The 132,605-nt window shown below is 63.1% G+C and overlaps 9 protein-coding genes and 2 long non-coding RNA genes across 25 annotated transcripts; 6 read left to right on the top strand and 5 right to left on the bottom strand.

The window, feature by feature from the left end:
- Positions 1–34,442: 34,442 nt before the first annotated feature.
- Positions 34,443–38,011, bottom strand: LOC128919229 (uncharacterized). Its single transcript, XR_008469863.1, has 4 exons — positions 37,985–38,011; positions 36,551–36,613; positions 36,092–36,147; positions 34,443–36,005 (listed from the first exon to the last, which is right to left on the bottom strand). It is a non-coding gene; the product is annotated as an uncharacterized LOC128919229 (long non-coding RNA).
- Positions 38,012–41,670: 3,659 nt separating this feature from the next.
- LOC128919368 (uncharacterized) lies at positions 41,671–46,804 on the bottom strand. Of its 2 annotated transcripts, XR_008469884.1 has the most exons (5): positions 46,744–46,804; positions 45,545–45,616; positions 44,217–44,313; positions 43,662–43,790; positions 41,671–42,507 (listed from the first exon to the last, which is right to left on the bottom strand). It is a non-coding gene; the product is annotated as an uncharacterized LOC128919368 (long non-coding RNA). The 2 variants fall into 2 exon arrangements; XR_008469885.1 differs by lacking the exons at positions 45,545–45,616; positions 46,744–46,804 and adding an exon at positions 44,671–45,450 and having other exon boundaries at positions 41,672–42,507.
- A 3,783-nt stretch (positions 46,805–50,587) lies between these two features.
- ASB16 (ankyrin repeat and SOCS box containing 16) lies at positions 50,588–53,317 on the bottom strand. The gene is made up of 5 exons (XM_054224465.1): positions 52,917–53,317; positions 52,255–52,522; positions 51,148–51,640; positions 50,959–51,072; positions 50,588–50,876 (listed from the first exon to the last, which is right to left on the bottom strand). The coding sequence occupies exons 1-5, from the start codon at positions 53,224–53,226 to the stop codon at positions 50,691–50,693; spliced, it is 1,371 nt and encodes a 456-aa protein (XP_054080440.1). The 5' UTR covers positions 53,227–53,317; the 3' UTR covers positions 50,588–50,690.
- Positions 53,318–53,615: 298 nt separating this feature from the next.
- HROB (homologous recombination factor with OB-fold) lies at positions 53,616–57,544 on the bottom strand. Its single transcript, XM_054224751.1, has 10 exons — positions 57,444–57,544; positions 57,096–57,146; positions 55,874–56,788; positions 55,662–55,745; positions 55,330–55,470; positions 55,027–55,135; positions 54,862–54,947; positions 54,534–54,656; positions 54,177–54,369; positions 53,616–53,976 (listed from the first exon to the last, which is right to left on the bottom strand). The coding sequence occupies exons 1-10, from the start codon at positions 57,444–57,446 to the stop codon at positions 53,903–53,905; spliced, it is 1,779 nt and encodes a 592-aa protein (XP_054080726.1). The 5' UTR covers positions 57,447–57,544; the 3' UTR covers positions 53,616–53,902.
- A 2,060-nt stretch (positions 57,545–59,604) lies between these two features.
- On the top strand, positions 59,605–80,943 carry HDAC5 (histone deacetylase 5). 13 transcript variants are annotated; one of them, XM_054224386.1, is made up of 27 exons: positions 59,605–59,690; positions 60,891–61,022; positions 63,573–63,647; positions 65,813–66,033; positions 66,342–66,480; positions 66,719–66,833; positions 66,987–67,114; positions 67,236–67,367; positions 68,282–68,394; positions 69,372–69,503; positions 70,395–70,614; positions 70,744–70,949; positions 71,636–71,902; positions 72,361–72,517; positions 73,963–74,096; positions 74,180–74,300; positions 74,409–74,458; positions 74,554–74,661; positions 75,306–75,361; positions 75,472–75,559; positions 75,678–75,797; positions 75,889–75,986; positions 76,444–76,562; positions 76,651–76,784; positions 76,993–77,077; positions 78,086–78,239; positions 79,293–80,943. In XM_054224386.1, exons 2-27 carry the CDS (start codon positions 61,001–61,003, stop codon positions 79,333–79,335), a joined length of 3,237 nt encoding a protein of 1,078 aa, XP_054080361.1. In that variant the 5' UTR covers positions 59,605–59,690; positions 60,891–61,000; the 3' UTR covers positions 79,336–80,943. The 13 variants fall into 13 exon arrangements, with proteins under 13 accessions (XP_054080361.1, XP_054080364.1, XP_054080353.1 ...); XM_054224389.1 differs by having other exon boundaries at positions 66,345–66,480; positions 69,375–69,503; positions 78,086–80,943; XM_054224378.1 differs by having other exon boundaries at positions 66,345–66,480; positions 78,086–80,943.
- A 154-nt stretch (positions 80,944–81,097) lies between these two features.
- Positions 81,098–85,689, bottom strand: G6PC3 (glucose-6-phosphatase catalytic subunit 3). Its single transcript, XM_054224391.1, has 7 exons — positions 85,616–85,689; positions 84,291–84,517; positions 83,833–83,939; positions 83,160–83,250; positions 82,684–82,802; positions 82,395–82,536; positions 81,098–82,006 (listed from the first exon to the last, which is right to left on the bottom strand). The coding sequence occupies exons 2-7, from the start codon at positions 84,509–84,511 to the stop codon at positions 81,655–81,657; spliced, it is 1,032 nt and encodes a 343-aa protein (XP_054080366.1). The 5' UTR covers positions 84,512–84,517; positions 85,616–85,689; the 3' UTR covers positions 81,098–81,654.
- Positions 85,690–85,814: 125 nt separating this feature from the next.
- LSM12 (LSM12 homolog) lies at positions 85,815–96,218 on the top strand. Of its 2 annotated transcripts, XM_054224602.1 has the most exons (5): positions 85,815–85,990; positions 90,063–90,196; positions 94,262–94,371; positions 94,827–94,953; positions 95,089–96,211. In XM_054224602.1, the coding sequence occupies exons 1-5, from the start codon at positions 85,870–85,872 to the stop codon at positions 95,179–95,181; spliced, it is 585 nt and encodes a 194-aa protein (XP_054080577.1). In that variant the 5' UTR covers positions 85,815–85,869; the 3' UTR covers positions 95,182–96,211. The 2 variants fall into 2 exon arrangements, with proteins under 2 accessions (XP_054080577.1, XP_054080576.1); XM_054224601.1 differs by lacking the exons at positions 85,815–85,990; positions 90,063–90,196 and adding an exon at positions 90,241–92,403 and having other exon boundaries at positions 95,089–96,218.
- Positions 96,219–96,383: 165 nt separating this feature from the next.
- Positions 96,384–98,460, top strand: TMEM101 (transmembrane protein 101). Its single transcript, XM_054224420.1, has 4 exons — positions 96,384–96,543; positions 97,255–97,435; positions 97,517–97,663; positions 97,860–98,460. The coding sequence occupies exons 1-4, from the start codon at positions 96,407–96,409 to the stop codon at positions 98,166–98,168; spliced, it is 774 nt and encodes a 257-aa protein (XP_054080395.1). The 5' UTR covers positions 96,384–96,406; the 3' UTR covers positions 98,169–98,460.
- A 3,387-nt stretch (positions 98,461–101,847) lies between these two features.
- Positions 101,848–102,776, top strand: LOC128919396 (peptide YY-like). The gene is made up of 3 exons (XM_054224709.1): positions 101,848–102,080; positions 102,252–102,323; positions 102,490–102,776. Exons 1-3 carry the CDS (start codon positions 101,854–101,856, stop codon positions 102,512–102,514), a joined length of 324 nt encoding a protein of 107 aa, XP_054080684.1. The 5' UTR covers positions 101,848–101,853; the 3' UTR covers positions 102,515–102,776.
- A 2,895-nt stretch (positions 102,777–105,671) lies between these two features.
- Positions 105,672–115,329, top strand: MPP2 (MAGUK p55 scaffold protein 2). Its single transcript, XM_054224437.1, has 13 exons — positions 105,672–105,701; positions 106,695–106,760; positions 109,092–109,210; positions 110,380–110,532; positions 110,620–110,769; positions 111,124–111,351; positions 112,231–112,362; positions 112,912–113,017; positions 113,306–113,374; positions 113,537–113,698; positions 114,181–114,383; positions 114,472–114,600; positions 114,684–115,329. Exons 2-13 carry the CDS (start codon positions 106,730–106,732, stop codon positions 114,858–114,860), a joined length of 1,659 nt encoding a protein of 552 aa, XP_054080412.1. The 5' UTR covers positions 105,672–105,701; positions 106,695–106,729; the 3' UTR covers positions 114,861–115,329.
- Positions 115,330–116,873: 1,544 nt separating this feature from the next.
- LOC128919269 (all-trans-retinol 13,14-reductase-like) lies at positions 116,874–122,860 on the top strand. The gene is made up of 11 exons (XM_054224489.1): positions 116,874–117,102; positions 117,191–117,373; positions 118,479–118,708; positions 119,182–119,377; positions 119,874–120,071; positions 120,171–120,296; positions 120,741–120,879; positions 121,111–121,220; positions 121,429–121,595; positions 122,348–122,507; positions 122,665–122,860. Exons 1-11 carry the CDS (start codon positions 116,937–116,939, stop codon positions 122,808–122,810), a joined length of 1,821 nt encoding a protein of 606 aa, XP_054080464.1. The 5' UTR covers positions 116,874–116,936; the 3' UTR covers positions 122,811–122,860.
- The last annotated feature ends 9,745 nt before the right edge of the window (positions 122,861–132,605 follow it).

Raw genomic sequence — 132,605 nt, 5'->3', positions numbered from 1 at the left:
CCTGGCTCTTCGGGCGTGGGAGCTGTCGCCAGAGACGCGGCCCTACCGGAAAATACTTCGCAGGCTGGCGCGGCGGCGCCACGTGGTCGCAGGTGTCGCCGAGGCTGACGGCCACCGGAAAGCCCGCAGCCCCACGGGCTGTGGGGCCATGAGAACGACTGCCAAAGAGCTTTCCAACGAGGCACGGCTTTCCCTCCTGGCTCTTCGGGCGTGGGAGCTATCGCCAGAGCCGCGGCCCTACCGGAAAATGCTTCGCAAGCTGGCGCGGCGGCGCCACGTGGGCACTGGTGTCGCCGAGGGCTGACGGCCGCCGGAAAGCCTGCAGCCCCACGGGCGGTGGGGCCACGCGAGCGGCTGCCAAAGAGCTTTCCAATGAGGCACGGCTTTCCCTCCTGGCTCTTCGGGCGTGGAGCTGTCGCCAGAGCCGCGGGCCCTACGGAAAATGCTTCGCAGGCTGGCGCAGCGGCGCCACGTGGTCCAGGTGTCGCCGAGGCTGACGGCCGCTGGAAAGCCCGCAGCCCCACGGGCTGTGGGGCCACGCGAGCGGGCTGCCAAAGAGCTTTCCAACGAGGCACGGCTTTCCGTCCTGGCTCTTCGGGCGTGGGAGCTGTCGCCAGAGCCGCGGCCCTACCGGAAAATGCTTCGCAGGCTGGCGCGGCGGCGCCACGTGGTCGCAGGTGTCGCCGAGGCTGACGGCCGGCGGAAAGCCTGCAGCCACACGGGCTGTGGGGCCACGCGAGCGGCTGCCAAAGAGCTTTCCAACGAGGCACGGCTTTCCCCTCCTGCTCTTCGGGCGTGGGAGCTGTCGCCAGAGACGCGGCCCTACCGGAAAATGCTTCGCAGGCTGGCGTGGCGGCGCCACGTGGGCGCCGGTGGCGCCGAGGCTGACGGCCGCCGGAAAGCCCGCAGCCCCACGGGCTGTGGGGCCACGCGAGCGGCTGCCAAAGAGCTTTCCAACGAGGCACGGCTTTCCCTCCTGGCTCTTCGGGCGTGGGAGCTGTCGCCAGAGCCGCAGCCCTACCGGAAAATGCTTCGCAGGCTGGCGCAGCGGCGCCACGTGGGCGCCTGTGGCGCCGAGGCTGACGGCCGCCGGAAAGCCCCGCAGCCCCACGGGCTGTGGGGCCCACGCGAGCGGCTGCCAAAGAGCTTTCCACGAGGCACGGCTTTCCCTCCTGGCTCTTCGGGGCGTGGGAGCTGTCGCCAGAGCCGCGGCCCTACCGGAAAATGCTTCGCAGGCTGGCGCGGCGGCGCCACGTGGTCGCAGGTGTCGCCGAGGCTGACGGCCGCCGGAAAGCCCGCAGCCCCACGGGCTGTGGGGCCACGCGAGCGGCTGCCAAAGAGCTTTCCAACGAGGCATGGCTTTCCCTCCTGGCTCTTCGGGCGTGGGAGCTGTCGCCAGAGCCGCGGCCTCTACCGGAAAATGCTTCGCAGGCTGGCGCGGCGGCGCCACGTGGGCACTGGTGTCGCCGAGGCTGATGGCCGCCGGAAAGCCCGCAGCCCCACGGGCTGTGGGGCCAGCGCGAGCGGCTGCCAAAGAGCTTTCCAACGAGGCACGGCTTTCCCTCCTGGCTCTTCGGGCGTGGGAGCTGTCGCCAGAGCCGCGGCCCTACCGGGAAAATGCTTCGCAGGCTGGCGCGGGCGGCGGCCCACGTGGGCGCCGGTGGCGCCGAGGCTGACGGCCGCCGGAAAGCCCGCAGCCCCACGGGCTGTGGGGCCACGCGAGCGGCTGCCAAAGAGCTTTCAACGAGGCACGGCTTTCCCTCCTGGCTCTTCGGGCGTGGGAGCTGTCGCCAGAGCCGCGGCCCTACCGGAAAATGCTTCGCAGGCTGGCGCGGCGGCGCCACGTGGGCGCCGGTTTCGCCGAAGCTGACGGCCGCCGGAAAGCCTGCAGCCCCACGGGCTGTGGGGCCACGCGAGCGGCTGCCAAAGAGCTTTCCAATGAGGCACGGCTTTCCCTCCTGGCTCTTCGGGCGTGGGAGCTGTCGCCAGAGCCGCGGCCCTACCGGAAAATGCTTCGCAGGCTGGCGCAGCGGCGCCACGTGGTCCAGGTGTCGCCGAGGCTGACGGCCGCTGGAAAGCCCGCAGCCCCACGGGCTGTGGGGCCACGCGAGCGGCTGCCAAAGAGCTTTCCAACGAGGCACGGCTTTCCCTCCTGGCTCTTCGGGCGTGGGAGCTGTGGCCAGAGCCGCGGCCCCTACCGGAAAATGCTTCGCAGGCTGGCGCAGCGGCGCCACGTGGGCACTGGGTGGCGCCGAGGCTGACGGCTCCCGGAAGGCCCGCAGCCCCACGGGCTCTGGGGCCACGCGAGCGGCTGCCAAAGAGCTTTCCAACGAGGCACGGCTTTCCCTCCTGGCTCTTCGGGCGTGGGAGCTATCGCCAGAGCCGCGGCCCTACCGGAAAATGCTTCGCAAGCTGGCGCGGCGGCGCCACGTGGGCACTGGTGTCAGCCGAGGCTGACGGCCGCCGGAAAGCCTGCAGCCCCACGGGCGGTGGGGCCACGCGAGCGGCTGCCAAAGAGCTTTCCAATGAGGCACGGCTTTCCCTCCTGGCTCTTCGGCGTGGGAGCTGTCGCCAGAGCCGCGGCCCTACCGGAAAATGCTTCGCAGGCTGGCGCAGCGGCGCCACGTGGTCCAGGTGTCGCCGAGGCTGACGGCCGCTGGAAAGCCCGCAGCCCCACGGGCTGTGGGGCCACGCGAGCGGCTGCCAAAGAGCACGGCTTTCCGTCCTGGCTCTTCGGGCGTGGGAGCTGTGGCCAGAGCCGCGGCCCTACCGGAAAATGCTTCGCAGGCTGGCGCAGCGGCGCCACGTGGGCACTGGTGGCGCCGAGGCTGACGGCTGCCGGAAGGCCCGCAGCCCCACGGGCTCTGGGGCCACGCGAGCGGCTGCCAAAGAGCTTTCCAACGAGGCACGGCTTTCCCTTCTGGCTCTTCGGGCGTGGGAGCTGTCGCCAGAGACGCGGCCCTACCGGAAAATGCTTCGCAGGCTGGCGCGGCAGCGCCACGTGGGCGCAGGTGTCGCCGAGGCTGACGGCCGCCGGAAAGCCCGCAGCCCCACGGGCTGTGGGGCCATGCGAGCGGCTGCCAAAGAGCTTTCCAACGAGGCACGGCTTTCCCTCCTGGCTCTTCGGGCGTGGGAGCTGTCGCCAGAGCCGCGGCCCTACCGGAAAATACTTCGCAGGCTGGCGCGGCGGCGCCACGTGGTCGCAGGTGTCGCCGAGGCTGACGGCCACCGGAAAGCCCGCAGCCCCACGGGCTGTGGGGCCATGAGAACGGCTGCCAAAGAGCTTTCCAACGAGGCACGGCTTTCCCTCCTGGCTCTTCGGGCGTGGGAGCTATCGCCAGAGCCGCGGCCCTACCGGAAAATGCTTCGCAAGCTGGCGCGGCGGCGCCACGTGGGCACTGGTGTCGCCGAGGCTGACGGCCGCCGGAAAGCCCGCAGCCCCACGGGCTGTGGGGCCACGCGAGCGGCTGCCAAAGAACTTTCCAACGAGGCACGGCTTTCCCTCCTGGCTCTTCGGGCGTGGGAGCTGTCGCCAGAGACGCGGCCCTACCGGAAAATGCTTCGCAGGCTGGCGCGGCGGCGCCACGTGGGCGCCGGTGGCGCCGAGGCTGACGGCTGCCGGAAGGCCCGCAGCCCCACGGGCTGTGGGGCCACGTGAGCGGCTGCCAAAGAGCTTTCCAACGAGGCACGGCTTTCCCTCCTGGCTCTTCGGGCGTGGGAGCTGTCGCCAGAGCCGCGGCCCTACCGGAAAATGCTTCGCAGGCTGGCGCGGCGGCGCCACGTGGGCGCAGGTGTCGCCGAGGCTGACGGCCAACGGAAAGCCCGCAGCCCCATGGGCTGTGGGGCCACGCGAGCGGCTGCCAAAGAGCTTTCCAATGAGGCACGGCTTTCCCTCCTGGCTCTTCGGGCGTGGGAGCTGTCGCCAGAGCCGCGGCCCTACCGGAAAATGCTTCGCAGGCTGGCGCGGCGGCGCCACGTGGGCACTGGTGTCGCCGAGGCTGACGGCCGCCGAAAAGCCCGCAGCCCCACGGGCTGTGGGGCCACGCGAGCGGCTGCCAAAGAGCTTTCCAACGAGGCACGGCTTTCCCTCCTGGCTCTTCGGGCGTGGGAGCTGTCGCCAGAGCCGCGGCCCTACCGGAAAATGCTTCGCAGGCTGGCGCGGCGGCGCCACGTGGTCGCAGGTGTCGCCGAGGCTGATGGCCGCCGGAAAGCCCGCAGCCCCACGGGCTGTGGGGCCACTCGAGCAGCTGCCAAAGAGATTTCCAACGAGGCACGGCTTTCCCTCCTGGCTCTTCGGGCGTGGGAGCTGTCGCCAGAGCCGCGGCCCTACCGGAAAATGCTTCGCAGGCTGGCGCGGCGGCGCCACGTGGGCACTGGTGTCGCCGAGGCTGACGGCCGCCGAAAAGCCCGCAGCCCCACGGGCTGTGGGGCCACGCGAGCGGCTGCCAAAGAGCTTTCCAACGAGGCATGGCTTTCCCTCCTGGCTCTTCAGGCGTGGGAGCTGTCGCCAGAGCCGCGGCCCTACCGGAAAATGCTTCGCAGGCTGGCGCGGCGGCGCCACGTGGTTGCAGGTGTCGCCGAGGCTGATGGCCGCCGGAAGGCCCGCAGCCCCACGGGCTGTGGGGCCACGCGAGCGGCTGCCAAAGAGCTTTCCAACGAGGCACGGCTTTCCGTCCTGGCTCTTCGGGCGTGGGAGCTGTCGCCAGAGACGCGGCCCTACCGGAAAATGCTTCGCAGGCTGGCGCAGCGGCGCCACGTGGGCGCCGGTGGCGCCGAGGCTGACGGCTGCCGGAAGGCCCGCAGCCCCACGGGCTGTGGGGCCACGCGAGCGGCTGCCAAAGAGCTTTCCAACGAGGCACGGCTTTCCCTCCTGGCTCTTCGGGCGTGGGAGCTGTCGCCAGAGACGCGGCCCTACCGGAAAATGCTTCGCAGGCTGGCGCGGCAGCGCCACGTGGGCGCCGGTGGCGCCGAGGCTGACGGCCGCCGGAAAGCCCGCAGCCCCACGGGCTGTAGGACCACGTGAGCGGCTGCCAAAGAGCTTTCCAACGAGGCACGGCTTTCCCTCCTGGCTCTTCGGGCGTGGGAGCTGTCGCCAGAGCCGCGGCCGTACCGGAAAATACTTCGCAGGCTGGCGCGGCGGCGCCACGTGGTCGCAGGTGTCGCCGAGGCTGACGGCCACCGGAAAGCCCGCAGCCCCACGGGCTGTGGGGCCACGCGAGCGGCTGCCAAAGAGCTTTCCAACGAGGCACGGCTTTCCCTCCTGGCTCTTCGGGCGTGGGAGCTATCGCCAGAGCCGCGGCCCTACCGGAAAATGCTTCGCAAGCTGGCGCGGCGGCGCCACGTGGGCACTGGTGTCGCCGAGGCTGACGGCCGCCGGAAAGCCCGCAGCCCCACGGGCTGTGGGGCCACGCGAGCGGCTGCCAAAGAGCTTTCCAAGGAGGCACGGCTTTCCCTCCTGGCTCTTCGGGCGTGGGAGCTGTCGCCAGAGACGCGGCCCTACCGGAAAATGCTTCGCAGGCTGGCGCGGCGGCGCCACGTGGGCGCCGGTGGCGCCGAGGCTGACGGCTGCCGGAAGGCCCGCAGCCCCACGGGCTGTGGGGCCACTCGAGCAGCTGCCAAAGAGATTTCCAACGAGGCACGGCTTTCCCTCCTGGCTCTTCGGGCGTGGGAGCTGTCGCCAGAGCCGCGGCCCTACCGGAAAATGCTTCGCAGGCTGGCGCGGCGGCGCCCACGTGGGCGCAGGTGTCGCCGAGGCTGACGGCCGCCGAAAAGCCCGCAGCCCCACGGGCTGTGGGGCCACGCGAGCGGCTGCCAAAGAGATTTCCAACGAGGCACGGCTTTCCCTCCTGGCTCTTCGGGCGTGGGAGCTGTCGCCAGAGCCGCGGCCCTACCGGAAAATGCTTCGCAGGCTGGCGCGGCGGCGCCACGTGGGCACTGGTGTCGCCGAGGCTGACGGCCGCCGGAAAGCCCGCAGCCCCACGGGCTGTGGGGCCACGCGAGCGGCTGCCAAAGAGCTTTCCAACGAGGCACGGCTTTCCCTCCTGGCTCTTCAGGCGTGGGAGCTGTCGCCAGAGCCGCGGCCCTACCGGAAAATGCTTCGCAGGCTGGCGCGGCGGCGCCACGTGGTTGCAGGTGTCGCCGAGGCTGATGGCCGCCGGAAGGCCCGCAGCCCCACGGGCTGTGGGGCCACGCGAGCGGCTGCCAAAGAGCTTTCCAACGAGGCACGGCTTTCCGTCCTGGCTCTTCGGGCGTGGGAGCTGTCGCCAGAGACGCGGCCCTACCGGAAAATGCTTCGCAGGCTGGCGCGGCGGCGCCACGTGGGCACTGGTGTCGCCGAGGCTGACGGCCGCCGGAAAGCCTGCAGCCCCACGGGCTGTGGGGCCACGCGAGCGGCTGCCAAAGAGCTTTCCAACGAGGCACGGCTTTCCCTCCTGGCTCTTCGGGCGTGGGAGCTGTCGCCAGAGCCGCGGCCCTACCGGAAAATGCTTCGCAGGCTGGCGTGGCGGCGCCACGTGGGCGCCGGTGTCGCCGAGGCTGACGGCCGCCGAAAAGCCCGCAGCCCCACGGGCTCTGGGGCCACGCGAGCGGCTGCCAAAGAGCTTTCCAACGAGGCACGGCTTTCCCTCCTGGCTCTTCGGGCGTGGGAGCTGTCGCCAGAGCCGCGGCCCTACCGGAAAATTCTTCGCAGGCTGGCGCGGCGGCACCACGTGTGCGCCGGTGGCGCCGAGGCTGACGGCCGCCAGAAAGCCCGCAGCCCCACGGGCTGTGGGGCCACGCGAGCGGCTGCCAAAGAGCTTTCCAACGAGGCACGGCTTTTCCTCCTGGCTCTTCGGGCGTGGGAGCTGTCGCCAGAGACGCGGCCCGACCGGAAAATGCTTCGCAGGCTGGCGCGGCGGCGCCACGTGGGCACTGGTGTCGCCGAGGCTGACGGCCGCCGGAAAGCCCGCAGCCCCACGGGCTGTGGGGCCACGCGAGCGGCTGCCAAAGAGCTTTCCAACGAGGCACGGCTTTCCCTCCTGGCTCTTCAGGCGTGGGAGCTGTCGCCACAGCCGCGGCCCTACCGGAAAATGCTTCGCAGGCTGGCGCGGTGGCGCCGAGGCTGACGGCCGCCGGAAAGCCCGCAGCCCCACGGGCTGTGGGGCCACGCGAGCGGCTGCCAAAGAGCTTTCCAACGAGGCACGGCTTTCCCTCCTGGCTCTTCGGGCGTGGGAGCTGTCGCCAGAGCAGCAGCCCTACCGGAAAATGATTCGCAGGCTGACGCGGCGGCGCCACGTGGGCGCAGGTGGCGCCGAGCCTGACGGCCGCCGGAAAGCCCGCAGCCCCACGGGCTCTGGGGCCACGCGAGCGGCTGCCAAAGAGCTTTCCAACGAGGCACGGCTTTCCCTCCTGGCTCTTCGGGCGTGGGAGCTGTCGCCACAGCCGCGGCCCTACCAGAAAATGCTTCGCAGGCTGGCCTGGCGGCGCCACGTGGGCGCCGGTGTCGCCGAGGCTGACGGCCGCCGGAAAGCCCGCAGCCCCACGGGCTGTGGGGCCACGCGAGCAGCTGCCAAAGAGGTTTCCAACGAGGCACGGCTTTCCGTCCTGGCTCTTCGGGCGTGGGAGATGTCGCCAGAGACGCGGCCCTACCCGAAAATGCTTCGCAGGCTGGCGCGGCGGCAACACGTGGGCGCCGGTGGCGCCGAGACTGACGGCCGCCGGAAAGCCCGCAGCCCCACGGGCTGTGGGGCCACGCGAGCGGTTGCCAAAGAGCTTTCCAACGAGGCACGGCTTTCCCTCCTGGCTCTTCGGGCGTGGGAGCTGTCGCCAGAGACGCGGCCCTACCGGAAAATGCTTCGTAGGCTGGCGTGGCGACGCCACGTGGGTGCCGGTGTCGCCGAGGCTGACGGCCGCCGGAAGGGCCCGCAGCCCCACGGGCTGTGGGGCCACGCGAGCGGCTGCCAAAGAGCTTTCCAACGAGGCACGGCTTTCCCTCCTGGCTCTTCGGGCGTGGGAGCTGTCGCCAGAGTCGCGGCCCTACCGGAAAATGCTTCGCAGGCTGGCGCGGCGGCGCCACGTGGGCGCTGGTGGCGCCGAGGCTGACGGCCGCCGGAAAGCCCGCAGCCCCACGGGCTGTGGGGCCACGCGAGCGGCTGCCAAAGAGCTTTCCAACGAGGCACGGCTTTCCCTCCTGGCTCTTCGGGCGTGGGAGCTGTCGCCAGAGCCGCGGCCCTACCGGAAAATGCTTCGCAGGCTGGCGCGGCAGCGCCACGTTGGCGCTGGTGTCGCCGAGGCTGACGGCCGCTGGAAAGCCCGCAGCCCCACGGGCTGTGGGGCCACGCGAGCGGCTGCCAAAGAGCTTTCCAACGAGGCACGGCTTTCCCTCCTGGCTCTTCGGGCGTGGGAGCTGTCACCAGAAACGCGTCCCTACCGGAAAATGCTTTGCAGGCTGGCGCAGCGGCGCCACGTGGGCGCCGGTGGCGCTGAGGCTGACGGCCGCCGGAAAGCCCGCAGCCCCACGGGCTGTGGGGCCACGCGAGCGGCTGCCAAAGAGCTTTCCAACGAGGCACGGCTTTCCCTCCTGGCTCTTCGGGCGTGGGAGCTGTCGCCAGAGACGCGGCCCTACCGGAAAATGCTTCGCAGGCTGGCGCGGCGGCGCCACACGGGCGCCGGTGGCGCCGAGGCTGACGGCCACCGAAAAGCCCGCAGCCCCACGGGCTGTGGGCCACGCGAGCGGCTGCCAAAGAGCTTTCCAAGGAGGCACGGCTTTCCCTCCTGGCTCTTCGGCGTGGGAGCTGTCGCCAGAGACACGGCCCTACCGGAAAATGCTTCGCAGGCTGGCGCGGCGGCGTCACGTGGTCGCAGGTGTCGCCGAGGCTGACGGCCGCCGGAAAGCCCGCAGCCCCACGGGCTGTGGGGCCACGTGAGCGGCTGCCAAAGAGCTTTCCAACGAGGCACGGCTTTCCCTCCTGGCTCTTCGGGCGTGGGAGCTGTCGCCAGAGACGCGGCCCTACCGGAAAATGCTTCGCAGGCTGGCGCGGCGGCGCCATGTGTGTGGCAGGTGTCGCCGAGGCTGACGGCCGCCGGAAAGCCCGCAGCCCCCACGGGCTGTGGGGCCATGCGAGCGGCTGCCAAAGAGCTTTCCAACGAGGCACGGCTTTCCGTCCTGGCTCTTTGGGCGTGGGAGCTGTCGCCAGAGACGCGGCCCGACCGGAAAATGCTTCGCAGGCTGGCGCGGCGGCGCCACGTGGGCACTGGTGTCGCCGAGGCTGACGGCCGCCGGAAAGCCCGCAGCCCCACGGGCTGTGGGGCCACGCGAGCGGCTGCCAAAGAGCTTTCCAACGAGGCACGGCTTTCCCTCCTGCCTCTTCGGGCGTGGGAGCTGTCACCAGAGCCGTGGCCCTACCGGAAAAATGCTTCGCAGGCTGGCGCGGCGGCGCCACGGTGGGCGCCGGTGGCGCCGAGGCTGACGGCCGCTGGAAAGCCCCGCAGCCCCACGGGGCTGTGGGGCCACGTGAGCGGCTGCCAAAGAGCTTTCCAACGAGGCACGGCTTTCCCTCCTGGCTCTTCGGGCGTGGGAGCTGTCGCCACAGCGGCGGCCCTACCGGAAAATGCTTCGCAGGCTGGCGCGGGCGGGGCCACGTGGGCGCCGGTGGCGCCGAGGCTGACGGCCTGCCGGAAAGCCCCGCAGCCCCACGGGCTGTGGGGGCCACGCGAGCGGCTGCCAAAGAGCTTTCCAACGAGGCACGGCTTTCCCTCCTGGCTCTTCGGGCGTGGGAGCTGTCGCCAGAGCCGCGGCACCTACCGGAAAATGCTTCGCAGGCTGGCGCGGCGGCGCCACTGTGGGCGCCGGTTTCGCCGAAGCTGACGGCCGCCGGAAAGCCTGCAGCCCCACGGGCTGTGGGGCCACGCGGAGCGGCCTGCCAAAGAGCTTTCCAATGAGGCACGGCTTTCCCCTCCTGCTCTTCGGGCGTGGGAGCTGTCGCCAGAGCCGCGGCCCTACCGGAAAATGCTCGCAGGCTGGCGCAGCGGCGCCACGTGGTCCAGGTGTCGCCGAGGCTGACGGCCGCTGGAAAGCCCGCAGCCCCACGGGCTGTGGGGCCACGCGAGCGGACTGCCAAAGAGCTTTCCAACGAGGCACGGCTTTCCGTCCTGGCTCTTCGGGCGTGGGGAGCTGTGGCCAGAGCCCGCGGCCCTACACGGAAAATGCTTCGCAGGCTGGCGCAGCGGCGCCACGTGGGCACTGGTGGCGCCGAGGCTGACGGCTCCCGGAAGGCCCGCAGCCCACGGGCTCTGGGGCCACGCGAGCGGCTGCCAAAGAGCTTTCCAACGAGGCACGGCTTTCCCTCCTGGCTCTTCCGGCGTGGGAGCTGTCGCCAGAGACGCGGCCCTACCGGAAAATGCTTCGCAGGCTGGCGCGCAGCGCCACGTGGGCGCAGGTGTCGCCGAGGCTGACGGCCGCCGGAAAGCCCGCAGCCCCACGGGCTGTGGGGCCATGCGAGCGGCTGCCAAAGAGCTTTCCAACGAGGCACTGCTTTCCCTCCTGGCTCTTCGGGCGTGGGAGCTGTCGCCAGAGCCGCGGCCCTACCGGAAATACTTCGCAGGCTGGCGCGGCGGCGCCACGTGGTCGCAGGTGTCGCCGAGGCTGACGGCCACCGGAAAGCCCGCAGCCCCACGGGCTGTGGGGCCATGAGAACGACTGCCAAAGAGCTTTCCAACGAGGCACGGCTTTCCCTCCTGGCTCTTCGGGCGTGGGAGCTATCGCCAGAGCCGCGGCCCTACCGGAAAATGCTTCGCAAGCTGGCGCGGCGGCGCCACGTGGGCACTGGTGTCGCCGAGGCTGACGGCCGCCGGAAAGCCTGCAGCCCCACGGCTGTGGGGCCACCGCGATGCGGCTGCCAAAGAGCTTTCCAATGAGGCCACGGCTTTCCCTCCTGGCTCTTCGGGCGTGGGAGCTGTCGCCAGAGCCGCGGCCCTACCGGAAATGCTTCGCAGGCTGGCGCAGCGGCGCCACGTGGTCCAGGTGTCGCCGAGGCTGACGGCCGCTGTGAAAGCCCGCAGCCCCACGGGCTGTGGGGCCACGCGAGCGGCTGCCAAAGAGCTTTCCAACGAGGCACGGCTTTCCGTCCTGGCTCTTCGGGGCGTGGGAGCTGTGGCAGAGCCGCGGCCCTACCGGAAAATGCCTTCGCAGGCTGGCGCAGCGGCGCCACGTGGGCACTGGTGGCGCCGAGGCTGACGGCTGCCGGAAGGCCCGCAGCACCCACGGGCTCTGGGGCCACGCGAGCGGCTGCCAAAGAGCTTTCCAACGAGGCACGGCTTTCCCTTCTGGCTCTTCGGGCGTGGGAGCTGTCGCCAGAGACGCGGCCCTACGGAAAATGCTTCGCAGGCTGGCGCGGCCAGCGCCACGTGGTCGCAGGTGTCGCCGAGGCTGACGGCCGCCGGGAAAGCCCGCAGCCCCACGGGCTGTGGGGCCATGCGAGCGGCTGCCAAAGAGCTTTCCAACGAGGCACGGCTTTCCCTCCTGGCTCTTTGGGCGTGGGAGCTGTCGCCAGAGACGCGGCCCGACCGGAAAATGCTTCGCAGGCTGGCGCGGCGGCCGCCACGTGGGCACTGGTGTCGCCGAGGCTGACGGCCGCCGGAAAGCCCGCAGCCCCACGGGCTGTGGGGCCACGCGAGCGGCTGCCAAAGAGCTTTCCAACGAGGCACGGCTTTCCCCTCCTGCCTCTTCGGGCGTGGGAGCTGTCACCAGAGCCGTGGCCCTACCGGAAAATGCTTCGCAGGCTGGCGCGGCGGCGCCACGTGGGCGCCGGTGGCGCCGAGGCTGACGGCCGCTGGAAAGCCCGCAGCCCCACGGGCTGTGGGGCCACGTGAGCGGCTGCCAAAGAGCTTTCCAACGAGGCACGGCTTTCCCTCCTGGCTCTTCGGGCGTGGGGAAGCTGTCGCCACAGCGGCGGCCCTACGGGAAAATGCTTCGCAGGCTGGCGCGGCGGCGCCACGTGGGCGCCGGTGGCGCCGAGGCTGACTGGCCGCCGGAAAGCCCGCAGCCCCACGGGCTGTGGGGCCACGCGAGCGGCTGCCAAAGAGCTTTCCCAACGAGGCACGGCTTTCCCTCCTGGCTCTTCGGGCGTGGGAGCTGTCGCCAGAGACGCGGCCCTACCGGAAAATGCTTCGCAGGCTGGCGCGGTGGCGGCCGAGGCTGACGGCCGACGGAAAGCCGCAGCCCCACGGGCTGTGGGGCCACGCGAGCGGCTGCCAAAGAGCTTTCCAACGAGGCACGGCTTTCCCTCCTGGCTCTTCGGGCGTGGGAGCTGTCGCCAGAGCAGCGGCCCTACCGGAAAATGCTTCGCAGGCTGACACGGGCGGCGCGACGTGGGCGGCAGGTGGCGCCGAGCCTGAAGGCCGCCGGAAAGCCCCGCAGCCCCACGGGCTGTGGGCCACGCGAGCGGCTGCCAAAGAGCTTTCCAACGAGGCACGGCTTTCCCTCCTGGCTCTTCGGGCGTGGGAGCTGTCGCCAGAGCCGCGGCCCTACCGGAAAAATGCTTCGCAGGCTGGCGCAGGGGCGCCACGTGGGCGCCGGTTGTCGCCGAGGCTGACGGCCGCCGGAAAGCCCGCAGCCCCACGGGCTGTGGGGCCACGCGAGCAGCTGCCAAAGAGGTTTCCAACGAGTGCACGGCTTTCCGTCCTGGCTCTTCGGGCGTGGGAGCTGTCGACAGAGACGCGGCCTACCGGAAAATGCTTCGCAGGCTGGCGCGGCGGCGCCACGTGGGCACTGGTGTCGCCGAGGCTGACGGCCGCCGGAAAGCCCGCAGCCCCACGGGCTGTGGGGCCACGCGAGCGGCTGCCAAGAGCTTTCCAACGAGGCACGGCTTTCCGTCCTGGCTCTTCGGGCGTGGGAGCTGTCGCCAGAGACGCGCCCTACCGGAAAATGCTTCGCAGGCTGGCGCGGGGGCGCATGTGTGTGCAGGTGGCGCCAAGGCTGACGGGCCGCCGGAAAGCCCGCAGCCCCACCGCCTGTGGGGGCCACGCGAGCGGCTGCCAAAGAGCTTTCCAACGAGGCACCGGCTTTCCCTCCTGGCTCTTCGGGCATGGGAGCTGTCGCCAGAGCCTCAGCCCTACCGGAAAATGCTTCGCAGGGCTGGCGCGGCGGCGAAACGTGGGCGCCGGTGGCGCCAAGGCTGACGGCCGCGGAAAGCCCGCAGCCCCACGGGCTGTGGGGCCACGCGAGCGGCTGCCAAAGAGCTTTCCAACGAGGCACGGCTTTCCCTCCTGGCTCTTCGGGCGTGGGAGCTGTCGCCAGAGCAGCGGCCCTACCGGAAAATGCTTCGCAGGCTGACACGGCGGCGCGACGTGGGCGCAGGTGGCGCCGAGCCTGAAGGCCGCCGGAAAGCCCCGCAGCCCCACGGGCTGTGGGGCCACGCGAGCGGCTGCCAAAGAGCTTTCCAACGAGGCACGGCTTTCCCTCCTGGCTCTTCGGGGCGTGGGAGCTGTCGCCAGAGCCGCGGCCCTACCGGAAAATGCTTCGCAGGCTGGCGCAGGGGCGCCACGTGGGCGCCGGTGTCGCCGAGGCTGACGGCCGCCGGAAAGCCCGCAGCCCCACGGGCTGTGGGGCCACGCGAGCAGCTGCCAAAGAGGTTTCCAACGAGGCACGGCTTTTCCGTCCTGGCTCTTCGGGCGTGGGAGCTGTCGACAGAGACGCGGCCCTACCGGAAAATGCTTCGCAGGCTGGCGCGGCGGCGCCACGTGGGCACTGGTGTCGCCGAGGCTGACGGCCGCCAGAAAGCCCGCAGCCCCACGGGCTGTGGGGCCACGCGAGCGGCTGCCAAAGAGCTTTCCAACGAGGCACGGCTTTCCCTCCTGGCTCTTCGGGCGTGGGAGCTGTCGCCAGAGACGCGGCCCTACCGGAAAATGCTTCGCAGGCTGGCGCGGGGGGCGCCATGTGTGTGCAGGTGGCGCCAAGGCTGACGGCCGCCGGAAAGCCCGCAGCCCCACCGCCTGTGGGGCCACGCGAGCGGCTGCCAAAGAGCTTTCCAACGAGGCACGGCTTTTCCTCCTGGCTCTTTCGGGCGTGGGAGCTGTCGCCAGAGACGCGGCCCTACCGGAAAATGCTTCGCAGGCTGGCGCGGCGGCGCCACGTGGGCACTGGTGTCGCGAGGCTGACGGCCGCCGGAAAGCCCGCAGCCCCACGGGCTGTGGGGCCACGCGAGCGGCTGCCAAAGAGCTTTCCAACGAGGCACGGCTTTCCCTCCTGGCTCTTCAGGCGTGGGAGCTGTCGCCAGAGCCGCGGCCCTACCGGAAAATGCTTCGCAGGCTGGCGCGGTGTCGCCGAGGCTGACGGCCGCCGGAAAAGCCCGCAGCCCCACGGGCTGTGGGGCCACGCGAGCGGCTGCCAAAGAGCTTTTCCAATGAGGCATGGCTTTCCCTCCTGGCTCTTCGGGCGTGGGAGCTGTCGCCAGAGCAGCAGCCTACCGGAAAATGCTTTCGCAGGCTGACGCGAGGCGGCAGCCACGTGGGCGCAGGTGGCGCCGAGCCTGACGGCCGCCGGAAAGCCCGCAGCCCACGGGCTCTGGGGCCACGCGAGCGGCTGCCAAAGAGCTTTCCAACGAGGCACGGCTTTCCCTCCTGGCTCTTCGGGGCGTGGGAGCTGTCGCCACAGCCGCGGCCCTACCAGAAAATGCTTCGCAGGCTGGCCTGGCGGCGGCCACGTGGGCGCCGGTGGCGCCGAGGCTGACGGCCGCCGGAAAGCCCGCAGCCCCACGGGCTGTGGGGCCACGCGAGCAGCTACCAAAGAGCTTTCCAACGAGGCACGGCTTTCCCTCCTGGCTCTTCGGGCGTGGGAGATGTCGCCAGAGACGCGGCCCTACCCGAAAATGCTTCGCAGGCTGGCGCGGCGGCAACACGTGGGCGCCGGTGGCGCCGAGACTGACGGCCGCCGGAAAGCCCGCAGCCCCACGGGCTGTGGGGCCACGCGAGCGGCTGCCAAAGAGCTTTCCAACGAGGCACGGCTTTCCCTCCTGGCTCTTCGGGCGTGGGAGCTGTCGCCAGAGCCGCGGCCCTACCGGAAAATGCTTCGTAGGCTGGCGTGGCGACGCCACGTGGGCGCCGGTGTCGCCGAGGCTGACGGCCGCCGGAAGGCCCGCAGCCCCACGGGCTGTGGGGCCACGCGAGCGGCTGCCAAAGAGCTTTCCAACGAGGCACGGCTTTCCCTCCTGGCTCTTCGGGCGTGGGAGCTGTCGCCAGAGTCGCGGCCCTACCGGAAAATGCTTCGCAGGCTGGCGCGGCGGCGCCACGTGGGCGCTGGTGGCGCCGAGGCTGACGGCCGCCGGAAAGCCCGCAGCCCCACGGGCTGTGGGGCCACGCGAGCGGCTGCCAAAGAGCTTTCCAACGAGGCACGGCTTTCCCTCCTGGCTCTTCGGGCGTGGGAGCTGTCGCCAGAGACGCGGCCCTACCGGAAAATGCTTCGCAGGCTGGCGCGGCAGCGCCACGTTGGCGCTGGTGTCGCCGAGGCTGACGGCCGCTGGAAAGCCCGCAGCCCCACGGGCTGTGGGGCCACGCGAGCGGCTGCCAAAGAGCTTTCCAACGAAGCATGGCTTTCCCTCCTGGCTCTTCGGGCGTGGGAGCTGTCGCCAGAAACGCGTCCCTACCGGAAAATGCTTTGCAGGCTGGCGCAGCGGCGCCACGTGGGCGCCGGTGGCGCTGAGGCTGACGGCCGCCGGAAAGCCCGCAGCCCCACGGGCTGTGGGGCCACGCGAGCGGCTGCCAAAGAACTTTCCAACGAGGCACGGCTTTCCCTCCTGGCTCTTCGGGCGTGGGAGCTGTCGCCAGAGACGCGGCCCTACCGGAAAATGCTTCGCAGGCTGGCGCGGCGGCGCCACATGGGCGCCGGTGGCGCCGAGCCTGACGGCCGCCGGAAAGCCCGCAGCCCCACGGGCTCTGGGGCCACGCGAGCGGCTGCCAAAGAGCTTTCCAACGAGGCACGGCTTTCCCTCCTGGCTCTTCGGGCGTGGGAGCTGTCGCCACAGCCGCGGCCCTACCAGAAAATGCTTCGCAGGCTGGCCTGGCGGCGCCACGTGGGCGCCGGTGTCGCCGAGGCTGACGGCCGCCGGAAAGCCCGCAGCCCCACGGGCTGTGGGGCCACGCGAGCAGCTACCAAAGAGCTTTCCAACGAGGCACGGCTTTCCCTCCTGGCTCTTCGGGCGTGGGAGATGTCGCCAGAGACGCGGCCCTACCCGAAAATGCTTCGCAGGCTGGCGCGGCGGCAACACGTGGGCGCCGGTGGCGCCGAGACTGACGGCCGCCGGAAAGCCCGCAGCCCCACGGGCTGTGGGGCCACGCGAGCGGCTGCCAAAGAGCTTTCCAACGAGGCACGGCTTTCCGTCCTGGCTCTTCGGGCGTGGGAGCTGTCGCCAGAGCCGCGGCCCTACCGGAAAATGCTTCGTAGGCTGGCGTGGCGACGCCACGTGGGCGCCGGTGTCGCCGAGGCTGACGGCCGCCGGAAGGCCCGCAGCCCCACGGGCTGTGGGGCCACGCGAGCGGCTGCCAAAGAGCTTTCCAACGAGGCACGGCTTTCCCTCCTGGCTCTTCGGGCGTGGGAGCTGTCGCCAGAGTCGCGGCCCTACCGGAAAATGCTTCGCAGGCTGGCGCGGCGGCGCCACGTGGGCGCTGGTGGCGCCGAGGCTGACGGCCGCCGGAAAGCCCGCAGCCCCACGGGCTGTGGGGCCACGCGAGCGGCTGCCAAAGAGCTTTCCAACGAGGCACGGCTTTCCCTCCTGGCTCTTCGGGCGTGGGAGCTGTCGCCAGAGACGCGGCCCTACCGGAAAATGCTTCGCAGGCTGGCGCGGCAGCGCCACGTTGGCGCTGGTGTCGCCGAGGCTGACGGCCGCTGGAAAGCCCGCAGCCCCACGGGCTGTGGGGCCACGCGAGCGGCTGCCAAAGAGCTTTCCAACGAAGCATGGCTTTCCCTCCTGGCTCTTCGGGCGTGGGAGCTGTCGCCAGAAACGCGTCCCTACCGGAAAATGCTTTGCAGGCTGGCGCAGCGGCGCCACGTGGGCGCCGGTGGCGCTGAGGCTGACGGCCGCCGGAAAGCCCGCAGCCCCACGGGCTGTGGGGCCACGCGAGCGGCTGCCAAAGAACTTTCCAACGAGGCACGGCTTTCCCTCCTGGCTCTTCGGGCGTGGGAGCTGTCGCCAGAGACGCGGCCCTACCGGAAAATGCTTCGCAGGCTGGCGCGGCGGCGCCACATGGGCGCCGGTGGCGCCGAGGCTGACGGCCACCGAAAAGCCCGCAGCCCCACGGGCTGTGGGGCCACGCGAGCGGCTGCCAAAGAGCTTTCCAAGGAGGCACGGCTTTCCCTCCTGGCTCTTCGGGCGTGGGAGCTGTCGCCAGAGACGCGGCCCTACCGGAAAATGCTTCGCAGGCTGGCGCGGCGGCGTCACGTGGGCGCAGGTGTCGCCGAGGCTGACGGCCGCCGGAAAGCCTGCAGCCCCACGGGCTGTGGGGCCACGTGAGCGGCTGCCAAAGAGCTTTCCAACGAGGCACGGCTTTCCCTCCTGGCTCTTCGGGCGTGGGAGCTGTCGCCAGAGACGCGGCCCTACCGGAAAATGCTTCGCAGGCTGGCGCGGGGGTGCCATGTGTTTGCAGGTGTCGCCGAGGCTGACGGCCGCCGGAAAGCCCGCAGCCCCACGGGCTGTGGGGCCACGCGAGCGGCTGCCAAAGAGCTTTCCAACGAGGCACGGCTTTCCCTCCTGGCTCTTTGGGCGTGGGAGCTGTCGCCAGAGACGCGGCCCGACCGGAAAATGCTTCGCAGGCTGGCGCGGCGGCGCCACGTGGGCACTGGTGTCGCCGAGGCTGATGGCCGCCGGAAAGCCCGCAGCCCCACGGGCTGTGGGGCCACGCGAGCGGCTGCCAAAGAGCTTTCCAACGAGGCACGGCTTTCCCTCCTGCCTCTTCAGGCGTGGGAGCTGTCGCCAGAGCCGTGGCCCTACCGGAAAATGCTTCGCAGGCTGGCGCGGCGGCGCCACGTGGGCGCCGGTGGCGCCGAGGCTGACGGCCGCCGGAAAGCCCGCAGCCCCACGGGCTGTGGGGCCACGTGAGCGGCTGCCAAAGAGCTTTCCAACGAGGCACGGCTTTCCCTCCTGGCTCTTCAGGCGTGGGAGCTGTCGCCACAGCCGCGGCCCTACCGGAAAATGCTTCGCAGGCTGGCGCGGCGGCGCCACGTGGGCGCCGGTGGCGCCGAGGCTGACGGCCGCCGGAAAGCCCGCAGCCCCACGGGCTGTGGGGCCACGCGAGCGGCTGCCAAAGAGCTTTCCAACGAGGCACGGCTTTCCCTCCTGGCTCTTCGGGCGTGGGAGCTGTCGCCAGAGACGCGGCCCTACCGGAAAATGCTTCGCAGGCTGGCGCGGTGGCGCCGAGGCTGACGGCCGCCGGAAAGCCCACAGCCCCACGGGCTGTGGGGCCACGCGAGCGGCTGCCAAAGAGCTTTCCAACGAGGCACGGCTTTCCCTCCTGGCTCTTCGGGCGTGGGAGCTGTCGCCAGAGACGCGGCCCTACCGGAAAATGCTTCGCAGGCTGACACGGCGGCGCGACGTGGGCGCAGGTGGCGCCGAGCCTGAAGGCCGCCGGAAAGCCCGCAGCCCCACGGGCTGTGGGGCCACGCGAGCGGCTGCCAAAGAGCTTTCCAACGAGGCACGGCTTTCCGTCCTGGCTCTTCGGGCGTGGGAGCTGTCGACAGAGACGCGGCCCTACGCGAAAATGCTTCGCAGGCTGGCGCGGCGGCAACACGTGGGCGCCGGTGGCGCCGAGGCTGACGGCTGCCGGAATGCCCGCAGCCCCACGGACTGTGGGGCCACGCGAGCAGCTGCCAAAGAGATTTCCAACGAGGCACGGCTTTCCCTCCTGGCTCTTTGGGCGTGGGAGCTGTCGCCAGAGACGCGGCCCTACCGGAAAATGCTTCGTAGGCTGGCGTGGCGACGCCACGTGGGCGCCAGTGTCGCCGAGGCTGACGGCCGCCGGAAGGCCCGCAGCCCCACGGGCTGTGGGGGCCGCGCGAGCGGCTGCCAAAGAGCTTTCCAACGAGGCACGGCTTTCCCTCCTGGCTCTTCGGGCGTGGGAGCTGTCGCCAGAGTCGCGGCCCTACCGGAAAATGCTTCGCAGGCTGGCGCGGCGGCGCCACGTGGGCGCCGGTGGCGCCGAGGCTGACGGCCGCCGGAAAGCCCGCAGCCCCACGGGCTGTGGGGCCACGCGAGCGGCTGCCAAAGAGCTTTTCAACGAGGCATGGCTTTCCCTCCTGGCTCTTCGGGCGTGGGAGCTGTCACCAGAAAAGCGTCCCTACCGGAAAATGCTTTGCAGGCTGGCGCAGCGGCGCCACGTGGGCGCCGGTGGCGCCGAGGCTGACGGCCGCCGGAAAGCCCGCAGCCCCACGGGCTGTGGGGCCACGCGAGCGGCTGCCAAAGAGCTTTCCAACGAGGCACGGCTTTCCCTCCTGGCTCTTCGGGCGTGGGAGCTGTCGCCAGAGACGCGGCCCTAGCGGAAAATGCTTCGCAGGCTGGCGCGGCGGCGCCACATGGGCGCCGGTGGCGCCGAGGCTGACGGCCACCGAAAAGCCCGCAGCCCCACGGGCTGTGGGGCCACGCGAGCGGCTGCCAAAGAGCTTTCCAACGAGGCACGGCTTTCCCTCCTGGCTCTTCGGGCGTGGGAGCTGTTGCCAGAGCCGCGGCCCTACCGGAAAATGCTTCGCAGGCTGGCGCGGCGGCGTCACGTGGTCGCAGGTGTCGCCGAGGCTGACGGCCGCCGGAAAGCCCGCAGCCCCACGGGCTGTGGGGCCACGTGAGCGGCTGCCAAAGAGCTTTCCAACGAGGCACGGCTTTCCCTCCTGGCTCTTCGGGCATGGGAGCTGTCGCCAGAGCCGCAGCCCTACCGGAAAATGCTTCGCAATCTGGCGCGGCGTCGACACGTGGGCGCTGGTGTCGCCAAGGCTGACGGCCCCCGGAAAGCCCGCAGCCCCACGGGCTGTGGGGCCACGCGAGCGGCTGCCAAAGAGCTTTCCAACGAGGCACGGCTTTCCCTCCTGGCTCTTCGGGCGTGGGAGCTGTCGCCAGAGCCGCGGCCCTACCGGAAAATGCTTCGCAGGCTGGTATGGCGGCGCCACGTGGGCGCAGGTGGCGCCGAGGCTGACGGCCGCCGGAAAGCCCACAGCCCCACGGGCTGTGGGGCCACGCGAGCGGCTGCCAAAGAGCTTTCCAACGAGGCACGGCTTTCCCTCCTGGCTCTTCGGGCGTGGGAGCTGACGCCAGAGCCGCGGCCCTACCGGAAAATGCTTCGCAGGCTGGTGCGGCAGCACCACGTGGTCGCAGGTGTCGCCGAGGCTGACGGCCGACGGAAAGCCCGCAGTCCACAGGCTGTGGGGCCACGCGAGCGGTTGCCAAAGAGCTTTCCAACGAGGCACGGCTTTCCCTCCTGGGTCTTCAGGTGTGGGAGCTCTCACCAGAGCCTCAGCCCTACAGGAAAATGCTTCGCAGGCTGGCGCGGCGGCGACACGTGGGCGCCGGTGGCGCCGAGGCTGATGGCTGCCGGAAAGCCCGCACCACCACAGGCTCTGGGGCCACGCGAGCAGCTGCCAAAGAGCTTTCCAACGAGGCACGGCTTTCCCTCCTGGCTCTTCGGGCGTGGGAGCTGTCACCAGAGCCTCAGCCCTACCGGAAAATGCTTCGCGGGCTGGCACGAAGGCGTCACGTGGGCGCCGGTGTCGCCGAGGCTGACGGCCGCCGGAAAGCCCGCAGCCCCACGGGCTGTGGGGCCACGCGAGCGGCTGCCAAAGAGCTTTCCAATGAGGCACGGCATTGCCTCCTGGCTCTTCGGGCGTGGGAGCTGTCACCAGAGCCGCGGGCCTACCGGCATTTGCTTCGCAGGCTGGCACGAAGGCGACACGTGGGCGCCGGTGGCGCCGAGGCTGATGGCCGCCGGAAAGCCCGCAGCCCCACGGACTGTGGGGCCACGCGAGCAGCTGCCAAAGAGATTTCCAACGAGGCACGGCTTTCCCTCCTGGCTCTTTGGGCGTGGGAGCTGTCGCCAGAGACGCGGCCCTACCGGAAAATGCTTCGTAGGCTGGCGTGGCGACGCCACGTGGGCGCCAGTGTCGCCGAGGCTGACGGCCGCCGGAAGGCCCGCAGCCCCACGGGCTGTGGGGCCGCGCGAGCGGCTGCCAAAGAGCTTTCCAACGAGGCACGGCTTTCCCTCCTGGCTCTTCGGGCGTGGGAGCTGTCGCCAGAGTCGCGGCCCTACCGGAAAATGCTTCGCAGGCTGGCGCGGCGGCGCCACGTGGGCGCCGGTGGCGCCGAGGCTGACGGCCGCCGGAAAGCCCGCAGCCCCACGGGCTGTGGGGCCACGCGAGCGGCTGCCAAAGAGCTTTTCAACGAGGCATGGCTTTCCCTCCTGGCTCTTCGGGCGTGGGAGCTGTCACCAGAAAAGCGTCCCTACCGGAAAATGCTTTGCAGGCTGGCGCAGCGGCGCCACGTGGGCGCCGGTGGCGCCGAGGCTGACGGCCGCCGGAAAGCCCGCAGCCCCACGGGCTGTGGGGCCACGCGAGCGGCTGCCAAAGAGCTTTCCAACGAGGCACGGCTTTCCCTCCTGGCTCTTCGGGCGTGGGAGCTGTCGCCAGAGACGCGGCCCTAGCGGAAAATGCTTCGCAGGCTGGCGCGGCGGCGCCACATGGGCGCCGGTGGCGCCGAGGCTGACGGCCACCGAAAAGCCCGCAGCCCCACGGGCTGTGGGGCCACGCGAGCGGCTGCCAAAGAGCTTTCCAACGAGGCACGGCTTTCCCTCCTGGCTCTTCGGGCGTGGGAGCTGTTGCCAGAGCCGCGGCCCTACCGGAAAATGCTTCGCAGGCTGGCGCGGCGGCGTCACGTGGTCGCAGGTGTCGCCGAGGCTGACGGCCGCCGGAAAGCCCGCAGCCCCACGGGCTGTGGGGCCACGTGAGCGGCTGCCAAAGAGCTTTCCAACGAGGCACGGCTTTCCCTCCTGGCTCTTCGGGCATGGGAGCTGTCGCCAGAGCCGCAGCCCTACCGGAAAATGCTTCGCAATCTGGCGCGGCGTCGACACGTGGGCGCTGGTGTCGCCAAGGCTGACGGCCCCCGGAAAGCCCGCAGCCCCACGGGCTGTGGGGCCACGCGAGCGGCTGCCAAAGAGCTTTCCAACGAGGCACGGCTTTCCCTCCTGGCTCTTCGGGCGTGGGAGCTGTCGCCAGAGCCGCGGCCCTACCGGAAAATGCTTCGCAGGCTGGTATGGCGGCGCCACGTGGGCGCAGGTGGCGCCGAGGCTGACGGCCGCCGGAAAGCCCACAGCCCCACGGGCTGTGGGGCCACGCGAGCGGCTGCCAAAGAGCTTTCCAACGAGGCACGGCTTTCCCTCCTGGCTCTTCGGGCGTGGGAGCTGACGCCAGAGCCGCGGCCCTACCGGAAAATGCTTCGCAGGCTGGTGCGGCAGCACCACGTGGTCGCAGGTGTCGCCGAGGCTGACGGCCGACGGAAAGCCCGCAGTCCACAGGCTGTGGGGCCACGCGAGCGGTTGCCAAAGAGCTTTCCAACGAGGCACGGCTTTCCCTCCTGGGTCTTCAGGTGTGGGAGCTCTCACCAGAGCCTCAGCCCTACAGGAAAATGCTTCGCAGGCTGGCGCGGCGGCGACACGTGGGCGCCGGTGGCGCCGAGGCTGATGGCTGCCGGAAAGCCCGCACCACCACAGGCTCTGGGGCCACGCGAGCAGCTGCCAAAGAGCTTTCCAACGAGGCACGGCTTTCCCTCCTGGCTCTTCGGGCGTGGGAGCTGTCACCAGAGCCTCAGCCCTACCGGAAAATGCTTCGCGGGCTGGCACGAAGGCGTCACGTGGGCGCCGGTGTCGCCGAGGCTGACGGCCGCCGGAAAGCCCGCAGCCCCACGGGCTGTGGGGCCACGCGAGCGGCTGCCAAAGAGCTTTCCAATGAGGCACGGCATTGCCTCCTGGCTCTTCGGGCGTGGGAGCTGTCACCAGAGCCGCGGGCCTACCGGCATTTGCTTCGCAGGCTGGCACGAAGGCGACACGTGGGCGCCGGTGGCGCCGAGGCTGATGGCCGCCGGAAAGCCCGCAGCACCACAGGCTCTGGGGCCACGCGAGCAGCTGCCAAAGAGCTTTCCAACGAGGCACGGCTTTCCCTCCTGGCTCTTCCGGCATGGGAGCTGTCGCCACAGCCGCGGCCCTACCAGAAAATACTTCGGGGGATGGCGCGGCAGCGCCAAGTGGGCGCCGGTGGCGCCAAGGCTGACAGCGGCCGGAAATCCTGCCGCCCAATGGGCTGTGGGGCCACGCGAGCGGCTGCCAAAGAGCTTTCCAACGAGGCACGGCTTTCCCTCCTGGCTCTTCGGGCGTGGGAGCTGTCGCCAAAGTCGCGGCCCTACCGGAAAATGCTTCGCAGGCTGGCGCGAAGGCGGCACGTGGGCGCCGGTGGCGCCGAGGCTGACGGCCGCCGGAAAGCCCGCAGCCCCACGGGCTGTGGGGCCACGCGAGCGGCTGCCAAAGAGCTTTCCAACGAGGCACGGCTTTCCCTCCTGGCTCTTCGGGCGTGGGAGCTGTCGCCAAAGTCACGGCCCTACCGGAAAATGCTTCGCAGGCTGGCGCGGCGGCGCCACATGGGTGCCTGTGGCGCCGAGGCTGATGGCCGCCGGAAAGCCCGCAGCCCCACGGGCTGTGGGGCCACGCGAGCGGCTGCCAAAGAGCTTTCCAACGAGGCATGGCTTTCCCTCCTGGATTTTCGGGCGTGGGAGCTGTCGCTAGAGCCATGGCCCTACCGGAAAATGCTTCGCAGGCTGGCGTCGCGGCGACACGTGGGCGCCGGTGGCGCCGAGGCTGACGGCCGCCGGAAAGCCCGCAGCCCCACGGGCTGTGGGGCCACGCGAGCGGCTGCCAAAGAGCTTTCCAACGAGGCACGGCTTTCCCTCCTGGCTCTTCGGGCATGGGAGCTGTCGCCAGAGCCTCAGCCCTACCGGAAAATGCTTCGCAGGCTGGCGCGGCGGCGAAACGTGGGCGCCGGTGGCGCCAAGGCTGACGGCCGCCGGAAAGCCCGCAGCCCCACGGGCTGTGGGGCCACGCGAGCGGCTGCCAAAGAGCTTTCCAACGAGGCACGGCATTGCCTCCTCTCTCTTCGGGCGTGGGTGCTGTCGCCAGAGCCGCGGGCCTACCGGATATTTTGGAGGCTGGCGCGGCGGCGTCACGTGGGCGCGGGTGGCGCTGAGGCTGAAGCCATGAACCCGTGGGCCTGCAGGCTTTCCTGTGGTCTTCCGCCTCAGCGCCACCGGCGCCCACGTGGCCCTGCCGCACCAGCCCCCGAAGCATTTTCCAGTAGGGCCGCGGCTCTGGCGACAGCTCCCACGCCCGAAGAGCCAGGAGGGAAAGCCGTGCCTTGTTGGAAAGCTCTTTGGCAGCCGCTCGCGTGGCCCCACAGCCCGTGGGGATGCGGGCTTTCCGGCGGCCATCAGCCTCGGCGCCACTGGCACCCACGTGGCGCCGCCGCGCCAGCCTCCAAAATTTCCGGTAGGGCCGACAGTCTGGAGACAGCTCCAACGCACGAAGAGCAAGGAGGGAAAGCCGTGCCTCGTTGGAAAGCTCTTTGGCAGCCGCTCGCATGGCCCCATGGCCTGTGGGGCTGCGGGCTTTCCTGCGGCCTTCAGCCTCAACGCCACCGGTGCCGCCACGCCAGCCTCCAAAATTTCCAGTAGGGCCGCGGCTCTGGCGACAGCTCCCACGCCTGAAGAGCCAGAAGGGAAAGCCGTGCCTCGTTGGAAAGCTCTTTGGCAGCCGCTGGCGTGGCCCCACAGCCCGTGGGGCTGCGGGCTTTCCGGCAGCCGTCAGCCTCGGCGACACCGGCGACCACGTGTCGCCGCCACGCCAGCCTCCAAAATTTCCGGTAGGGGCGCAGGTCTGGCGACAGCTCCCACGCCCGAAGAGCCAGGAGGGAAAACCATGCCTCGTTGTAAAGCTCTTTGGCAGCTGCTCGCGTGGCCCCACAGCCCGTGGGGCTGCGGGCTTTCCTGCGGCCTTCAGCCTCAGCACCACCGTCGCCCACGTGGCGCCGCCGCGCCAGCCTCCAAAATTTCCCGTAGCTCTCTGTGCTGTAGATGGCCGAACCTGTTGCTACAGTGACGTACTACCTGTTCCCACTAGTCCTCCAGAACCGACCAAACCTCTGGCAGTAGCACTGTGTAACAGCACTGTATGCCACACCTTGACCAATCCTTGTGAATTATAGACTTCCCTAATCTCCTGTTGCTTAACCAGCTTGTGTTGAGGTGAATCTGACTCTATGTACTCTATTGCAATAGCTAAATGAATTAAAGCCGTCACCTTACTTAATTCCTCATTAAAACACACAGCACACCGGAATTAAAATACTAGAATTAAAATACACAGCACACTGGATTTAAAACACACAGCATACCGGAATTAAAATACACAGCACACCCTGTCACCTTACTTAACTCCTTATTAAAACACACAGCACACCGGAATTAAAATACACAGCACACCGGATTTAAAACACACAGCATACCCTATCACTTTACCTAATTCCTTATAAAAACACACAGCACACTAGAATTAAAACACACAGCACACCGGATTAAAAACACACAGCATACCCTATCACTTTACCTAATTCCTTATAAAAACACACAGCACACTAGAATTAAATACACAGCACACCGGATTAAAAGCACACAGCACACCGGGCCGCAGCACATGGTCTTTCAAACCACCACCGGCCTCAACAATCCTCACAAGGCACAAGGATCTATGAGTCACAGTTCCACACCTAGGACACTGCACTTTTTCAGCCCTCATCGTCGTCGTTGGTATTGTGGGGTAACTCATTCGAATCCGTCTGCTCAAACCAGGGCTTTATCCGCTTGGCTGGTACCCATCTGGTTCCGGCCTCTGTAACGATACAGGTATATCCTCGACCCCAGGTTAATAGTCTACATGGTCCTTCCCACTTCCCCGTCACACTGTTTTTAACTGCTACCATGCCATTTTCCTGCCTAAAATCTCCCAGGTCTCTCTGCAGGCCTGCGCCATGCCGCATGATTGGAGGTACAAGGCAGTGTTGAGGAAGGCGTAGGAAGTTCAGGACGTAAACGGCCTTGTTCAGTTGATCTACAGGACTCAGCCCTTGCTCTCCCCCTTTTCGTTTTTGAAGCAAATTTTTTAAAGACTGGTTCATGCGTTCCACTATGGCTTGAGCCATCGGAGAATGTGGTGTGCCAGTCACATGTGTAATGCCCCACAGCTGTAGAAATACCTGTGTTGAACAGGCTACATACCCTGGGCCATTATCAGTCTTTATCACACGTGGTACACCTAGGGCCGCAAATGCGGATCGCAAATGCTTTTGTACATGTTTACTAGATTCACCAGTCTGCGCAGTTGCCCAAATTGCAGTTGAATAACAGTCTACACTCAGGTGTATAAATTTCAGTTTTCCAAATTCTGACATATGGGTTACATCAGTCTGCCAGAACTCCAAAGGTCCATGCCCTCGGGGACTGACGCCTGGGTTGAAGTTAGGTATAAATGGTTGACAATCAGCACACGTTTGCACTATAGCTCGAGCATCAGACTCCGAGATCCCGAATTGTCTGCGCAGCATTCGTGCAGATTGATGGAAAAATGTATGAGATGCCCGTGCCTGTGCAAACTTATCTGGAGGTGGTGTGGCCCATGCAGGAGCCACAAGTTTATCAGCTCGTCTATTGCCCTCAGCTAAACCTTCTGGGAGCCCCGAATGGCTGCGAATATGGGTGATGAAATAAGGATCGTGCCGTTCATTAGGTAGTAGCAACAATTCCTGGAGCAGGGTGAACAGCTGCTCATCTCTGACCTCCTTCAGCAAAGCACGCTCCATTCGTTGAACGATTCCAACCACATATGAGTCACATACGATATTAATACCTCCTTTTGTCCACCTGCAAAACACTTCTAGTACAGCACGTAATTCTAGCTTTTGTGTGGACCCTTTACAGTCCGTGATCACAATATCATGCCATTTATTGTCCATGTACCATGTTATTGCTGCTTTCTGTGTCTTCCCCCTGGCATCTGTAAAGATTGTCAGCCCTCGGACAGGTCGTTGAGACAAAGCGGGAATTTCCTCAATGTGTCCTACTTGTAACACACTAAAAAACTTGTGCAGAGGCAAATGTACCTTAACTGTCCCAGCATAGTTCAAAAGTGCAATCTGTAACACCCTAGAGTGTCGTAAGGCCCACTGCAAGTATTCAGCTACTAAAGGAATTACCACATATTCAGGTTCCTGACCGGATATCTCAACGATCCTCTGACACCCCTTAATCACAAGTTGCGCCAGCGCCTCTATCCTTGGGATAAGCGTACGTTTTGGTTGGAGAGACAAAAAAAATCCACTCCAGAATTCGTAGCGGGTCCCTTTCCTGTACCCATTGCATTACTAAAGCGAAAGGATGTTCGTCATGATTTATAATTAATAAACCTATCGAATGATCAGGGTCCCATTGATGCGCGTAGGCATTGATGACCTTATCACTGACCATCTGCATCGCCTTTTGCGCATCCAAAGATAACTGTCTAGGGGCATCAACGCCACCGCCTCCTCGCAACAAGCGCGTAAGAGGTGCTAAGTCTTCATTCGTAAGGCCACACAATGTACAAACCCAGTTTAGATCTCCTAAGAGTTTTTGAACATCATTCAGCGTCGAAATGTGTGTTCTAATCTCTAACTTCTGTGGCCTAACTGTAGTTTTAGATATTTCCCATCCTAAATATTTCCAGGGTGGTTCTTTTTGAACTTTTTCTGGTGCAATTTGTAACCCTGCTTTCCCTAGTACCTGCTGCAGCTCCTCAATAGCCTTGTCATACTCTAATTGTTGTCCAGCTATCAAGATGTCATCCATATAATGATAAATTATCCACTCAGGGTGTTTTTTTCACACTGGTGCCAAAGCCCGTGCTACGTACATCTGGCACAAGGCGGGTGAATTTTTCATTCTTTGTGGCAACACTACCCAATGATATCTGCACATAGGCCCGTTTTATTTGTTGTTGGCATGGAAAAAGCAAATTTCGGATAGTCATCGGGGTGCAAGGATATTGTAAAAAAGCAGTCCTTCAGATCTATTATCAGAATCTCCCACCCTTTAGGGATCATGATAGGGGATGGCAAACCTGGCTGTAAAGCACCCATGTCCTCCATAGCCTCATTGATTTTTCATAAATAGTGCAGTAACCGCCCTTTGCCACTCTTTTTTGGGATGGTAAAAATAGGTGTATTCCAGGGGCTGGTTGTTGGTTCTATATGCCCCTTCTCTAACTGTTCCTGTACTAACTGGTTAATGTGGGCGATTTTTTCCGAATTGAGCAGCCATTGGTCCACCCACACTGGGTCATTCGTTTTCCACTTCAATTTCAAAATAGGTCACCCTTCCCCAATGGCCGCCCCGGAAAATCCATCCCCCCAGTCGTTAAATGAGGGCCCAGTTGACTTAAAGCATCCCGGCCGAGCAGGCATACCGGTGCTACTGTCACATACGGTCGAATTGAGCAAACTCCACCATCAGGCATTTGGCATTGAATGACCTCTTTGCTTATTTTTGTTGTCTGAGTTCCTCCGACCCCCATTATGGATATAGCTGGGTGTTCTAGGGGCCAAGAGGGTGGCCAACACTCTTGACTGATAACAGTCACATCAGCGCCGGTGTCTACAAGCATATCAAGCACACATTTTTGACCCCCTGGTGCTCTTAGGGCAACTCGCTGCAAGGGCTTTGTTTTACTGATTTCAAGGGCTAAATATATATCTGCATTACCTGTTGAGCCAAAACCTTTATTCCCCCTTATCTGATTTCCAGCCGTCGGAACGGCAGCCTTAAATGGCACTAGTTGTCCAATGCAAGTACCCGCTGGGATATGCACCGGTGGAGTGGGTGTCCATACCATCATTTTAATTGGACCCGTATAATCAGCATCCATTACCCCAGGTAACACAAACAAACCCTATCTGGTAATGGAAGATCATCCTAATAATAGTGCACTCAGTCCATACCCCAGTGGCCCTTTCATATTAATAGGAATGCACTGCACTTGGGAGTCTGTAAGGGTAACCTCCTTTATTGTTGCCACATCCACTCCGGTGCTTCCTGTGGTTGCAGAGGCTGCACTACCCAAGCACCCTGACCCTGAGGCCTGTTTTGCGTCATCGCGCTCGGGCCCCCCGCGCTCATCAGCCCATTTCCCAATGGTATGCCATTCTTACGAAATTTTGAGTGGCATTCAGATGCTCTACATCCAAATTTCTGACACCGATTACATGTGCCTGTAAATCCTCCCGTTCCTCTGCTCCTAACAGGCATCATATCTGTCTCTCCCCTCTGCTTTCCTGCTCTACACTGTATCTTCAGATGACCAACCTTCCCACACTTAAAGCATTTCGGTCCCAAATTACGATTATTAATCAAGGGCTTGACAGCTGCAGCAAAAGCGGAGGCCAAAAATCCTGCCTGTTCTTCAGGTGTTCCTACCCTAGAGCATGCCTCTATCATGTCAGTAATGGTGGCGTGTCAAGACAAAGCTTGCAAAATACGCTTACAGGCTGAATTAGCGTTCTCTACGGCCAATGAATGAAAAACCGCCTCTTTGGCTGCCACTGGCAGTTCTCCCCAGTCTAACGCATTCCTTAGTCTATCAAGAAACTGCATATATCCCTCGCTGGGGCCCTGTTTTATCGTCGTATGTGGGGGAGTGACCTTGCCATCCTCTGGCAAGGTCCTCAGTGCTTCGCGCGCCAACTCTGCAGACTGTTGTAAGATAGTGACATCTAGCCGCGCTTGTAGCTGAGCATCAGTGAAAGGACCTGTTCCTGATAACATCTCCATAGTCGCCAACCGTAACGGATCCCCCTCTGCTCTACTCAAATTTGCTACAACCACACGTTGTACACCATCCTCCCACCTTGATCTCCACATTAGTTCTTGCATTGGTGTGAGGATAAGGGACATCAGTGTCCGGCTATCAAAAGGAGTCATAATATTAGTAATGAAAATATTGTTAAGAAACGACTGAGTGTAGGGAGAATTAAGACCAAAGTAATGCAACGATTTTCTCGCTTCCTTTACGATCGGCCAAGGAAGACCCTCCCACCTATTGGGATTCTTTCGACCTCCCGTAGTTCCCCCCAGTATCACCGGAAATGCTGTTGGTAACATTACACCCTCTATCAAGGCATTTTGAATAATTCCTTTCCAATGCAATCGCGGATCTGGCGGCTCCCCTGAGCCTGTGGTCACACCCACCAACTCTCCTCCCGCATTCCCATTACCGGCACCCCAATGCCCTCGTGTATTCGGCAGCTCCCCCGAGCCCGCAGTTGCACCCCCCAACTCTCCTCCCACGCTCCCATTACTGCCACCCCAAGCCCCCCCACTTTCACCCCTCAGTCACCTCTCCATATTTCGTATCGCTTGCTCCTCCTCTAGTTTCCATCGATTCTGCCGTTCTCTCTCTAGCTGTTCCAATTTCTGTTGCAGCGTTTTTGCCTCCACGCATGCGCCTTGTGGCAGTTCTTGTTCAGCAGGAGAGGGAGGTGACAGTGGAAGCGGCGAGTACAATGACGGATCAAAAGGTTGTCTGGGGCGCACATCAACACGCTGCCGTGGAGACTTAGGTGGAACCTTTGTAAAGCCCAGTTCTAGGATTGTACCATTCTGGTGGAGGTGCCGTTGGTCTCACTTCCAAGGGTGGTGGTAGTGGCCAGGGAACTTCCTCAGGTGGAGCAGAGGGGATCGGCAGGGGATCTTCCCAAACCTTCGGACCTGGTCTGTTCGATCCTCCCCCTGTGGGTTGTAATGCTGCAAAAGCCCCGGCCGCCGCAGCTCGCTCTGCTTCTTTATCTTGTAAGGTCGAATACACCAACTGCCACGTTGTTGCTAACGGTGATGCCTCTTTATCTCCGTTGCTTATCACTTCCCACAGTTTTTCCCCAACAGCCTCCCATATTTCTGGTCTAAAAGCTGTCTGGGGCTCTAGTGCAAATCCGTTCTCTCTGCACCAGGTTAACAGCCTTCTGAGCATACGCTCATCATATTTCACCCCTCTCTTAGAGAGGATATGCAGGAGAAGTTTTAACATAACCCCTTTTTCTTTTGTTACTTGCTGCCCCATCTCCTGCCCCGGCTGCTCACCTCTCTCTGGGTGTCCGTGGCCACGTCATCTGTTTCCTCTATTCCAGATTGCCGCCCAATCCGCCCGGTCTCAGTCCAGCTGAGCCGTCCTCCAGCCGGTGGATCTCCTTCTGGGTCTTCCGCCCCTCGCGTTCCGCTGCTCAAGCCAAGCACTGATCGGTATCACATCAGGGTCACCATCTGAGGAGAAATAACTGGACTCCAGACGATCCAATGTGAATCAACAGAAGCCGTTTATTAAGCACAGATCATCATCTTTTATACCCTGTGTTGTAGCCGTACATGCCACTTGCTTATTTCTGATTAGCTAGTTACACTGTCCACACGCTGTCCATGCAGTTCATTCACAGATCAGATTGGTTACAAGAATTCACATAGTAAATTGCTTAGTCATTAGCACAACATGTTTTCTACATTCTCAGTTCTCATTTTTCCCATGTACTAATTCCATCTTCTACCACCTGTTTTGCCCTTAATCTAATCTCTCATAGTAGGGAGGCTGGCTCACGTGACCATTTTCTCTGACACATTCCTACAGAAAGGGAGACAGAGAATAGGAAAGGGGGAGGGGGTGAGTTAAACAGGGAAAGGGAGGAGAGGGAACAAAGAAGGCTGAAAGAGGAAAAGGGGAAAGGGGAGACTTGGAACAGGGGGAATAAAAGGTAAAGGAAGTGGAAAGGTGGGACGTGGAGGAGCAAAGAGAGAGAAAAGGGGTGACATGAAACAAGGGGGAGAATGGGGAAAGACTGGAAAGGCAGACAGAGGACGGGGGAGGAAAGGGGAGAAGAAAAGGGGAAATGGGGAAAGAGGTGAGAACGAGCAGGGGGGTTTGAAATGAGGAAGTGGGGGATGGTGGGAAAGTAAGGGGGAAAGGGAGGACTCAAGATGCTCACCCTACCCCCTGCTAAATAATCTCACCATCACCCGTAGAAAGAAAAACGGTATCAGCAACTTACACAGCATACAGCAAAGCCGTTGAAAAAAAACAGCTCCCTCTTCCATAAAAGTTGTGAATTCCTCAAAATGCAGTATACCTGGAATTAAAAAAAAAAAAAAAAAAAAAGAAGAAAGCATACCATTAAACTCCTCCACCACTATGCTTCCCAGAGGCACGGTGGCTCACACGTGCAGACGACAGAGACAGCGAGCTCCTGGTGCTCTGTGCTGGTGGTGCGCTCTGTCGGGGATGGCTGGGAGGGATCCTTCCTTGCCGTGGGAACCATCTGTGCCTTGCTGGAGGCACATGCCTGTGGAACCCCCTTTGTGTCACTCTTCAGCCAGCTCCAGCAGGCAGCTGTGCCCAGGCAGGCCCCTCGGCACAGCAGAGCCAGCTGCGACCTCAGCCTCACTGGCTGAACCTGAGCCTGGCCCAGCCCAGCCCATCCTCCCCTCATGGGTCTCACCTGGGCTGCCTCAGCCCCAGCTGGAGCCCACTGGGAAGAGGGGCCATTGCCAAAGCCCCACAGCACATCACCCCCTCCCCTGAGCCTGTCCCCAGCAATGAGCTCTGCACCCTGGGGGCAGCAAGTGCCTCCAGGGGTGCAGAGGCGGCAGGAAGTGTTTATTCCTTAACGGAATAACTAGAAAGAAATCCGGCAGTGAGTTGGCTACAAGGCTCAGTGCCCAAAGGCAGCAGGACAGAGGGACAAAAGGGAAGAAAAAAGAAAAAAAAACACAAGAGAGAGAAATAGAGGAGACAGACGGGGACCAGGAGAGAGAGGTGGAAGTAACCAGCAGGATAAGACGAGACAACACATAGGAGCAGGGAAAAAGAAATATGATCAAGAAATACAAAATAGAAACAGGGACCCTGGCAGAAGTACACATTGGAAGAAAGTTTTGAGAAGCGACAGGGTACAAGAAAAATAAGCAAAAAAAATGACAGGCAGATGCAGAAAAAAAATGAAAAAAGTTACAGTGTGCTGAAAATAGAGGGGAGAATTGGGAATTATAGGCAGGGAGATGTCTAGGAGGAGATATAGACACTAAATTTTGAAAGGCATAGGATATGAGAATCCTAACGGAGACTTAAAAGTTAGGTATGCAGAAGTGCATAGAAAGAGATCGAGGAAGAGAATTATGAAAAGCAACAGGCTACAAGAACATGGGAAAGAAATTAAAATTAATTTGGGGAGACAGAGAGAGGGAAAAGTAGCAAGAAAATTTTAAAACGAACTGGGTTCAACAAACCTAACCAAGAATTTAAAAGAAAGGGATGGAAAGAGAGAAATAAAGTTTCAAAAGAGATTGGGTAAAAGAAACATAGTCAAGCATTAAAACACAAGGACACAAAGCTTAATAGAAGTAATCTGTGGTGGATTGACCTTGGCTGGCCCCTGGGTACCCACCCAGCCTCTCAATCATTGCCCTTCCTCAACGAGACAAGGGGAGAAGTTAAAATGAAAAAGCTTGTAGGTTGAGACAAGGACAAAGAGATCACTCATAGTCACAAGAACAACCGACTCAACTTGGGGAAATTCACTTATTGTCAATCAAATAACAAGAAATAAGAACGAATTTAAAAAAAAACACCTTCCCACCACCTCTCTCTTTTTCTGGGATCATCTTCACTCATGACTTCTCTACATCGTACCCCCGGACAACGTAGGTGTCAGGGAGTTGGGATTGTGGTCAGTTCATCTCGCATTGTCTCTGCTGCTGCTTCCTCCTCACACTCTTTTTCCACTCCAACAGCAGGGCCGACACGTGTTGCAGGGACTCTCTGCTCCACTCCTGGCCAGTGTTGCTGATGGGCTCAGCTTTGACCAGCAGCAGGTCCCCCTCTGAGCTGGCTGCACCCAACATGGGGGGAGCTTCTGGTGTCTTCTCACAGAACCCACCCCTGCAGCCCCTGCCCCCCACAACTCAGCCAACAAAACCTTGTCACTTAAACCCAATGCAATAGCAATCTACTACAGGGAAGAGAAGGGGGGGGAAAAACAGGGAAAGGGAGCCACAGGGGAAAGAAAACAGCTATGGGCTATGGATCAGACAGGAGGAAGCAACAGGGAGCTAGACAGAGAGAGAACTATGAAGGCAAAAATTGGCTATGGGACAGATCTTTTAATATGATAACATCCTTTATATAATATAGTAGATACAGGTTTTTGTTTTTAACTCCTTTTTATATACATACACTCATATTTTCCAATATGTATAAAAATGAGAAATTGTTCTTTATTTCAATGCCTCATACCCATATATACAGCTTTTATTTTATTTTTTTAAACACACGTTCCCCACATGAATTTTCAGGCATTTTTTGGGCTGTGAACTGCATCTTTTAGGGGGAACCCCATGGACACGTGCACACCCTCAAAAAGGTCTTGTTTTGCCTTAGAAATACCATCTGGAGTACAATTACAGTCTGACATTAAAAAAAAAAAACACACAACATACAAAGATTACACCCCACACAAAGCAGCCTTAGCATCTTCGTGATGCAGTCTGCTTCACTACTGCTGAACAGCCCCTCCCACATAGCTCTGCTCATCCCAAAACAACCCCATTAATTAAAGAGCTGCCCACACAACCTGCTGATGGCTACTTGATGGGAGTTGACTGTACCACCTTTGCCTCAACAGTCTTGGTAGATCAACAAACTAACCATAGACTCCTATTGATGTTCCACCTACCCCAGAGTTTACATGACCGGGCAGAGCAGCTCCGAGCCAAACACACACAAGCACAGACCAACATTACACAGAACACTACAAACAATGCACCTCACAAATGAGAGAAAACTCTCAGCAAGAAGGATGACACCAACATAAGCCACTGTCAGGCAAGAAGACCTGCAAGACCACAATGGTGACACGAGAAGGCTCTAGGGAAACCCCAATAAATGAGTACAATGTAATGGTCCAGGAAAACAAGTGACTCAAACCGAGATGTACGTGCAGGAAGCCTGGCTTCAAGACCTAAGAACTTAAGGATGCAGGGAAGAAGTCCCAGTCACTGAAAATGGATGGCTAGAGAACAGAGCTGCTCACGCAGCCAGGAACAATGCTGCAGTTGAGGACCACGCAGAAACTTCCCAGATGCAAGGCCGATCCACTGTTTAAGCTTATAATGCAAGAAAAGTGGGGCCTGACTGGGGCAGTGCCAATGAGTACTGGCATTCAAGACTCTTGGGATGGTGTCTGAAGTACAGGCTGTGCTCCTCAAGTGTAAAGAGAACATCGAGACCCAAGGAAGGTTTAGGACACAGAAGACAGACCACACAAACAACACAACAGATGCAGGCTGGAACCGCCCTGCCCGGCTCATGCTAGCATTGTGCTGAAGACTAATCCGCTCCCTTTACCTGCCCAAAGGGGATGGCTCCAGGACAGCCCTCTGCCCTTCTCTAACTTTAAGATGCCTCCCTGCAAATCACAAACTTTTCCCCTTCCAGCCCCTCCCCAGCCCTGGCCACTCAACTTAGCTTTCAGAGGGCTGGAGGTCTTAAATCCGATGTCGACAGAAAAAAAAAAAAAAAAACACAGCACATCGACTATCTGGGACATTCCTATAGTCACCAGGTTCATCATCATCTACAATTAAAGAAAACCAAACAGTGACAGCAAGAAGTTTCAGAGAGGCCACCGCCAACCTCTTCCACAATTTCCCCTTCCTCAAAAGCACAATGGGATTCCACTCACCTGCTCCTTCCAGAGTCAAATGCTGTGGCCATCATTGCTTGAGATACCAAGAAACAAAATTACTGTTGCACATGTGAGAAATCACCAGCCACAAGCTCCTCCTCACTGCTGCCTCGGCTCACCTCTAATGCTCATCCACTTCCAAAGATGGCTCACAGGGCACCTGCAAAACCAGAAGATAAATAATTAACCAGGTTGCCGTATAATACTTCACTACTAAGACACCAATGTGGCCCACAACCGCCTCACCTTCTCAGCATGCTCATCAGCATGCGGCTTAGTCCCTCTGAGCCTGCGTCCTGCACCTAAAAAAAAAAAAAGCCAACCAAAAGACATATGCTGACATACTGCCCGACACCTCAGCCTGCCTACAGCCATTCCTGTCTCCTGCTCCTTTACCCTGGCCTCTCGCCCACCTGCCCTCCATGGTTTTGGGCTGCTGCTTTGAGGCTTACAGACTACCTGTAAAACAGACACAAAGGACACTAAAAACTTCACCCACAATATAACATCTGACAAGAATTGCTGCTTCAGCCCACTATTCATTGACCACCTTGCCCAAGAGTCACATCCAGTGCCAATATCCTGATTTACTCATCACTTCATACCTTCAAAATGAAAAAAAACACCCACACCCCACCACCAAGCCATAATAAAATGACATAGCCACCAGTCACATCTTCCCTCCAGCACCGTGAGCTGACCCACCTTCTTACAGGGTCCCGCTTGCCTTCTCCATGACTCTTTGGTGCACATCTTGTCCCTCTGCATCTGAAAAAAAAAAATCAGTAAACAAGTCACCCAGATGCTGATCAGTAGCTGAATGATTCCAGGGGTCTTGTTTCCATTTAGGAATATCATCTAGGCTCCAACTACAGCCTCCATTAAAAAAAAATTGGACCCAGTGTTAATCCCCACACATACAAGCCTTAACACCTTCAATCTGCTTCACTACTGCCAAACAGGCCCTCCCAGGAGGCTCCAATCATCCCCATAAAACACTATGGAAATGACTGTCCCTGCCAATGGCTGCTTGATCCCAGATGACTGTACAACCTTTGGCTAAACAGTCTTGGCAGATCAACATATTACCCATAGACTGTTATTGCTGTTCCACCTACCCCTGACTCTACACCCCCAGGCAGGGCAGCTCCACGCCAAACACACCCACGTGCAGCCCAACACCACGCAGCACTATAGACAACAATGTGACTCCAAGATGAGAGAAAACTCTCCACAAGAAGAATGACTTTCAGACAAGAGACGCTGTTGGGCAAGACGACTGATGGCCACAGCACAGACGTGAGGAGGCTCTGTGGCAAAGTTGTAAAAATCATAAAAGAGTCAAATGTAACAGCCCATTCCAAGAAGTTCCTGTCCAAATGGAGATGACATATGTGCAGGAAGCCTGGCTTCAAGACCTGAGAATGTAAGGATGCAGGGAAGAAATCCCAGTTCATAAAAGCAGATGGCTAGAGCTGCTATAGCTCAGAGAACAGAGCTGCTCATGCAGCCATGAACAATGCTGCAGAAGAGGACCATCCAGAAACTTCCAAGAGGCAAGTCCGATCTGCACTTTAAAATTGTTATGCAAGAATTGCCCATTGGGCACTCTGACAATTAGCACAGGCATTCGAGACTCTACAGGGGCTGCCCAAGGCACATGCTGTGCCCCTTGAGTGCAAAGAGAAACGAGGATATCAAAACCTAAGGAAAGTCCAAGACACAGAAGACAGAGCACACAAACTACACAACAACAGACACAGGCCAGAACTGCCCCGCCCAGCACACACTAGCTTTGTGCTGAAGAGTAACGCACTCCCTTTACCTACTCAGAGGAGACTCCTCCTGGATAGCCCTCTGCTCTACCCTGACTTGAAAACTCCTCCCTGAAACTGTCAACCTTGGCCCCCCTCCAGCGCCTGTGCCTCTACTTAGCTTTCAGACAGCCAGGGGTCTGAATTCATCTTTGACAAAAAACCCACAACAAACAGCTAACTGATGTGTTCCTGCAGTCACCACGTTCCTCTTCATCTGTAAAACAAAAAGAAACCATGGCTCCAGCAGTGACCACCCTGATAGTAGAGGCCAACCTCTTCTACAGCACCCTCCTCCTCAGAGGTGCCATGGCAATCCGCTCACCTGTTTCACGCTGATTCCAGAGTCAGAGGCTGCAGCAGCAATTATTTATGACACCTAAGATACCAACAAACACAAAATTACCATTGCATTTCTGTGAAATCACCGGTCCCATGCTCCTCCTCAATACTATCCAGCTCACCTCAAATGCAAGGGACTAGAACAGACCAGACCCTCTTGACACCCAAATCCAAATGCAAAACCAATATGACAAAGACTGATGAACCTGCCTCCATTTCCTAGCCAACCCCCAGCACCAAAACTTTTAGAAACCTCATCTCCTCAACTGTCAGGGAAGGACCCACGCTTCTTCTTGACAGCTCCCATTCTATATTTGCAACCCTGAAACCCCTGTGTCAGCCACTCCTCAGGAGCTGCTCTTCTGAGCCATGCCCTGTGTTCAGCAGGCACCTCCTATCTTCTGTCTTCCCACAGACTCTGGGCTCTGCTATGGACCCACAAAATAAGTAATGCCCTGACACGATCTATGAGGGGCCTGCTGCAAGCTGCAAAAACTCTAGGGACACCACAGCACTATTTGGGCAATGGGGAAAGGTGATGAGCCATGCCATACCCTGAATGACACTATGCCTTACATCCCTGCTGCTTTCTTGAGAAGTGCTGAAGTACAATATGCAGATACATACAAAATCCTCACCCTAACCCCTACAACATAATCTCATCATCAACCCAATTAAGAGAAACAAGATCAGCAACTCACACAGCATACTGCAAAACCGGTGGAAAAAGCCACAGGCCCATCTTCAATAAAGTCAGGAATTCTAGGAAAATGCAGCACTCCTAGAATAAAGAAAAGCACACTATTAAACCATCTGGACATCCCCTAAACACTCATCACAAAGTTACTGACCTGAAAAAAAGGAAACAAAAAAGCTGCATACCAGTCAACTTTCTACTATACAGGTGGCAGGATGTGTACTGGTCCTGAAGGTCTTAACTCAGCCTTCTTACCTCTGCCTCCCTAAATACCAAAACATGCCTGCCCGAAAGCTGCAGACAAGTGAAGGACCAGCAGAGCACTGACCCCAGAGGAGCCCAGCAGCAGAACAAGCTCCTGAGCCGAGCCTGTGGCTCATATACCCCGGGCCCCGCCCACTGCCATCGGGCCCCGCCCACCACCCTTCCCACAATCCCCTGGAGAAAGGGGCGGGGACAACCCCCCAGAAGACAAAAAGGTGGCCACAGGAGCAGGAGCTCCTTTTCTTATGCCTTAAGTTCCCAGCAGGCAAAGCAACAGTCATTTTTATTTCCATTGGGCACTTGCCTCTGGTGATTCTCTTACTGCTTTTGTTTGAGTTCTGTCTGCTTGTTGCTGTAAAGAAGAAAGTTCTGCAGGCATCACTTTATTTTTGCTATCTTCAGATATTTTCGTGGTTAATTGGTAATCGTGTTTTATGGTTTCAGAAGAGTGCTGGAAGCAGGTGATTTCCAGAAGACTGATGAGCACTTCCTGGATCCTGGAGGACTAAATCACCATGGAGAGGCGCGTCAGCGGACTGAGGGGGCGTCCTGAAGGACTAAAAGTGCCATAGAGAGGCGCGTCGGCTGACTGAGCGGCGTAACTGGAGGACTAAAGTGCCATGGAGAGACGCGTGGGAGGACTGAGAGGGTTCCTGGAGGACTAAAGTGATATAGAGACACGCGTGGGAGGACTGAGCGGGCACTTCCGGGCTCCTGGAGGACTAAAGTGCTGTGGAGACGAGCGTCGGCTGACTGAGCGGCGCCCTGGAGGACTAAACTGCCATAGAGAGGCGCGTCGGCTGACTGAGCGGCGCCCTGGAGGACCAAAGTGCCATAGAGAGGCGCGTCGGCGGACTGAGCGGCGCCCTGGAGGACCAAAGTGCCATAGAGAGGCGCGTCGGCTGACTGAGCGGCGCCCTGGAGGACTAAACTGCCATAGAGAGGCGCGTCGGCTGACTGAGCGGCGCCCCGGAGGACCAAAGTGCCATAGAGAGGCGCGTCGGCTGACTGAGCGGCGCCCCGGAGGACTAAAGTGCCATAGAGAGGCGCGTGGGCTGACTGAGCGGCGCCCCGGAGGACTAAAGTGCCATAGAGAGGCGCGTCGGCTGACTGAGCGGCGCCCCGGAGGACCAAAGTGCCATAGAGAGGCGCGTCGGCTGACTGAGCGGCGCCCCGGAGGACTAAACTGCCATAGAGAGGCGCGTCGGCTGACTGAGCGGCGCCCTGGAGGACTAAACTGCCATAGAGAGGCGCGTCGGCTGACTGAGCGGCGCCCTGGAGGACCAAAGTGCCATAGAGAGGCGCGTCGGCTGACTGAGCGGCGCCCTGGAGGACCAAAGTGCCATAGAGAGGCGCGTCGGCTGACTGAGCGGCGCCCTGGAGGACCAAAGTGCCATAGATAGGCGCGTGGGCTGACTGAGCGGCGCCCTGGAGGACCAAAGTGCCATAGAGAGGCGCGTCGGCTGACTGAGCGGCGCCCTGGAGGACCAAAGTGCCATAGAGAGGCGCGTCGGCTGACTGAGCGGCGCCCCGGAGGACCAAAGTGCCATAGAGAGGCGCGTCGGCTGACTGAGCGGCGCCCTGGAGGACTAAAGTGCCATAGAGAGGCGCGTCGGCGGACTGAGGGGCGCCCTGGAGGACCAAAGTGCCATAGAGAGGCGCGTGGGCTGACTGAGCGGCGCCCTGGAGGACCAAAGTGCCATAGAGAGGCGCGTCGGCTGACTGAGCGGCGCCCTGGAGGACCAAAGTGCCATAGAGAGGCGCGTCGGCTGACTGAGCGGCGCCCTGGAGGACCAAAGTGCCATAGAGAGGCGCGTCGGCTGACTGAGCGGCGCCCTGGAGGACTAAAGTGCCATAGAGAGGCGCGTCGGCTGACTGAGCGGCGCCCTGGAGGACCAAAGTGCCATAGAGAGGCGCGTCGGCGGACTGAGCGGCACCCTGGAGGACCAAAGTGCCATAGAGAGGCGCGTCGGCGGACTGAGGGGCGCCCTGGAGGACTAAACTGCCATAGAGAGGCGCGTCGGCTGACTGAGCGGCGCCCTGGAGGACCAAAGTGCCATAGAGAGGCGCGTCGGCGGACTGAGGGGCGCCCTGGAGGACTAAACTGCCATAGAGAGGCGCGTCGGCTGACTGAGGGGCCCTGGAAATGGACAACGGGAAAACTGCCGGGCACTGGCGGGGGCGCGGTAACGCGTAAGAGCCGATACTGGAGCGCCGACGGCCGCTGTCGAGACCGGGCGGGCTGCACCGATCGCGCTCGAGGCGGCGGGGAGCTCGACGGAGTCCCGGCGGTCCTGGTTCCCCCTCCGGCCGCCGCGCTCTCGAGACCGGTCTCCGCGAAGCCGCGCATGCGCACGAGCTGCGGAATCAACGCACAGCGCCGCCGGGGGCGGGGCCAAGGCGGGCCGGGGGCGGGGCCACAGCGCAGGGAGGAGCGCACACCTGCAGGACCCGCCTTCAGCCGCCGGGCGGCAGCACCCCCTTAGTTATTTACACAGTATCTATTTAGGGAATTTATATCACCTGTTTGCAATTATGTAGAAAATCTGCTTAGACTTTAACATTTATGATACAGAATATCTATTTAGACTGTCTGCTTACACATCTATTTTGACACTAATATCTTTTTATAAATAAGTTTTTTTTAATATTTTTATATTCTAGGATCTTTTGTATAACACAGAAGCACAGAATCATAGAATCCTTAGACATAGAGGTTTTTATTTTGAACTTATTTTACATACATAATATTATTTCTCAATGTATATATTTCTCATATATAAATGAGAGATTGTTCTCTATTTCAGTGCCTCACGCCCATAGTTACAGGTTTTCACATTTTTTTAATGCATCCCAAGATTTTCAGACGTTTTGGGGCTGTGAACCACCTCTTTTGGGAGACCCTCACGTAACCCCACATCCCCCACTCACCTGCTCCTCTGCCGCATCATCGCTGCCCCAATGACATCGAGGTACCCCAAATTACATCATCACAACCCTGAGACACACAGACATCCTTCTATTCACTCCAAAAAAATGCCCAAAACACCCAGACCCAGGGCTGGCCCCTTCCCCTCAGGGAGGCTCTGCCACCGGCTGCAAACCTGGGCTGGGGCATCTCTCGAGCAGCACGAGATGCCTACGACGAGGCACCTGGAAAACAAAAATCCCCAGTTATAGCTCAGCATCTTAAAAAATAGCCCGGAAGGGAGTAGAGGAATTCCGTCAGACCAAGGGACGGGACAGTCGCTGAGCTACAGGAGGATTCTGGGGAAGCAGCTCAGCTCCAAACACAGCACAGCCTGCAAAAGCCAGGATGCCATTACGTTCTTAGCGTAAGGGCGAACACTCTGGCCGGCGCTGGGAAACGCCTGGCCCCTTCCTCCCAGTGCGGCTGCAGGGAGATCACCCAGCGGGGTGACAGGAGCAGGCTGCGCTGTAACACCACAATCGATGCTGACAGACCCACCGCCGCAGGTACAGCCCTCACACTGCCGCTGCCCACCTCGCTCGCTGGGTCAATGCAGCCGAGAAGGAAGGGTAAACTGTGAACAGCAGAAGGAACAATAAAGAACAAAGCTCGGTCATTCACGTTATGCTGAAAAGGTGTGCCTACATTTACATACACTCATTAAAAATACTTGTACTGTAGAAGTATTTGACTTTCCTCTGGCACTAATTTAGCTCGCACAGCTATGAATTGATACCATTACATTATCTCTCTCCAAAATACATAGCTATAATTTGACTATAGGATTTTTGTGTGCTACACAAGGAGGAGGGACGTCTGGCCAGCTGCACTGCCCAGGAGAGATGCTACTGGACTGCTGAGGAAACAGGCCACTGAAAGCCAGACAGAAATAAAGTGCTTCAGAGCACGCCGTCTAAATAGCAGGAAAAAAAAAAACAAACGTTATATTCAGTTGCCTCTCTTTTTAAAGCGTTAGAACAAATACCTATCTGCTTAAGGACACCTCCTAAATTGTATGCTACAGCTATACAGGCAGTTGCAGTTTAAACCATGCAAGCCAGTTTGCAAATCATAAAAATTTAACCTTTTTTTTTTTTTTTATACGGTTTCATTTAGCACAGAAAAATCAGTGAGATAAAAGATCCCCCCAAACGGTTTTACCTTTGCGGGGGAAGGGGGAAAATCAAATCTACATTGTATGCTACAGCTATACTGGCAGTTGCAGTTTAAACCATGCAAGTCAGTTTGCAAATCATACAATTTTAACTTTTTTGGTTTTCAAAGTTCCATTTAGCACAGAAAACCCAGTGAGATAAAAGATCCCCCATATGGTTTTACGGGGCGGGGAGGGGGGGGATCAAATCCCCGGCGCTGCAATCCATCAGGCTACCAAAAAAGACCGGCAGATTGGCTAATGCTTTTGTCTGTGTTGAACATGCAGAGGAATGTGTTTTTATGGTATCTCGACTGTTACAACCGAGAACCCAAAGACCGGCGATGCCACCAAACTGTTGGAAAATGTGCTGTGCTTGGGCCTTTGGAAGGAAATTTTTTTTCTTTTCCTTTTTTAGAAGGGAGCACAAAGGCTTGTTGCTGATGGGAATTCCATAAAATGCAACCGCTTTGAATGAACAACAGTCCCATTTTGGAAAAATCTCTTTCCAAGCAAAGTCAAAATGACACGCTGCAGGTTACAGACAAAGGACGTTACTGGAAGCCACAACTCACCAAAACCACATCAGGACTCGCCGTCAGCAGTTACGAGGCTGCTGATGCTTCGTGTCAAAGCCTGGAAAACATGCAGAAGCGACACCGATTTGTCCTGTTTTGTCCATGTCTCTTCTTTGACCTGGATTGCTTTTAGGACAGATGCCGGTATCTCAGTGAGGTTCTTGAGTACCACCGTAAGATATTTTTAAAATTTATTGACTGAAAAAGCATTAAGCTTTTATCACAAAAACAAAGTCTGCTTCTTCTGAACACGCGAACTCTTATGAACAGTTTCTTCCCTCTTTTAGTACAAAATTATTTTCACAGTATCATTTAACAGTAAGCACACAGAAAGAGAAGATTATGCTCTCAGGAAGAGAAAAATAAACAGAGGGAAGTAAGCTTTGCACAGGCATAACATGCTCCAGAACAGACCTTATTTTACTTTTAGGATTTTGTTAAAATATTTCATAGAAGAACTATAGAAGGAGAGCTGGCACCTCCTTCGTGTTAACTTCAAAGTCCACACGACAAGGACCTTAGGAAAAAAGCAAACGCGCATCGGAGACGTACCACATACTCGCAGCGCACTCCGGATCCTTTCCATCTGTCCCGTACTGTCGTGGCAGAAGAAAGGGCGACCGCAGAAGAAACGCTGGCAGTTGACGTTCTGCCAAGAGAGGAAAAAACCCTTTAGCGTAAAGCTGGGTAGGAATCTAAAGCTCCCCTCTTTCGTGGAGGTTTGCAAGGACTACAGCCAAGCGGAGGAAAAAGTATTTGGCTTCATCTCTAGCACAGTTGTTGATACGGGACACTAGAGCTTTTGCATTTTTCAGACAAACCTGACTTTTTTTGACTCACTGGCAGCTTTGGTTGCCCTAGAGCCACTTTCCCAGATACACGCAGATACACGCTGCGACAGACACAGACGCCTAAACACATTTTCTTCAGCCTATATAGAGACAGGGTTTCCTCACCCTACACATCCCGAGTTTTAAGATTTTTGTTAGAGGGTACAGCAACCCACCTCTCCTTCTAAACCGCCTCCTTGCAAAAATGCAGTGATTTCTTTCCAGGCCGTTTCTCCCAATGGTCAAGATCTTTTCAAACTGCCATTGTGCCACCAAACCTGCTCAGGGTCCCTCCCAGCTTTTGGATGCCCTTGGATTTACCGGGCACACGCTCACTTCCACCTCCCAGCAGCAAAAACACAGCACGCTCTCAGACCAGAGTGCAACCCTGCGGGTGCCCGCACACACCCGGCTGCTTTGAAGAGGAGCCCCTGAGCGTCCCAGTGAGCGCAGGCTGCACGCCCAAGGTCAGCTTCACCTGCACCCATTTCAGGGCATGTGGTTTCTGAAACTGCGAACTGAAAACCGCATCTTGACACTTGGCCACAGCAGAAGTGATCCACAACGAGAACTCCACAAAAACCTAGCAACGCAAATTGCAAACCCGCATCAAGGGAGAAAAATAAAACAGCTTCACCTGGTGCACAGGAAAGCAGCAGAGGGAGAAAAGGGTCAGCGTTCATAGCCCTTACAGAAAACAGGCATTCTTCTTCCACTCCTAAACCTGTCTGTTAGGTCTAAATATCACAGCACTACCATGGCCATACTGAGAACAGGGAAAAATGGCCCTGCTGCCAGACATTTACGGAGCAGGACACACAGACAGAGGGACTTCTTTTGCCATGCACAACCCTGAATTTCCTGAAAGTTTATGTTTAACAAAAACAACCACGTGTAACATACTGCCAAACAATATTTAGCAATTAAACTTTGATGTGTTGGACACACAATTTTGGGGGAACTTGCCATTTGCTTCCTGCTGCTGCTGTTGTTCTTCCTTCAGAAATTCTACTTGTAGCCACGTTATTCACTACCGGTTCAAGTATTTACCTTCCCGGTATTGCCAGCACTTTTACACAGGCACGTCACTTAATCGCTCTTCTAAAATTATCCAAATGAAACCTGTAGCCACAAAAGAGAAGTGACAAAGAAAAGGAGGTCAGTCAGCAAAAGAGCTCTGCAGGCTGCCATGTGCAACCAACAGTGCACTCTGTTTTTGAAAGCACACACACCCCCACAAAAGAAAACAAACAGACAAAAACCCCAGGACCTTGTATCTTTTCTGTCTCCCAGAGCTCGTCCCTGTCTTAGTGTATTGTCTCGCGAGAGCACAAAGCGCAGACGATCTGTATCCCAAGGACATTTGCACGTGACGAATACGAGTTCAGAAATAGTCCAGATCTCTAAAAGCGGTGTCATTTTTCTGGTATTAATAATCATAACTCAATTTTAGTCACTGGCACGTTTGGGAGGAAACTAATTAACTCTTAAACGTAGCCTCTCCTTGGGGGGAAAAGAGCGTGTTAGAGACTGGAAAAAAAAGAAAATTACGATTCGGAGCTCCCATCCATGAGGTAGCTGTGGGGACATTAATGAAAGTAAAGAGTAACAGCAGCAACATCCAGTGAAATTTGGCTTTCATTCTGACCGTGTACTTAAGAGACCCTCCGAATCTGAACCTCAGTCCTAGGAAGGACCAGGCCTTTTCTGGAACGACAAACTTTTTTTGCTTAAAAGTCCTAGACTGAAGGCTCCACAGAACAATGTGGATTGAGCCACAGAAAAACATGCCTTCCACAGTCAATCAATAATAATAAAAAAGTGTAAAAATCAAGCAACACATCGGTTTCCATCACGTTTCATTCATTACATTTCTACTGGCCTCTAGGTGCTCAAACATTAACTAGATGGACACCACAGACTAGTAGAAATTGACTTATGCATAGGAAAAGAAAAGGCTATTTCCCACTTGCCCCTGGAACCAGTACGAACAGAAGAAAAACGCTTGACCCTAACAAAGGTAATTTAACCAGAAGTGAAAGTTCAGGCTTTGATCCCAAAGGAAACCATTCCTAACTACCAAGGGACCAACTCAGGCAGGAGGCACACTCTGTTAATTGCAACTCCTCGTCAGCTTTTCTGCACCGGCTGCAAATTTGCCTTTTCTCCGGCTTTGACAGGGAGTATCTGTAGCATCCCTGAACTCACAAATGTGTCTCCCCGCTCCCTGAGCCCCACACGTGCATTACCTGAGCAGCAAGCGGAATGAGCCGTGCAGGATTTTCTTGCCGTGCCGCAGAAGGTGACCCTGGGAAAAGAAGAGGAGAGAAATGAGCCTGTTTGTCACACACAGCCAACAGGGACGAGCCGAGGGACCCGCAACCCATACTGCCCTCGGAGCGGGGCCAGGACGGGACCCTCCGCGCAGAGAGAGGGGGCCTGGAGCAGATTTCATCTTGAATCCTGTTCCTGAGCCCAAAGCCACACAACTCCCTCTCTTTCTCAGCCCCAAAACCAGCCACACAAGCCTGTTCGCCAGACCGGGGAGCAGGAGACCTGGTCTCGGTGTCGGGCCCCAAACCGGCCCCCCCCCCTCTGCTTCCTCCCTCCCTCTGCAGCCCCCCTGGGCGACGCTGAGGGAGCGCAGCTACTCCACAGCCCGGCACCCCCAGGGCCCCACGGGCATTTTGGGGGGAGCGCTGGGGAACTGCGGAGGGGCCGGCCCGGCGCCCCTGCGGGGCGGCAACAGCACAGCCCGGACGCTGCTTTCTTACCGCCGTTCCGGGCTTCATTTCTCCGGCATCGCCAGCACCGCACCCTAAACCCCGCAGGCGGAAGGGACCCCGCGGGGAAGCGCGCCCAGCCATCCCCCTCCGACCCGACAATGCACCCCCTCAGGCCTCCCGTTCCCCCAGCCCCACTCAGGGCCCTCCCGGCCCCCCCATCAACCCTCGGGGACCCCTCAGGCCTTCCGCCGCTCGCCTTGACGCGATCCAGCTGCCTCACGACGTGCTCGCGGCGGCCGCGCGGGCCGGGCCCGGCCCCGTCCGCTGAGCCCAGCTTTCCCCCCGGACCGCCCCGCTCCGATTTCGAGCGGGCCCAGCCCGCCCATGGCGCACGCCTATTGGTCTTCGCTCTCCCCCCTTCCTCGGGCAGCCCCGCTCCATTGGCCCGTCGCCGCCGTCAATCCCCACCGGCGAGGCGATCCGGCCAAAGGGAGCGCAGCGCCCGCGCTCTGATTGGCCCATCCTCCCGCCCATCCGCCCACGAGCGATTGCCATGGTGAAGACGCCCCGGAGGGGGCGGGGGGTCGTCACCGTGGCAACGGGGCCGTGCAGCCGGGCCCGCCGGCGGGGAATTTACCCAAACGCGGCTTTTTCTCCTTAAAAACTGTTGAGCTGTTTGCAACAGCACAAAAGAATCCCATTTCGCGGACCGGCCCCCTCCGCAGTGCTCCCTGTGCTCCGGCGTTTCTAGGGCGAGCCGGGGTCCCGCAGGTTGGCGGTGGCACCGGCCGCTGCAGCTGCGTGTGGGCCAGCACCTGCATGGCGGGGCGGGAGGCAGTTCCGGGAGGCGGGGCCAAGGGGGCGGGAGGCGGGACCGGGGAGGCGCAGCTGAGGGGCAAAGAAGAGGAAGGCGGAAAGACGGAGCCAGGGGGCCCGCAGGCACCTCCCCAGCTGCAGTACCGGCTTTTGGTCAAAAACTCTTGAGCTGGGACGACCAGTACCCCCAGTGCACAGCCGCACGCTGCGGCGTCCTTACGAGCATGAGGCGGTACTGCAGGCGGGGGGCCGCGCATGCGCAGTACAGCGGGCTCCACAGCGCTCACTGCTGGCGAGCAGAAGCCAGTACTGCAGCTCGGGGCGGGAGGCGGGACGGAGGAGGGTCCTATTTTCCCCAAACTGGTTTCCGGCTGCACAAATCGGGGTGGATTTGACTTTCCCGGGAGCCCGAAATTGGCATATTTTTTTTTTTTTGGCTTTCCTCCGCCGCCCAGGATGGTGCCCGGCAACAGCCCGTGCGGGGCCGGCGCTGCAGTACCGCGCTGGGGCCACGGGGGGGCAGCAGCAGCGAGCGTGCGGTGAGGCGTGGCCAGGGAGGGCCGGGGGCGTGGCCAAGACCGCCAGGGGGCAAGGCCATGGGAGTGGCAAGAGAGGGCAGGGGCGTGGCCAAGGAGGGCAGGGGCGTGGTCGAAAGGTGCAGGGGGCGTGGCCAGTGAGGGCAGGGGGCGATGATAACGCGGGGCGGGAGGCGTGGCCACAGCACACGCGCCGCTCCCCACCTACAAGAACGGCCGCCGGGCGGCAGCACCCCCTTAATTAACCCGCTCTTGGCGCTCATTAGGGTGATGAGCACTGACCGCTCTCAACCCGCTTTAGTCCAGCCGGGGACCGGAACCACTTACCGGGCTGCGGGGCTCCCAGCTCTCGCTCCTGCCCGCACTCGCAGCCCTGGCAGCGACAGCCAGCGCCTCTGCACCAAAAACCTGCGGAACAGGGGCTTTCACCCCGGAATGACCCCAGGGACGCTGCATCGCTCCACGCGGGGCACCAGGGCCAGGGGGGTGGCAGCAGTGAGTCCGAAGAGGACCAGGGTGGGAGGCAGGGATGGCGCGTCATCCACAACACAACACGGTGATTTTGGCTTTTCAGCATGAACATTTTTATTTATTTTTTCCTTTCTGGCTGCACAAATACATATATAGCACAGACATTTACAGTCATGTATCTACTTGCACATATATATTTAGGGAATTTACATTATCTATTTACATTTATATAGAAAACCTGTTTAGACTTAGATCTGCTTAGGCTTATACATTAACACTTATGATATGGAATATCTATCTAGACTGTCTGCTTACACATCCAATATCTTTTCAACACTTCATGCCCACAGTTAGATGTTTTAACATTTTTTTAATGCATCCCAAGAACGTTCAGACATTCTGGGGCCGTGGCCCACATCTTTTGGGGTGAACTGGATCCACTAACCTCAGGAAAACCAGCAACAAAATATCAGTGTTATGAAGGTAACATTCATTTTCTAAACAGCTCAAAACCTTTCCATCCCCTGGAGCTACTTCAAGAAATATTAATAATTAAATAAAAAGGAAATAATGAAATAGATACAATATTTACAAATACATATACAAAATCCGTCACCGGCAGGCGCTGGGGAAGCTCCAGCCTGGACTCAGGAAGGGACGGGAACCGGATTCCAGAGCACACTGGTGGGGATCAAAGGCAGGTGAGCGGACAGGGTCTTCCACGGACGTCAGGCATTGCGGAAAGGGAGGGAAAGGGAGGGGAGGGCCCCTGGAGAAGGCCCTTTAACGGCCCGGCCCCTTCGATCCCTCAGCTCTTGCACGCGCCACGGCAGGCGGGAGGGAGCACCCTATTGGTCAGCTTGGGTCACGTGACGCGTCCAGCCCTCCCCGCAGGTGGGAGCCGACGCCCGAGGCACCTGCCGCTGGCCGCCACGGCAACGAGACAAGGCAGGACCCTCCGACGGCGGAGACGGCCGGCGCCACTCCACACCCCACCCGGACGCCACCTTTTTTCATTCTCCCCAGGGCCGGGCACAAAAATCGCAAACGTCCGGAGATTGCTCCCGCCCGCGCCCAAGGCGCCAGGAGGAAAAATCATGGCTTGTCCTCACGCTCTCTGGGAGCTGCTTTCCTCGCCCCACAAGCCTTGGGGCGCTGGGCTTTCCAAGCCATGTCAGCCTCCAGTCCACGTCCTCCGTTCACTGCAGTGCCCTGTCCCCTCCGAGGGCTTTGCTGTCACATCCTCCAGGTGCTGCCACCCCCCCACCCCCCGCAGGGCCTGGCTGTCATTTCTCTAGGGCCTGTCACCCCCCTTCACAGGCCCTGTGCCCCCCGGGGCCTGTCTGTCAACCCCCCCCCCCGCCCTGGGGCCTGACACCTCCTCCCCAGGGCCTGGCAGTCACCTCCCTGAGCCATGTCACCCCCCCGGCCCTGTGACCCCCCCTTGGCTCTGTCCCCCCCTCCCTGGTCCCCCTGTCCCACCTGGTGCAGTGACCATTGCCCCAGCTGGTCCCTGCAGGGAAGGAGACACCCCAAGAGCCACGTCCGCCACGTCCTTTATTCACACTAGGGCGCTTGAGGGGGACACAGAGGCACCGACCCCCCCTTGGTCGCTCCTGGCGGGAGACCTGGAGCGGGGGGCTGTTCTCAGGAGATGACCCCAGTGAGGGGCAGCTGGAGGTAGTGGCGCAGGGGGGCTGGCAGGGCCAGCTTGGGGACAGCAAGGTGACAGCGGGCGCCCAGGTGCCGCCGGACAGCACAGCGTGCCAGGTGCTGCAGGCGCCGCGGTGTGCCCGCCATGCACTGCGCTGAGGCATAGAACTCTTGGTGCTCCTGGGGAGGGGGGACACGGGGACAGAGAGGTGAGCGGGGTGTGGTGGCAATGGGGGACACACACACCGTGTCACCCCCTTACCTCCCACAGCTCCGGGGGCACAGATCCCACCCAGCTCTCGGGGGGTGGGATGCGGTCGTAGGCGTTGAGCACCATCTCCAGTGCTGGTGGGTGCCGGCAGCAGAACTTGAGCATCTAAGACAGAGAGGTGTCACCGAGGGAGGGGAGACATCGCCACCATGTCCCCATCACCCCCCCATGATTGCCCACCTTGGGGTGGACGGGGCCGGCGCCATGGTTGAGGAGGAGGGCGATGGTTTCCTCGGGGTGCTGGTGCCGATACTCCTCGACAGCGTGGAGGGCACAGTCCATGGGGGTGTACCCAGCACAGTTGGGGATGGTGGCATCGGCCCCATGACGCAGCAGCAGCTGTGCCAGCCGGGGTTGCCCATTGCCGCAGGCATTGTGCAACGGCGTGTGGTCCTTGCGGCCAGCAGCCCCGGGGTTGGCGCCGGCAGCCAACAGCCGTTCGGCCACTCGGTAGTAGCGCTCGGCCTCCTCAGGGCGCTCAGCTGCAGCGCAGGCAGCATTGAGGGGGGTCTCGCCTTGGCGGGTGCGGCAGGAGGGGTCGGCACCATGGTGGAGGTACAGCTCCACATGGGCCACCAGCCCCTGCCGCGCCGCCACGTGCAGGGCCGTCAGCTGCTGGTCACGTGTCCCCAGGTTCACCCGTGCCCCATGAGCCAGCAGCAGCTCTGCGCACCTGGGGGAGGCGACACACGGCTGTGACACAGCTGGAGACAGCCTCGAAGACCTCTGTCACCCGCCCCGGGGACACCACCCCAGAGCCACCCCCCTGGGACTACTGGGATGAGGATGCTGGGGGGGGGCTCACTGCAGGGAGCCCAGGGCCTGGGAGGGGCGGGGCTTGGCTTGGGAGCGGGGCTTGTTGATGCCCAGGACTGTATTTTTGGGTGGGGCTTGGTTTTGGGGGTGGGATTTGGTCAGGGTGAAGAGGGTGGGGCTTATCGTTGGAGGTGTGGCTTGGACGGGAGGTGGAGCCTAGCATGGGGTGGGGCAGGGCTAGGGTGTAGGTGGGGCTTGGTATGCAGATGAGGGTGTGGGGGTGGTTTGGTGTGTGGGCGGGACTTGGCATGCAGATGAGGCTGGGTGTGTGGCACGGTATGTAGAGTGGGGTGGGAGCAGCAAAGTATGCGGATGAGGTGGGTGGAGCCCAGCATGCAGATGAGCCCCACCCTTGCCCAGGGTCTGCCCAGGCAGCTGGGTGGAGCAGGGGCTGGGCATGCAATGGGGCATGGCCTTGTATGCAGATGAGGGTGGGCGTGGCAGGGCATGGCCCACGTGGGCGTGGCGTACAGAAGGCTTTCCGGCGCAGTGCAGAGGTGCAGGGGGGCCGAGCCCTCGGCGTTCAGTAGGTTGGGGTCTGCCCCAAAGGCCAGCAGCAGGCGGGCACAGTCGGGGCGGGGGGCAGCCACGCTGTCGTGCAGGGGGGCTCGGCCCCCCACCACTGCGTCCACCACCGCCCCCTGCAGCAGCAGGTGCCGGGCACAGTCGCTGTAACCCCGGCTGGCAGCGATGCGAAGGGCCGAGGTCTGCTGCCGGCGGGAGCTCAGCACCCACAGCCCTGCCAGATGGGGAGGTGTCAACGGGGGGGGCAGCGGGGGCACCCAGAGGGGCTGCTCCAGCCCTGCCCACCCACCCCTGACCCCACACCAGACCCCCCACCCACTCATATGCCAGCCCAGGGGGATGACTGTGAACCCCAACATCCCCCTGTCGCCAGCCCCAGCCAGTAAAAGCCCTGGGGGGAGTAAACTGGGATCGTCCCGCCTTTCCCAGGGAAGTCCCACCACCCCCAAATGAGAGCAGCCAGCCCTCCTCCCCCCAGCCCATGAAGAGCTGCATCCTCAACCATCACTCCTCACCCTGTCTCCCCTTGGCACCTGGGGGGGGAGAAGGGGTGGGGGAGGAGAAGGGACCCCCCACACATACCCCATGCGGCTCCCCCAGTCCCGTACCCTGCTCAGGCGACCACACAAGCTCCTCGCTGACCATCTCCATGATCATATTCGTGGTGGTCTCATCCTTAAAGATGCTCTTGATGCGCAGGATGTCCCCAGTGTACAAGGCATTGTGGACAGCGGGGTCCCGGCAGTACTCGGGCCGCCGGTGGGGGGTGAGGGGAGGCCGGGGGCTCAATGACAAGAACCGCCGCGTGGCCGATTCTCGAGCCAGGGCTCGACGGCGATCCTCCTGCTCCAGCAGCTCCTGCTGGAGCCGCAATGAGCGCAGCGCGGAGGAGCTGAAGGCGAAGGTTTCCTGGGCCATGGAGACCCCAGAAGGGCTGGAGGGTCAGTGAGCTGCCTCCTGCGCCTGGGTGGGGGTTATAAATAGGGCTGTGCCCCACACACAAATGCTGAATCAAGAGCCCAGGCCAGGCCGCCCTATAAATAACTCCCACAGGGTGGTAAACAGTCACGCTAGCGCAAGGCTGCCAGGGAGTTTAACCTGTTGGTGGGTGCGAGATGGGGAGTCCCATGGGGCTGGGTTGGGAGCCGGGTGCCCCCCCAACCCTGCAGGGCTCAGGCTGAGGCTGCACAGGAGCACTGCAAGAGGAGAGGGAGAGCGGGGACTCCCCCCACAAGAAGGGTTTGGGGTGCTGCAGCTCAGCAGAGAGGGGACAGAGGGGCACTGCTGGCCACGGTGGCAGAGGGGATGGTGACACACGAGCAGACAGGGTGAGGCAGGGACAAAACAGCCCTTTAATGCAGGTTTGGGAGCCGAGAGGGGCTGGCCTACCCAGAGGAGCAAGGACAGGCGCTGAGGCCATGTCCACCTGGGACTCCCCACGTCCCCATAGCTCTCAGCTCCAGAACAAACACAACAGACATACAGAGAAAGGAGCAAGCGGTGTATCGCCTGCTTCCTGGGCATCCTCACCAGGCCATGGTGCAGCCCAGACTGTGCCAGCAGTAGTAACCGTCTCCCTGGCCCCACGGCCATGTCAGCAGCAGTCAGCTTGGGCTGGAGCGGAGAAGAAGTCCTCAGGCAGCTCCCCCAGGAGCCCGTCCAGGTCATCTGCAAGGGCACAGGGAGGATGAAACACATGAGTTTTACATGTGTATACAGAAGGAATAGACTCCACGTACCGGGAATTGGATGGGATGGGATGAGACCCCTTTGGCTTTACAGGGGAGGGGAGACACTGTCCAAGCCCAGGACCTGTTTCCCGTGGGACATAGAGCTTTTCCTCCCCACCTCGAGCAGGCCCAGCTCACCCATGTCGCAGCCGTCAGCTCCCACCGGCTCTTCTCGCCTGGGCCTGGGGCTCTGCGGGTGCAGGAAGAAGCCCCCAGGAGACTGTTCTGCGCTGTGGCTGCCCGTCCTCAACTGTCCCCAGTCCTGAGGTGCAGGGACACCCCGGAGGGGCTGTGCAGGGTGGTCTCGGAGTAGCTCAGCCTGGGCAGGGACCTGCAAAATCCAGCAGAGATTAATTGTTGGGGGCCCACAGGATGATTCAGCTCTCCCTCCCAAGCCTTCCCATTCCTCTTGAGGGTCCCTCCAGTCCAAACCCCCCTCGGGGGATCCCAGCATCCCTGTCCCTCCAGGGCCAGCAGCCCCATGCCCTCCCTCACCTCCTGCTGTGCTGACAAGGGCTGCGAAAAGCTGCCCTCGGGCTCCAGTGGGTAGATCTTGAGCAGGTTATTGGGAGTGACGTTGAGGTAGTGGTTGCGGTGGGATGGGGAGAAGACGCCCACCTGCGAGGACAGAATGGTCGGTCAGAGCCAGAGCTCTGGCTTCTGCTGGCCACAGCCTGGGGAGGAGCTGGCAGAGCCCCTTGTCCCACTCCCATGGGATGTGAGCCCGGCAGCTGGGCACAGTGACTGTGAGTTAGTGGCACCTGTGGCAGAACCAGCCCCAAACACCTTGCTGCTGCCAGAGATCTGCCTCCGCATCTCCTACCTGCTTCAGGAGCAGCACTGAGCCGGGTTTGAGCTCACTCTGTCTCTCTTCCAGCAGCAGGCGATGCACCGTGCCCTGCATCTCTCCTGCAGATGAGGAGGGGACCCATTAGCCACAGGGAGCAATAGCTGGGAGCCCCAGCCTGACCCGGACAGCCACACTTACCGGTCGGGTCCCTGAACACAGCACCAGCGTCAACATTGGTCCTGGTCAGGGTCTTGATCATTACCGCCATGCTGGGGACCTTGTTCTTGGGGAGCTGCTTCAAGGCTGCCTGCGCACAAAGACCCTCATCACACCGATGTCCCCGAGAGCAGCCCCGTGGGCCCACGTGATGTCTGCAGGCAGCCCCAGCTTGGCCCGCTCCCCACATTGATGCCCAGCTCTGGAAACAGCTACAAGTGGCAAAGGGAGAGCTGGGACACCAAATCCTTGGGACCAGTGCCCTCTGCCAGGGCCCCCCCTCACCTTCCGCAGCACCATGACCACGCTGTAGGTCCTGAGAAAGCAGCTTGGGTCTCTCTCATCCAGCCCCAGCTCCATCTTCATGGCAAGCCAGGGGCCCTTCCCGAAATCCTCTTCCGTGGGCGGTGAGGAGCTGGGCAGTCCCTGGAGTCACAGGACAACAGCGGTCACCACCCTGGTGCTGAGCCAGCGCATCCCCCTGCCCTGGCACAGCAAGGGGGGAGCCCCAGGGACCCCCTCCCCTTCCAGCATCACCCTCTGAAAGACTGGGGATTGCCTGCAGCAGCACCACCACCAGGATTCATACCCAAATCTGTGCTGGAGCAGGGGCTTACCTCTGTTCGTGGCTTTGCCACAGCCCCATGAGCTGGAGTTTGGGGAGCAGAAACCAGGATCTCCTCCAGGAGCTTCCCAGTGTGCTTGTGGGAGAGAGAACAAGAGATATCATGGGATGCCCAGGGAGGCTCTGAGGTTGCCCCAGAGTTTTGCATCTCTTCACCAGCTGCTCCCATCCTATCCCCTCCCCATCCCTATCCCCTGCACCCACCTGCTGGGGCAGGATCCCGGCAGGCCCTGGGAACCGGCGAGTCTTCCCCTGTGGTGGGAGTCGAGGGGTGGCCCCGGGCGCTTTGCTGGCTGCCGTCACCAGCTGCACCAGGTGGTTGGTGACCACTGGGGTCTGCAGGCTGGCCGGAGCTGGCTGCGGCGGCTGCCTCGGCACGGGCTCCACGCAGCTCATCAAGGCTGATGGGTTGGTGGGGGGCCGCTGGGGTGGGGGGCAGCTCTGCCGGGGAGCCTGTGCCATGGGGGTCCGGGGCACCTGCAGCCCCACGGAGGAGCCACTCACTCCTGGCTGGTACGGGGATGCTCGGAAAGGCCTCAGGGCTGGACCCCCGGGAGTGGGGACAAAGCCACACAAGCCACCCGGCTTTCCCAGAGGGGTGGGGGGCCCAGGGGGGCAGGCACTGGCTGTGCTGGGCCGCAGCACCAGCTTGGGAGCTGCCTGTAGGGTGGGCAGGGGGTCCTGCCTGCCCTCCACCCCTCCGGAGCTGGGAGAGACCAGCTCCTCTCCCACCCGCAGCTTCTTGGGGGCTGCCCATTCCTGAGGGCTCTCCTGCCCCGTGTGTGTCTGGGGGGGCTTCTCCCACTGCCCGGGGGCTGGCCAGGCAGCACTGGTCCCCGCCGGCAGCTTGGGACCCTCCAGCTCCATGCAGGCAGCCAGGAAGAGGTCATTGTCCAGCTCATCCTGAGGGGCTGTCCCTCCGGCCGGGGTTCCCTGGCAGCCCATGGGCTGCTCCCCCTGCCCAGTGATGGGCCGCAGGCTGGGGGGATTACCAGAACGGTGACCCAGCTGGGGTCCCAGGGGGTGGAGAGGCTGCTGACCGGGGGCTGGGGGCTGCCCATGAATTGGTGCAGGGACCATGAACTGGTTTTCTGCGTCCTCCACGGCAGAGAGGAAATCCTGCGGGAGGAGAAGGCAGCGGGCAGCCAAACAGCACCATCTCCCCATCCTTGTCCCACCCCCACATCCCTGTCCCAATCCCACCCCACAGAGCCACAGGTGAGGTGTGCAAGCCAGCACAGGACCCTGCCCCGATGGCCCCTGGGGATTAAAGCCATCTCTTAACGAGCTAACACCACTTAGCGAGTTACCACACCTAGATGGGTTAAAGCCTTCCCCCCCCCCCGCCTCATAGGGCGGCTCAGGGCATTGAGGTGGTGCTGGGACCCGGTGGTGTCCCCAGGGCTGTCACTGTCCGGTCCCTCACCTCGTCTGCCAGGTCCCCGTCAGCCCCAAACAGCTTCTGGAGGCGGCAGGCCTGCGGAAGGAGGATAAAGCCAGAGAGGGGCTGGTCATGGGGGCCCCCCCCCACCCTGCGGGGATCCCAGAACCACCCTGTCCCACCGCTCCCCCCCCCCTCCAGGGGACACCCCGCACCCCCATCGCCCGGCCCAGCCCGCGGGGGCCGGGGGAGACACCGAGGGCCCCATGGCGGAGACCTCGCCCCACCCCCTCCCCGGAGACCCCAAACCTCCCACTGGGCCGGGCCCACCCCACGAGGACCCCAAACGTGCGTCCCGGTCCCGGTCCCGGTCCCGGTCCCGGTCCCGGTTACCATGGCAGCAGCGCGGCCCAGGCCCCGGAGGCGGAAGTGTCCTGGGCCGGGCCGCGACCCCGCGGCCCCAGGAGAGCACGGCTCCTTTAAGGGCGCCGCGCCGCCAGTCGGAGGGCAGAAATGCGGCCGCGCCTCTTAAAGGGGAGGTGGCACCGTCCGTCCCTCAGTCCCTCGGCCCGCCCCTCCCCAGCCCCGGGGGTCCCTCCCGCTCACCCCCCCGCGTGTGTCCCCGCGTGTCCCCTGCGCACACGCGTGTGCCCCGCGCCGCCCCGCCGGCTGACTCAGCGCCGCCCCGGCCCGCCGTGATTCATCCCCGCACGTCCCCGCGGGGGGACCGGTCCCCCATCACCGCCCCGACCTCCCCGGCTGTCACGCACACGCGTGTGCAACTGCACGAGCAGTGACGGCAGCCGGCGGGGCGAGCACACGCGTGTGTGGGTGTGTCTTGCCCACCAATGCCCTGCGTGTACTCACACGCGTGTGCAGCTGCACACCAGCCCATCACACGCGCGTGCCCAGGGGTATGTGGCTGCGCACAGGCCTCCGTGCACAGAGCACATGTGTGCCACTGCACACACATTTGTCACAGGTGCACACACACGTGGGTGATTCCCTGCCAGCATGTTCCATGCACATTCACACACACGGATTCACATACGTGCAAGAGCGATCACACACCAGCTTCTGGTGCATGCACGTGTGTGTGCAGCTGCATACCAACCCGTGGCACACGTGTATGTGCCGCTGCATGCCAGCCTGTCACACACACTCACACATGTGAGGCTGTTACATGCGTCTGTGCCTTTGCGCACCTACCCACAGCACACGCAGGCTCATATGTGTGTCATTGCACACCAGCCTAGGGTGTGCATACTCAGGTTGTGTGCTATTGCACACTAATTTATCTCACACACACATCATTGCACATTGCCATGTGGGTCATTGCACACCAGCCTACAGTGCACACACGCTCAGGTGCGTGCTGCTGCATGGTAGCTTATCACACACTCCCGCATGTGCTATTGCACACCAGCCTGCAGCTCACATATGCACTCACGTGTGTGTTATTCCACACTAGCATGTGACACAAGCTCCTGTGCCCTCACATGTGTGCCATTGTACGTCAGCCTGTAGCACACACGCTTTTACATGTGGGTCATTGCACAGTAGTGCACAGTGCACACTCACGTGTGTGTTACTGCACACCAACCTGTGGTGGGCACACACACACTCTTACATGTGTGCCATTGCACACCAGCACATGGTGCACGCTCACACACGTGCCACTGCACACCAGTCTGTAGCACACACACTCTTACACATGGGTTATTGCACAGTAGTGCACAGTGTGCACTCACACGTGTGTCAATGCACACCAACAAGCAGTATGCACACACGCGCACACTTACCTGTATGTCAGTGCACATTAGCAGATGGCATGCACACTCACGTGTGTGCACTCCACACTGACCTATAGCTTACATACACACTCACATGAGTGCCATTGCACACTAGCACATGATGCACACTCACTTGCACTTGTGCTGTTGTGCACCAACAGGCCGCGTGCATACATGCGCATGCTCACGCATGTGTCATTGCACAGTTCTATATAGTGCACACTCATACATGTGCCGTTACACACCAGCCTGTAATGCACACACACTCTTACACGTGGATCATTGTGCAGTAGTGCACAGTGTATGCTCACATGTGTGTGTTGTTGCACACTAACATGTGACGCACTCACAGCTGTGTGCTACTACACACGAGCATACTTATGCACACGTGTGCACTATTTCACAAAAACAGATGAAACACGTGAAACAGTGGCACACGTGTTGTTGCCCACTGGTACATGACACACGCCCAGACACACACACGCATCACTGCACACACAGACACAATCACACGCGTGTCACTGCACATGCACGCGGAGACACAAACACACGTACACACGCGTGTCATTGCACACACGGTGACACAATCACACACACACGTGTGTGACACACCCCCACCCCCTCATCCCCGGCTCCTTTAAGCCCCACCCCCACCCCCCCCGCGCCGCGCCGCGCCCCGCCCCCAGGGAAGTTGGGGGGGGGGGGCGAGTCTATTTTTAGCGCAGGGTTCCGTCACGTGATGGCGAGTGACGTCACCGAATGTTGTTGTCGGGGCGGGCGGGGCCCCGCTGCAAAGATGGAGGGGCGGCGGGGCGCGCGCGGGGCGGCGCGGCCGGGCACCGCGCAGGTACGATGGGGGGGCACGATGGCGGGGGGGAGCGCCCGTGATCGGGGGGACGGGAAATGGGGGGGGAGGGGGGGCAGCGAGCGGTGCGGGGCAGGGGGAGCAGCGGGGCAGTGGGGGGGGGGGACGACACACGACGTGCAACGTGGGGGGGAGGGGAGTCGGTGCGGCGGGAGGGGGCACCGGAGGGGGGGCCGCAGCGCGGGGAGCGGGCGGGGGGGGGTCGTGCAGCGGGGCTTGCGCGGTGCAATGGGAGGGGGCCCCTGTGCAGTGTTGGGGGGCCCCGTGCAGTGGTGGGGGGACATGCCTTGTGGGGGGGGCTCTGTACGGTGTTGGGGGGGGTCCCCGTGCAATGGGAGGTGGGGGAAATATGCGGCTGGGGGGGCCTGTGCGCCAGCGCGGCGGCGGCTCTGCAGCGCGGACCGTTTGCCGGCGGGGGGGGGGGCCCGCTGCACCGCACCGGGCTCGGGTCTGCCGGTGGCTCTCCCCGACCTTTTCCGCCACCCCATTTCCCCCCGCCGCGGGGTCTGTCGCGTCGCTGGGGAGCCGAGCGTGGGCCCCACGAGTGGCCCCTCCCGACCCCTATCTTGGGGGGAGGCGCTGCAGCACCGGGGGCCTCGCAGCGGGGGGGGCCCGGGTCAGCGCCGGGTGTCCCCCCCCTCCCGTGGGGCTGGGTCGGACACCGCTAGAAGAGGCCCTTGGGGTGGGGTGGGGGGGATGCCCTTATAGGGTGGCACCGCGGGAGGGTCCTGGGCACCGGGCTCCCCCTTTGTGCCCCCCCCCCCCCCCCCTTTTCTTGCAGAGCCTTGTGTAACGCCGCCGGCCCCCCGCCCCCCCCATCTTGGTGGGGGTCCCCTTTCCCGGGGGGCAGCAGAGGGGCCGCATTCTGCCCGCAGATGCTCCAGTGCTGGGGGCGGGGAGGGGGGCACAGTGCTGGATTTGGCCCCGCACACATGTGCTGGGGTTTGGGGGGACGAAGAGGGGGGTCACCCCATGGAGCCGGATCCGTCCCTTGGCTCTGCCGTTGGGTGGATGCTCAGGACCTTGGGGGGACACACGACACCCCCCCATGATGCTGGATCCAGCCCTTGGCTCCGGGATGCTCTGGGGGACCCCCAGTTTGGTGCTGAGGAGGGTGTGTGTGCATGTGTGTGTTTTCTCGGGGGGGGAACACTGGGTGCTGATGGTGCTTGGTCCCCGCAGGGCTCCCAGGCGGTGCGGGCACAGCCCCAGCACCCCAGCTGGTGCTGACGGCCCCCCCAGACAGCCACCTCTGCACATCCCCCCGCCTCTGCTGTCACCCACTGGCCACCATGGACCCCCAGAGCGACACAGGTGAGAGCGGGGGACATGGGGGTGGGGGGGGGTGCTGCACCCAACCGGGTACCTTGCATATGGGGGTCAGGTCCCTGCTGTGACCCTGGGCACCCCGCCCAGTTCACCACCCATCGGGGGGATGGAGACCGATGTGACCCGGGACGGCACATAAACGCCGCGTGCCCGCCACTGCCACCGCCGCCGTCATTAGCACCCGTGTGGGTGTCACCGCGCGAGACGGGCGCGTGTGGAGTGGTGGCGGGCGCTGTGCCCAGCCACCCCCCCCCTTCCCTCGTTACCCTGGACCCCCCCCGGCACCCACTCGCCACGGGGGGAAACTGAGGTGGGAGCTGGGGTCACCGCCGTCCCCCCAGTGTGGCACGGGTCACACGCAATGGCTCCTTTGGCTCTTTACGGGTGAAACGTGGTGGCACCACTCGGTGATGGGTCCCTATGGACCCCGGGATGTGGGTCCCCTCGGTGACATCCCGTGGGGACAGCCTGGGTGACCGCGAGCCGCCACGAAGGCCGTGCCCGTGCTGCATCGCCTGGCTCCTCGTCAACGCCGCCCTGTAATTAGCCCGGTGGGAATTCCAGTGACATCTGGACGCGTCCCCGACGTTCAGCCGGGGACAAGTGGCTCCACCAATCCCCGTGGCCACCTGCAGCCTTGGGGGTGCTCGGGAGGGGAAACTGAGGCACGTGGCGGTGGCAGAGCCACTCCGTCCCACTGGCTGGGGCTGGGGACTCGCCGTCAGTTTAGGACGGGGCAGGGGGAGGGTGTCCCCTCTGTCTGCCCCCAGCGCTGCCGCTGCCCGTTTGCTGCCAGTTGGTATTTTTGGAGCGGCCGCAGGGCGGGAGCGGTGCCCGACCGTGCCTGGCACGGGGCTGGCACACGGCATGGTGGCACTGGGGGGGTGGGGGGGATGCGACACATGGCCTCGCCACCTCTGCTCGTCCCCACCACGCTTTCCTCCGTGTCCCCTTCCTGGCTGTGGCTGAGCCTGGGGGAGGCTTTTGTGGGGATGAAGGCCTGCAGCGGGTGTGATGAGTTGGGCAGGTCTCAGCTGGGCATCCCCTGTTGGCTGTGTCCCTCACGTGTGTCATGTCCTCCCCCCCGCCCCCAAGCCTGAGGGTCCCCCTTTGGGTGCTGGGGGTCCCCCAGTGCTCCCCGATCACAGCCCCTTTCCCATGGGGCTGCGCTGTGGAGGGGGTCCTGGCGAGGGTCACGTGGGCAGTGCTGCCATCCCTGGGGGCATAGGTGCCCTGCTCCTTCCATCCCTCCCCCTGCTTGGGGGGGTCCTCATCCCCCTGAGGGGGTGTGTGTGTCCCCTCATCCTAAAGATGTACCACTGCCTCACCAAGGGGCTGCCAGCACTGGTGTGCCTGGGGCGGGGGGGGAGGTCTGGCAGCCGGGAGGGCTCGGTGCGTGCCCGGGGGGGTCCGGCAGCTGAGAGGGCTCATTCCCGTGGCCTCCTGCCCGCTGGCGGCACCAGAAATAGCTGGGCTGACGTCAAGCCCCAGAGCACCCCGGGGGGGGCGGGCAGGGGGCCACGGGGGGGTGGGGGGGGGTAGCCCATAAATATCCTAGCTATTAAAAGTCTCGGCTTGGGATTAAGGTGCTGGTAAATAAACGTGGCTGCTGCCGGCGGGGGGGTTTACACACGGCTAGTGGGGTGTGGGAGGGTCCCCATCCCTGGGGGGTGGGGGCGTGTCCCCCCCTCAGCCCATTGTCACCCCCAGCCCCGCTGAGCTGCTTTGGGTCACTGATCCGGCAGAAGATGTGCTAAATTGGTGTCTGTGCCCCCCACCGGCTTAGGGACCCCCGACCCCCCTGGGGGCTCCTGTTGGGGGGGTCCCATCTGGGAGGGGCCCTTGCCTTCGCTTTCCCAGGGCAGGGACTAATCCCCCTTTGTGTATCCCAGATTTTATTCCCGGCAGTGCTGATGCGGATTAACGTCCCTGGCAATTAGGGGCTTGGAGAGGATGGGGTGGGGGGATGGGGGGGAGGTCGTGGGGATCCCAGCCCTGCTGCAAGTTGTCTCCGCCCACCCCCCCACCCCCAGCAGGGGCAGCCCCTCTCCCCCCATCCCCGAAGCAGTTTGGGTGCAGGCGCCGTGGTCCCCGCATGTCCCCGGAGGGGGCTGTATGGCATGGGGGGGACACATGGCGCACCCCATCCCACGGGAGCCGTGGTGGCCCCCCCCGGGCACGCTGCCCTATTTATAGACGACTCCTCCTGTGCGCCAGCTATTTCCAGGCGCCAGAGAGAAGAGCCCGGCGGGAGGATGGGGGGGGGACAGGACGCGGGGGGGGGGGCTGTGGGTGAGGGGGGGGGGGCACCCAGCCCCACCCTGCCCAGGATGGGGGGGCTAGATCTGCTCCCCTCACCCCCACCTCCGGGGGATGCTTGGTGCCCCCCTGGCTGGCAGCTCCCCCATCCCCATGTGCTAAGGAGGGGGCTGGACTGGGGGCACTGAGGCTGTGGGGAAGGGGGGGACATGCCCCAGGGCCCCCCCTCGGCGATGCTGCAGCCCATTTGTGAGAGGGATGGGGGTTTTTCCACAGAGGGGGGGTCCAGCCGTGAGCCCTCGCTGGAGCTCCTGTCCCATGCCCAGCTCCACGCCACCCTCCCTGCCCCAGGTGAGTGCTGGGGGGGTGGGGGGGGCAGACCCCCTCCCCCCTCCCAAATCCGGTGGCATCCCACCTGGTCCTGTCCCCATGTGTCCCCTCGTGTTGGGACATTTTGGCTGCGTGTCCTGTACCCTCCCAGGGCTCTCCTGAACCCACGGTGGTCCTGGCTGTGCTGGGGGGGGTCATGGCATCTCCCTGCTGATGGGGGGGGCATATTTGGGTGGTGGGTGCTGTTGTGGTGGCACATAGGGACAGGGGTGGGTGCAGAGAAGTGGCTGTGGTCTGTCACCGGGGGGGAGGGCTGCGAAGGGGTATGGTGAGACAGTGCGAGGGGGGGCACACCCCCTCGTACGGGTGTGCAAGGGGGGGTACTGCTCTGCTTGCGATGGCAGTGGTGTTCCAGCCCCCCCGTGTCCCCATTACCTACAGGACCCCCCCACATTGCACCCCCATGGGGATAGTGCCAGCCATGTCAGGGGGACATCCTACACTGGCCTGGGAGCACTTTGGTTTGGGGGGGTTTGTGGGCACCGAAGGGTTAAGCAGCCCCCGTGCATCCCAGGGGGACGGGGTGGTGCCCCCCCCCCCCCGGCAGGGTGGTGGCCCCGGCCTCTCGCCAGCCCAAAGCCACTTCTGAGCCCCTAAGTGGAGGTTTGGCTGGGGCTGGGCTCGCTCCTGCCCTGGCCCCTCCCGGGGCTATTTTTAGTCCCACTCCCACCCACTCCCCCCAGCACTGGGTGCTGCCGACCCCTCTCCTTGCACACCAACACCCACTGGGGTGGTTTTGCACCCCCCCAAAGTGAGGGGCTGTCAGATCTTGGGGAGCTGCAGGGGCACCCCCTTCCCCCCCCCGTACAAATCTGCCTTCCCCCCCTCCCTGAGCGTGGGGCAGCCCCAGGGCCACCCCCCCAGGGCTGAATGGGGATGGTGAGGGGGGGTTGGGGGTTCCCCCTGTCCCACGGCCCCTCTTACATGTCGAGGGGGGGCTGGCACTAACTGTGGGGACTGGTACATACTGGGGGGGCTGCTTGGTGCTGGGTGTCCTGATTGGTACTGGGGAAGGGGGCGGGCACTGGGGGGCTCTTTTTTTAAGGGGGGCTGGCACTGGGGGGACTGGTTGTCACTGGGGAGTGCAGCGTGGTACTGGGGAAGGGGGGCTGGCAGGTTTTTGGGGAGCTGGCAGTGGGGAGGGGGGGCTGGCAGAGCCGGGGGGGGTTGGTGCCCGAACTCCGCGGCTTGGTGACGTCCGCGGGTCTGTCCTGGGCACACGTCAGTGCCCGACGTGCAGCCGCGGCGTGTGCCGGGGGGGGGGGGGCCGGGGCGCATTAGCATGCAGCACATGCCCCCCCGCCCCCGCCTTCCTGTTTGCGTGGAGATGGGATGCCCACCCCACCCCCCCCCCCCCCGGTACCCCTCTGTGCGGGGGGGTGACACACAGGGGGCCTGGATGCCTGGGTTTATTTGCTACTGGAGAAGGGGATGTGTGTTCCTGCCCCCCTCCCCGTTTTCTTTGGATGCTTGGTGGATGCTGTCGGGTTTATGCCTATGTGTAGGTTGGGGCTTTAGCGGACATGCTCTGGGGGGGGGCTCAATCCTGCCCACCCCCGGCTGCCCTCTGGGCTGTTTGTTGCAGATGTGGGGGCTTGGCTTGGGGTGACTGCCCCTGTTTTTTGAGTGTGGGGGGAAACCAAAGCACAGGGACGATCTAGGGTGGCTTGGAGCTGGTGGGAGACCCCCCGGGAGCCCCCCAACTGCCCCCCGTTGCTGGGAATGCCCAGCCAGCCCCCGAGCATGCCCCAGCTGCCCCCCCATTGCCAGGACAGCCCCCCATCTGCCCTCTAACTGCCCCCACCCCCCAATCCCGGGACACCCCCAAACTACCCTCTAAGGGTGCCCTAGCTGTCCCCCATCACCTGGACAGCCCCCCCAGCTTCTCCCTAACTGCCCCCGCACCAGGACACCTCTAAACTATCCTCTAAACATGTTCCAGGTTCCCCCCGCTCCCGGGATACCCCAGACTCCCCCCTAGCTGCCTCCCATCCCTAGGCCATCCCCAAACTGCCCCTAAGCCTGCCCAGCTTCCCCTATATCTGGGACACCCCCAAACTGCTCCCAGCGCCCTCATCCCTGGGACACCCCCAGACTGCCCCCCCTGAGCCTGTGGGTGCCCGCAGGGGCGGAGGGGCCGGCAGAGGTGTGTGGGGCACCCGAAGCGTGCGGGGAGCGCCGGGGGCCAGGGCTGGATGCAGCGGCGCGGGAGCGGCAGCTGCAGCGGGAGCTGCTGGCCCTCAAGCAGCAGCAGCAGCTCCAGAAGCAGCTGCTCTTCGCCGAGTTCCAGAAGCAGCACGAGCACCTCACCCGCCAGCATGAGGTCCAGCTCCAGAAGCACCTCAAGGTGGGCTGGGGGCGATGGAACCGGTGGGGCACCACCTGTTTGGGGTGCTGGAGATGTGGGGCATCACCTGTCTGGGGTGATGGAGCCATGGGGTAAGACCTCCCGGGGGCAGGCTGGGGGTGATGGAGCCGTGGGGCATCACATTCCTAGGGGTGCTGGAGCTGTGGGGTGTCCTACCTCAGGGTGACGGAGCTACAAGGGGGGGATCAGGGTGGGGTGTCACGTACCCCCTCAGCCCCTGATGCATGGAGGGGGGTGGGAGATGGGGGGTGCCCATCCCCGAGCCCCCCCCGGCTCCGTTCCCGCAGCAGCAGCAGGAAGCGCTGGCCGCCCGGCGGCAGCAGGAGCTGGAGCAGCAGCGGCAGCGGGAGCGGCAGGAGGCCCTGGAGCAGCAGCAGCGCCTGGAGCAGCTCCATGCCCTGCGCACCAAGGACAAGAGCCGCGAGAGTGAGCTGGGGGGGACACATCGGGAGGGGGAGGCTGGTTGGGACCAGGGGGGCTGGATGGAACATGGGGGGCTGGATGGGACTGGTGAGCAGAGAAGGGGACCGGGGGGCAATAGGGACTATGGGGGCTGGGGTGATATGGGGCACTGGGGGGCAGATGTGTGTGTCCCAGTGGGGCTGGGGGCTGTCTGTATGTGCTGTGTGTGTCCCCCCCATCCCAGCTGTCCCCCCCGCCCCAGGTGCCATAGCCAGCACAGAGGTGAAGCTGAAGCTGCAGGAGTTCCTGCTCAGCAAGACAAAGGAGCCGGGCACCGGCCCCCCCAACCATTCCCTCCCCCAGCACCCCAAATGTTGGTAGGTCAGACACACAAACCCCCCCCCACTTCCCCCAAACCCAGACACACACACACCCCCCTCCCCCCCAGAGTGGGGCCAGGGGGGGCACGACCCAGGCGTCCTAGCCGGGTCTCTGCTGCCTTCGCCCCCCACTCCCTCCCCCCCCACCAGGGCTCACCACACCTCGTTGGACCAGAGTTCCCCCCCCCAGACCGGCAGCCCGGGGACCCCCCCATCCTACAAACTCCCCCTCCTCGGCACCTACGACGGCCGGGATGATTTCCCGCTCCGCAAAACCGGTGGGTGCCGGAGCGCCGGCGGGAAGAGGTTGGGGGGGGCACGGGGGTGCCGGGAGCCATACCGGGGCTAACGCCGCTTCCGGGTACCCCCCCCCCGGTGTCCCGTCCGCCCCCCCCGCAGCCTCCGAACCCAACCTGAAAGTGCGCTCGCGGTTAAAACAGAAGGTGGCGGAGCGGAGAAGCAGCCCCCTCCTGCGCAGGAAGGACGGCACTGTCATCAGCACCTTCAAGAAGCGCGCCATCGAGATCACGGGTGAGCCCTGCCCTGCGGACCCTGCCTCAGTTTCCCCAGGTTGCCGGCTGGCTCCCCCCCTCCCCCCCAGTGATGGGGGCTGCCAGCAGGGACACGGGGTCCTCCCCCGGCTGCCGGGGCATGGACGTGTTCCTGCAACATGTGTGCGATTGTGTAACGTGTGCATACATGTGCTTGTGGACATACGTGCTTGTGCAACGTGTGCGCACACATTTGATTCTGTAGTGTGTGTGCACACATGTGCTTGTGTACAGACATGCTTGTGCAACGTGTCCACAAATGTTCTTGTGCACAGATGTGCTTGTGGAATACACATGTGCTTGTGCACAGACACGCTTATTCAACACGTGCACATGTGCTTGTGCAGCCTGTGTGCACACGGGTGCTGGTGCACGGATACGATTGTGCAATGTGTGTGCGCACATCTGCTTGTGCACATACATGCTTGTCCAGCACGGGTGCACAGATGTGTATGTGCTACAGGAGTGCACAGGTGTGTTTGCGCACATATATGTGGTTGTGTGACATGAGTACACACGTGTGCTTGTGCACATGCACGGTTGTGCAACATGTGTGCGTATATATGCACACACATGGTTGTGCAATATATGTGTACGTATGCTGGTGCGCATACATGCTTGTGTAGCACATGCACATGGGTGGTTGTGCACAGACGTGTTTGTGCTACACAAACGCACATGTGCTTGTGCACACATAAGCTTGCATGACAAATGCACACGTATGCTTGTGCAACACGTGCACGTGTGCTACACGTGCCCATGCTTGCACATGCCTGTGCATGGGCACACGGTTGGTTTGCAGCGGCACAGGCTGCCCCTTCCCTGGGGCAGTGTGTGCTGGCAGGGGACACGGGGACGGTGGCGTGTCCCCCCCTCACGCGGGTGGCCCCGCAGTGTCCTCGGTGTGCAGCAGCGCCCCCGGCTCCGGGCCCAGCTCCCCCAACAGCTCCCACAGCGCCATCGCCGAGAACGGCTTCACCGGCTCTGTCCCCAACATCCACGCGGAGGTAGGAGCCGCCGGGGGCACACGCGTGTGCGGGGCGTGTGCGGTGAGTGCTCAGCGTGCACACGTGTGTGCTGTGAGCATGCTCAGGGTGCACACGTGCATTAAGGTGTGCGCTATTGGCGTGCTCATGGTGCACATGTATGGTCAGGTGTGTGCTGTGAGCATGTTTAGGGTGCACGTGTGCATTCAGGTATGTGCTGTGTGTACAGGGTGTACATGTGTGTACAGGCGTGTGCTCTGTGTTCAGGGTGCACATATATGTTCAGGTGTGTGCTGTGTGTATGCTCAGGTTGCACATGTGTCCATATACGTAGCCAGGGTGTGTGTTCAGTGATCACACATGTGTTCAGGTGTGTGTTATTAGTATGCTCAGGGTGCACATACATGCTTGTGTATGCTGTGAGTATGTTCAGGGTGCACATACATGTTTGGGTATGTGCTATAAGCACCCTCAAGGTGCATGTATATGTTTAGGGCGACCACGTGTGTTCAGCTGTGTGCTGTGAACGTGTTCAGGGTACACGCATGTTCATGTGTGCAGCCAGGGTGCGTGCTCAGGGTGCACACGTGTTCAGGTGCGTGGAACCAGGGTACTCAGTGGGCACATGTATATTCAGGTGTGTGCTGTGAGCGTGTTCAGGGTGCTCCTGTGTTCACATGTATGCTGTGAGTGTGCTCCGGGTACACGTGTGTTCGGGTATGCGCAGACAGGGTGTGTGCTCAGTGTGTGCGTGCAGGTGTGTGATACGAGCATGCTCAGGTCACACACATGTGTTCAGATGCATGCAGGCAGCGTGTTCAGCGCACACATGTGTGCTCAGATGCGTGCAGCCGGTGTGTGCACGTTTGGGGTGCACGTGTGTGCTCAGGCATGTGCAGCCGGTGTATGCTCCCAGGTCGTGCATGCCCACGGCATGTGTGGGCACATGTGTGCCCGTGCTCATGGCATGTGCCTGGTGTGTCCCCCCCGACCCACAGCAGCTCCTGCCCCAGCACCGAGCCCTGACGCTGGACGGCGCCAGCCAGCTCAGCCTCTACACGTCCCCGTCCCTCCCCAACATCTCCCTGGGGCTGCAGGCCACCGTCACCGTCACCAACTCCCACCTCAACGTGAGTGGGGCTGGCACGGGGACCTGCAACACTATAGCGGGGGTGTGGGGAGCCCCATGGTGGGGTGGCACAGGGACCTGGAATCTCATAGTGGGGGATGTGTGGACCCCATGGGGATGGCATAAGGACCTGGAACCCCAAAAGGTCAATATGGGGGCCTTGCGCGCCGTGGGGTGGTACGTGGACCTGGAACCCTGTGGGGGGTGTTTGGGGACCCCATGGGGAGGTGGTACAGGCAGCTGGAATCCTATGGGGGGGATGTGGGCACCCCATGGGGAAGTGGCACAGGGACCTGGAACCCCAAAGGGTCGATATGGGGACCCTGCGCCCTGTGGGGAGGCACGGGGACCTGGAACCCATAGGGTGGCAGTGGGGACCCCGCAGTGAAGTGGAATGAGGACCTGGAACTCCAAAGGGTCGATGTGGGGACCCAGCACCCCATATGGTGTCTGGGAACCTGCAGCCCTACAGGGGCCACGTAGGGACGCTGTGGGGGGTGGCACAAAGACCTGATGTCCCATAGGGGTGGCCTGGGGACCTGGCACCTCGCAGGCTTGGCGTGGAGACCCTGTGCCTGTGGGGTGACTGTAGGGCAGGAGGAGGGGCTCCAAGTCAGGAACCCCAGCATCTGGCCCCCCCATATCCCCCCAGGCTGGGTTTGTGCCTCAGTTTCCCTGCGGGAGAGAAGCTGAGGCTCATGGGGGGAGGACTGGCAGCGCCCCACTGTCCCCAGTTCAGGGTGCTCCCAGTCTGGGGGGCACAGGGTTGGGATGGGGGTGTCACCCAGCACCTCGAGGGCTGGGTGGCAGCATCCCTCTTCCCCCTGCAGTTGAGGGCTGGGGTGGTGGGGTTGGAGCGGGGGGGACACAGTGCCATTCTCTGTCCCCACAGGCGTCCCCCAAGCTGTCACCGCAGGCGGAGGCTGAGCGGCCAGCTGTGGCCACTCTGCGCCCTGGGGCCGCCCTCACTGGCAAGTTCCTGAGCACGTCCTCCATCCCGGGCTGCCTGCTGGGGGTGGCCCTGGAAGGAGACCCTCCTGCCGGCCCCGCGTCCCTGCTGCAGCACGTCCTGCTGCTGGAGCAAGCGCGCCAGCAGAGCACCCTCATTGCTGGTGAGTCCCCTGCTCTGCCTCAGTTTCCTTTGCTTGCAACCCTCACTCCCCGCGCCCCCCCCCAAGATGGATCTGGGGGGGACTTGGGGGGGTTCAGGGTGCCCCACTGATGATGGCCGGCTCCTTCAGTGCCTCTGCATGGGCAGTCGCCGCTGGTGACAGGGGAGCGCGCGGGGAGCGTGCGGACGGTGAGCAAGCTGCCGCGGCACCGGCCCCTGAGCCGCACGCAGTCGTCCCCGCTGCCCCAGAGCCCCCAGGCCCTGCCCCACGGCGCCCTGCCCCACGGCACCCTCCAGCACCACTTCCTTGACAAGCAGCAGGTCCAGCTGGGCAAGGTGGGGCAGGGGCTGCCGTGGGGCTGGGAGAGGGAGCGGTGTAGGGTATGGGGTGGGTATGGGGCTGGTGTGGGTCGGAAATGGGGTGGGCTTGGGGCAGGGGCTGGTGTGGGGTGGCCATGGGTTATGGGATGGGTGTGGGCTGGGTATGGCGTGGCTATGGGGCACGGGGTGGGTATAGGTTGTATGTGGGGTGGGGATGGGATGGGTATAGGGTACGGGCTATATGTGCGGTGGGAATGGGGTGAATATGGGGTATGGGATGGGTATAGGGTATGGGCTCTACGTGGGGTGTATAGGGGGTGGCTATAGCATATGCGCTGTATGTGGAGTGGGTGTGGGGTGGCTATGGGGCAAGGGATGGGTATAGGGTGTGGCGTGGATGTGGGGCACGGGAATGGGTATAGGGTTTTGGCTGTACATGGGGTGGATATGGGGTGGCTATAGGACATGAGGTCACTGTGGGGTGCATATAGGGTGGCTATAGGGTGTGGGGTATGGGGTGGGTATAGGGTTTGGGATGTATGTGGGGTGGGTATGGAGTAGCTGTAGGGCTTGGGATGGGTGTGAGGTGGCTATGGGGTGTCTGTAGGACATGGGGGGCACGGGGCAGGGGCTGCCCCAGGGTGGCCGTGGGGTGTTGGGGGATCAGTTTGGCCCCCCGCACCCACCGCCCCCCCTCCCAGCTGCTCCCCAAGGCGGGGGAGCTAGCGCGGCAGCCCCCCACCCACCCCGAGGAGACAGAGGAGGAGTTGACGGAGCAGCAGTCGCCCCCCCCAGGCGACGGGGTCCCCCCTGGCCCCCCTGTTGCCATCGCCTCCCCGGACGCCAGCGACCCCCCAGAGCGGCTGCAGGACCCTGAAATGCCTCACGAGGAGCCGGGTGACAGCGGGGACGAAGCCGAGGGCTCTGGGGTCTCCGATGTCACTGAGCTGGGGGTCACATACAAGCAGGTGAGACCTTGGGGGCCCCATGGATTGGTACCCAGGGAGGGGGGCGCCCAAATATCCCTAAATGCCCCCCCCCCAACTTTTAAACGAGCGTTGCCTTTGCACGAGCATCCCTTGCACGAGCATCCCTTTGCCCCGGCGCCTGGTCCCCGGCCAGCCGTTCCCCTCCGCCCCCCCCCTCGACTACCTAGGGGCCTGCCCCCCCCGCCACTGCCGCAGCGATGACTCGGAGGGGCCAGTGACTCATCCCCCCCCTGCTCTGGCCTCCCAGCTCCGCCACCCCCGCACTGCAGCGCCCCCCCCCCCCCCGGCCCCCGCCGTGACTCATCCTCCCCCCCCACAACTCGGACGTGGCCACCCCCTCCCCGGCCGGGACATGGTGACATGGCCGTGCCTCGTGCCAGGCGATGGCCAGGAGGGGGTGATGGTGTGGCTGACGGGGGGCGTTGGGGCCCCCCCAGGTGTTCCCCGAGGCGCCGCTGCAGCTGTATCCTGCCCCCACCCTGGGCATCCTGGCGCTGCCCCACCCGGCCCTCGCCCGCACCCAGTCGTCCCCCGCCAGCGCCGCCATCAAGCCCCCCGCACCTGACGGGCCCCCCAAGCATCTCTTCACCACAGGTACGGGGCTGGGGGGGTGCCTCATTGCTTGGGGGTGACCTGTGTCCCATGGCCTGTCCCCTCTCCCACGGGCTGCCCCTACCCCACAGGGTGCCCTGTCCCTCGGTAGACCCCCAAGGGTGCCCATGTCCCCCGGGGTGCCACATCCCTCAGGGTACCCAGAGGTGCCCCTGACCGTGGGGTGTCCCATCCCTCGGTGGGGTCAGGGGTGCCCTTGTCCCATGGGGTGTCCCTGTCTCTCGGGGTGCCCAGGGGTGCCCCTGCTCCCCAGGATGCCCCATCCCTCAGTGGGGTCAGGGGTGCCCCTGTCTCCTGGGGTGCCCAGGAGAGCCTTGTCCCATGGGGTGTCCCTATCCCACGGGTTGCCCTGTCCCTTGGTGTGCCCAGGGGTGCCCCTGCTCCCCAGGGTGCCCCATACCTTAGGGTGCCCAGGGATCCTCCTGTCCTGTGGGTGCTCCATCCCTTGGTGTGCCCAGAGGTGTCCCTGTCCCATGCAGTTCCCCATTCCTTGATGTGCCCAGGTTGCCTGTGTCCCACGGGGTCCCCTATCCTTCAGGATGATGTGGGGTGCTCCTATCCCATGGGATCCCCCTGTCCCGTAGGGTGCCCCATCCTTTGGGGGGCCCAGGAGAGCCCTTGTCCCGTGAGGTGTCCCTATCCCATGGGATGCCCTGTCCCTTAGTGTGCCCAGGAGCGCCCCTGCTGCCTTGGGTGCCCCATCCCTTGGTGCATCTGTGTCCTGTGTGGTTCCTAATCCCTTGGGGTGCCCAGATATCTCTGTATCCCATGGGATCCCCCTGCTCCTTGGGGTGCCCCGTGCCTCGGGGTGCCCTGGAGTGCCCATGTCCCACAGGGTCCCCTTCTCCCATAGGGCTTCCCATCCTTCAGGGATCTCTGTGTTGCATGGGGTTCCCAATCCCTTGGGGTGTCAAAGGGCACCCCTATCCCATGGGATGTCCCATCCCTCAGAGTGCCCAGGAGCACCCATGTCCCACAGGGCCCCCTTTGCCCATAGGGTTTCCCATTTCTTGGGGTGCCTGGAGATCCCTGTGTCTCATGGGATCCCCCTGTCCCCTGGGGTTCCCAATCCCTTGGGTTGCCCAGGAGTGCCCATGTCCTACAAGGTCACCTTCACCCATAAGCTTTCCCATCCCTCGGGGTGTGTGGGGATCCCCATGTCCCATGGGGTTCCCAATTCCTTGGGGTGCCCAAGGATCCCCGTATCCCATGGGATGTCCAAGGGTTCCCCTATCCCATGGGGTGCCCAGGAGTGCCTATGTCTTGCAAGGTCCCCTTCGCCCATAGTGTTTCCCTTCCTTTGGGGTTCCTGGGGATCCTGGTGTCCCACGGGATCCCAGTTTCCCATGGGTTCCCCATGTCCTGGGAGGTATGTGTCTGTCCTGGGGGGGCCGGTCCCAGGTGTGCCATTATGGTGCCTGGCACAGGTGTGGTGTACGACACCTTCATGCTGAAGCACCAGTGCACCTGTGGGAACACCAACATCCACCCCGAGCACGCTGGTCGCATCCAGAGCATCTGGTCCCGCCTGCAGGAGACCGGACTCCTCGGCAAGTGCGAGGTGAGGCATCCCGCCATCCCGGGGTTCCCCTCCTCGCCTTGGGGTGGGGGGCTCACCCCTGTGTCTCCCCTCCCCATCCCCAGCGCATCCGGGGCAGGAAGGCGACGCTGGAGGAGATCCAAACGGTGCACTCAGAGCATCACACGCTGCTCTATGGCACCAGCCCCCTCAACCGCCAAAAACTCGACAGCAAGAAGCTCCTGGGTAGGTGCTTGGGGGGAGGGACACCCAGAGGCCTGGGTCCCCTTTTGGAGTTGGGGGGGACACTATCCCCCCCTGCCCCCCTTGTCATGGCACTCTCTGCCCCACTAGGTCCCATTAGCCAGAAGATGTACGCAGTGCTGCCGTGCGGGGGCATCGGGGTGAGTACGTGGTGGTGGTGGGGGGGGGGGTCCCTGGCCTGGCCCGGCCCGGCTCCGCTGACATGTCCCTGTGTGTGTCCCCCCCCCCACCGCAGGTGGACAGTGACACGGTGTGGAATGAGATGCACTCCTCCAGCGCCGTGCGCATGGCAGTGGGCTGCCTGGTGGAGCTTGCCTTCAAGGTGGCCGCTGGGGAGATCAAGGTGAGCGGGGAGGGCTGGCACGCCGGCTGGCACACTGGCCCGCGTCCTTACACGCGGCCCCTGTGCCACCTGCATGCTCGGGGTGTGCACGCTTACCTGAGGAGCAGCCCCTGCGCACGCTTGCATGCGTGTGCACCACCCATGTGCGTGCTCACCGGGGGGTGTCATAGCCCTGTGCGAGCTTGTGTGTGCGCGCACCACTTCTGTGCACACTTACCTCTGTGTGTGATGGCTACAAGCACGCGTGCATGCACGCTTACCTGAGTGTGCGCGATGGCACTCCCGCACGCTTGCATGTGTGTGCACTGTCTTGTGCATGCTTGCGCAGGTGTGCGTGGCAGCCCTTGTGTGTGCTTGCACACGTGCAGTGTCCTCATGCACGCTTACCCAGGGGCGTGATGGCTCCTGTGCAAGCGTGCACATGTGTGCACCACTCGTGCACGCTTGCCTGTGCGTGCGACGGTCCCCAAGCACTCTTGCGTGCACGCTTGTCACTCCTGCATGTGTGCGCACCATGCGTGTGCGTGGCAGCCCTTGTGCGTGCTCCTGTGTGCGCTGCTCCCCTGTATGCTCACCTGGGTGTGCACGGGCGCCCTCGTGCCCACATGGGCAGGTGCCACACGTGTCCCCCTCTGTCCCTGCAGAACGGCTTCGCCGTCATCCGCCCCCCCGGACACCATGCGGAGGAGTCCACGGCCATGTGAGCATGGGGCTGCACCAGCGGGAGGGACCCCTGCCTGGGGGTGGGGACAGGGGGAGACACCGGTGACCCGGGGACACCCCGGCACTCACCCTGGCCCCTCTCCCCAGGGGCTTCTGCTTCTTCAACTCGGTGGCCATCTCGGCCAAACTGCTCCAGCAGAAGCTGAGCGTGGGCAGGATCCTCATCGTGGACTGGGTAAGGCGCACACACGCCCCCCTCCCAGGGAAAGGGAGACAGGGACCTCCCCTGGGTGACAGGGACCCCGTGGCATGGGTGCGGGGGGGGTTCCCTGATTCCGCTGGCCCCCTGGCAGGACATCCACCACGGGAACGGGACCCAGCAAGCCTTCTACAGCGACCCCAATGTCCTCTACATCTCCCTGCACCGCTATGATGACGGCAACTTCTTCCCAGGCAGTGGAGCGCCTGAGGAGGTACAGGGGGGCTGCTGGGGGGTGGGGTGGGTCACCCTGTGTCCCTCCCACCCCGCCTGTGGCGTTGGGGGTCACTCGTGGCTGTGCCCAGGTCGGCAGCGGGATGGGAGTGGGCTACAACATCAACATCGCCTGGACCGGGGGCGTTGACCCCCCCATCGGGGATGTGGAGTATCTTACCGCCTTCAGGTGGGGGTCCTGAGGGCGTCCCTGTGCCCTGAGAGGGGAATCCCTGTGCCTTGGGGGGGGTCCCTGCACCCTTGGGGGTGTCGCTGTGTCCTGGGAGGGGTGGTTCCCATGCCATTGACAGGGTCCATACACCCTTGGCGGGGGGAACTTTGTGTCCTGGCGGGGGGTGTCCCTGCATCCTTTGGGGTGTCCCTGTACCCTTTGGGGTGTCCCTGTGTCGTGGTGGGGGGGTGTCCCTGTGGTCTTGAGAGGGATCTCTGTGTCCTGGGCGGGGGGGGGGTGCAGGTCCTGCACCCTGGGGAGTATCCCTGTGTCTTGGGAGGGGTCCCCGTGTCCTGGGGTGGTCCTTGCACCCTGGGGAGGGTCCCTGCATCCTTGGGGGAGTCTTTGTGTCCTGGAGGGGTCCCTGCACCCTGGGGGGGTCCCCATGCCCGGCCCTGACCCTCTGCCCCCCCAGGACCGTGGTGATGCCCATCGCCAATGAGTTCTCCCCAGATGTGGTGCTGGTCTCAGCCGGCTTCGACGCTGTCGAGGGTCACCTCTCCCCACTCGGTGGCTACTCCGTCACCGCCAAATGTGAGTGGGGGTGTCCCCGGGGGTATCCCCAGGGTGGGGACCTCGGCCGAGCCGCTTGTCACCCCCCCCCTCCTTTGGTGTCGCCCAGGTTTTGGCCACTTGACGAAGCAGCTGATGATGCTGGCAGGGGGCCGGGTGGTGCTGGCACTGGAGGGGGGGCACGACCTGACGGCCATCTGCGACGCCTCGGAGGCCTGCGTCTCCGCTCTGCTCGGCCTGGAGGTAGGGGGGTCACCCATGGGGACCCCCCCTCACCCGTGGGGATCCCCCTTGCCACCCCCTGGGGTGCAGGGTGTATCAAGGTGCATGCCCTGCGCTGTGCCTCAGTTTCCCCCAGTCAAGGAGAGGGCCTCCTGTCCCTGCTTTTTAGGGGGGGTTGGGGGTGCTGGTGACAGGTTTGGGGGTCTTGATGTTGTTCCCCCCCACCCAGCTGGAGCCGCTGGATCCGTCCCTGCTGCAGCAGAAGCCAAACGTGAACGCGGTGGCCACCCTGGAGAAGGTCATCGAGATCCAGAGTGAGACCCTGCGGCCGGCGTCAGAGGGGGGGACATGGACCCTGCCAGGATCCCTGGGGCTGTCACTGACACCGGGGAACACAGAGGGGCCCCCGGGGCTGATTCTGTCATGGGGGGGCACAGAGGGGTCTCTGGAGCTGCCTTTGCCGTCGGGGGATCCCAGCGGGTCTGTCCCTGACATGGGTGGGGACCAGGGGACTGTCCTTGCCTTGGGGGGACCTGGAGGGGTCTCCAGTGCTGTCACTGGGATTCTGGGGGGGTTCCTGGGGCTGTCACTGCCTTGGGGGGGGGGGCCCAGAGGTGACCTGCCATGGGGGTCCCATGGGTCCTCCTGAGTTGCCCCTGCCACGAACGTCATGGGGGTTCCCCAGGTTGTCCCTGCCATGGGGGGGGGTCCCCAAGGCTATCCCCTCCATGGGGGTCTCACAAGGTCCCTAGGGTTGTCCTGGCTGTGGGTGACACAGAGGGTCCCTTGGACTGTCCCTGCCACGGGGGTCCTAGGAGGTCCCTGGGCTGTCTTTGCTGTGGGTGTCCCCAGGGCTGTCCCCTCCACAGGGGTCCCAGGGGAGGTCCCCAGTGCTGTCCCAGCTGTGGGTGGCACAGGGGTCCCATAGGTCCCCCCCAGCTTGTCCCTACCATGGTGGGTGTTGTGGGTTCCCCAGGGCGGTCCACGTAGTGGGGGTCCTAGAAGGTCCCCAGGGCTGTCCTGGTTGGGGGTGACACAGCGGGTCCCTTGGACTGTCCCCACAATGCTGTTCTCATGAGTCACCCTGGCTGTCCCCACCGTGGGGATCCTGAGGATTCCCTGGATCATCCCTGGGGACCATGGGGATCCCCAGTGCTGCCCCCCTGTGGGGGTTCCAGGGGTGATCCCCAGGGCTGTCCCAGCTGTGGGTGGCACAGGGGGTTCCCTTGGACTGTCCCCACCATGGCAGTCCCATGTGTACCCCGGGTTGTCCCTGCCGCGTGGGTGCCGAGGGCCGTGCCCAGCGCTGCCGGTGCCCGCAGGCAAGCACTGGGGCTCGGTGAAGCGCTTCGCGACGGCCGTGGGCTGCTCCCTGCTGGAGGCGCAGAAGGGGGAGGCGGAGGAGGCCGAGACGGTGACGGCCATGGCCCTGCTCTCGGTGGGTGCCGAGCAGGGGAGCGCCGACCCCCAGCCCAGGTATGGCCCCCCGGGAGCCCCCACTGTGCATGGAGACACGCATGTCCCTGGGGGTGTGCATGGAGCCACCCGTGTCCTTGGGGGGCTGCATGTCCCTGGGGGTGTGCATGGAGCCACCCGTGTCCTTGGGGGGCTGCATGTCCCTGGGGGTGTGCATGGAGCCACCCGTGTCCTTGGGGGGCTGCATGTCCCTGGGGGTGTGCATGGAGCCACACGCGTCCTCAGGGGCATGTGTGTCCCTGGGGCTGTGCACAGTGCCACATGTGTTGTCGCGGGTGGTGCATGTCCCTTGGGCTGTGCATGCAGCCACGTGTGTCCTCAGGGGGATGCATGTTCCCTGGGCTCTACATGGAGCCACATGTGTCCTCGGGGGGCTGTATGTCCCCTGGGCTGTGCATGGACCCACATGTGTCCTCGGGGCGATGTATGTCCCTGGGGCTGTGCACGGAGCTACGTGTGTCCTCAGGGAGGGGCGGGGTGGGGGGGAGCTGCGTGTCCCTTGGGCTGTACATGGAGCCACATGTTTCGTCATGGGGATGCATGTCCTTGGGGGTGTGCATGGAACCATGCATGTCCTCAGGGGGCTGCATGTCCCCTGGGCTCTTTATGGAGCCACATGTGTCCTTGCGGGGCTGCGTGTCCCCTGGGCTGTGCACAGACCTGTGCATGTCCTTGGGGGGGCTGTGTGTCCCTGGGGGTGTGCGTGGAGCCACGTGAGTTCTCGGGGTGATGTCTGTGGGGTGTGCATGGAGCCACACGTGTCCTCGGGAACATGCGTGTCCACTGGGTTGTGCAGGGAGCCACGTGTGTCCTTGGGTGGGTGATGGACATGTGTGTCCCCAGATTGCCATGTCCCACCCTGAGGATGAAGGGGAACTGCGGTGGGGTGACAGTGCCATGACTTCGGGGGGGGCTGTAGGCAGCTGTGCCTGGTGCTGAGCTCCAGGTGCCGAGCTCCCACCATCGCTGCCTCAGTTTCCCCGGCCGGGGCTGGGGGCCGGGTCCCCGCTGCAGGGACCGTCCCCGCTCATGCCCCGCTCTGTCCCTGGCCAGGCCTGCGGTGGAGGAGCCGATGGAGGCCGAGCCCACGCTGTGACCCGCTGGCCCCTCACCACAGAGATTTATTCCGTTTCCAAGAAAGAAAGAAACACCGAGAAGAAAAACACACAAAAAAAAATCACCTTAAAAAACAAAAAAAACCACATAAAAAAAGGACAAAAAAAAATGTGGAAGAAACCAGGAGGAGAAACAGAAAAAAGAGGAAAATATTTTCTTTTTCTATTAAAAAGAGGAGAAAAACACAAAAAAATACCCCACGCCCCCACCTGCCCTGTCCTGTTGGACCCCAGCTCCACGCGGTGTTTGCGGTCGTGTCTCTTGTGAAGCATCGGTTCCACCAGCACCCCCCGTTCCTCCCGCCCTGTCCGTGCTCCGTCCGTTGGGTTTCCCGTCGCTGCCCCGGGCTCCCCCCGGCCCCCGCTGCGGCTCCTCTCTTTAATTTTCCCTTTTTTTTTTTTCTTGAGTGGGGGGGGGTGTCCTTATTTTCTCCCCCCCCTTTTTTTTTCCTTTTCCCCACTCATTCCCTCCCCGGCTCCAGCGTCCGCCCCCCACCCCGGGGGGGAGGCGATGGGAAATATTTGTGCCTTTAATTAAGTCAGTTGTTGGTGGTTTTTTTTTTTTAATGCCTTAATTTGCCTCTGATTTTTTCGGTTTTCTCAATTTTCTTCCCCCCTTTTTTTTTCCCCCCTTGACGTCCCCGTTTCGGAGGGGGACACAAGAGGCAGGGGATGAGCCCCATCCCTTTGTCACATTGGGTCAATGGGTGATGGATCCTGGCGCCTTCGTTGGGATAAAACTTTGTCCCTTCCTAAAAGAGAGGAGGAAAAAAAGGGAAAAAAAGAAAAGACAAAAAAAAAGGAAAAAACCACTTCATTTTCCTGTTACTTCACCAGCCGGAGGGGACTTGGAGCGATTTTAGCTTTAAAAGAGAGAAAAAACAAACCCACGCAAAACAAAGGTATATAATTTTATTACAGATGTATTATTTAATAGTATTTTTTTAATGGGTGGCACTGGCCGTGGGTCCCGGGGCAGAGGGCGAGGACAGCGCTTCGTGTTTTAAGTTATTGCAGCGGGGCGTTTGGGGTGGCTCCGGGGGGGGTCCCCAAATCGGGGTGGCGGTGGCAGGGATGAGCGTATGTCCCCTGTCACCTCCCCCAGCCCCGGGGCGGGGGCGGGACACCCCAGCTTGGGGTGATGGGTGGGGAGGAGGAAGGGGGGCGTCACCGAGTCTTGAGGGGACACCAGCCTGGCTGTCCCCAACACTGGGGACAACCCCTGGGCCGCAAGCCGAGGCGGGGGGGGTGTCTGTTGGGTGGTGGTGGCAGTTGGGGACCCTCCCCTTTCATGGTGGGGGAGGGTGACATCCCCCAGCTGCCCCCAGCCCAGGAGGGAGAAAATGCCTCACGTAGGAACCACCCACCTCCCGGGGGCATCGGGCGAAGGGCGCCGGGCCCCTGGCTTTGGGCTGGTGTCGTCGGCCCACCCCGCTGTGTCTCCCCCGCCACCCCTGCCCTGCCTCGGTTTCTTTTCTGTCCGTCTGCCGCCCGCTCGCGCGCTCTCAATATGGTTTTCAGTTGAGTATTTTGTAAGATGTTACCAATGTTCGTCCTTGTATAAATAAAACTGTTTCTGGCAATACCCAGTGGTGCCCCACTGCGTTTGGGGGGGTACTGGGGGGTGCCAGCACTTTTGTGTCCCCTTTTCTGTCCTCGTTGGGGCAGGACGGACATCCCCAGGGCTTCGTGGTTGCTCTGTGTGCCTCGGTTCCCCCACTTACAGTATCGGGGCTGCCCCTTTCCCATCCATCTGGTGCGACACTGGGGTGTGGAGTGGGACCAGCCCGTGGGAGTCCCATCTCCCTCAGTTACTCCCCAGCCCAGGCTCTTGCCCTGCCCCCAGGGTCCCCAGCCTGTCTCCCCCCGGTTTGAAGGACTCGGGGCTGGCAGGTTGGCAATAATGCCTTTATTTGGTTAGAAATGGGGTGGCCGCCCCCAGCCACTGTAGCACAGTGGGGGGAAACTGAACCGGAGCAGTTGGTAGGGGAGCAAAGCAAGGGGAGAAGTGGAAACTGGTGCCATTCGTGGGTGACCCCAAGGCTGGGGCTGTCCCTACGCTGTCCCCAGACCTGCTGAGCACAGGGGCACCTTCCTGCCTGCCCCATGCTGGGGGGGTCCCACTGCCCTGGGGGGAGCGAGGGTTAAACAACTGGCCTGTGGTCCCAGGAGGGGACATGGGCGCCCTCCTGATGTGTAACCGGTGGCTGCACTCAGGCCAGGAGCCACCAGCGATGGGCACAGCCAAGGGCAAAGCTAAGAGTGGGGGCACAGGACTCACCGGGACATGGTGGGGACCCCTAATCGGTGTGGGGGGAGCCACGCGGACGGCCGAGGGAGAGGACAAGCCAGGGCAGGAGAGATGTCACCAGCCAGGGCCCAGCAGCGTACTTGAAGAAGTTGGTGGCATACCACAGGGTCACATCTGTGGGCTGGAGGAGCCGGTGGAAGACCTGCATGGCCACCAAGGCCAGCACGGCGCTGGCCACGCGCTGCCGGGGTTCCAGCTGCCCGCCCCGGGGCAGGGGGAAGGCAGCAGCTAGCCCCAGCCCCAGGGCGCTGCCAGTGTCCTGGCAGATGGAGGCGAAGGGCCGGGTGTCGAGGCGCAGCCAGGCGGGGTTGGAGCACCATTTTGTGGCCAAGTGGATGGACCTGCAGCAGGGGGAGGAGAGGGGTGAGTGGGGTCGGGGGGAATCTCTGGGCTAGCCTCACGGCAACCTGGGGAGGCAGATCCCTGGGGCTAACTTCCCCATTATCAGTGTGGGGGGCAGATCCTAGGGGCTACCCCCACACCAACCCGGGGGGAGGCAGATCCCTGGGGCTAGCCCCACGCCAACCCGGGGGAGGGGAGATCCCTGGGGCTAATCCCCCCACATGAACCTGGGGGGCAGATCCCTGGGGCTACCCCCCCACCAACTAGGGAGCAGACCCCTGGGGCTACCTCCATGCCAACCTGAGGGAGGGCAGACCCTTGGGGCTATCCCTACATCAGTCTCGGGGGCATATCCCTGGGGCTAGCGCCCCCGGCCTGGGCACTCACCAGTCGATGTCGATGCCGGCGGCGATCACCAGGCTGTGCAGGGCGAGGGAGCCAAGCAGCAGGGCCAGCGCGGCGGCCATGAAGAAGCCCATTGTGCGGGTGGCCGGGGTGTGACCCTGCAGCCCCCAGCCCAGGGCTGCCCCTGCAGGGCGAGCACAGGCAGGTTGGGGTCCCAGGATGGATGGGGGAGCTCAACAGGAGGGGAAGGTGCCCAAAACACCCTGGCCCAAGAGAGGGTGTTGGGCTCTGGGTGGAGGGACCGAATGTCTGTTCCCCCATCCCCGCTCACCTGCCAGGATGCCGCCGACCACCTGATGGGGGAAATGGGCCAGGACGAAGATCCGTGAGAGCCCCACGGCCAGCAGGAGCAGGGTGTAGGCGCCAAAGGCGCTCAGCTTCACCACTAGGCTGGAACGCAAAGAGGATCAGCATCAGGGAGACAGCCATGGGGTCCGGCTCAGTGCTCCCCAGCACATCGTGTCAGGCAGGGCAGGTTTGTCCCCACTTGTCAGAAGGAATGAGTAAAGCACAGGTGAAGAAGGAAAAAAAAAGCACCTCAGGTGGGCTTTTTGGGGGTCTCTGGGGCAGCCAGAGATGACAGGGCAGAGCTGTGTTCCCCAGGAGTTTCCCCACTGGGAGGGGAAGGCATGCTTCCACCCACCCTGTGCCCATGGTGTGATGGGGAAGGGTTCCGTATTACACCTACTGCTTCCAGAAAGGGCTTTGGAGGTTTCCAAGCACCAGCTTCCCCGTCCTGGGACTCACCTCCTGGAGTGTCTGGATGCCAGTGCCGTCAGTGCGGTGACAAGAGGCCAGAGGGCTGCCCCCGTGATCATGCAGTGGCCGGAGGGGCTCCCTGGAAGGGGACGCACAGGACACTTGATATGGTGGGTCGGGGGGGAGCGTGTCCCAGCGGGGCAAGCGCCCAAGGTCACCCAGGAGAGCTGGGAACATGTCCCTCGTGCCTCGGCAGCCCTGCCCACACCCTGGGCTACCTCCTAGCTGACAGCCACGGCCAGTGCAGGGGGGCTTGGCTCGAGGATGAGGATGGAACGAGCCGGTGACCGTGGATGATGGTCACCTGCCCCAAAAAAACAGGGAGGGACGGGGGGTCTGTGGGCAGGGGAGGCCAGGCAGAAAGGGCGAGTGAGGTGCCCCGGTCCCTGCCGCCGGCAGACTCTCCCGTGGGTTTCTTGGCCCCGGAGCCACCTGCGCTGTGCGTGCCATGCCAGCAGCCATGGCGCCCGGCCCGCTCCCCGCTGCTCACTCGTTTGCTGGCTGACAAACGGCTTTCCCGCTTGGTGCATCCTGCCAGCCCAGCGCCACCCTCCAGCCGCAGTGTTCCCATCCCAATGGAGCCTCCCAGCTCCTGCAGCCCTTCCCTACGGATCCTAGGGCCTGCTGGAGACATGGAGAAAAGCTTTTCCCAGTTACTCACCCGGTCCTGTTTCACAGGATACGGCAAACTGGCGCAGCGTGACCAGCTCCTTTCTGGTGAGCCCCGACTCATGGACCCACCAGAACGGGCGCTCCCCAAATAAGAACCTGGTGGGGAGAGAAACCACAGAACAGTGAACGTCTGACTGCAGCCCAACGCCTTCGCCACCCACCCCTGTGGATTCGAGGGCTGAAGCTGGCAGCGGGAGGGCAGGATTCCTGCCATTTCTTATGGCTCATGGGCTTTTTTCCGACATGAATGCCTGGCGGATGTGTTATCATGGCTTGGGTAACCTGCAGAAACTCCGCAGACTTCCAACGTGGTGCAGGCAAGGAGCAGCATGTGTCTCTGCCTGCCAAGCGAAGCCCACGGTTGTGTTTCTGCTATTGTGAATGTGCCACCACTCAGCCCTCGGGATGTCACCAGGTGTGACAGGGACTCTGTGACTCTCCCCTCACCATTTGAGGACCACGTTGAGCCACTCTGACACCAGGCCGATCCACAGCACTGACACCCCCACCTTGCGGTCGAGAAAATAGGCGAGAGGGAAACAGATGGTGAAGACGCATTTGGGATCGGCCAGGGAGGTCACCGAGATCCAGAACTTTTCTAGACAGGGCGGCCCGGCCTGCAGCACCTCTGCGAAGTGGATCCCGGTGGTGTGCAGGGCATCCATCATGCCAGGCTGGAGGGAGAGAGGGAGGTTAGAGCTCAGGCCTTGGCACAGAGCCTGCTTGACAGGTAGAGGCCTTGGGAGGTGACTCCCTGGGGCAGGTCTCACGCTGTGGCTGACTCCTGCGCTTGCTGTGACCCTGAGGGACACCTTGGCACATGATGCCAGCGCTGGCACGGCTTCAGGGAGCCGTTTGCCACCTGGAGTTTGCCCGTGAAGGACTCTCAACCTTTGTATCCTGCCTGCGGCTCAGCAGCTCCCAGTGCTGCTGATAGGCGCAGTGGGGATGGCGGTGCCAGGCAGCATCACCATGTGCTGTGGGGCTGTCTGCTGAGGGCCAGTGCCGGGCACAGCCAAGAACGATGGGTGCTCTGGGCTAAGCCAGCGCGAGCACATCCCAGGGTCCTTAATGTGGGGTTCAGCAGAGCAGCCAGGCTGCCCTGAAGAGCCCTGGCCTCCCTGGAGCTGGCATAGGATAGCTCTGGGGCCTCCATGGAGCAGGCCCAGGGTCTCCCTGGGGTCTGCATGGAACAGGCCCGGGGTCTCCCTGGAGTGGGCCTGAGGTCTTCCTGGGGTCTCCCTGGAGCACGCTCAGGGTGTCCATGGGACAGGCCTCCAACAGGCCTGAGGTCAGCCCAGGTTCTTCCTGGGGTCTCCCTGGGTTATCCCTGTGGTCTCCTGGGGTCTCCCTGGGGTCTCCCCAGCATCTCCATGAAGCAGGCCCGGGGTCTCCCTGGGGTCTCCCTGGGGTCTCCCTGGAAAAGGCCTGAAGCAGGCCTGGGATCTCCATGGAGAAGGCCTAGGGTCTCCCTGCGATCTCCCTGGGGTCTCCCTGGAGCACGCCTGGGGTCTCCTTGGAGAAGACCTGAGGTCTCCCTGGAACAGGCCTGAAGCAGGCCTGGGGTCGCCCTGGGGTCTCCTGGGGTCTCCCTGGAGCAGGCCTAGAGCAGGCCCGGGGTCTCCTGGGGTCTCCTTAGGCCAGGCCCGAGACCTCCCTGGCTCCACGGGGGGCGGCCTGTCCCTCCGGGGAACACCTGGGTGCCCGAGGTGGGGGCGTCCGTCCGTAAGTGTCCACCCCCTACCCCTCTCCCACCGCCCTCCCGCTCTCACCCGGCCTCTTCCGCCTACACTTCCCAAGAGCCCCCGCGGCACGGGCCGCCCTACGGCTCGCCGCGAGGGCCAAGGGACACAGGGCGGGGCGGGCGGACCGGGAGCGTGCCCCGCCCCCTTCCGTCGCGCGCGGTGACGTCGGCGCGTCGGCCCCGCCCCCCCAGCACCCCCCCCCGCCCCCCCCCCCCCCCCCCCCCCCACCGCCGCGCCTGGCCGAGGCTGAGCCGCGGCGGCCGCTGCGGGGCTGAGAGAAGATGGCGGCGCCGGGCGAGTACTTCAGCGTGGGCAGCCAGGTGTCGTGCCGCACCTGCCAGGAGCAGCGCCTGCAAGGGGAGGTCGTCGCCTTCGACTACCCCAGCAAGATGTTGGCGCTCAGTATCCCTTCGGCAACGCCGCCCCCGGCCCGCCGTGGCCCGGCCGGGGCCCGCTTGGGCCTCCCGCCGCCCGTCCGCCGGGGAGCGGGGGGGTCTCTGAGGGGAGAAGGGAGCGGGGGGGAGGCTTTGGAGGGGTGAGGGAGGGTCCGGGGGGGAGGTAATATGGGGGAAGAGGGGGCGACTCTCGGTGGGGAGCGCCGTGGAGGGGTTTTTGGGGGAGCGGGGAGCCCAGTAGGGAGGTTTGGGGGGAGTGAGGAGCACTGTGTGGGGATATTGAGGGGGTAATGGGGCACTCTATAGGGAGGTTTTTTGGGGGGGTGAGGAGCTCTGTACTGGGTTACTAGGGGGGAGCACGATAGGGAGCTTTTTGGGGGAGCGGGGAGCCCGGTAGCGTGGTTATTGGGGGGGCAGTGGGGTGCCCTATAAAGAGGTTTTGGGAGGGAACAATGAGCCCCGTAGTGGGTTTGTGGGGAAGGGGGGCGAGTGGGGCACTCTATAGGGAGGTTTTTGGGGGAGTGAGGAACCCTGTACTGGGGTTACTGGGGGGTACTGTGTGGTCTGTAGGGAGGTTTTGAGAGGGAATGAGGAGTCCTGCAGTGGGGTTATTGCGGGGGGGAGTGGGATGCCCTATAGGAAGGTTTTAGGGGGAGTGAGGAGTCCTGTATGGGGTTACTGGAAGGAGAGCGGGGTGCCCTATAACGAAGTTTTGGGAAGGAGTCCTGTAGTGGGGTTATTGGAGGGCGAGAGTGAGGTACTGTATAGGGAGGTTTTTGGGGGAGTGAGGAGCTCTGTACTGGGGTTATTGGGGGGGAGGAGGGGGGTCCCCTGTAGGGAGGTTTCTCAGGGGATTGAGGAGCCCTGTATGGGGTTACTGGGTGTGGGGAGTAGGGCACCATATGGGGAGGTTTTTGGGGGAGTGAGGAGGCCTTTAGTGGGGTTACTGGGAGGAGAGTGGGGTGCCCTATAGGAAGGTTTTGGGGGGAGTGAGGAGCCCTGTAGTGGGGTTATTGGGAGGGGAGTGGGGTGCCCTGTAAGGAGGTTTTGGGAGGGAATGAGGAGCCTTGTAGTGGAATTTGGGGGGAGGAGTGGGGCACCCTATAGGGAGGTTTTGGAGGGGCGTGAGGAGCTCCATATTGGGGCTACTTGGGGGGGAGTGGGGTGTCATATACAGAGGTTTGGGGGGCAGTGAGAAGCCCTGTAGTGGGGTTATTGGGAGGAGAGTGGGTGCCCTATAAGGAGGTTTTGTAAGGGAATGAGAAGCCCTGTAGTGGAGTTCTGGGGAGGGGGGCAGCATATAGGGAGGTTTTTGGGGGAGCGGTGAGGATCTCTATACTGGGGTTATTGGAGGGGAGGGAGTGAGGTGCCCTTTAGGGAGTTTTCTGGGGGAGTGAGGAGCCCTGTAATGGTGTTAATGGGGGGGGGAAGCCCTGTAGTGGGGTTACTGGTGGAGAGTGGGATGCCCTGTAAGGAAGTTTTTGGGGAATTGAAGAGCCCTGTAGCAGGATTATTGGAATGGGGAGTGAGGTGCCCTATAGTGGGGTTTTGGGGAGAATTAAGAGCTCTGTTTTGGGGTTGTTGAGGGGGAGTGGGGTGGCCTTAGAGAGATTTTAGGGGCAGTGGGGCACCCTGTAGGGTGGTTTTGGGGGGATTGAGGAGCCCTTTAGTGGGGTTATTGGGAGGAGAGTGGGGTGCTCTATAGGAAAGATTTTTTGGGGGGGATTGAGGAGTCCTGTAGTAGGGTTATTGGGGGGTAGTGGGGAGCCCTGTAGTGGGGTTAATGGAGAGAAGAGTGGAGCACCCTATAGTGAGGTTTGGAGGGGAGTGGAGAGCACTATAGGAAGGTTTTTTGGGGGTGAGGAGCCCCATAGTGGGGTTATGGGGGAGCCCTATAGTGGTATTATTGCGGGTGGGTGCCATATAGGAGGGTTCCAGGGGGCAGAGTCCTACAGGGGGTTGGAGGGTGTGAGTAGCTCCATAGAGGCCTGTGGATGGGGGTCTCCCACAGGGCTGTGGGGTTTTGGGGGGAGGCCTTGGAGGCATGGGGAGGCCCTGGAGGGGCAGGGGCACCCTGTGGGGTTTAAGGGGGATAGGGGGAGGGGGCAGTGCTCTTGGGGGAGGTCCTGGGGGGGGGTGGGTACCTTTTTAGGGATGCAGGAGCACGGTAAGGTCCTGTGCAGTGGGCAGGCCTGGGAGAATGGGATCCCGTAGAAGGTATAGGTGTAATGGGAGTCAGGGGACCCTGGTGGGGGTTGGTGGAGGGGTGCGCCTCAATGGACATGTGGGAGTTTAAGGGGGGATGACGGAGGCAAGGCAAGGTCCTCTGAGGGTAGGGGAGGCCTGTGAGGTTTAGGAGAGATTTGGAGACCCCGTGAGAGGATCCCTATGGGGTAGACCTGCAGATGGGGAGCTCTCTAGGAGGGCAGAGGGTGTGGGGGAGGCAGGAGAAGGACACTGTGACTGGGGGAGCGAAGGGGATGGGGGTCTATGGTTGCTCCTTGCATGGAGGAGAGGCAGAAATGCTGTGCTTGGGAGGGTTAAAATATATATATATATATATCTATATCTCTCTCTACACATGCTCGGTGGGGGTTAAGATATAGATATGTGCAGAAAGGAAAAAAAAAAAGGATGTGCTTTTCTTTTTAACCTGTAAGTAAGGTGAAAGCAAAGGGCTGTTGGGGAACAGCAGAGGAACTGCAGGCAATTCGGGAGGGCAGGTGCTCAGTCCTGGGATTGGCATTGGAAGGGGGCTGGAGACGTGAAGTGCCAGGAGCGGGTTCTGAAGGGAGGGAGGGAGAAGAGTGATGGAGGAGCTGGAGAGCTGTTCGTGTCTGGAGGTGAGAAATGTGATAGGAAAAGAGTGCTTGAGCACGATGCAGTTCTGGAGGTGCACTGGGGACCTTGTCCCAGGCTGAGCTCCTGTTCTGGGTGCGATTTGGGTGGGGGAAGCTCCCCAGAACCCTGTGGAGGCTGCAGGAAAGTCTTAAATGATGTCCAACAGGTTGGCTTAGTGCTGTTGTGCTGCTGCTCTGCCCTGGAGAGGGCTGAGAGCTCCCATTCTGGCTTTGGCCGAAGTCTGGCTCTTCCTCCCGAAGCTGGGATGCTCCATCTCATCCTTCCGAAGGGAGAGACCGGAGTTCCTGGGTCATCCCTCATTTTCTGTATTGAAAGGTGTTTGCTAGGGAGGACTTCACCTGCAGAGCCAGGCTTAGGGGGGGACTGGAGGAGAAGAAAAGTGACCTCCATGAGCATCTCTTCTGAGGAGGAGACGCGTTGGCTCTCTGTGCCGTGGTCTCTGCTCCTTCCAGCAGCTGAGGGAGCAGAGGGCTAACGATGCAGCCTCCTGGGGAACAGATTGCGCAGGAATTAATGTCAGCTCTGGAAGGGTTTGTGGTTTGTTTTTTTTTTCCTGGGGGTGGTACCCTGTTTGTCTCATTTACACTTTCCAGTCGTGCTGCGATACCGACCACAACAAACCTCGCTGCATTCAAGGGTGTGCGAGGATGAGGAGGCCTTTCGCAGGGTGCCGCCAAGTAGCTCCTCTTCCATCCGCACTCAGGATTGCTCCCAAGGAGGCACTGGATTAGCCGCTGCCTGCAAGAGGAAATAGTTATGGTATAAAAGGTGCAAATTTGAGGTGCAGTGGTTGTTCTGGTTCACTTCCCCTTGCAGACCAGCGTTCCTTGGCTGGTGATGGTGGTGTGCGTGGAAGCGAGCAGCGCCACAACTGGGGCCTTGGGAGCAGCACCTTTGCATCTCTGGCTAGTCGGGGCTAAATTGGTTTTTTGGAGGAGGCCACGCAGCATCCCAGGCTGTGTGTGTGCTGGATGCAGCAGTTATTGGCTGGAAAACTCGTGCTATAGTCAGGAAAACTGAATTGGCATCAAAAGAGATGGTTGATGTTGTTGGCATCTCACGGGTGACCCTGTGTTTGGCTGAGTAAGGACAGGGGTAGTGGAGGAACTCACTGAAAACCAAATGTTCTCCTGGTTTGCTCATGCACAGCCCTGTGCATCAGGCCAGTAAATGTCTCCATCTGGATTTGTTTTCCTTAATGTTTTTTCCCCCTCCAGAATGCCCCTCTTCCAGTGGAAAGCCTAATCACGCAGATATCCTGCTTGTAAACTTACAGTATGTCTCAGAAGTGGAAATAATTAATGACCGCACGGAAACGCCACCTCCTTTAGCTTCACTCAATGTTAGCAAGGTAAGAACCTGCCCTCCTGGGCTCTGAATTGTTTGCTCCTGGGAGGGATTTGTGTGGGGAGGTCCCTGTCGGGGACGAGGTAGCTTTTAAACTTCAAATTACCCGCTTCAATCATAACTTAATCGCGGCTCTGTTAAGGGTTTAGATGATGATATTTTGGGTGCGTTTAGACTTGCTGATGGGGTTTCTGTAGTGAGGCTGCAGCTGGCTGACCCTCTCTGCTTTGGGATTGCTCCGATGAGGTTCTGGGCAAGGGAGAGGGAGCTCCCAACTTCATTTCATCTGGGAGACGGTCCTCATGAGTCTGAGGGAGGAGCTCGGCGCTGTGCTCACCGGGGGACCTGATCCTGTTGCTGCCTTAGGCTCCTCTGGGTGCCTGCACACCCTTTGGTCTGTGTTTATGGTGTATTTACTCAGCGTGGTCCTGCCACGTAGATTTAAGTGCCTGTGTGGCACTGCAGTCTCCAGTTAAAGCACTGGTGAGCAGCGCTGCCCTGCACCGAGCCCTGTGCCTTCCTTGGAGCCCATTGTACTACATGCTGGCCTCCTGTGGCAGGAGTAAACGTGGATTTCTACGCTGGCAAGTGGGTGCAAGTTGCTGCCTGAAACACTGACTGAGAATTTCAGCCTCTGGGGTGTTTTTTAGTAACTTTGAGGCTGCAAAGCACCTTTTCACTTGGGAAAAGTCCAGTGGTCTTGGTCCTTCTGGCTCCATGGCTGCCCCGGTGCCTTTGGTAGAGGAACGTGGTGCTTCACTGGCTGGAGAGAAGGGAGGATGGAGCCTTTTGTAAAAGTGCAACAGCACTTGACAGCAAATGACTCAAATCAAAACCTTCTGGAGGAGATGGATGTGACTGAAGCTGGTACTCTGCTTACAGGAGCCTGTGACGCTCCTTCTGGGTGCTCTCTCTCCCAAGATCCTGGGTTAACAACGTGCTAGAGGCTCCCGTGGATGATACTAGACAAGGTTTGTGTTTTGGTGGGTGCCCTCTCTGCCCGCAGCCACATCTCCATGTGAATGTTGGTCATCTCCAGAAATAGAATGATTTTGGGTGAAGCCAAACGGCGAGGGAGTGGACAGGAGCGGTGAAGCACGCCCAGTTAGTTGAATTTTGGGGAATTGCTTTTCACATGTCCTTCTGGAAGGAGATCGCTTCCGATTCCCAGTGATGGTGTCAAAAAAGGGAAGGTGAACCTGAGCCCTCGATGCTGGCATGAAACAGCTGGAAGCTGGGTGTGGGGCTTTTCAATTGTCACCTCCTTGTCCCACATGGAAACCTCCTCTCCTGGCAGGCAAGCTCTGCCTGCAGGTAGGTGTCATGAGCATGGCACCAGCTGGGCATGCGTAGCCCCTGTGAGCTCCTTCTTGGTGGATTAGCACATTGGCAGAGGTCTCAAATGACACAACTGCCATAAACATAACGACTGTTGGTTGTAGTTGCATCGAGTGACATCGCTGGGAGTGCAGCCGGGAGCTGGAAGGGCCTTCACACAAGGGTGGAACACCTTGTGTGACTTCAAATACTTGCTTCAGTGTTTCTGGCATCAAAATAATTGCTCTGGATTTGGTGTGGGGGAAAATAATGAATCAAGTCATCTTCAGTGGATGGAAGTCGGTGTGCAGCCACCGGTGTGTCCATGTCCCCATCTCCAGCAGGTACGTTGCTCTGACCCGCATCTCCTCTCCCGTGGATGCGCAGGCAAGCTGGGGTCTGCTGGTGCTGCAGGACTGGAATATAGATAAGCTGATACTGGTTGTACTGGGAGAAGGAGCTGTTGACACCTGGGGATCCTTGTGGTGCACCGGGTCAAGCTCTTGTTGCTCTGGAAAGCCCCAGAGGGCAAGTGGAGCCCCCAGGAGATGCTCAGCCATGACTGTTCCCAAGCAGAGAGAAAATGTTGGGACCAGAAGACTTACTGGTGAGGCACTGGGAGATCACGCCGGTGCGACGAGGGCTGGCCGTGGTACGGGCGAGATACAGCTGAGCCTGAAGCTTCCCGCTGCTGGCGATGGGTGTGCAGGGGAGATGTCACTGGAGAGCTGGGACCTCTGGGGACCTGCCTGTTGGGGCTGGCACCCGCCCGGGGACCTCAGCACAGCGCTCGGTGGCCCTTACCGGCTCTTCTTGCCGTGCGCCGTGTTTACCATCATTCATACGGCCGTGAACAGGGAAGTGACTCATTCATTCATGCCGCCGTTGCACAAGGTGCGTGGAGCCGAGTCTCTTCAATAGCCTTGGCTCTTTCGGGTGCTCACTGCAGGGGGGCATGAAGCCGTGCTACGGGGGGGCTGCTCTGGGAACAAGGGGGCTATTTTGAATGCTTGGATCCTGGAAGCTGGAAGCTTGGCTTGCCCAATTAATTTCTTGTCTGGGGATAGCAGCGATGAATAGGGAGAGCACATGCTCTTGCAGGGGAAAGACAAGAGCAAAGGGACCCTAGATCTTGGCACTCGGTTAATAAACTACCCAGTGTTGGAAGTGAGTCGGCTCGAAGTGAGGGCTGATGTGCCCCAGCTCGAAGCAGGAGGATGAGGTCAGGCTTTACTGGGTGCTGTGAATCCTGGGGTCTAGGAGCACCCAATGAAGTAATGTTGGGATGCTGCCCATGGGGACAGCATGTGAGGGGCTGCTCTTCATCCGCACCTTTCCGGCCTTTCCTGGCTCCTCACGATAGTCTCTTGTCACTCGCCATCTTGCAGGGCTGTCCCCAAGGCTTTGGCGCAGCTGGCTGGGGACCCGTGTACAGTTGGGGACAGTGACCTCAAGGAGCCATCCTGCTCAGGTGAAGTGTCAGCGTGACCCCAAAAAAGGCTGGTTGCGTGCAGGTCTTAGATGCAGGAAAGTTACTGGAGAACAGTGCCCAGTCTTACAAACCAGTTTGGAAGCTGGACTGCTGGTCTTGGAGAGAGCAATTTCTACATGGAGTGGGGCGAGTGGCTTCAGACCCAGCTTGTGCTGGGGCCAGGAAAGGATCCTGTCCCCCTGTTAAGGCTTCCCTTGCTCACCAGGATGCTGAGGAGCACACGGTGAGTGGCTGAAGGCTGCTGCAGCGAGCCCAGCTTACCCGGGCACAGAGAGCAGACGCAATGGACTGCGTCTGCCCCGTTTCAGGAAGCTGCGAGGGAGAAACCTGCCCCTTATTCGCATTATTTGCTACAAAAAGTGCCCCTGCTCAGTGGGCACTTGGCCTTTTCGTACCCAGAGAAGCATTTAGAAAGGGTGAAGCCATCCAGTACGGAGAAAGCTGGGCTTGGGGAGCGCTTGCAGGCGTGAGGCCGTTCCGGAGAGGAGGAAGAGGAGGGCCGGCGTGGGTGGCAATGCTAGTGTGGCTCTTCCACTGCAGCAGCTCCAGTGGGGAAAGGCAGGTGGTCCAGCATCTCCTGCCTCCACAAGCTGCAGCTCCTTCTCCTCCCATGGCCAAGGGAGGTTAACGGGGGGATGCCAGGGTTGGGGGTTCCCCTCTCTACTCCTGGACCCCGCCAGCGTAATCACACTTCCCCACATACATGGACATTGTGACTCCCAAATAATAATTCTGCTTTTTATTTTTATGGAACAGAATAACTGCTCCGGCATAAAGTTGCTCTTACTCCTGCATGGTCCATACGGAGGCAGTTACACCCCTCGAGCCCCCAGTTATTCTGGGCTTGTTTTGCCCGTCTGCGTCCCTTGATTAAACAGCAATAAAATACAGTAATTAATTCGGAAAAGGTGGAGGGGAAGGTGATGCTTGTGTATCTGGCCCCAGCAGCTGATATCCTCCTTGCACTCGAATGGGGGAATATGAAAAAACGGCATCCACATCCCCAGAATATCTGTGGGGGACGCAGGCAGTGGTGACAGTGACTCAAAACGGAATTAAACGCTGGCCTGAAGTCCGTGCAGGGCTCTGGGATGTGCGGAGAAAGGTATGGTGGGAGGGTGGAAATTACAGGCGCATTGCTGCCCTGATTTAATTGTTGACCTGGACACTTGTCTCTGCAGGGGGACACACACCTTGTAGCTCTTGTGGCTGCTGGGCTGATGCTCAGCCGAGCTCCCTCTTTCTTTGTCTCCCCTCCAGCTTGCCAACAAAGCACGGACGGAGAAAGAGGAGAAGATGAGCCAGGCGTATGCAATTAGTGCTGGTGTCTCTCTGGAGGGGCAGCAGCTCTTCCAGACTATACATAAGACGTAAGTCCCCTTCTTGGTGTCACCGGCGCTCTGCCTTGGTGTCCCGCGCTGCTACCTAGGGGCTGCTTGTGGCCCTGGGTAGCCCAGGGGGACAGTTTTGTAGCCCTGGGGGGCAGTTTCATTGCCTGGTCCTTTGAGCTTGCCATGAAACGCCGCTGAAGTGCCCTGGGACGCCCTGGCCAGAGCCACGCAGTCCTTGGGGACAGGTGATGGCACCTTGTTGCCTCTTCTGGCACACACTGGCCACGTCCCTGTGGGCTCATGCCCCTCTCTGCTCGGCTGCCCAGGAGATGCTGGGTGGCGTTTGCACGCTCATCAGCTCCTTGGGGAGACATGGACCCGAGGTGCGCCTGCGCTGGGGACGGGTGGTAGCTTCCAGGGGGGCTGGTGGGGCATGGGAGCAGAGCCCTGGAGCACCCCCTCCCCAGGCTGAGGCTTTTTCCTCTTCCCCGCAGCATTAAAGACTGTAAATGGCAGGAGAAGAACATAGTTGTGATGGAAGAAGTTGTTATTGCCCCTCCTTATCAAGTGGAAAACTGTAAAGGCAAAGAGGGAAGTGCCCTGAGTCACGTACGCAAAATAGTGAGTACTGGGGGGGGGTGTCTCTGGTGGCACTGGGGACGCTGGGAGGGTGTCACATCCCTTCACTAAACCCCTTTCTCTCTCTCTCTCTTTTTTTTTTTTTTTTTTTTTTTTTTTCCCCTTCCATCCCGGCAGGTGGAGAAACATTTTCGAGACGTGGAAAGCCAGAAGGTAATGCAGCGTTCACAAGCACAGCAGACACAGAAGGAGACCTCCCTCTCGTCCTGAGGCGCCGGGGGGGGGTCTCCCCCGCCACCCCCCACCCAGGAGGCACCACCGGAGGGCGGCGGCGGGGGGTTCCGCTTTTATTTCCTTTTTTTTTTTTTTTTTTTTTTTTCTCTCGAGCTCATTAACAGGGGAGCTCAACTGATTCCAAACCTTAGACTTTAAAAAAAAAAACAAAACAAAAAAACACAAAAAAACAAACAAACAAAAAAAAACCAAAAGAGAAAAGAGAATAATTTAAAAGCTCATGCATTACTTGACTAACAGACTTTCTTTTGTCCGCCATGTTTTCTTCCTTACCAGCCAGTCAGACTTTGTTAGTTTTATTTTTTGGACCTTCTCCCCCGCCCCCGACTCTTCCCTTGCTGCCAGCTTCCGCCCCGCTTTACTTTTCTAAAGGGGGTCTGTCACCCTGTGTCCAAGTCCCAAAAAGGGTCTCCCCTTCACCAAGCCCCCCCCACCCCAAAAATAAAAGTAACGAGCTGACTGTGGTGGCCGAACCGGGACCCTTGTGACCAGCGCGGTCTCGTTTTAATTTTGTTTGCACAGGGCAAGGCTTGAATTAGTCTTATTTTTCTTATCTTTAAATATATATATGAATATATATTAAAATGTTCTTTAAATATTTTTCTGCTTCTAGCAGTTCTCTCCACCAGGATCGTGGCAAAAAAACCCTCCTGTGTCCCCCCACCCTCACCCCACCCTGGGGAGCCCAAGGGGGTTTGGGTGCTGGGGCAGGGGGGGGCTACGGCCCCCCCTTGGCCCCCCCACCCGGGGTCTGTGGTGGGGTTTCCCCCCACTTTCCTTTAATTTTTTTCATTTTTGCCCCTTTGTTCTTAAAGTTTTTATTTTCTTTTTTTTTTTTGCCATGATCCTCCCCCCTCCCCCTTTTTTTTTTGTTTTTGTTTTTAAAAAAAATAAATGGATCAAAATCAAACAATTCAAGCCCTGCCTTTAGAAGAATTAAAAATTAAAAAAAAAAACTAAAAAAAAAAAAAAAGGAAAATTTTTTAGTATTGTTTAGCAAAAACAATAAAACCCGAAATTTTTTTAACCATCACCCGTGTCTGGCGCTCTGGGGGCGGGGCTTCCCCAGGGGGTGGGGCCTCGGCGGGGGCGGGGTTTGTGGGCGGAGCCTCCGCGAGCGGGACCTCGTCAGGTGGGCGGGGGCTATGGGGTGGAACTTCCGGCGCGGGGCGGGACTTCCGGCGGGGCGGGCCTGGCAGCGATGGCGGCGGGCCGCGGCTGGCGGCGGCGGGCGCTGCGGCTGCTGACGGCGGGTGGCGGCGTCCTGCTGACCCGCTTCCCCTTCTGGCACTGCTTCAGCGGGCTGCTGCTCTGCGCCGAGCGCGCCGACGGGCGGCGGTGCGGGACGGAGAGGGGCCGGGGCGGGTGTGGGACTGGGCCGGGTGTAGGCCCGGGGCTGGGGTGGGTGGAGGTGCAGGTGTGGGGCTGGGGGAGCTGGTTAAGTGTGGGGCGGCTGGGGGGAATCTTGGGGTAAGAGGGGCTGTGAGGGCTTGCGGCGGGTGTGGGGTTTGGGGAGGCACGGGGGGCCTGGGGCTGGAATAGATGTGGGGCTGTGGGGGCCATGGGTATGTGGGGCTGGGGCAGGGGCAGGGGCAGGTGTGTGGCTGGGGGAGCTGGGGGGCTCCTGGGGTGAGTGTGGGGCCGTGAGGGCCTGGTGTAGGTGTGGGACTGTGAGAGTGTGAGGCTGAGTGAGCCGGTTAAGTGTGGGGTGGCTGGGGGGCCTGGGGTAAGTGTGGGGCTGGGGCAACTGAGTGGGCTGGGGTGGGTGTGGGGCTGAAGGGGTTGGGAAAGTGTGAGAGAGCTGGGGAGCTCCTGGGGTAAAAGTGGGGCTGGGGGTGCCTGGGCTGGGAGTGGGGGCTGGTGGGAGGGCAGAGGAGCAGTTGTGGGGTGCTGGGGTAATAAGAAGGGGGGCTCTGGTGGGGCATGGAGGGCTGTGTGGGGCCAGGGGAGGGTGGTGTTGGTGTTAGGGGATAAGGGGGGGATCTGGGGGGAGTGTGGGGTGGTTATGGGGAGTTGAGGGTCAGGGACTGGAGCTGCCACCCCCTCCAGGAAGCCAGACATCCCTGTTCCCTACCTGTATGTGGACATGGGGGTGGCCGTGCTCTGCGCCAGCTTCATGTCTTTCGGCGTGAAGCGCCGCTGGTTTGCCCTGGGGGCTGCCCTGCAGCTTGCCGTGGCCACCTATGCCGCCCATGTTGGTGGCCATGTCCACTACAGCGACTGGTTGAAGGTGAGACCACCCATTCCATGACCCCCTCCCCCCCCACCCCAGCCTGGGGGGGCCGGGGGGGTGACGGTGGCCCCGGCGCAGGTGCGGATGTACTCCCGGACCATCGCCATCATCGGTGGCTTCCTCATCCTGGCCAGTGGTGCTGGTGAGCTCTACCGCCAGAAGCCACGCAGCCGCTCCCTCCAGTCCACGGGGCAGGTCTTCCTCGGCATCTACCTCATCTGTCAGGTATGGGAGGGGACACGAGACACTGGGGGGGACATGGGACACCAGGAGGGCGACAGCCACCTCCTGCCCCTGCCCCGCTGCAGGCCGGGGGCTGGATCTGCTGGGGTTTTCCCTCCAAGAGGGAGAAGCGGTGTGAGTACCACCAGTGGCACTATTGTCACCGCACTCCAGCCCCCTCTCTGTCATCCCCCCCCAGGCCTACTCCCTGCAGCACAGCAAGGAGGACCGCCTGGCTTACCTGAACCACCTCCTGGGGGGGGAACTGGCCCTTCAGCTCCTCTTCATCCTCTACGGCCTCCTGGCCCTTGCCTTCCTCTCCGGTTACTACGTGCGGGCGGCGGCGCAGGTGCTGGCGGTGCTGCTGCCCCTCGCCATCCTCCTCATCGATGGCAACATCGGCTACTGGCACGACTCGCGCCGCGTCGAGTTCTGGAATCAGATGAAACTCATCGGGCAAAACGTTGGCATTTTTGGAGCTGTTGTTATCCTGGCCACTGACGGCTGAGCGGGGTGGCCACTGGCCAGGACTCGGGGGGCGGGGGACAGCAGCGAGGGGGGGCGGTTTTTTTAAAAGAATCACCGCTATTTATTATTTTTTTTTTTTAATTTGTAAATATTTGATAATTTTGATGGAGTATTTGGCAGGTGCTGCCTTGGGTGCGTGGGGGAGCTGGGGGGGACTCCTGCCTGTGGAGTGCTGGCCACTGTGTGGCCAGGCCCCCTCCCCACTGAGGTCCCATGTGCCCCCCACTCCCCGGGTGTATTTTTACTGATGAAATGAGAAATCTTTTACCTGGTCCCTGGGTTGTCTCGGCTGTTGTTCGCCAGTGGGGTCGGGCCCTATTGCTTTGGGGGGTTCGAGGGGAGGGGCACTTTGGGGGAGCTGGTGTGCAGTGGGGTGGGGCGATACTGGGGGTTCCCCTCCCTTTGGTGGCAGAACCCTGGGTGTCGCCAAGGGACATGTCCTCGCTGTCCCTGTCCTGACACGTAGCTGGGCAGGCGTTTGTGTGTGTGTGTGCCCCCAGGTTGGGCAGGGGTGTGTGTTTGTGCCCCCCCCAAGCTGGGCAGTGCGTCCCCCGCCTGGCTGGGCAGTGGAAAAGCAAACAGGTCTGATAAGGGCCTTCCTCCATGGGGGGGGGGCACACGTGGTCCCTAAAGTGCCTCCGGCGGAACCGGGGACCATAAAGCGCGGGGAAGCGGCAGGGCCCTGTTTGCTCTCCCTGCGCTTTTCCGTCCCACACCCCCGGCCGGGGGGGCCGGGATGGCTCCTCACCCTCCCGGGACCCCCCCATCCCTCAGGGGCTGCTGGGGGTCCAGCTGTGCACCTTCAGCCCCAGACCCTCCTCCTCCTCCCTGCCCCTGGGGGAGATGGGGACACACAGTGGACACCCCCTGCCCCATTCTGTTTGGGTCCCCTAGGGCCACCCCTCACCCTGCCCGGGGGGGGGGGGGGGGGGGGGGCTGTACCCAGGGGGGGTGGCATTTGTACCCGCTGGCAGAGCCATCCTGTGACCTTTGGAAAATTGCTGTTTACTGTCACTCAGGGGAAATGGCGCAGAAAGCCCTTGTCTCCCTTCTCCCTCCCCCGCCTCATCGGGGTTGGCTCTGTGCCGGGGGAGGGGGGGCAGGGGCCACCTGGACCCCGATCCTCCCTCCTGTTCTCAGCTCCGGAACATCTCTGACGGTGTGGTGACAACGCCGCTGGTGTGTGGGGTTTGGTCCCAGTGGTGGGACCATGGGGTTGGGGTCTCCCCAGCCCTGTGCCCGCGCCTCCACCCCCGTGAAGCCCGTGATGGAGCAGACCCTCCCCGTCGGGGTGCTTCTCTGCTGGGGAGGGGGCTCAGCCCCCACTGGGGTGATGCTGGATTTGGCCTTGGTGTCCCCAGGGCCACGTGGCAGGGCACTGCAGGGGGGTGTCTGCAGCCCCCATCGATCCAATTAGCCCTTCCATCGACCCACGCCTTCGTTAGCAGGGACGTGAAAGGTGCTGGGCTGGGGGGGCTGCTCCCACCGCCAGAGCTGGTGGGGGGCTCAGCCCCCTCCCAGGCTGGCGTGTGGGCAGGGCAGCTTGTGTCCCTGCACACTGATGGGACACCACGGCTGCGCCACGTGGACGAGTTTCCCTAGGGCTGGGGACAGCCATGGAGCTGGGACCCCCATGGTGGCACTGCCCCGAGCCGTGCCCCTGCCACCACTCACCGGGGTGACAGCCAGGTCAGGAGCGGGGAGCGTGTCCCCTACAGCCGGACCAGTGGCATCCCGCAGGGTCCTGCCAAGCCGTGTCCCCTCCAGTCAGGCTGGTGGCACCCCACAGGGTCCTGCCAGGCTGGCGGCACCCCACAGGGTCCTGCCGTGTCCCCTCCAGCTGGGCCGGTGGCACCCCGCAGGGTCCCCACTCAGCCGTGTCCCCTCCATCTCCCTGGCTGGAGATGCGGCTCCTTCTGGGTAGGAGCATCCCAGGGCTTTTGGGGACCCCCTTGTGCCACCTGTCCCTGTCCCAGCACCCACAGGGTGGCTGTGGTGGCCCCTTACTGATGGGGACATGGAGCCCCTGCTCCCAGCAGGGACGTGGTGGGTGCCTCCGTGCCTCAGTTTCCCCCCAGAGCATCGGGCTGGGTGATTGCTCCTTAATGCCAAATCCATAACGAATTAGCGTACTCCCCCAGCGCGGGGGGCTCGGAAAGGGCAGCTCATCTGTCCTGGAGGGCTGTGACAGCGGTCGATGGCAGTGGCGGGGGCTGTGCCGATGGGGGCTGTGGTGGCAGCTCTGTGCTCTGCTCCGCCATCTGGGGAAACTGAGGCAGCTGCAGGCTGAGTCCCTTCCCCTGCGCTGTCCCCCGTGGGTGGCTTGTGTCGGGGCTGTGGGTCATGTCCCATGTGCCGTGTCCCTGCTGTGTCATGGATGTGGCGTGTTTGTGTCCCTGTGTGCCACTGCCATGTCCTGAGGCTGTCTTAGGGCCATGCATGTGTGCCATGGCTGCGTGTCACATCCATGTGTGCCGTGTCTGTGTGCTGTGCCTGTGTGTCACATCTGTGCCTGTGTGCCATGCCCCTGTGACGTGGCTGCATGCCACATCCATGTCCATGTGCCATTGCCGTGTGCCACATGCCATGGCTGTGGCTGCGTGCTGTGTCCCTGTGCCGTGGCTGCATGTCACATCCGTGTCCGTGTGCCTTGCCTGTGTGGCATTGACATGTGCCACATACCACGTCTGTGTCCTGTGGCTGCATGCCGTGTCCCTGTGCTGTGTCCCTGTGTCCCGTCCATGTCCCCCATGCTCCCTGCATGCCCTGTGCCTGCACCCCAGCCCCTCGGTGCAGGCTGGGGGGCTCTGGCGAGGGAGGGACGGTGGCAAGGTGCTGGCACGTGTCCGTAAGCCCCAGGGCTGGTGACGGGGGGGCTGCCGGGGTCCTGCCGTGCCCGTGGGTCGGTCATGGGTGAGGGAGGAGCCAGCAGCCCCCCCGGAGGATATAAAACCCCGGGCGTGTGGAGGAGCCGCTGTGTCCCCGGCACTGTCACCCCGCTGCCAGGCCCTGCCTGCTGCCTCCCGCCGCCTCCACCGTGAGTGCGGGGACAGCCCGCGGACGGGGCTAGGGTCCCGTGCGGGGTCCCTTGGGGATGCTGGGACCCCTAGGAGGGAGATGATCCCTTGGGGATATGAGGGGGTCCCTGGAGGGGAGGTGTCCCTTGGGCTGGACTGTGGTCCTTTGGGGTGGGAGATCTCCCGTGGGGAAACTGGCGGGGGGGGGGGATATCTCTGGGGAAGATGTCCCCTTTGGGAGATGGGTGGTCTCTGGGGACTTGCATGAGGCGTCCCCTGGAAGTGAGATGTCCCTGTGGGGAGGTGGGAGGAGGTTTCTGGGGGTCCTGGGGAGGGAGATGGCTCCCTGGGGACAGTGAGGGTCACTGGAAATCCCTGGGGGTAAATTGTCCCTTTGGGGTGGTCTCTGGAAGGGAGGTGTCTCTGTGGGGACATGGAGGGGTGCCTGGAGGGAAGATGTCACTTTAGGGGGGCTGGGTCCCTGGCAGGGGAGGGAGGCATCTCCTTGGGGAGCAGGGGCATCCCTGGGGGGGTGCGATGTCCCCACAGGGGACAGAGTCCTTGGGGTGGGCTCGGGGGGACGAGGGCCTTGGTGGGGGGCAGAGCTGCTCTGGGACGAGATGGGGGTACCTGAGGGTGGTGGGGGTGATGCACACATGGCTGAGGCTGTCCCCTGTCCCCATGCAGATGGTGATGTCCCCGAGGCCGTGGCGAGTGCTAGTGGCTGTGGCCCTCTGCGCCCTGCTGTGCCTGGGGACGCTGGCGGCTGCCTACCCCCCCAAACCCGAGAGCCCCGGGGACGACGCCTCCCCCGAGGAGATGGCCAAGTACTTCTCGGCCCTGCGCCACTACATCAACCTGGTGACACGGCAGAGGTGAGTGTGAAAACGCGCGCGTGAGCCCAGTGACACATGTGCAAGCCCCTTTGCACGCTCATGCCTGCTCCCCCCCACCCCGTGTGCCCTGTCGCGTGCAGCCGGCGGGTCCCGTTTGCGCACTCGTGTGCGCCCCTTGGCACGTGCACCCACATGCTCCGTGTCCTGCAGGTACGGCAAACGCGCCAGCCCCGAGGCCATAGTGTCGGAGCTGCTTCTCGGGGCCAGCAGTGACAGGTCACGGTGAGTGTCCCCTGTCCTTGTCCCCGTCCCCATCCGTCCCCGTGGATGGGGAAAGGGGCTGCACCCTCTCCCACCCGCTGGGGTGGGGGTCCTGGGGGCAGTTTGGGGTCCCAAGGGGTGTTGGGGGTCTCATCCCCCTTTTTTTCACGTCATCTCTTCTCCACAGGTACGACGATGACTCCGTGTGGTGACTGGCCTCCCTCCAGCCCCCCTGTCCCCTGAATCCTCCCCATCCTTCCATGTCTCCCTAAGGGACCCAGGGCTCTGCCGCAGGGTGGGCCCCAGCACTCAGGGCCAGCGCGGGCCCCCCTGCCAGGAGGGCCAGGGACCCCCAGAGCCCGGCCCAGGGGTGTCCCATCGCGGGGGGCCCTGACCCCGTTCCCTCCCCACCGCTGCCGGGGGGATCCCACACGGTCCCTGCACGCCCCCGCCAGTGGCAATAAAGAGCACGATCGTGGGCACCCGTCTGGGCTGTGTGTGCTGGGGGGGGGACAGCGGACAGAGCAGCGCAGGGGGGAATGGAGGGGGGACGGAGGTGTTGGGGGGGATGGAGGGGTGCAGGGGGGGATGAAGGGGGGAGAGAGTGGTGCAGGGATGCAGGGGCAGATGGAGGGAGGGGGTGCAGGGGAGGATAAAGGGGTGCAGGGGAGGATGGAGGGGGGGACAGAGGGGGGCGGGGGGGGATGAAGGGGTGCGGGGGGATGCAGGGGAAATGGAGGATGGGGAGGAGTGAGGTTGGGTGGAAGGAAGCGACTTGCTGGGGTGGAGGGATGGGGAGAGGTGGGGGGTGGATGGAGGTGTAGAGCAGGGGGAAGGGGCAGAGGGCCTGGTGGAGGGGGCAGGGAGGGAAGGGTGGGAGTGGGGTGCACTGGGGGGCTGGGACACACTGGGGTTGGCGGCTGGGGTGCACTGGGTGTGGGGGTGGTGAGGGACACTGACGGTGGGTTCTGGGGGGGATACACTAGTGATGGGTGTTGCGGTACGGGGTGTGTGGGGGGGGATACGCTATTGATGGGTGTCGGGGTGCAGGGGGTGTGCTGGGCATGGGGCTGCCATGATGCTGGGGTTCATGGGGCACAGGGGTACATTAGCGGTGGGTGCATGGGGTGTGAGGGTGGCAGGATGCCCTGGCAATGGGTGCTGGGGTGCACGGGTTACTGGGGTGCAGCTGGTGCTGGGGCACGCTGGGCATGGGGGTGTGGGGTGCACTGGGTGTCGTAGCTATAGGGGTGCATCAGCCGTGGGTGCTGGGGTGCACTGGCCGTGGGGTGTACGTGTTACTGGGGTGCACTGGGTGTGGGGTGCACCGGTCCTGGGTGCTGGCATCCACCGTGGGGTCCCTGCAGGGGTGGCGGCCGTTGGGGGCTGTGCCAGGCTGGGCCAGAGGCCCCACGGGCTGGGGAGCCCCCAGCCCTCTGACCCCCCAGGCCTCTGACCCCCCAACCCATGGTGGGAGCTGGGGGAACAGTTGTGTCCTCGGTCATGGCTGCTGTCCCCCACCCCCCACCTGCTGCAACCACTGCTCCTCCTGTCCCCTCTGTCCCTCCATCCCACCCCTCACCCTGGTGTTGGACCCTTCACCCATCTGCCCGCACTATCCGATGTCCCTCTGTCCCACTCCCTGTCCCTCTGTCCATCCCTCGCCATCCCTCTGTCCTGCTGCCCCCCCTTCCTGACAGCCTGCCACAGCTGTCCCTCGGTCCATCCGCAGGGACAAGATGCTCTGGGGACGCACACCGGACACCCCCCCAGCCCAGGGTCAAACATTAACCAGGGCTGTGCGAGAGGCCAGGTGTCCCTGTCACCTCCCTGGTGGCCCCTGTCCCCCCCTAATGGCCCCTGTTCACCCCTGGACACGTTGCCACCTGGCCACAGGTGCTGCGTGGCGGGGTGACATCAGCAGGGGGGACAGGGGGGATATAAGGGCCAGCACCGCGGTGGCAGCAGTGTCACTGAGGAACCGGGGAGTTGCTGGCGGCGTCCCCCCCGTCTCGCCGTGTCCCCTCGTCTCGCCGTGTCCTTGTGCCACTACTTGTGGAAGCAGGTGAGCGGGGACAGGGCTTCATCCTGGCGGGGGGACAGGGCTGGGGACGGGGGTGGCAGTGGGGACGAGGGGCTGAGGGGTGGGGGGGGGTGCAGAGGGCCAGCAAACATGGCGTGTGTCATGGGGGATGTGGACGTGTGCAAGGCCGTCTGTGTGTGCACCTGTGTGCGCAAGGCTGAGCGTGCACATCTGTGCGTAGGGGTGTGAAACGGGGTGTGCGTGCCCATGCGCGTGCTCTGTGAGCGGCGCTTTGCCTGGGAGCAGAGTGTGTGTGCACGTGTGTGTGCGTGCACACTGACTTGTAGTGTGCACACCGACGCGTGTGCAGCTGGGTGGTGTGCATGCACGTGTGCGTGTGCATGCATGTGTAGGTGTGCATGCGCACGTGTATGTGCTTGTATGTGTGCATGCAGCTAGGTGGTGTGCATGTATATGTGCATGCCTGTGTGTGTGCCCGTGTGTGTGCCCACGTGCGTGTGCATGCCCGTGCCGGTGCCGGTGTGTGTGCCGTGCGGTGCCCTCGGCGCAGGCTAATGCTGTGGTGTGGGGGCAGCCATGGCTCCCCGCTGGCCATCCCTGCTGCTCCTGGCCTGCGCCCTGGCACTGCTGGCCGGGCGCTCGGCCACCGCGGGCCCCGTGCAGCCCACCTACCCTGGGGACGACGCGCCCGTCGAGGACCTCGTCCGCTTCTACAACGACCTGCAGCAGTACCTCAACGTGGTCACCCGGCACCGGTGAGCAGGGATGTGGTGGCAGGGACAAGGCTGCGGGACCCCTGCCACGCGCTGCCTGATTGCTGTGTGCTCCCCGTTGCACTGTGCTCCCTGCAGCAATGCATGGCCCGATCGCAGCGTGCCCCCTATTGCGACGTATTCCCTGGTGCAATGCATTCCCTTTACCTGCTGCAACCAGATCTTTGTTGCAACGTGCTCCCGGTTGCAGCACACTCCCCATTGCAGTGCACTCCCCGCTGCAGCACACTCCCCGTTGCAAGTGCTCTCCTGCTGCAACCGTCTCCCTCCCTCAATGCGCTGCCCGTTGCAGCACCGGCTGCACCCCACTGCCTCGCTGCACCCCGCGCGGGGCCGCAGCCGCCTCCCTGCTGCAGCTCCCGCTGCAACCTGCTGCTGTCGCAGCGTGTTCCCCATGGCCACGCTGCTCCCCTGCGACCCGCTCCCCCCTGCACCCCGCTACCCCCCCGCTACCCCCCCCGCTCCCCGCTGCATGTTGCCACCCCCTGTAACGTGCTCCCCCCTCGCAGGTACGGCAAGCGGTCGGGCAGCCGGGCGCTGTGTGAGGAGCCCTTTGGCGCGGAGGGGTGCTGAGCCCCCCAGGTGAGAGGTGGCAGGGGGTGTGTGTCACAGAGACCCAGCTGGTGGGGCTGGATGCTGGGTGAACCCCCCCAGCGCCACCTGTGCCTCAGTTTCCCCAGTGGTGGAGGTGGGGGTGTCCCAGGGCAGGGGACACGGGGCAGGGGGAGCTCAGGGGGTGCACTGCGGGGTGCTGACCCCTTCTTGTTGCAGAAACGTCGCTGGGGCCCAGTGGGTGAAGAGGAGCCTGGGGGGCTGCACCTGCAGCACCCGCAGCACCCATCAGCCGGGGGCCCAGCTGGCCCCCCCACAATAAACCCCCTTGCATCCACCTCCTGCCTCTGCCTGCTCAGGGGGTGTCTGGGGGGACACCGGGGCTGGGAGGGGTGGGGATGCTGCTACTGGGGACACTGGGGGCGCTGGAGCTGGGGATGCTCGTATTGGGGACACGGGTGGCACTGGTATTGGGGGCACTGGGGGCACTGGGACTGGGAGTACTGGGGGCACTGGGGCTGGGGACACTGACGCTGGGGACAGGGACCTTGGGGACACTGGTGATGACTGTGCTGTGGACACTGATGCTGGTTGTGCTGGGCACCGTGGAGGTACCGGTGCTGGAGACACTGGGAATACTGGTGCTGAGGGCATGGGGGACACTGGGGCTGGCTGTGCTGGGGACAGCAGGGATGCTGATACTGGAGACGCTGGGAATGCTGGTGCTGAGGGCGCTGGGGACACCGGGCATGCTGGTACTGGGGACACTGGTGCCGGGACACGGCGTGGGGTGCCCCACTGGGGGGGGGTCAGTGCCAGCGCTGGGGGTTCCCCCCCGAGCGTGGGGCACAACGTGGGGCTGGGGGAGCACGGGGTCCTCGTGTGTGTGCACATGCCTGTGGTTCACTCGCACACATGCACACGCGTGTGTAAACATGCGCCCATGTCCATGGGGGTGGCCGAGCGTGACAGGCCACCGCACGCCTGCGCAGCTGTCCCTGTCTCCGTCCCCATCGGTGCCAGTCACGCGTGCCCTGCTGTGCCCGCAGCGTGCCGAGATGCCGGTGGCCGCCCCCAGCTCCGCCACAGGTGAGTGTTCACCAGGACGGGGCTCGCACACACGCACGGGGCTTGCACGCGCACCTGGGGCTCGCGCGCACATGGTCACACGCGTGTGCAGCCCCACCCGGGTGTGCGGGTGCGAGGGGGTGGTGGCTTGTGCTGGGCCCACAGGGTGCGTGTGCCGGGGGCTGTGGGGCTCGCACAAGCGTGTGCACGGGGCACACTCAGGCCTGGTGCCGCGTGTGCAAGTGTGGGGGGGTCGTTCCTGCGCGGGCGGTGTGGGGCGGGGGGGGCACTGCGCGGGGGGAGGAACCGGCGTGCGCGTGTTCACGCGTGTGCGTGTGTGTGCACACGAGCGGGACGCGGTCCCTTTAAATCCGCGCCCCCCCAGCGCTGTGCTCCCCGGCCGCCCCCCCCGGTTGCCATGGCAACTGCGCGGACCCGCGCCCCCCCCTTAAAGGGGCCGACCCCCGTTGTCGCCCCCCCCCTCCTTCCCGAGCGCCGGGAGGCTGCGTGGCGGCGTGCCGGGGGGGTCCCACTGGTGAGCACGCACGGGGGGAGCGCGTGTGAGTGTGCAAGCGGGGGGGGCCGTGCCCGTGGGTTTGCACGCGAGTGTGAGCACACCCGGGGGGTGCGTGCGGTATCGGCACGTGTGCACGCGCGGGTGCGGAGGCGCGCGCGGGGTCTGCACACGCGTGTGCAAGCGCGCAGGGGTGTTGCGCGTGCCCGGGGGTGCGCAGGGCTGTGCACGCTCACGCACACGCGTGTGCACAGAGGTGCGTGGCTGTGCACGTGTGTCTGCCCCCGCGCGTGCATATGGTTGCTCACACGCGTGTGCACGCAGAGGCGCGTGCGTTAACTCGCGTGTGAGCACACCCCCAGGTGTGCAAGGGGGGGGTTGCGCACGCGTGGGCCGACACGCGCGGCTCACGTGCGCAAGGCCAGCGTGCACACGCGCGTGCAAGGCCCCGGGCGATCGGGGCCGGGGGTGGGGGGGGGCCCACGCGGGCCGGGGGGGGCCGCGGGCGGGGGCGGCGGTACCCGGATCTGGGGGGGGGGGGGCGGGAGGCCCGGCTCTGCCGCCCGCAGCCATGAGCGGCCCCGGCGGAGGGTCCCCGCCGCCCGCCACGGCCCCCCCCATCGCCCCCCTGGGCCCCCAAGGTACGCGGGGGGCGGACGGGACGAAACACGGGCGTGGGGGGGGAGGCGCCGGGGGGGGGGGGGGGGTGATGCCTCGCAGGGGGCTTGGGGGTGTTTGGGGATGGGGTGGGGGGAGATGGGGGATGGGGGATGTGAGGGGGCTCTTGGGTCATGTCGTGACCCCCCAGATATGGGGGGGGGGGTGGGTGTCAGGGTTGCGTGCGTGTGTCTCCCCCCGGCTGCGTCTCGAGCATCCCCCGCCATTGCAGCGCAGCCTCTCGCAGCGCAGCGGCTCCCGGATGCAGTGCACCCCCCCCAATTTTATTGCACACCCCCCCCAGTTTCATTGCACACACCCCCCAATCGCGTTGCAACCCCCCCCCAAGTGCATTGCAACCCCCAATTTTATTGCAGTCCCCCCAATGGCATTGCAGACACCCCCCCCTCAATCGCATTGCACACCGCCCCCCCCCGCGTTGGAGTGCACAACCACCCCGGCTGTATTGCACCCCTATTTCCATGGCACCCCCCCCAGCTGCTGCATGCAGCGGATGTGGGGAGTATCCCCCCTCTCCGGGGGGCTTTAGAGGACACCCCCCACCCCCAAAGTGGACAGCCTCCCCAGAGTGCTGGCTTTAGGGGGGGCTCTCTGGGGGTGCAATGCGTCTCCTGGCAGGTACCGGGGGGGGAGACCCGGGGGTTGCCTGGGGGGGGTGGATTTGAGGAGTCAGCAGGTCCCTGTGCGGGTGGGGTCTTTGCACGGGGTGGGGGGGTGCTCCTCAGCTGGGGAAACCGAGGCACGGGGGGGGGCTGTCGTCCTGAGCAGCCAAGATTAGACCTTATCCCCCCCCCCACCCCGAGGTGTCAGGGGGCTCCTGCTCCAATGGGGGGTGCGATGCCCCATGGCCCCCCAGCCCGGCAAGGTGGGGTGATGATGCTGGGGGAGGGCGGGGGGCACATCCAAGTGTCTGTCCTTCCTGTAGAATCGGGGGGGGTCCCCTGCTCCCAAGGCCCCCCCACGCCACCCCCCCCATTCCCCGCCAGGTCCCGTAACCAGGGGGTGAGGGGGGCAGGATGGGAGGGGGGGAATGACGATCACCCCCTGGGCTGTGTGTGACTTTCACCCGCGTTGCTGCTCTCTCCTGCCGTGTCCCCCCCACGCCCTCCGTGCCCCCATGTTCCCCCCCCGCCCCCGTGTCCCTGTGCCTCCCCCCCCAGCCATGCAGCAGGTCCTGGACAACCTGATGGGGCTCCCCGGCGCCCCGGGGGCAGCCGACCTGGACCTCATCTTCCTCCGCGGCATCATGGAGAGCCCAATAGTAAGGTCCTTGGCGAAGGTACAGTGGCGCGGGGGTGGCACCGTGTCCCCTCCCTGGCCCCTGCTGCAGGTGGCAGCGAGTGGGGACACGGGCGGGGGGGATGTGGGTGCATGGGGGGGTGTGCGTGGGTGGGTGGGCACGTGTGTATGAATGCACGAGCGTGGGGGTGTGTGCACACGTGTGCCTGCGTTGCGTGGAGGAAGATGCACATGTGTGTCGATGCGTGTACGTGTGTGTGTGCATGCACATGTGTGTGCAGGCATGGATATATGCTCGGACATGTGTGTGTGTGCATGCGGGGAGGTCTCTGCACGCTTATACGTGTATGTATACGCACGTGTATGCATGCACGTACATGGGTGTTTGCACGCGTGTGTCCACACATGGATATGTGCTCACAGGTACATGTGTGCATGCAGGTGGGTGTCTGTGCATGATTGCACGTCTGTGTGTGTACATGCCTATGCACGTATGCACGTACATGTTTGTGGGCGCACACATGCACATGTGCGTGCATGCATCAATGTGCACACGTGCGTATGTGTGCATGCTTGCATGTGGGTGTGCATGCAGGGAGGTGTGTGCACACGTTTGCACACACATGTATGTGCATGCATGGAAGTGAGCGTGCATGTTTGCACATGCATGTGTGCACACCCGTGTGTGTGTGGGCCGTGTTTCAGCGTGGGGGTGAGGGCAGGGGCTGGGGAGGGTGCTGGGTGTGCACGAGTGTGTGTGCACGTGTGTGTCACCCGCTGGCTGTGCTGGGGGGGTGCGTGTGGCTGGCCCCACATCCTGTGTGTTTACCAGTGTGTGTATTTGCACGTGCACGCAGTTGTGCAATGGTATGTGTGTGCATGGGTTGGCATGGTGATGTGTGTGCACATGTGTGTGCACAAGGGTGCACGCGAGGGTGTGCACGTGTGTGCATCCAGAAGGGCAGGATTGCATGTGCGTGTGTGTGCAGGATGCTGTGTGTGTGCAGAGGACACGCGTGTGCTCGTGTGTGTATACTCATGTGTGTGCTCGTGTGTGCTCATGTGCGTGTGCTCATGTTTGCACTCATACATGTGTGCTCATGTGTGTGCTCACGTGTGTGTGCACACCGGGCCGTGCCAGACCCCTGCCCCGTGCCAGGGGGTATTACCGGCGAGGGGAGTCCCTAATCCCCGCCACGGCCCCCCCAGGCGCACGAGCGGCTGGAGGAGACGAAGCTGGAGGCGGTGCGGGGGGACAACCTGGAGCTGGTGCAGGACATCCTGCGGGACATCGGGCACCTGGCGCGGCAGGACAGCACGGCCGCCGAGCTGGCCCGCATCCTGCGCGAGCCCCACTTCCAGGTGGGTGCGCAAAGCTCCCCCCGCCACACGCGTGTGTGAGGGGGTGGGTGACACGGGCGTGACAGTCCTCCCCCCCTTGCCCTGCAGTCCCTGCTGGAGACCCACGACTCGGTGGCCTCCAAGAGCTATGAGACCCCCCCGCCCAGCCCCATCCTGGACCCGGCCTTCAACAACCAGCCGGTGCCCCCCGACGCCGTGCGCATGGTGGGCATCCGCAAGACGGCCGGGGAGAACCTGGTGAGCCCGAGCCCGGGGCGCAGCGGGGTGCCGGGGGTGTCGGAGGGGGCTGGGGACGTTGTGGGGGGCTGGGGACATGTGGGGCATTGTGGGGTGCTGGGGACGTTGGGTACGTGGCAGGTTGCTGGGGTCATGCGGGGCATTGCGGGGTGCCGGGGTGTCGCGGGGTGCCGGGGGAATTGCTGGGTGCTGGGGCACCGCAGGGTGCTGGGGACATTGGTGGCATTGCAGGGTGCTGGGGACATCGCGGGGTGCTGGGACGTTGCTGGGGGCACGTGCGGGTGCTGGGTGGGTGGCATGGGACGCTGCGCTGGGGACAGCGGCGTGGAGCTGACGCAGGGCCATGCCCCCTAGGGGGTGACGTTCCGGGTGGAGCGGGGGGAGCTGGTCATCGCCCGCATCCTGCACGGTGGCATGGTGGCACAGCAGGGGCTGCTGCACGTGGGAGACGTCATCCGGGAGGTGAACGGGCGGGAGGTGGGCAGCGACCCGCGGGCGCTGCAGGACAGCCTGCGCCATGCCAGCGGCAGCGTTGTCCTCAAGATCCTGCCCAGCTACCAGGAGCCCCACCCGCCCCGGCAGGTACCCCCCCACTTCTGCGCCCCCACATCCGCACTCCGACATCTGCGCCCCCACGTCTGCCCCCAGCACCCTGCCCGGGGGTCACCCTGCTCTGTGCCTGTGTCCCCCCATCTCTGTGTCCCCATGCCTGGGTTGTCCCCGTGCCGCCCTGGCAACATCCCCATGCTCATGTGCCCCACGTCCCCCTGTCCCCTTGCCATGTGCCTCATCTCCTGATATGTCTCCCGGCACTGGTGAGGGCACCCGGCTGCGGTGGCACCTGCCCTGTCCCCATCCCTGCCCTGTCCCTGTTCCCATCCCCATGGTAGGATCTGGGTGGCAAAGGGTGCCCTGTCCCCCCCCTTCCCGTGCCAGCCCAGCGCATCACCCTGACTCTCTGGGGACAAAGCAGCGCTGTCACTGCGTCCCCTGGCACCGCGTGTCCCTGTGCCAGGCTGACCCTGCTGCCACCAGTGCCGGATGGGGGTCCCGTGTGCCAGCACACGCGGTTGTCCCCGCACTCTCCCGCACCCATGTGTGCCATCGTGGGGGCGGCAGCGGCGGTGCTGGGCGTGTGCGTGTGCCTGTGTGTGGGCGTGGGGCTGTGTGTGGGTGCTGCTGTGGGTCTCCTGTGGGGCGCAGCTGCCGCTGCCGCCAGCGCCTGCGTGTGCGCAGGTGCCGTCCGTGCCTGGCTGCACCGGGTGGCAGGGGAGCACCGGGCCGGGGGGGGTGCCTAGCGGGGTGCACACGCATGTGCGTGTGTGTGCATGGCACGGCTCCGGCATTCCCCACGGGCACATTGGGGAAACCGAGGCACAGACTGGCACCAGCCGGGTGATGCGGAGCGGGGAACCCAGGCGTCCCGCGGCTGCCCCCCCTGGTCACCCCCCGGGTCCCCAGGTCTTTGTCAAGTGTCACTTCAGCTACGACCCAGCCACCGACAGCCTCATCCCCTGCAAGGAGGCCGGGCTCAAGTTCACTGCCGGTGACCTGCTGCAGATCGTCAACCAGGATGACCCCAACTGGTGGCAGGTCAAGGGGGTTCCTGGGGGCAGGAGGTGGGGGGGTCCTGGCCCTTTGTCCCCCTCCTGGTGGTCTCCCTGGTAGTTGGGGTCCACGGAGGGTCAGGGGGATCTCTGGGAGCTGGGGGGGGTCCCTGGAGCTCGGGTGGTCCCTGGGAGGTGGGGAGGGTTCGTGGGGCTGGAGGTGTCCCTGGAGGTGAGGGGGAGGTCCCTGGGGTTGGGGGTGTCCCTGGGAGCTGGGAGGGGTCCCTCGGAAGTGGGAGAGTCCCTGGAGCTGGGGGGTAGTGTCCCTGTGGCTGGGGAGGGGTCCCAGGAGCTGAGGGGGGCCATCTCTGGGAGCTGGGGGGGGTCCCTGGAAGAGGGGAGGGTCCTTGTGGGGGTGTGGAGTCCCTGGAGCTGGAGGGTCCCTGGGGCTGGGGAAGGTTCCTGGGAGCCCAAGGGGGTCCCTGTGGGGCTTGGAGGGCTGGGGAGGGTCCCTGGGAGCTGGGGGGGCAGTCTCTGTGGGGCTAGGGGGGGACCCGTGGGGCTGGGGTTCCCATGCATGGTACTGTCCCCCCAGGCATGCCACGTGGAGGGTGGCAGCGCGGGGCTGGTGCCCAGCCAGCTGCTGGAGGAGAAGCGCAAGGCCTTTGTCAAGCGGGACGCGGAGGTGGCCCCCACCTCTGGTACGGAGCCCCCGGCCCCCGGTGGGGATGTGGCCCCAGGGGGGCGGGGGGACAGGTGGTCACCTCCCGAGGGGGAGCACGGCGGGTCCCCTGTGCCCCGTGGCAATGTCCCCATGGCCTTGCCCCCGTGCCCATGGTACTGCCCGCGTGGCAGGTCCCCAACTCCCCAGGTGATGTCCCCATGGTGCTGCCCCGATGGCAGGTCCCAGCTCCCATGGCACTGTCCCTGTGCCACGGCACTGTCCCTGTCCCCGTCCCCAGCTCAGCCAGCCCCCATGCCCTCGGCAGGGGCCCTGTGTGGTAGCCTCAGCGGGAAGAGGAAGAAGAGGATGATGTACCTGACGACAAAGAATGCTGGTGAGTGTCCCCCAGTGGCATTCCCGCAGGGAAGGGGAGACGGTCCCCAGGCCGTGCCCGTGGCAGGCTCGCAGTGGCTCCTGACAGGGTGTGGTGCCCTGGGGTCCCCATGGCACCTGGTCTGGGGTCCTGCCATGGGTGACAACCCTGTCCCTTGCCCAGAGTTCGACCGCCACGAGCTGCTGATCTACGAGGAGGTGGCCCGCATGCCCCCCTTCCGCCGGAAAACCTTGGTGCTCATCGGCGCCCAGGGCGTGGGGCGCCGCAGCCTCAAGAACAAGCTCATCATGTCGGACCAGGCGCGCTATGGCACCACCATCCCCTGTGAGTGTCCCCGTGTCCCCGCCACCATCACTGACCCCGTGAGCATCACCATCCCTCACCAGCATCACTGTCCCTTGCAGTCATCATCGTTCCCACGAGCGCTGTCCCATCACTATCCCCTGTGCCCTGTGACAGTCACCATCTTCATGAACATCACTATACCCAAGAGCATCCCTGTCCCCACCAGCATCCTTGTCCCGTGCAAGCATCCCTGTCCCCCTTGAGCATCCCTGTCACTTGCGAGCAACCCTGTCCTCACCAGCATCCTTGTCCCCACCAGCATCCCTGTCCCTGCCAGCATCCCTGTCCCCTGCAAGCATCACCATCCCCCATGAGTGTCACTGTCCCCGGCACCTCCCAGTCTGCACAGCACCAGGGGATTGCACCCCTGGGCGTGCGGGCGCAATGTTGCAGCCCTGTGGCCGTCCCCGTGGGCTGTGAGTGTCCCCAGGGTGGGACACTGACGGGCTGTCCCCGGGCAGACACGTCGCGGAAGCCGAAGGAGACCGAGAAGGACGGGCATGGGTACCGCTTTGTGTCACGGGGGGAGATGGAGGCGGACATCAAGGCCGGGCGGTACCTGGAGCATGGCGAGTACGAGGGCAACCTCTACGGCACCAAGATCGACTCCATTCGTGCTGTGGTGGAGGCCGGCAAGATGTGCATCCTGGATGTCAACCCTCAGGTAGGGGACCCGGCGGGGGGGACACACATCAAGGGGGTGGCTGGGGCTGCCCCATTGCCAGGGCTCAGCGCCATCCCCTCCCGCCTAGGCAGTGAAAGTGCTGAGAACGGCTGAATTCGTGCCATATGTGGTCTTCATCGAAGCTCCTGGCCCTGAGACACTGCGGGCCATGAACCGGGCAGCGCTGGAGAGCGGTGTGGGCACCAAGCAGCTCACGGTGGGTCCCCTCCCCAGGGTGGGTGGGACAAGGTGGGGTGGGGGGGGCGATAGGGAAACTGAGGCAGGGTTTGTGCGGGGCAGGAGGCAGACGCCAAGCGGACGGTGGAGGAGAGCGACCGGATCCAGCGCGGTTATGGCCATTACTTTGACCTCAGCCTGACCAACGACGACCTGGAGCGCACCTTTGGGCGGCTGCGGGAGGCCATGGACCGCCTGCGCGCCCAGCCCCAGTGGGTGCCCGTCAGCTGGGTCTACTAGTGCCCCCCCCCGCCCCGAGGGGCTCCCCGCCACCCTCATTTTCCACCCCCTAGAAGGGCTGCAGGGAGAGGAGGGCGGTTGTGCCTCTGCCGTCTCACTGGTGTGATGAGCTTGCTGTGCTCAGCGCCGGGGGGGCAGGGGCTGGCTTTCTGCAGAGCCTCGCCCCCCCTTACCCAAACCGGGCCTGTCTCTTCCTCTTACTCGGCCCCAGATTTAGGGGGGGAGGCAGAAGCGGCCGGTGGGGTCCCATTAGGGGGGACAGACCCCCCCCAACTGTGCCCAGCACTCACACAGCTATTCACTGCCAAAATCTCACCCCCTCCTCGTTTTGTCTCTGGGGAATGTGCCCCCCGCCCCCCCAGCTGGGGTCACTGTGAGCTGGGGGGCACGGGGAGGGTGGGGGTCCCCTGGCACCGCGCAGCTCTGGCCCCTCGTAGCCTCGTGCCTCAGTTTCCCCATGGGGAAGCAGACCCCATCCTGGGGTGTGGGTTGGGACCCCAGGGCTGAGGTGGGGGTGTGTGATGGGGGGGGTCACACCCAGCTGGAGCCCCACAAGCTGCTGAGGACCCAGGTGTCCTGGGTTACCCCACCCCCGGGCTGCAGCCCTCCCCCCGCCCCTGGGGACCCCCCTTTCACCTTGACCGGGGTCGGGGTCGCTCTCTGTCCCTTGTGCCCCCTGTCACCCACTCCCAGGTAGCAATAACCCCCCTGAGACCACCTGCCCATGTGTGTTCCATCTGTAATTAACTCTTAATTAACCCTGTAATTAACCCCGGGGGAGGGAGGGGCTGTGGCTGGGGGCTCACTGGGGTACTGCTGGAGGTTTTGGCGGGGGGGGGGGGGGGTTGCCATGGGATGACCCCGAGGGACGGGGACATGGGGAGTGCAGGGCATACACGTGCAGATGTGTGTGCACGCATGTGCCCCCCTCCCTCCTGCCCCGGGGCCCCCCTGCCACAGCCACCCCCTGTTCCCGTCCCCGGGTTGCTCCTTTTTGGTACTTCGCTGTGACTTTTATTAAAGATAAAGGAGAGAAAAGCAGCGGGTCTGTCCCTTGTGGCTGAATCCAGCTGGGGCTGGGGCACCCCTTGGGGGGGGACATGGTGTCACTGCTGTCACCGGTGTCCCCTCTGCCCCACCCCGGCCCTCTCCCACCTGGTCCTGATGTGGGTTTTTTTCTCTGCAGATCAGTGTTTTGCACCAGTTTGGTGCTTGGAGGGTGTTTGTGGGGCTGGGGGGGGGGTGTGAGTGTGAGAGAGTGTGTGTGTGCTCGTGTGTGTGCACACATGTGCGTGCGCACACGTGGCTCTATTTGGGGTTGGTGGTTGTGGGTGCTGGGGGATTTGGGTGTTGGGGGTTCGGGGGGGTGCGTGTGTGTGTTGCACGCACAGCCCTTCCGCGGAGCTGCCGGGAGAGGTCAGCAGAGCTGCAGGCAGCAGAGCTGGGGGGTGCGGGGGTGTGCACACGCGCGGGGGGTCTGTGTGTAGGGGCTTGTCTGTGGGGAGGTGCGTAGGGGTGTGCAAGCGTGTGTTTGCACGGCGGTGTGTGTGTATGGTGTGCAGGTGTTAGCCTGTGTGTGTGTGTGTACAGCTTGCTTGCACAGGTGTGTGCGTGTGTCACACCAGCGTGAGCGTGCATGCATTTGCACAGCTGCATGTGTGCACGCACGTGTGTGTGTGCGCAACACCCAACACACCCCAGCATCTCACCCCCCCACACCCCATGCACACGTGTGTGCACCACCCGTGTCTGTGCGCGCGCCCTGCCACCCCCGGGCCTGGCCCGTGTCCCAGCACCGCCGCTGAGGAGTGAAGGTGGGGGGGGACCACGCCTGCCCCCGGGACCCTGTTCTGTGCCCCGCTCAGCTGTGAACTGCCGTGGCCATAGGGAGCCCTGGCTACAAGGTGCTGTGGCTTTAAGCTGCGGCGGCTGTAAGCTGCTGCAGCTCTAAGGCGGCGTGGCTATAATCTCCATGAACTGCCGTGTCTATAAACTTCCGGGCTATAAGGTTCCGGGGCTGCACGGTGCGGGGCTGTACGGCGCGGTGTCTCTAAGGTGCTGTGTGTGGTGGCAGCCATGTGGGCCACGCTGCTGCTGCTGCTGGCCCTGGGCACGCTGGCGCTGGGGCTGGTGGCCCACCGGCTCTTAGCCCCAGCCGGCAACCCCTTTGCCCGGCCACCCCCGGGGCCACCCCGTCCGCTGGTGACGGACACACGTGCTCGCGACAAGGTCCTCAAACGGGGTGAGTGCTGGGTGCCGTCTGTCGGTCCCGTTGTCCCTCGGCACACGCCCGTGCGAGGAGGGCGGCTGAGGCACACGCGTGTGCGCAGGGTTCAGCGCCCAGCGGGTGCCGGCGCAGCTGGACGCGGTGGTCATCGGCAGCGGCATCGGGGGCCTGGCGGCGGCGGGGACCCTGGCCAAGGTGGGCAAGAGGGTGCTGGTGCTGGAGCAGCACGACCAGGCAGGGGGGTGCTGCCACACCTTCCAGGAGCACGGCATCGAGTTCGACGTGGGTAAGGACCCCCCGGTACCCCCGGCACCCCCAGCTCGGCACCCTGGCGCCACCAGCACCCCCGCCTCGGCGCCCAGCTGCCTGCCTGTGCCTGAGCGCGCAGGTGTGTGCATGTACCGTGTGTCTGTGCACGCAGGCAGCGTGCGGCGTCTGCAGGCAGTGTGTGTGTGGACAGGCAGCGTGTGGGTGCGTACAAGCAGTGTGCGGGTGTGTGCAGGCAGCGTGTGGGTGTAGCTCCGCGAGTGCAGGCAGGACGGGTGTCACCGACCCTGCCGTGTGTCCGCGGGCTGGTTGTCCCCCGCGCATCCCTGTGCAGTGGGGTTGCAGGGTGTGTGTGCGCGGTGCGTGCATGCAGCGCCTGTGTGCACGCAGTGTGTCTGGCCTGCCCTGTTTGCACGTTCAGTCAGCGCGTGTGCACACGCGTGTGCGTCATGTGCACTGTGCGCACACACGTGTGGTGTCTGTGCGTGTTTACAGCGTGCGCCATGCAGGTATGGCAGTGTGTGTGTGAAGTGCCTGCAGTGTTTTTGCAGTGCACGCACCGTTTGTGTGCAGCGCGTGTGCCTGCAGTGGTTGCAAGCGGCGTGTGTGCACGCAGCACCTGCGGTTCTTGCAGTGAGCACGCTGTTTGCACACCATTGGTGTTCGCAGTGTGCAGTGTGTGTTGTGTGCACAGCCCACAGCGCATTCACACTGTGCACACTGTGCGCATGCAGCGTGTGCGCAGTGAGTGGCAGCGCACATGCTGTTCGCATGCAGCATATGTGCATGCAACGCCCGTGCAATTTGCACGCAGTGTGTGTGTGTGCGTGCAGTGTGCACATGCAACATGCGTGCTGTGTGCATGTAGTGTGTGTGCAGTGCGTGCATGCAACGCTCATGCTGTTCGCATGCAGCGTGTGTGCAGTGCGTGCGTGCAGTGTGTGTGCCACGCTCGCAGCCCACCCCACTGCCTCTCGCAGTGACCCACAGCGACCCGCAGCAGACGAAGGTTAAACCCTTAATTCCCCCACCTGCCACTCCGGGGGGCTCCTGCCGCGTGTCCCCTGGGGGCGGACAGTCCAGCCCCCGAGCCCCCTGTCCCGCTGACCCACGGGGGCCTGCAGGCATCCACTACGTGGGGCAGATGCACGAGGGCAGCATGCTGCGTGTGGCGCTGGACCAGCTGACGGACGGGCAGCTCTGCTGGCAGCGCCTGCCCGACCCCTACGACGAGGTGTCCCTGGGTCCCCGGCGCTACCAGCTCCGTGCTGGCAAGACGGCCTTCGCCACCGCCCTGGAGGAGCAGTTCCCTACCGAGAAGGCGGCCATCAAGGAGTTCATGAGGCTCTCCAAGGTGGGAGTCACTGGGGACACCCTCCTGTGGGTGGTGGCATGTCCCCAGGGTGTGGGGCTGGGATCCCTCTGGCTTGGACTGGGCAGCCTGGGACGTGTGGGGATGGGGATGGTGGTGGTGGCACTGGTGGGTCTGGGTGGGGGCGTGGTGGGGACGTGGGTGATGGGTGGACGTGGGTGATGGTCATGGTGGGGAAGGGGCAGTAAGAACGTTGGGGTCAAGAGAGATGGGCATGGTGGGGACACAAGTGATGGGCATGGAGGGAAGACAGGCGATGGGCTTGTTGGGGATGCAGGCATTGGGCATGATGGGGACAGTGGGGACATGGGTGGTGGGCACGGTGGGGATGGGTCCTGGGGACACGGGTGGTGCTGGGGTCCCGGCAGTGACAGTCATGAGGACATAGTGGTGGCAGTGGTGTGGCAGTGGCCATGGAGGTGGCCGGGGGTGACGTGGGGCCGGTCCCAGCGCAGATGGCCTCCCGACATGTGGCGCTGCTGGCTGTGCTGAAGATGGTGCCGCGGTGGCTGGCCACCTTCCTGGTCCGCACCAGCCTCATCTACTGGATCTCGCCCGTCTTCCGCATGGCGGCCACCAGCCACAGCGAGGCTGTGGCCCGGCTGACAGGCGACCGTGACCTGCGTGCCCTGCTCAGCTACCTCTTCTACGGTCAGGGGGCTGTCGCGATAGAGAGGGCACCGTTGCAATAGAGGAGGATCATGTCGTGATAGGGGAGCACACCATCGTGACAGGGGAATGCGCCGTCGTGATGGAGGAGGGCTGTGTTGCACTCGGGGACTGTGTCACGATAGAGGAGGGCTGTGTCATGATAAAGGAGGGCCATAGGGGATGGCACCATCATGATAAGGAAGGGCTGTATCGTGACGGGGAGAGCCATGTCGTGACAAGGGATGCTATGTCGTGCTAGAGGAGGGCTGTAACGTGATAGAGGACAGCTGTATCATGATGAGGAGGGCCGTGTCACAATAGGGGAGGCCATGTCAGGATGGAAGAGGGCTGTATCATGATAGGGGATGGCTGTATCATGATAAGGAGGGCCATATCGCGACAGGGGAGGCCATGTCACGATAGGGAAGGGCTGCCCCACATTGAGGCAGGGTCTGGCTGTGCCCGCGTTCCCCCTCATTGTCCCCGCTGTCCCCAGGCACGGCCCCACAGGACTCCAGCTTCATGGTGAACGTGCTGATGGTGCACCACTACCAGCGGGGGGCCTGGTACCCGCGGGGGGGGGCCAGCGAGATCGCCTTCCACATCGCGCCCCTCATCGAGCGCGCGGGGGGGGCCGTGCTGGTGCGCGCCCCCGTCACCCGCATCCTCGTCTCCTCCGCCGGCACCGCTGTGGGTGAGCGCTGACCCCCGGCCCCCTGCCCTAGGGGGGACACTGGACGGGGACAGGGTGGCAGTGCCCCGCGCCCGCCCTTACCCCCCCCACGCCTCCCAGGGGTGGTGGTGCAGAAGGGGCCGAGCGAGGAGGAGGTGGAGATCTTTGCCCCCCTCGTCATCTCCGACGCCGGCGTCTTCAACACCTTCAGCAAGCTGCTGCCCCCCCAGCTCCGCAGCCACCCAGGTACCGTGTCCCCATGTCCTGCATCCCTGCTGTCCCCAGTGTCCCCAGCATCCCTGCATGCCCAGCATCACCAGTGTCCCCAATGTCCAGGGCATCCCCAGAGTCCCTGACATCCCTGCGTCCCTGGTGTCCCCAGCATCCCCAGGTCCCCATGTCCCCACCACCCCCATGTCCCTCACATCCCCACATGCCTGGTGTCCCCAGCATCCCTGCGTCTCCAGCATCGCCGGTGTCCCCAGCATTGCCTTGTACCTCATATCCCCAGTGTCCCCAATATCTGTGTGTCCCCAGCATCCCTGGTGTCCCCGGCATCCCCACATTCCCAGCATGCCTGTGTCCCTAGCATCACCAGTGTCCCCAGCATCCCCATATCCCTGTCACCCCTGGCATGCCCTCCACAAGGACGGGACATCATCTCCCATGTTGTCACCCGTGTCCCTGCAGGCGTCTGCTCCCGCCTGGCCATGGTGCATCACGGCATGGGCTCCTTCCTGGTGTTTGTGGGGCTGCGGGGCAGCGCGGCTGAGCTGGCCCTGCCGGCCACCAACTTCTGGATCTACCCCCACAACGACCTGGATGGCATGTAAGGGACCCCCCGGGCACCCCGGGGTGGGGGCGCGCTGGGTGGGGCGGGCGCCTGGTGGGTTGGGTGCACGATGAGGGGGGGGTGCATGGTGGGTGCAGGGTGGGTGCACGGAGGTGAGGGTGGGTGTATGGTGGGTTGGGGTGGGTGGTGGGTGCACGGTGGGTGCGTGGTGGGTGGGTTGGCTGGATGGTGGGTGCACGGTGGGTGCGTGGCCGGCTCTGCCCGCAGGATGACCCACTACGCCTCCCTGAGCCGCGATGATGTCCCCGACAACCTGGCCATGATGTTCATCACCTTCCCCGCTGCCAAGGACCCCACCTATGAGCAGCGGCACCCAGGTACGGGGTGGGGGGGCCCCCTGCTTCCCCCCCCCCTCTCTGCAGCCCTGATCCACTCGGCTTTGCAGGCTCAGAGGCTCCTTAATCCCAGCGGCTGGGATTACGGGGTGGGTACTGCCACCACCGCCATGTCCTGGGCTGACACCGGCACCGGGGTCCCCCACAATGGGCCAGGGGTTGTCGCCGATTGTCACCCCCATCCTCGCAGGCCGGTCATGCATGACCATCCTGACCATGGCGCGGTACGAGTGGTTCGAGGAGTGGGCTGGGACCCGCGCCAAGCACCGTGGCCCCGATTACCAGCAGTACAAACTGGCCATCGCCCAGCGGCTGCTGGAGCGGGCACTGCAGCGCTTCCCCCACCTCCGCGACAAGGTGACGGGGGTCCCCACGGTGTCCCCTGCCACGTGGGGTGCCCGGGAGGGAGGGTGTGCAGTGGAGACAGGGTGTTCTGCAGGAATGGGGGGATGTGTAGGGATGGGGGGCCTCAATGCCCCATGGGGTTGGGGTCCCCCTTCGGAGCTGGGGTACCCCACAGAGATGGGTGCACAGTGGAAATGGGGTGCCCAGTGGGGACCAGGTGTCCCGTGGGAACAGGGTGCCCTGTGTGGATGGGATACCCCATGGGAATGGGGTGCCTGGTGGGATGGGGTGCCCCACAGGGTTGGGGTGCCCCATGGGCATTGGGCGCAGAGTGGACATGGAGTGCCATGTGGGATGTGGTGCCGCATGGGATGGGGTGCCCCGTGGGTTGGAGTGCCCGGGGGGACAGGGTGCCCCGCAGGCATGTGCGTGGTGGGCACAGAGTGCTCTTAGGAGTTGGGGTGCCCGATGGGAATGCCCCCAACAGCATGGGGTGTCCTGTAGATTGGGGTGCCCAGGGGGACAGGGTGCCCTGCAAAGCCATGGGGCATCACAGCCCCCAGGACCTTTGCGTGGGGTGGGTGACCCCAGGTAGGCTTGGACCTGGTGTGGAGGGTCCTGCTGCTTGGTGGGGTTGGTCTACCCGTGCCCCCATGTGCTCCCGTGCCCTGTGCCCCCCACCCCCACCCTGTGCCCTGTGCACCCCTGGGTGTCTTGTACGCCCCGACATGCCCCGAGCCCCCCCCGTGCCCCTGCCCGGGCAGGTGGAGTTCGTGGAGGCGGCGTCGCCACTCACCAACCAGCACTACCTGGCGGCTCCCCGCGGGGAGATGTACGGCACCGAGCACGACGTCGCCCGCTTCAGCCCGGCCGTGGTGGCCGCCATGAGAGCCGACACGCCCGTGAAGAACCTCTACCTGACGGGTACGGGACCTGTGTCCCCGTGTCCCCATGTCCCCACGCCCAGCTCCAGGCTGCAGACGGTGTCCCCAGGGGACTCCCTGCAGCAGGGGGTGTCCTCCCATGGTGGTGGCCATGTCCCCCACGGGGGTGGCTGTGTCCCACCATGGCTTGTCCCCAGGGCAGGATGTGTTCAGCTGCGGGCTGGCGGGGGCCCTGCACGGGGGGCTGCTGTGTGCCTCCGCCGTCCTGGGCCGCCTGCTCTACCTGGACCTGCTGCTCCTCAAGAAGAAGATCAAGAGGCGCCGGGGCCGGCAAGCGGCGTGAGCGGACGGGGATGTCCCCGAGCTGGGGAGTGTGGTGCCCACTCAATAAACCCCCACGTCCCACCAGCCTGGGGCCGTCTCTCGGGATGGGAGGGGATGGGGATGGAAATAGGATTGGATGGATGGGGATGGATGGGGATGGGGTGGGATGGGGATGGGGATGGGAATGGGAATGGAATGGGGTGGAGATGGGGTGGGGATGGGGATAGGGATGGAGAGGGAATGGGGTCGGGGATGGAAAAAGGATGGGATGGGGGGGGATAGGGATGGGGATGGGAATGGGATGTGATGGAGATAGGATGGGGATAGGGATGGAGATGGAATGGGGATGGGGGTAGAAATGGGATGGGATGGAATGGGAATGGGATGGGATGGGGGTGAGATGGGAATGGGGATGGGGTGGGGATAGGGATGGAGATGGAATGGGGACAAGGATAGAAATGGGATGGGATAGGAATGGGGATGGAATAGGGGTGGGGATGGGGATAGGGATAAGGATAGGGCCCCGGCTCACACACACTCACATTCCTGCCTGGCACAGTCCACGCAGTGCCAGGGTGCACTCGTAGCGGGGGGGCACAGTGCGGCGTGCAGGACACCCCCCTCGAACCTTCCCCCTTCTCCCCCTGTACCCCGAGCCCCCCAGCCCCCCCCAAACCAGCACGGCAGGGAGGTCTTTTACACTTTTTAAAACAATAAATAGAGAAACCAACACCCCCCCCCCCACTCCAATGGCATGGTTTGGAGGGGGGTGTGGATCCAGGCATCCGGGGGGGTGCATGGACCCAGGCGTCCGGATGGCCCCAGGAGGGGCCATCCGGACGCCTGGGTCCATGCCCCCCCCATGCAGGTGAAGGGTAGTGTTGCCACCAGGCTGTCCATGGTGGGGGGGGGTCACTCCTAGAAGTTGGTCTGGGTCGCGAAGGGGGGCTGACCCCCAGGGCCACAGCCACATTCGGGGCACGGCCCCTGCGGCAGCGGGTAGAGGAAGGGCTTCGCCGTCACCTAAGGGTGAGTGGGGGTCAGTGGGGGGGGGGGTGCATGTGGCATGGATGTCGGGGTCCCCAGGGGAAGGAGGACGCCCCCGCGTTAGGGCTGAACCCAAGACATTGGAAGTGGGTCCCCACTTTGAGGCACGGGAAGGCAGGGTGCATGGGAGCAGGGGAGGGGGCATGAGGGGGGGCTTGTGTCCCCCCCGGTGCCACCACGCTGAGCCCAATAGCCCCAGCACCCACCACCCCACACCCCCATCACCCCATACCCCTATTACCCGTCACCCCATACCCCCAGCATCCGCTATCCATCGCTCCATCACCTGCCACCCCACAGCCCCAGCACCCCGTACCCCCATCACCCCATAACCCCACCACCCACCACCCCATCACCTCATGCCCCCATCACCCCATAGCCCCATAATCTTGTACCCCCAACACCCCATAGCCCCATCACCCACAGCCCACCCACTCCTCCCACGCCAGGCCCAGCTGGGCACCCAGCACCCACTGCCAGGTGGGACCCACCTCGCTGTAGGGTGGGGGCTCCAGGCCCACCGGGATGGCCCCACTGGGCAGGCTGGGGAGCGCCGGCAGCGGGGCCAGTGGGGGGGGCACGGGGCCCTGGGGGTCCCCATAGGACGGGAGGGGCACAGGGTCTTGGCAGAGCTTGTGGCAGACGTGGAAGATCATGATGAGGAAGGTGATGGCTATGAAGATGATGATGATGATGAAGAACATGATCCTGGGAACACCGAGAGGCGTGTGCTGGGGGCTGGCAGGTCCCCCTCCCGGGCACCAGGGGTACTTGCCCCCCTCAAGACCCCCCCCCAGCCCTATCCCCACACCCACAGGGGCCTCTCCCAGGTCCCCGACCCACAGCCCCCATCACTGGGGACCCTTCCTGGGCAGGACACCCTCTGAGGGGTGACTCCGGCTTCTGTCCCCCCCCCCGTCAACGAACCCAGGCGTCCTGGCATCCCCCGGCGCCACTGCACCACCCTCCTTGTCACAGCTGGACTCTGGAACTGGGTGTCCCGGGCACCCCGCTCCCTGCACCCAGTACCCAGCTGCCCTTTGCACCCTCCCTGCCCCACGGCGGACTTTGGCCTGGGTGGGGGCTCAAGGCAGACCCCTGCGGTGGGGCAATTTGGGGTGAGTTGGGCCACTTTGGGGGCTTTCTTAAGGGTGGCACCAGGCCGAAGGGTGCTGGCACCCTGCTGTGGGCTGCTGCCCCCCAAGCTGGGGGTGGGGAGCGGAGGTTGTGCCGCTACTGGGACGGGGCTCCCTGAGGTGCTGGGCATGGGGGGGGCTCTGTCCTGGTCTGTCTGAATGTCTGTCCTCTGGTGCTGCACATGTGGGGGATTCATGGTCCCCCCCGGGGTGTCCCGCTGCCAGCCCAGATGCCTGGGTTCCTTGTGACGAGGTTCCCACACTGAGGGGGTGCAAGTGGGTCCCCAGGGACCGGGTGGTCCTGATGTCCCCCCCGGGGGTGGGCTGGGGGGATGGGGGGGGCTCATAACGCCATCCCTGCCCTGGCTCCTCTCCTTCCTCCAGCCCGCCATCCCTCCTGCATCCCCGCTCCATCTCCCCTCATCCCCCTCTGTCCATCCCCCCTCCTCTGCCCTGTCCCTCTGTCCACCCCTCTCTCCTCAGGCCCTCCCTCACTCCTCCTTCCATCCCTCCTTCCCCCATTTCGGGGCGCTCCGGGGGACCCGGCTCAGCTTGGGGTCCCCATGCCCTCCCTGGGTGTCCCTGGCCTGGGGGACGCGTTGGGGCTGCCCTTCCCCACCCCATCTGGCTCCCAGCTGCGGGCTGGGTCCCTTCCCCGCTGCTGCTGATGTGGCAGCCAGCGCGGCTCCGTGTCCCCATGTCCCCAGTGCCACGGCCACCCCGGCCCGTGGGGCTGCACTTCCCGCCGCTGCTCCCTGTCTGGGGCTGGTGTTTTCCCGGTCCTGCCCCACGGACCCTCTCCCTGTCCCGGGGGTCCGTGGGGCACGGGTACCCCCCGTCCTGCCCACAGCCCCTTTGGGGAGCGGCTGGGGGGGCGGTCGGAGGGGTGCGTGTGTGTGCAGTACACGCGTGCGCGTGGAACATGCACGTGCTTGTGCACAGTACTGGGGGGTGTGCACAAGGTCCGGGGGTGCAGAGCTTGTGCCGGGGGTGTGATGTGTGTGTGTAGTGTGTGTGTGCAAGGTGTGTGACGTGTGTGTGCAGCGCACACTCGGTGCGTGTGGAATGGGCACAGGGGGTGCCCGAGGTGGCATATGGGGTGGCACATGGGGTGGCACATGGGGTGCCCAGGGTGGCACAGGAGTTGCTTAAGGGTGGCTCACAGGGTGCATGGGGTGGTGCGGGGGATGCCCAGGGTGGCCCAGGGGACACCTGGCATGGCATGGGGGGTGCCTGGGGTGGCACAGAGGACACGGGGTGGCACAGAGGATGCCTGGGGTGGCCCAGGGTATGCACAGGGTGGCCCAGGGGATGGCTGGGGTGGCACAGGGGACACCTGGCCTTGCAGACCCTCCGGCCGTGCCCTGCTGCCGTGCCAGAGCTGGGTGCCCAGGCGGAGGTGAAGGTGAGGAGCGGGCGGCGAGGCCGAAGGCGGGCTGGTGTCGCAGGTGTGAAGAAGCTGCTGAGGCGCCGGCTGAGGGCCATAAGCCGCCCAAAGCCGATCAGTGCCCTGAGCCCTGCACCGGGGCGGCTGCGGGTGCTGCTGGGCTGTGCTGGGGGCTGCCTCAGGCTGTGCCCCCCCGGCACCGAGGCGGTGGGCGGCAAGCGGGTGAGTTGCCCAAAGGCCGGTGGTGGTGGAGGGGACGCTGCAGGGGGACACAAGGGGAGGGTGCTGGGGGAGAAGGGGGGCTCGGAGGCGCGGGGTGCTGGGTGTGATGGGGCCATGGGGCACCAAGGCGCTGCCATAAGCAGGATCATCCCCATAAGGGGTTTATGGTGTCCGGGGCACAGGGGCTTCGCTGCACGGGCCATGGGGTGGCTCCAGTGGCGTAATTGGCTCAAGGGCTTAAGAAAGGATTTGCTGCCATGCGTCCTCCTGTGCCCCCGGTGGGTCCCACATTGGGGACCCCCAAAAATCAGCCTCCTGCTGAGGCAGAGCCCCCCCAAGCCAGGTCAGACACCCCCCCCCAACTCCAGCCATCCCAGCTGCACCGAGTTTGCCAGGTCTCTGCCATGGGGCTCCTTCACCCCCTCAGGGCCAGTGAGCGGGGACCTGCGCCCCGTGCCCACCCCGGTGCCAGGGCACTGCGTGTGTGCCCACCCCTGGGGGTGAGAGGGCTCCTGGGGCTTTTTTTGGGTTCCTAATTACATGCCAGATGCGGACAGGATGGAATTAAATCCAGGCTGGAGGCAGAAATAGCCACGAATCCAGGTGGGTGCCGGTGGCCAAACCCATCTGGGCAGGCGGGCACCAAAACCAGGGAGGGCTGCACACTCACACGCGTGCACACACATGTGCACATGTTCCCCGGCACATGGAGTCCCCCCCCGTCCCCATCGATGTCTCCCTGTACCTGCAGGGACTGGAGTGCCAGCCCTGTGCTCGCTGCCGAGGCTGCCACGGTGCCACCGGAACGGCGGGCACAGCCCTGCGCTGGCAGCGGGGACAAGCATCGTTCCCAGCTGCTGTCCCCAGATGACCCCGTCTCGCCGTTGCCTGTTTCCCAGCCCAGGATGGCGGCGGCAGGGGGTGGTGTCACAGGGCAGCCGGGCACTGGTGCCACCCTGGCACAGCCACGCCAGGGTGGGGACATGCCACCATCCCCCCCAAATCACCATGGTGCCATGAGGCGGGAGGAGCTGGGTGGACTCTGGGCTCCCCGCTCCCCTCCCGCGCTCCCCCCGCTCGCTTTTGGTTGACTTGGCGGCACTGCCGGCGCTCCCAGACACGCCGTTGCGTAACAGCTCTGCCCAGGGTCCCCCAAAAACGTGAGAACTGGCGCCGGCTGTGGCAGCCGGAGCCTCCCGAGGGGCACGGCCGGGGCCCTCCTCTCTGCGCCTGCCGCCGGGCACACGGGTGCCTCAGTTTCCCCAGTGGAGCAGGGGGCTGGGGGGGCCGAGACGTCGCCATGCACATGGATGTGCCCAGCCGCGTGTCCCTGTTGTCCCCTCCCTGGGAATGCTCCTGCCATCGGGTGCACGCACACGCTGGGCTCGCCGGCCCCGTACACAAGTGCGCATAAGCGTGCACAAGAGTGCACAAGCACACGCGTGGCTGAGCTCCCCAAAATGGACCTGGCCGCTGCTCCCCGGGGACAGGGACACTGCAGAGGGGACCGTGTGTGTCTCCATCCCTATCCCTGCACCCCATCCAGGCCAGCGTCCCCCCGACCCCCTCCCTGCCCCCTGCCTGGCCCTGTGCCCCCCTTCCCCACCGCGGCCCCTCTCCCCTCCCTCAGCCCAGCCTTTTCCCTTCCAGCTCTGCTGTTTGAAGCTATTTTTTCCACAGCTCCTGCCAAGAGCCGCTAATGAGAAACAAACGGGCTCCTCCGACCACTGCTGCTCCCAGCCCACACACCTCCGGCTGCCCGTCGGACGCGGACGGGGCACTGCTGTCCTGCCCACCCGGCACCATCCCTGGGCATCCCCAGCCTTCCCAGCTGGCACCATCCCAGGGTATCTCTGTTCTGCCCATGTGCCACCATCCCTGGGTATCTCCATCCTTGTCAGCGGGCACCATCCCTGGACACCTCTGTCCTGCCCATGTGCTGCCATTGCTGGACATCTCCATTGTGTCCAGACACTGTCCCGGGCATCTTCATCCTGCCCATGTGCCACCATCCCAGGCATCTTCATCCTGCTCATCCACCATCACCCCTGGGCACCTCCATCCTGTCCATGTGCCACCATCCCAGGCATCTTCATCCTGCCCATCCAACCACCATCCCTGGGCATCTCCATCCTGTCCATGTGCCACCATCCCTGGACACCTCCATCCTGCCCTTGTGCCACCATCACTGGGCATCTCCATCCCACCGCAGTGCAGACATGGGCCCAGGAAGGGTCCCAGCAGCCCCCAAGCACCGCGTGTCCCCACAGCAGCCTCCTCCGCTGTGTCCATCCCCACAGGGACGCGGCGGTGGCCGGGGCCGGGCGCAGGAGCGATGCAGGAGGCAGGAGGGAGCGAGGCGCGAGGGAGTCCCGAGCTGTCTCCCCCGCCGGGTCCCCCGGCCCCCCCGGCGGCCGCGGGCTCAGCCGGGGCTGCAGCCAAGCCCGTGCTGTTCCAGTTGGCCCCGGCCAGACCTCGAGTTATCTGCAGCTCCGCGGCGGGTCACATTTTCCACTGAGCTCTGTTTGTGTTTGAAATACGGCCGGGAGGAGGGGAGGGAGCGCGGGAGAAGGGCAGATACCCCCTCGGATTCCCACCGCGGGGAGGGGGACAGTGCGGGGGGGGGAAGGTGCATTTATGGAGGCGGGGACGGGAGCAGGATTTGCGCCCAGGGAGGGAGCGTCGTCCGGGGACAGGAGCAGCAACCGGAGGTGGGAGCGGTACGAGGGGATGGAGAAGTACCTGGGATGGGAGCATGGGTCAGGGTGGGAGTGTCACCTGGCGATGGGCACTATACCCAGGGACAGGGACATTACCTGGGGACGGGAGCGTGACCTGGGGGTGGGAGGACAATTTGGGTGGTGGGAGCATTGCTCAGGGATGGGAGCAGTGCTGGGGGATGTGAGGGGTACCCAGGGGTGCGAGTGGCAACCAGGGACAGAGCGGTGCCCATGGATGGATTGGTGCCGGGGGATGGAGCGGCACTCGGGGATGGAGCAGTACCCGGTGACGGGAGCACCACGCAGAGAGACGGCGCAGGTATCACGTGAGCCAAACCCTTCTGCTCCCCTCCATTGTGGCAGAGGCTCCTGAGGTGGCAACGGCCGAGCAGGTGCCTCCCCTCGAAGGCCCCTCCTCATCCTCAGGCTCTCCAGGCCCCAGGGGAGGCAAAATGCCCCCATTTGGGGCTCACCCCACAGATGGGGCTGTGGGGCTGAGCCGGTTCCTCGAGCGAGCAAGCAGTGGCCAGGCGCGGGCTCGGCTGGCGCGTGCCGTGCGCGCCGGAGGGGACGTCACCGGGGCCGGATCCTCGCCCTGCTTCCTCGAAGGAGCTGGCCGTTGCCTGCCAGGGTGACGCTGGCGGCTCGGGGCTGACCTGGTTTCTCTTCTCCAGCCCTTTCTCGCTCCGGCCTCCCTCCGGCCCGGCCTGGCCCCGGTGCAGAGTGAGCGCCGAGCGCGCCGACGGCTTCCTGTGGGGGTGGAGGAATTTGGCACCCGGCCGGCGGGGCTGGGAGCCGGACACCGCGCACCGCCCGGCAGCACGGCCCACCCAGCACCGCCAGCACCCACCATCGCGGCATCCGTCACCCCAACGAGGACAGGTCTGGGGGTCGAGTCCCCCCATGGTGGAGGGGGGACGGAGGTGGCAAGGGGTGGCCCGTGTGGGGCTTGCTGTGTGCGCAACTTCACGTGTGCACACGCATGACACAGGCACGTGAACCCGGCTGCTGACCCCTGGCACGTACGTGTGCACCGGCAGGGGTGCACACGCAGGGGTCACACACTCAGGGGTCACACACTCAGGGGTGCACACGCAGGGGTTGCACACGCAGGGGTCACACACTCAGGGGTGCACACGCAGGGGTCACACACTCAGGGGTGCACACGCAGGGGTTGCACACGCAGGGGTCACACACTCAGGGGTGCACACGCAGGGGTTGCACACGGAAGGGCCATAGTGCGAGAGTTGCACACACAATTTGCTCACGCAGGGCTTGCACACACAACCCCCCCCCAGCCCCTCTCCGTCCCCTTCTCCCCTCCCCTGCAGTGGCTGGAAGCAAAATGTCCCACTCAGCCTGGGGGCCACAGATGTGTCCCCCCAGCCCCACTCGCAGACCTGTGTCCCTTTGGGATGTCCCTGTGTCACCAGGGGAGTACACTCAGGGATTGCTGTGACCCCCGTGGTACCAGAGCATCCCAGGTGGGGTGGGACGGGGACTCTTGTCCCACCCCGCTGCCCTGGGGACCCCGAGGGAAGCCCCGGGGCTCTGGGAGATGCTTTTCTCTGCTCTCAGCTGGGCTGATCCCGACACAGCCCTGGGAACAGGGAGGAGACAGTGTGGCACCCAGGGACCAGGCATCTCTGCCAGCCTCCAGACAGCCGGTGGTGGCAGAGAAAGGCAGCAGTGTCCTGCCCCGTGCCGTGACCCGCCTTGGTCCCCAGGGAGATCTTGGACATGGCAGAGGCTCCAGCTGCCCCCAGGCTCTGGCTGGGAAACGCTTGGGAGCAGAGACACCGAGTTTCCCAGTCTGAGATGCTCCATGGCCTGCGGGAGACTGGGTCTGGGGCCAGGGGGATGGGGGGTGGCGGGTGCTCGAGCCCCTGTTAGGTATCAGAGAATCCCCACCACCTCTCCAGAAGCAGCCACATGGCAGCGAGGGCTGAGTGGCTGCGCTGGTGGGACGGGACTGTCCCCTTCCCTGTCCCCATCCCCGCCATCCTGGCCAGTGACCGGAGGAGGAATGCTCGGGGAGCTCAGCCTGGGCGAGCGCCCAGCCGGGAGCTGACAGCTCCCCGGGGACGGGAGCCAGGGGCTGCTCCAGCTGGAAGCACCCCAGGGTGCTGCCGTGGGCAGGGTGACGGGGACCCCAGGGGATGCACGACCCGGGGGGGGCTGGATGTGGAGAAAAGGGGATGGAGGGGGTGGACGGAGCGGCTGGTGGAGGCACCGATGGAGGAGAGGGGATGGATGGAGCAGAGAGAGGGAGGGAAAGGATGAGTGTGTGGGTATGGAAAGGGAGGGAGGGAGAAATAAAAAAAGGAATAAACATGTGGTAGGATGGATGGAAAGACAGGAGGATGAAAGAATGGAAGGATGGAAGCATGGATGGACGGATGGACGGATGCAGGAATGGAAGGAAGGAAGGAGGGAAGGAGGGAAGGAAGGATGGGAGGATGGACAGACATGGCGTGAGGGACAGCTGCACAATGGCCAAGGGGGACATTTAACAGTGTGGCACCAACAGACCCTAAAAGCAAAATGCCACTTCCAGTTTCACCGCAAAACCCTTTTATTCTGCCTCTGCCCCCAAACCCCCTCCCACTAGTGCAGGGCAGCACTAAATCCCCCCCCTTGCCCTGGGGGATGTGCCCATGGGTGCCGCAGGTGGCAGTGACGTCCCGCTGGCTCTCGGGGACAGCACCCAGCGTGTCCCCACGGTGAGGCCCTGCGTGCCCGGGCTTGCAGGGACTGACATCCCCAGGCCGGTGCCCACGGGACGCGCTCGCTGCCCGCCATGCCCGCAGGCAGGGGTGGGGGACGCTCTTTAATCTCACCCTGACCTACATGGGGGGGGCCGAGCAGCACCTGCGGAGCCGGGACCGGCTGCCCCGGCGTGTCCTGCCCCGCGGCCGGCGGCACCGTCCTGTGCTGACACCGGGGACGGGCACAGCTGGGGCAGGCAGGGCAGGGGAGGGGGCTCTGCCTGTGGCACGGCTCGGGGTGCAGCCCCAGGCTGCCCGCCGTGTGGTTTCGGTGCTGGTCATGGTACGGCCCCATGTGCCCATGGTACAGCTCCAGCACCACCCACGCTCTGTCCCCAGGGGCTGCCCGTGGCACCATGGAGCACACCCCAGCCCTGACTATGCCACTGTGGGGCACACTCCCAGCCCTGCACGTGGCACAGCATGGCACATCCCAGCCCGTGGCACAATATGACACATCCCAGCCCTGCCCGTGGCACCGCGGGACACGGCACGTCCCAGCCCTGCCCGTGGCACAGGGTGTCACACACCAGC

This window comes from Rissa tridactyla, chromosome 19, assembly GCF_028500815.1.
Source record: "Rissa tridactyla isolate bRisTri1 chromosome 19, bRisTri1.patW.cur.20221130, whole genome shotgun sequence".
Classification (NCBI taxonomy): Eukaryota; Metazoa; Chordata; class Aves; order Charadriiformes; family Laridae; genus Rissa; species Rissa tridactyla.
This window is presented reverse-complemented; position numbering and strand designations above follow the sequence as displayed.

Coding starts and splice junctions, on each gene's coding strand:
- LSM12 (XM_054224601.1), top strand. CDS start 91,780: ATGAATCAAGTCATCTTCAGTGGATGGAAGTCGGTGTGCAGCCACCGG. Junction 92,404..94,261: donor TCATGCCGCCGTTGCACAAG/GTGCGTGGAGCC, acceptor TCTCCCCTCCAG/CTTGCCAACAAAGCACGGAC. Junction 94,372..94,826: donor TTCCAGACTATACATAAGAC/GTAAGTCCCCTT, acceptor TCTTCCCCGCAG/CATTAAAGACTGTAAATGGC.
- LOC128919269 (XM_054224489.1), top strand. CDS start 116,937: ATGTGGGCCACGCTGCTGCTGCTGCTGGCCCTGGGCACGCTGGCGCTG. Junction 120,072..120,170: donor CTCCGCCGGCACCGCTGTGG/GTGAGCGCTGAC, acceptor CACGCCTCCCAG/GGGTGGTGGTGCAGAAGGGG. Junction 120,297..120,740: donor CCAGCTCCGCAGCCACCCAG/GTACCGTGTCCC, acceptor GTGTCCCTGCAG/GCGTCTGCTCCCGCCTGGCC.
- HROB (XM_054224751.1), bottom strand. Junction 55,136..55,329: donor TGGTCATGGTGCTGCGGAAG/GTGAGGGGGGGC, acceptor CTTTGTGCGCAG/GCAGCCTTGAAGCAGCTCCC. Junction 54,657..54,861: donor CAGTGCTGCTCCTGAAGCAG/GTAGGAGATGCG, acceptor CTGTCCTCGCAG/GTGGGCGTCTTCTCCCCATC.
- MPP2 (XM_054224437.1), top strand. CDS start 106,730: ATGCCGGTGGCCGCCCCCAGCTCCGCCACAG. Junction 110,533..110,619: donor TGCGCGAGCCCCACTTCCAG/GTGGGTGCGCAA, acceptor CTTGCCCTGCAG/TCCCTGCTGGAGACCCACGA. Junction 114,601..114,683: donor TGGGCACCAAGCAGCTCACG/GTGGGTCCCCTC, acceptor TGTGCGGGGCAG/GAGGCAGACGCCAAGCGGAC.
- ASB16 (XM_054224465.1), bottom strand. CDS start 53,226: ATGGCCCAGGAAACCTTCGCCTTCAGCTCCTCCGCGCTGCGCTCATTG. Junction 51,073..51,147: donor CCGGCCCCGTCCACCCCAAG/GTGGGCAATCAT, acceptor TCTCTGTCTTAG/ATGCTCAAGTTCTGCTGCCG. Junction 50,877..50,958: donor TGCCCCCGGAGCTGTGGGAG/GTAAGGGGGTGA, acceptor CCCCCTCCCCAG/GAGCACCAAGAGTTCTATGC.
- G6PC3 (XM_054224391.1), bottom strand. CDS start 84,511: ATGATGGATGCCCTGCACACCACCGGGATCCACTTCGCAGAGGTGCTG. Junction 83,940..84,290: donor CTCAACGTGGTCCTCAAATG/GTGAGGGGAGAG, acceptor TCTCCCCACCAG/GTTCTTATTTGGGGAGCGCC. Junction 83,251..83,832: donor ATCCTGTGAAACAGGACCGG/GTGAGTAACTGG, acceptor GTCCCCTTCCAG/GGAGCCCCTCCGGCCACTGC.
- TMEM101 (XM_054224420.1), top strand. CDS start 96,407: ATGGCGGCGGGCCGCGGCTGGCGGCGGCGGGCGCTGCGGCTGCTGACG. Junction 96,544..97,254: donor GAGCGCGCCGACGGGCGGCG/GTGCGGGACGGA, acceptor CACCCCCTCCAG/GAAGCCAGACATCCCTGTTC. Junction 97,664..97,859: donor GCATCTACCTCATCTGTCAG/GTATGGGAGGGG, acceptor ATCCCCCCCCAG/GCCTACTCCCTGCAGCACAG.
- LOC128919396 (XM_054224709.1), top strand. CDS start 101,854: ATGCACACATGGCTGAGGCTGTCCCCTGTCCCCATGCAGATGGTGATG. Junction 102,081..102,251: donor AACCTGGTGACACGGCAGAG/GTGAGTGTGAAA, acceptor CGTGTCCTGCAG/GTACGGCAAACGCGCCAGCC. Junction 102,324..102,489: donor GCCAGCAGTGACAGGTCACG/GTGAGTGTCCCC, acceptor TCTTCTCCACAG/GTACGACGATGACTCCGTGT.
- HDAC5 (XM_054224376.1), top strand. CDS start 61,001: ATGGACCCCCAGAGCGACACAG. Junction 66,834..66,986: donor CCCCAGCACCCCAAATGTTG/GTAGGTCAGACA, acceptor CCCCCCCACCAG/GGCTCACCACACCTCGTTGG. Junction 74,459..74,553: donor TGCCGTGCGGGGGCATCGGG/GTGAGTACGTGG, acceptor CCCCCACCGCAG/GTGGACAGTGACACGGTGTG.